Source organism: Magnolia sinica, chromosome 14 (assembly GCF_029962835.1).
Source record: "Magnolia sinica isolate HGM2019 chromosome 14, MsV1, whole genome shotgun sequence".
Classification (NCBI taxonomy): Eukaryota; Viridiplantae; Streptophyta; class Magnoliopsida; order Magnoliales; family Magnoliaceae; genus Magnolia; species Magnolia sinica.
In genome coordinates, this window is record NC_080586.1 from 24,697,867 (window position 1) to 24,842,045 (window position 144,179).

General features: G+C 39.2%; 1 protein-coding gene across 1 annotated transcript; it reads right to left on the bottom strand.

The window, feature by feature from the left end:
- Positions 1-26,907: 26,907 nt before the first annotated feature.
- On the bottom strand, positions 26,908-70,617 carry LOC131225526 (uncharacterized). The gene is made up of 20 exons (XM_058221065.1): positions 70,459-70,617; positions 70,059-70,122; positions 63,648-63,757; positions 63,343-63,501; positions 60,969-61,031; positions 60,801-60,890; positions 60,327-60,635; positions 59,925-60,022; positions 53,244-53,279; positions 46,861-46,981; positions 46,500-46,733; positions 41,711-41,806; positions 41,512-41,577; positions 41,321-41,359; positions 41,106-41,240; positions 31,991-32,352; positions 31,603-31,696; positions 30,252-30,443; positions 28,024-28,148; positions 26,908-27,491 (listed from the first exon to the last, which is right to left on the bottom strand). The coding sequence occupies exons 3-19, from the start codon at positions 63,744-63,746 to the stop codon at positions 28,050-28,052; spliced, it is 2,292 nt and encodes a 763-aa protein (XP_058077048.1). The 5' UTR covers positions 63,747-63,757; positions 70,059-70,122; positions 70,459-70,617; the 3' UTR covers positions 26,908-27,491; positions 28,024-28,049.
- Positions 70,618-144,179: the final 73,562 nt, after the last annotated feature.

The following is a 144,179-nucleotide window of genomic DNA, read 5'->3' on the forward strand; positions in this document are numbered from 1 at the left end:
AACTGTCTTCAATAGCATCGAACTAGCCTTCAATGGGATCGAATAGGTCCTTGATGGCATTGAGAATTGCACTCATATGTCCCACAACCAAACTTGATTTTTCTTATTTTTTTTTATGGGATCGAGCTTCCTTTGATGGCATCAAACACTTATTTCGATGGCATCGAAGATGTATTCGATGGTATCAAAGCTGTCAAGTTCAGCACTTCCAGATTTCTACACTTTGCAATCTTGAATTTCTTCTTTCTTCACTTAGTTTTCTTGGATCTTGAACTCTTGAATTCTTTTATCTTAACTTCCAAAGATCCATTCCTCACTTTAGTAAACTCTTGAGCATCAAATCCATGCTTTTAGCATCTTTTTCACCTTAAGCTCTCATAATCACCTATCAAGACAAAACATGTATAAATAGATCGATTAAGCATTATCATGTTCATGAAACCAAGGTATAACTAGGGGAAATATGCAATATTTCATACTCAGCAAATGATTGGCGCGAGAGGCTAGAAATTTTGTACTTGAAAACCAGAATCAAGGGTTACCCGGAGGATTTAATCCTCAGCAATTTCCCAGGAATCCTTTATTCCAGGAGCGATTGAACTGATTCAACCCTGACCCACCGCCAGTCTTTGAACCTCTGTGAGTGGATCGCGGCCAAATTATGCAAATTGTCCAGGAGGTTGCAGGTCAAGTACTTGGCCACAATATTATCCCTATGTAACACAAGCCATATCTCGAATGGATAGATCGACAACATCCATCGCTAAGAAACTATCAATTGGATTTTGCCTTATTTTCAGGTGATCTCAGTCAATCAACTGTCGAACATGTTGATCGTTTTACTATGCAATGCGAAGAGTTGGTGAATAACGACTATCATAAATTGCAACTGTTTGGTCATTCGCTAACGGCATTGGCTTTCACATGGTATTCGAACCTATTGCCAGATTCAGTGCATTCCTGGTAAGAGATGGAAGAGAAATTTCATGCTTAATTCTTCTTTAAGAATAGAGAAATAACTAGGGCCGATCTCGCTCACTTTCAGCAATTGCCAGGAGGGACTTGTGAGAGTTATATTACTCGATTCAAAATGGCGAAGAGTCATTGTAAGAACGTAATGACCAAAGCCAAATTTGTATAGCTAGCACAAGATGGGCTTAAATACAAACTTCATAAGAAGTTCATAGGCAGGGAGTTCATAGATTTGTACGACCTGACCAAGAAGGTCACTAGGTACGAGGAACTCCTGGAAGAAGGTACCAGGGAAAAGAACTTGTCATTGGGGATGTGTTATCACGATGCAAATTATAAAGTTGCAATCGCTAAAGTGATGATTAAGAAACCACTCGTATGTTTGACATTAGTCAAAGCAGAATCGACTGCATCGACAACACAAAAAGCTCAAAAGGTTTACACCTTTGACATCACAAGAGTTGATGAAATAATTGAAATTCTTTTGGCTGAAAAATTTATCAAGATTCCTATGAATCATAAGATACCATTGGCCGATGAATTGCAAAAGACCGAATAATGCAAGTGGCATGTAACTCGATCTCATTCAAATAATAAATGTGTTATATTTAGGAACATCGTCCAAGATAACATCGACCGCAGATTGCTAAAGTTTTCAGGAAAATGCGAGGAAGCTATGTTGATGGACACGGATCCATTGCTCAAAAGTTTTACACCTTTGACATCACAAGAGTTGATGAAATATTTGAAATTTTGTTGGCTGAAAATTTTATCAAGATTCCTATGAATCATAAGATACCATTGGCCGACGAATTGCAAAAGACCGAATATTGCAAGTGGCATGTATCTCGGTCTCATTCAAATAATAAATGTGTTGTATTTAGGAACGTCGTCCAAGATAACATCAACCGCAGCTTGCTGAAGTTTTCAGGAAAATACGAGGAAGCTATGTTGATCGACATGGATCCATTGCTCAAAAGGTTTACACCTTTGACATCACAAGAGCTAATGAAATATTTGAGATTTTGTTGGCCGAAAATCTTAGCAAGATTCCTATGAATCATAAGATATCATCGGCTGACGAATTGTAAAAGACCAAATATTACAAGTGGCATAGAACTCGATCTCATTCAACTAATAAATGTATTGTATTTAGGAACGTCATCCAAAATAACATCGACCATGAAGTGTTGAAGTTTTCAGAAAAAGGCAAGGAAGCTATGTTGATTGACACAGATCCATTCTCGCCTAACCCTGAGGTCAACATGGCTACGACGAATCTGAGAAACCGATCGCGGTCAAGGGTCGATCTTAGCCCGATCAACCAGGGTGGGATACCATGATGACCAGTACAAGGGTGACTATGGTCCTTTAATTCGGATGCTAGTCGGCCGAACACTGTTCAGCAAGATGGGCAAGGCTCGTAACTGTGTGATTGATGTGCTAGAAGAACCGTTCCTGGATCGAGAGATCCTCTTGAATCGAAGTGGCGACGTCGTTACATGACACCTAAAAAAATCAGAGGGAACAACCGGTATCGGCCACAACAAATAACCCCTACCTGCCACCACCGAGCTGAGGTACCTAGCTAAAGAATGGTTAAACCCCCAGTGACCCATGAAGGAGTATGGAAGCGAGTTACACATCCAAAATTTCTAGCAGCACCATAGGCATTGACCCAAACTCAAAAGTGTCGATGGCAAAGGCATCGAGCCGCAATGAGAAGAGAGTCAGAAGAAGTTGTAGACTTACCTCAGCTGGAGATAACTTAACCCAGACCCTTCTGGAGGATTCCTGTGTCCAAAGGTCCAATGGCTGAAAATACGATGGGGGTAGTATTGTCTCTTATGTTATAAAAGCAGGATTTCGATATGATTGGCAAACTTAATCACTCGGCAAGTCCTAAGGAGGAAGACACTTGCAGTAATTTGTCAAATTACCTCAGCGATGAGTGCTTCCCAGCAGATGAATGGATGACTAATGAATTGACATCAACTGCTGAAGCACTATAAATTGCCTCATCTGCAAACGCCTCGTTCAACCTTGAGACTAATGAAAGTGTTAGTGAGGTAGAAGACCTTGGTATGGAAGCAGACCCAGGGACACTAAGGGGCAATATCTAAATGAAGGAATTGTGTTTGGGACATTGCCACCAGTCATGTTCCATTGCAACATGATATTCAGGTTGTCTTCCTGTAAGACCCATATGCTACACCGTATTGTTCTATAGGCTTCTGCAGTCCTCCCGGCCAAATTTCGGGGACCCGCGATCTGTAACCGGCGTTTGCGCACGATCCTGAGTCATATTCTGCATTCTAGAGTCAGTCAGAGTCAGCTCCACCCAAGACTTGTACCCTAGCAACCGTGCTGTCATCGCGGTTTCAACGCTGCATATTATGTGCCAGGGCGATACCCAGGCCAGAAGATGTGGGCCCGCGTTCAGTTTGAGAAAAACACTGCGCATTTGCAAAACCCGAGAGAACATCGCATCAATCCCATTAATCCAATCAATCAAATACACATCACTAGTCAAGTACTTATCCCATCACTCCCTTACCAAAGCTACCACAAAGTCAAAGCAACCCATCCCTTACATGTCAAGTACATCCATCACCTTTCACCCATCCCTCACCCATCACACCCATCTCTTACAACCCTCTCTCTCTCTCTTTTTCTCCATCCATTCTCCCAAGCAACCATCCAAGCAAAAGAGATCCATGAGAGAGCTTCGTGTGGCCCATCTTCCTACCTCCCATCTCCACCATCCAACCGTCCAATGTCCATCATCCTTCATCAAAGTCGAAGCCAAGGAGCTAGGAATTTCATCGGACCAAGAAGAAACGACAATGGTGGGTGTTCACCATCTTGATCCTTGATTTAAGGGCCCACTTGTAGTGAGACCCAAGTGATATTTGTGTTGTATCAAGGAGGGGCCCATAGTGGCGAGGTCCCTCCACCATCCAACTCTCTCTCTCTCTCTCTCTCTCTCTCTCTCTCTCTCTCTCTCTCTTGATGTGTGGCCCACCCTATGATGTATGTTTTTTTATCCATGCCTTCCACCTTGTGGGATGCACCACGGTCCGCTAAGGGCCGACCTTGCTGCCCATTTTCGGGTGGGCTTGGACGGAAGGAAAAACACTAATATTGGCTTGATTTAGAGTGGGGCGGCCCACCCATCCGTGGGCCACACTGAGATGTATGTGTAGTATCCATGTCGTTCGTCCAGCGGCCTGGACTGACCGTCCAGTGATCTGGACGAAGGGGAAATATAAATATCAGCTTGATGCATACGTGTGACCCACTGGACGTGGGGCCACCATGATTTAAGTGTTTTATCCACCGTCCATCCCTGGACGGTGGGAACCCACCTCAATGTATGATCATCCACACCATTCGTCCATTGGTGGGACCCACCATGATAGATGTGTTTTATCTAAGGTCGTCCAGTCCTTGGACGTGGACATGGGGCCCACAACATGATTTATGTGTTTTATATCCACACCGTCCAATGATCTGGATGGTGGAAATCACCTAGATGTACGTGTTTTATCCACGTCATCCACTTGTAGGTGGTGGGCCCTACCCTTTCATGCATGTATTCTATCCAACCGTCCATCTCAGGGGCGCAGATTTAAATCTCAGGAGGAGCACGCCAACACCTGGACGTTTGAGCATATAATACTATTATATTAAATGATATCTTTATATATGAATATATATATATATATATATTAATATTATATTAGATATATATATATATATATATATATATATCTGGTGGGCCACTCGTGGGACCCACCAGACGCATGCCTCTTATCCACCGTCCATCTGGACGGGCAGTGTAAGGCACATTGAGATGTATGTGGTTTATATCCACGCCACCATCTGTTTTGAGGTGTAGGCCCACCCCAGACGTGTGACACGTGTGAGCAGGTGAGACCCACCTTGATTAATGTATTTTGTATCCACACTGTCCATCTGGACGGTGTGTTGAGTAAGGCGTGCATGATGTATGTGTTTCATTCCTGCCGTGTAGTGCACACTGTAATGTATGTGTTTCATGCAGGTCGTTCATCTGCAGGCTCACCAGCAGTGTGCAGGGTCCACCTTGATTTATTTATTCTATATCGACACCATCCAGATTGTGTTGGACGATGCTGGACAATGTTTGGGCGGTGTTGATCATCATTAAAGCGTCATGAGGCCCACTTATTGTGTATTTAAGGCCCATGTAAGTGGCTCATAGTGATGTGTGATTATGCCCATGTGATGCGACCCATAGTGATGTGTATTAGGCCCATGTGATGCGGCCCGATGTGTGGTATATGAGGCCCATATGATGAGGCCCGATGTGATGTATAAGGCCCACGTGAGGAGGCCCACTGTGATGTGTTAGTGACCTTTGGCGAGGCCTGACGTGATGTATATGAGAGGCCCATGTGATGTATTTGAGGCCCAAGTGTAGGGCCCACTTGTTATGTATTCAAGGCCCGATGTGATTTATGATTTTACCATAATGTATGTAATGATGTTTATATGGGCCACTCCTTAATAGCAATGTTGGTTAAATATCTACATTGATGGGCAATGATGGTTGAATTCCACATTGTGACCTTCCATTAGGCCTTGTTAGGACCATTCTCACCGATTCTGATTGTCGAGGCCAATTCTAATTGACGAGGCCAATTCTGATTGACGAGGCCGATTCTGATTAACGAGGCCGATTCTGATTGTCGAGGTCGATTGTCGAGGCCGATTCCAATTGTCGAGGCCAATTGTCGAGGATAATTTCGATTGTCGAGGCTGATTCTGATTATCGAGGCCAATTTCAATTGTCGAGGCCGATTGTCGAGGCCAATTGTCGAGGCCGATTGTATAGGAAAATTATCGAGGATGATTATCGATGTCAATTATCGGTACCAATTGTCGATACCGATTAAGCGTATGTGACAGCATAGCATCATGATACATGCCCATACGCATCATCTGCATGTTTGTTATGAGATGTGGTTGACCATTGCATATGTCATTGGGTAGGTTGTTATGAGACTCCCTGATAGGCGAAGATTATCTCACATGAGTGCACGGTATGCGCAGGATTGATGCATGACTAGATTGTATGATCATGTATCTTGCATTGTGTATTGTGATTACTATACGCCCTAGTAACATCAGGGTCGTAGCCTCCACATGTATATCGTGGATGGCCGGATGGGACACCAGAAATCTGTTCTATATGGGGTGTTATAGATATCCCTGGGTGAAATTTCTTAAACCCTCTTAGTTCCAGAGGTTGCTCCAATGTCTAAACCGAGTGGATACATGAGCGCACTAGGGCCGTATACCGTTAGGTCGCGTCTCTCACTATGTCGTGGTCAGTTAGAAGGGGGTGCGGCCTTATTAACCCTAGAGAAGGGGGCAAAGCTAGGCTGAGTTTGACCAGCTCGAGGAATGGGTCCGCTATCGATGAGTCGAGCCTGATATTAGCAGGCTGATAGTGAGGTCTCTTCCACTCACCATGTCTGCGCGATGGGGTAGCTATCTGATTTGGAGTGTAATAAACCCCGGTGATTTTTCAGAGAAGAATTGTACTGATATGTGGACTTATTGAGCAGGAGTTGCATACTCATTCATTCATTCATTCACTATCTACTTGGGTTGGTGGTGCGCAACTATTTATTACATGTACCTTTACAATGGCTAGGATTTTGGTTAGGGCGCGCGACTAACTTGAGATCAGGAGTCTAGTACATTGAGTCTGGCTATCCAAATTTAAGCATGGGACTGATTTGGATAAAAGTTCCTTGTGATGGACCCCATAACCTGTGATACTACGTACTATCATCCCGACTTCACTCCAGCTTAGTCATTTCATTCGCACCGCATATTACATTGCATCCACAGCACTTAGCATTTTGGGTTGTCATGTTTCTGCATTGATATGGCCATTAGCATTCATGCCTTGCATCGCATAGCCTTGGTACGGCTGATGGCACTCATGGACTTACCAGTATATTTTCGCTTACTCTGATATCATATGATTCATGATCTTACCAGTGTATTTCCGCTTACTCTGATATCGTATGACTCATAATCTTGTCGGCATTTCCACTTACTCTGATATCGTATGATTCATGATCTTGTCAGTATTTTCGCTTATTCCGATATTGTATGATTTATGGCATTATATTGCATACTTGGCACTTACCTTGTGCACACACTTTCACCACCCTCTAAGCTTTCTATAAGCTTATGCACGATAGATGCGTGTAGGTGGCATTAGGTCGCAGCAGCGTTGAGCTTGGAGTGTGCAGCAGTCTTCTGGAGTTTTGATTTTTGATATATGTATTTCCCTTTCTGCATTGTATTCAAATATTTATATTAGTGGATATGTGATGATGATGTTGCCTTTGTGATTTTGGTATACTTGTGGTTATGCTTCTTATGAGATAAATGTACACTGAAAAATTCTCCTTGTAAGATCCCAGGATTGGAATATGGCGTATAGGTGCTGGAAGCTAAGATGGAGTACTACGAAGGCTGTCGGCATCGGATTCAGCGATCGAAAATTTTGTGAGCCCAGTTTCTGAGTTTGGGGCATGATACTTCCAGTTTCTAGGCCAAACTAACTCATCTAAATAGAATGGCAGGTGATGTGGAAGAATATACCCCCTAGTGATAATGCAGCATGCTTCTTTTCCGTTTGAAGAATGTGTTAAAAATGAACCTAAGTCAGATGAAGCATCTCATGTTAACACCGTCACAGTAGAGTCGGGGGATACATCTGAAAGGGTGATCATAGAGAGACTTACTCACAGCATGATGCAACATCTCAAGCCATTGCACATATCTGTGCATCTTGAAAGATGCCCAGTCATCAGAATCTTAGTCGACAAAGGGTTGCCGTCAACCTTCTGCAATTGAGGATGATGTCAAAGTTGGGGAAGACAGTGGCCGATTTGATTCCATCAGAGGTGACTGTCAATAACTTTGTTGGTCATGTTACGAATCGCATGGCATCCTGCCGGTCGATCTGACTGTTGGGACCAAAATAATATTGGCACCATTTTTCATGGTCAATACTTCGTTAAGTTATAATGCTTTGTTGGGCAAAGACTGGATTTATTCGTTGCGTATATCCCATCCTCCCTACATCAATTCATGATCTTCTGGAATTGAGATAAGGTTGAACTAGTCTTGGCCGATAAAAAACCCTTCCTAGCCACTTCTAACGCCAATGAAGTTTATTATTACAGGGAAGAAATAGGACCAATTTAGTTCACCGAGAGGAACAAGTTTGGCCGACCAACTGGAATATTCGTAAAAAAGAATCCAGATAGTGTTGTGCAGGCTATTACAAAAGTAATCAGACCGAGTGATACCCTATCGAGGGACATCATTCCTTATCGGCCAGTCCCATGTTGTACCATCGAATAAATTCCATGATTGGTATGCCAAGAAATGAGCAATACCAAGCTGATCTCATGGCCAAAATAAGGAGGCTCGAAGAAAGCTTGAAAGAGTGCCTCGTGAACTTGGCCGATATGCATATTTCGGCCGAAGAAGGGAGCGTCGAGCTTGAAAAGGCGCCTGATAAGATGGAGGATTCTTAGCCCCAAGTTCAAGATCATTTGGCCAAAATCAACTTAGGGAACGATCAAGACTTAAAGCCCACATTCATTAGAGATCTATTGAAGCCACAAGAGAAGATGCAGTTGACGAACCTACTCAATGAGTTTGCTGATTGTTTCGCATGGGATTACCATGATATGTCAGTGCTTGATCGTAGTTTAGTCGAGCACATGTTGCATATAAAAGAAGGATATCGGTCACATAAGAAACCGCCCAGGCAAATGACAACAAAAGTAACCCACAAAATAAAGGAAGAAATCGAACGGCTTTTAAAGGCTGGTTTCATTAAACCTATCAAATACGTCGAGTGGATTTCAATTGTTATCCCAGTTATAGTAAGCTATGAGTTTGCATTGATTTCAGAAATTTGAATTTGGCAATGCCAAAAGATTAATACCCGATGCTAGTGGTCAATCAGCTAATGGATAGGGTTGCCGGGAATGGTATTGTGTCCTTAATGGATGGACATTTCGAGTATAACCAAATTTACTTTGCAATGGACGACGTGCAAAAGACAACATTTAGACGTCCAGGTCCATTAGGAACTGTAGTGATGCCATTTTTACTTTAAAATATAGGAGTTACATATTAGAGAGCAATGAACGTCATATTCCATGATATGATTGGTTGATCTATGGAAGTCTATATGGATGTAGTTGTCAAATCGGCCAACATGGAAAACCATGTTGTTCAATTGCGTAAATCATTCGAGCGAATGAGGCTCCATAAGCTGAGAATGAACCCATCAAAGTGTGCTTTCGGGGTCTCGACCGGAAATGTTTTGGGGTTTCTAGTGCATCAGTGAGAGATTGAAGTCGATCAAAATAAGGCTCATGCAATCATTAATGCTCACCCACCAAGGAATAAATCGAAGCTGCAACGTTCATGAGGCAAGTTAATTTCATGTAGAGGTTCATATCTAATTGTGTAGGAAATACCAACATCTTCTCACCATTGATAAAGTTAAAACATGGGTCTGAGTTTGTATGGGATGTGGAGCACCAGTTAGCCTTTGATAGAATTAAAGAATATCTAATGAAGCTGCCAGTCGAAGGTCGTCCGCTCAAGCTATATGTTGCAGTCTCTAAAGAATCGGTTGGAGCTCTCCTAGCCCAGGACGATGATATATGAAAAGAGCATGCGATTTATTATTAAAGTCGAACATTGATTGATACCGAAAGACGTTATTCCATTATACAAAAGTTATGCTTATCATTATATTTTATGGCCACTAAATTAAGACATTATTTGTTGGCTAAGAGGGTGAATGTAATAGCGGTGACCGATTTAGTGAAATATATGTTGAATCGATTGATTTTAAAGGGCCAAATTGGCAAATGGGTGCTAGCTTTGTCTGAATTTGATCTTTGTTATATTCCACAGAAAGTAGTGAAGGGTCGAGCTATAGCAAATTTTTTGGCTGACCATCCCTCTGATCTGGAAGAACAAATTTCTCTAGAGATTTTGGATCTATATTGTGTACAATTAATGCCATGGAAGTTGATCTTTGATAGGACAAGGACACATAAGATGTCGGGAGCTAGTATAATTTTAATCGCCTTAAATGAAAATAGACAGGAGTTCGCATTCCAATTAGAGTTCGACTGCACCAATAACCAGCCAAATATAAAGCCATGATAATCGACCTAGAATTATTGGTGGAATTGGGTGCAATGATTGTGATGGTGATAGGTGATTCACAGTTAGTGATCATTCAGATGGTAGGATTATCCAAGTGTACTAGTACAACCTTGTTGCCATCTTATGCCTTAGCAACCCAGATGTTAAACCGTTTTGAATAAGTGGAGCTGGTACATGTGGCTAAGGATCACAATATGGATGCTAATGAAATAACACAGCTAGCCACGGGGCTCAATGCTCTGAGAGGATCAGCCGAGCCAACAATTGTCATCCAGAGAAGATCCCTACCATCTGTGTTAGAAAGAGGAGATATTATGGAGATATGCCAAATAGAGTTAAAGGAAGAAGATTTGAGGGCTCCTCTTATGGGTTATCTATAAAGCCCACGTACTAAGGTCGACATGAATGTGAGGAGATTGACCACAAATTATGTCATGATCGATAGTGAACTCTACCGAAAAAGGGCTGACGTGGTCTTACTTTAGTACCTATCCAAAAAAGAAGCTTTGTTAGCAATGGGTGAAGTCCATGAAGGGATAAGTAGGGCTCAACAGGCAGGAGAAAGATGAGACTCACGCTCAGATGTTACGGGTATTTTTTGCCGATGATGATGGCCGATTGAATACAATATGCCAAGGGTTGTGAGGCTTGCCAAAAAAAAGGCCAATTCAACATGTGTCAGCCATGGAAATACATTCTATCATAAAACTTTGGCCTTTTCGAGGTTGGGTGATCGACTTGATAGGTCAAATTCACCTACCTTCATCGTGGATGGATTTGTTTATAATTGTTGCGACTGATTACTTTACTAAATGGGTATAAACAAAGCCTATGAAATGAGTCAATCACCGAGAAATCATAGAATTCATTGAAAATAATATTATCCATCGGTTTGGAATTCTAGAATCCATCACAATGGATCGAGGTGCATCATTTTCAGAAAAGGAAGTGTGGGCAATGGCCAACAAATATGAAATAAAAATCCTGCATTCAACACCGTATTATGCACAGGCCAATGGCCAGGATGAGGCTAGTAACAATATAATCAAAAATATTTTGAGGAAAATGATCAAGGAGAATTCTCGTGAATGGCATATGAAGCTATTAAAAGCACTTTGGGCCTACAGAAATCCATCCTGTACGAGTACTGGGGTGAGTCCATTCGCGCTGACGTATGGGCATGATGTAGTAGTGTCGTTAAAGGTCATTGTGCCATCCTTAAAGACCACTTATCAGGATAAATTGACCCCTCCTAAGTTTACAGAAGCTATGTTGGCCAATTTTGAAGGGCTAGATGAAGTTTGAATGAGAGCCCTTGATTCGATCATCACCAATAAAGTGGTCGTTGCTCGCACTTACAATACAAGGGTGAAAGGAAAATCTTTTGGAGAAGGGGATATGGTTTGGAAAGTTATGTTATCGATTAGTCAGACAAATCGTGCTCTCGATAAGAAGTGGTCTCCCACATGTGATGGACCATACATTGTCACCCAAGTCCTCAAAGGAGGAGCGTATGTCCCAAAAGATATGAATGGAAAAATTGCAAAGGCTCCGATCAATGGCTGATTCCTAAAGCCGCATTATACCTTGTTGTGGAAAGTTGTCCGGGAACAGACTGAGTAAAGTTGAAGGACGGGGAGTATAATATCATGTCATTAACAAAAGAATATATGCAAAAAATTGTTGCAATAAAGAGGCCTTGAAATTGGAGGCCATTCGATTACAAAAGAAAAAAACAAAAGGAAAACAATCCTCAGCCAATTGGCCAAATTACAGTTAGGTTGCCTTGAGTTCTTCAAATTTCTTGATGTCTGATTCCTTAGCCTGCATAGCCCGTGTGCGTCTACTTCTCCACAACAGTCGTTAGTCTATGGATTGGTGAAGGTCGATGACTACATCAAGGTGCCAGTCCACAATTAAGAACTCTTTCTCAGCTTCCAGCTTTTCAGACATGCTTAATCCTTCAGGAGTCCGAAAGAGCTCTATCTGTGACTCGATGAAGTTCCAGAGGTCCTGATTGTCCGGTCGATCACACTTCGGATAGAGTCGTTGGGCCTCAAAGAGGTCAGTGAAGAGGTTGCTAAGTAAAGCCTCTAAATACCACAACATCTCTTTGTCGAAGTGATGTTGACAAGTCCAATATAGTCGATTCTTCCAAGCTACATCATAACGAGCTGAAAGAGTTGCAGACTCAGCACAAAGGGCTGATAGTTTCATTGGAGGGGAGTGCATCGTTTAAGTTTGGAATCGGCCTTCGAGTATGTCTCTCCAAGCCATTGTAAATCTGAAATAACTCTGAGAACCTCTCGTAGAGGTTCATTAATCTTGACTGCTTCAGTAGTGTCCCTTATGAAGGAATAAGTATCATGGAGGAAGAAGGAACAGGAAGAGTCGATCCCTTCCTCAAAGTTTTCTTTCAAAACTCTTAAGGATTGTAAGAAGAAATGAGAGGAAATCATGATGGCAAGGCTTACTGTCGGGTTTTCGTTCGTGGTGTGCTGAAAATAGCACTAAGCAAGACCCGACTCGACTCGGCGGATCCGACTCAATCATATCTGAGTTGAATCAAACTAAATGCCAGAGTCGGGTTCGTATCGAGTAGACCCAGCCGGATCTGAATCCCTACCAAGTCGAGTTAGGGTTACATAGTTACCCAACCCAACTCGAACCGAAACTCGATCTGTTCGGACTCGATCCATTCGGACTCGATCCGTTCGGACTCGACCCAATCCAAAACTCGACTCGATCCAGAATCGAGTATTATAAAAGTAAATTTTTTTACTTTCACCTTTCACCCCTCTACCTTAACCCTACCCGCATTGCCCCGAACCTGATTGGAACATGAACCCAGGCCAGCCAGCAGCCCAACACCCAATCAGAACCCCTTCTCCTCCTCGTCCTCTCCTCTCCTCTCTATTCCACTTCCCTTCACCCGTCCAGCAGCAACAACCCATCTAGCAGCAGCAACCCACCAGTCCGACAGCATTCGGCAGCAATTGGGTGAATGTAATTTTTTATTTTAAAGTTTTTATTTTTTGTGGTGGTCCAGGCTCGCTATGGCCTGTGGTGGTCGTCCAGGGAGGCTCGGGTGCGGTGCAGTGGTGCAACTGAGCTCGCTGGTGGTCCACACTGGCTCAGGACCTCAAGTGCAGCGTCCCGCCAAGCTGGTGGTCCGGCTGAGCTCGCTAGTGGTGCACCCTAGCTCAGGACCTCGAGTGTCGCATCCCACCAGGTTAGTGGTCTGACCGAGCTTGCTGATGGTCCACCTAGGCTCAGGTGCAGTATCTCGCCAAGCTGGTGGTCCGGCCGAGCTCGCTGGTGGTCTGACCTAGGATTTTCATGGATTTTGAAGTCCACTACAGATGTGGGCTCAACATTGATGCATGTGTTTCTCCATGCCATCCATCCATACCGGCCGAGCTCACTGGTGGTCCGACCAGGGATTTCCATGGATTTTGAAGTCCACTACAGATGTGGGCTCAATATTCATGCATGTGTTTCTCCATGCCATCCATCCATACCCTAAACCCTAAACCTAACCATAACCCTAAACCCTAAACCCTAACCCTAATCCTAAGTTCATAACCCTAAACCCTAAACTCTTAACCCTTAACCCTAACCCTAAACCTAACCATAACCCTAAACCCTAACCCTAATCCTAACCCTAAACCCTAAACCTTAAACCATAACCCTAACCCTAAACCTAATCCCTAAACCCTAAATCCTAAATTGCAAAAGTGTTTTATTTATTTGAAATTTTGAATTAAACAATTAGTAGTTAATTTTTTGGATTTACCATTTACATTGCTTTTTTTTGTCAGCTTGTTAGTAGACCCCACTATCAGTTGACACTTCAGTGTTAGCCACCCCCACTAGGGATCGATACCAAGACCTCAGTGTTGAAACAAGGTATCTTTCACTCAGTCTACCACTTGAGCTATGGATCAGGGTGTTTGTATTACATTACTTTTTTGCTTATCTTATTTTTTTGTATTATATAGTTAGCTTAATATGTATTACATTGCTGTTTTGCTTATCTGGTAAAGTTCGAACTGATGGAACCCGATGCACTTCATTCTCATCATGCACCATCCTAATAGGTAGTGTGTGATGCACATGATCTTCATCAACATGATGTTCTTGAGCCATGCTCTCAGATGATATTTCAGAAATATTTGGGAGTTTTAACTTTTCAATGGATTTTTCAACCAAACCTCCTTCTCTCAAATGTCTCAGAGTATGGTTCCTTACCCACATGGGCATGAACCACACCAAATTTTAATTTTATTTCCTAATTCCTACAGCAAGTATGGAAAGCAAGTAGAGGGAAGAAGTTACTAAAAGAGAAGAACTAAAATTAAACATCCTACAAAGACAAAACAATCAAATTATGTTAGCAATGTTAGAAGAAGAAAGAAGAAAGAAAAAAAATTAAAGATGAATCCTAAAAACTATATCTGAAAACTGAAAAATCCTAAAAACCCTAGATTAGAAAATTTCAGAAAATAAGAAAAATCTAACCTAAAACAAAAATCAAACCTAGAAAAACCTAAACCTAATCGTGTTTAACGCCACTCCCTAGCAATGGCACCAAAAACTTGTTCACAACCCCAAGCGCAGGGTCCCGATGTAGTAATAACTCGATGAGACCGGAACACAGTCTAAAATTAATCTAAGTCTAACTTGGTTGGTTTGGGTTTTTAATCCAGTAATTTAGAAAAAGGTTTTAAAATAATAAAGACCAATGACTATGGATCTAGGAATCCACCTATAGCAATCTCAACATTAATCTACTTGATTCAATGATAACTCAATTGGAATCGAAGTCCTATTCTATCCAATCGGATGATGGAGTAGTTAAAACAGAATCTGAATTTTTCATTAATTTGGTTCCCAAATATCCATCTAATTACAATGATGGTAGGGGAATTCAATCATCCTACCATGCTCAGGAGACAATGGTAAACAATGAATTTTACACATCACACAATTCTAAAGTCAATAAGAGCATATCAAAAGCCTTCACAGCATATACTGCAATTTCAATCACAATAAATCATAAAAAACTGGAAGTTCAACATATACTTGAATCAAAGCAAACTAAACATCAAAATAAACTATAGGTTTCATCCCTTAACCTTAGCTAAGAGATTAGGCTGAGAAGACTAACATCCTAGAAGAAAAACAAAAGAAAAACTAGAAAGATCTACTAGAACCATGAAAAAATCGAAGCGGAAGAATGTTGTCGGCACTCCACCTAGGCCTTCTCTCCCTATTCAAGCCCTAGAAGATGCTTTAGAGCATCGTAGGAACTCCTATTTACAGTTGGGGAACTCTAACTTTCACACTGAGTTAGAAAAATTTGCAAACCGCCTCAAATTTATGCACTTCGCGTAAGCTCTACATAATGCTTCGATTCTATCGAACAGTCTTCAATTGAATCGAAACATCGATCCAGAACTGTCCAGCAAGTTTGGCTTGAAAAATCCTGAATTTTTTTATTATATCGAAGTGTCTTCAATTGCACCTTCGATATTATATAACAGTCTTTGATAGAATCGATGTCTATTCTGGCAGTTTTCCAGAACTATATTTTTCTGGCCCCGAAATTTTAGAATATCTTTTTTCAAGATGATTTTTAGGATTTATTTTCTTCACTTCAAATTATTGATTCTCTTCATTCCTCGCTTAGTTTCCTTGGATCTTTGGCATGTGAATTCTTCAATCTTGGTCTCCTAAGATCCATCCCTTTCCTTGGTGATTCTTGAGCATCAAATCCATGTTTTTAACATTCTTTTCAATCCAAGCTCTCAGATTCACCTCGTAATACAAATATGTATAAAATATACCCATTAAGCATTATCATGTTCATAAAACCAAGATATAAATAGGGAAAAATATGTAATATTTTTCACTCAACAAAGAGTGCCTCTGAGGTTGATAAGATTCGTGATGCAGTTGATGATTTGTATAATTTCTATGTACAAACTTTGGGCGCCACAAAAGACAACTCCTCAAGTGGGTTCTAATTCTGTTGTTGATGAACAACAAGAAATGATTGATGATTTCATGTCTTTCCTGGCACAGGTTGAGACTCAAACACAGACAACCCAATCAGAACTTGAAAACTATCTCAATGAGCCACTTGTAAACTATAAAGGCAAAGAATTTGATGTTTTGGACAGGTGAAAGATGAAATCCCGTGATTCACAATATCATGTGCTCTCATTAATGGCACGGGACATATTATTAATTTCAATTTCAACCATAGCGTCAGAATCTACTTTAGTACGGGGAGTAGGGTCGTGAACAAGTATCGAAGCTCACTTACACCAAAATTAGTTGAAGCACTCATTTTTACACAGAATTGGCTGCATCTGATCTGGGGGAAAGGGAACTCTGTTGATGAGGTGTTCGATGATGAGGAGAGTGACAAGTAAGATGAGACAGTACCTACAGCAACTGCATGAAAGAGCCTGCAAGATAAGACAATGCCTTCTATTTCTCTTACATTTGCTGACAAGTTACAACAGGATATTTGTAATTATTTTTTATGCTCTAAAATTATAATATTTGATGGGTGGATGGATATTTCTCTCTTTTCATTTGTACTTTTATATTAGTTAATGTTGCTTAAACCTCATATTATATGGTTGACTAATTTCATTCATTCATCACTATATCTTAATTATTTATGTTGCCATAACCTAACCAGATATTTTTCTTTTAAAATAAACACTTGTATTGTAGATATTTTATCAGAAGATGATACATCAGCAGATATTTGGGATTATGGAGTCCAAGTTTACTCCCAAGACAGAAAGATAAAATTATAATGCAAGTTGTGTGGAAAATAATTTGTAAATAAAATAAATCGATTGAAATTACATTTGGCTTGTCGGGGAGGAGACGCTGCACCATGTAGCAAAGTTCCTCAGGAAGTCCGGAATTTATTTCGTGCTATTCTCGACTCAAATACAAAGACTTTCTCCACCTCTCCCCCTACAGCTACAACCAATACAACTAGCCACAGAAGATATAAAACTACGCCTATTATAAATGAAGAATGGTTAAGCAGAGGAACTACCTCCAAGCCCTCCACAATTAGTAGAGAAGAACAAGAGAGAATTTTAAGGGAACAAGATTATAAAGAGGCCGTAAAAAAAAGCTTGAAAATGGCATCCAGGACCAAATAACAACATCCACCCCCTCTATGACAACATGATACCGAAGCAGACACGAGTAAATCATTAAAGTTTCTTAAAAGTCTCACAGCATTTTATAGGTAGTTGGGAATCCCTTACAAATCAGATCATAAAAATTGCCTGAAAAAACTTGTTGAATTTATGAATGAGGACGATTGAAAGGCATCTCCACCATCCGATTCAGTAGCGGTAAACGATTATCTTTTGAACACCTCTAGCTCGGAGTCATCCAAGAGTTCTCCAGCAGTTGAAGCCGTAAAAAGAGAACAAAATGATAATTTTGGCGACGAAGGCGAAGGTGGAGGAAGAGGTCACTATTATGGACAATGTTACTCTGGTTACACACCACAAAGGCATTCATCATACAGAGGTTATTAAATGAATAAAAGTTTTATTTGTCTATATGTGCATATTAGGTTTATTTACTTTTGATTTTTGATAGATTTTATTTACTTTGTTCATTTTATGGACGTAATTTATTTACCATGGAAGTTGGATATGTAATATTTTAACAGTTGAATGACCTAGCTAAATGGTCCAACGTATTGATATCATGCGTCTCACCATGGATGATGCTTCAAGAAATCTCCTAAATTGAAAGATCTTACCTTGGATCTGTGATATTTTAACAGTTGAACAAGGACTGCTGTCTAATTTCTTTATTGAATGGCTAGAATTTTCAAATACAGGATATACATCGTGTTTGGTCTAATCAACAGTGGACCCTTGGTCCCTGTGGCATAAAATGTTTCGATCTGTCGACATTAAATTGATAGTGAAAACAAAATGTTCAGGTCAACTCAATCGAACTCGGTATCTGTTTCAATCTATCAGCATTAAAATGACTCATTGACCCGATCTGAATCATAGCCAGCTCGATCTGACTCGGTATCTCTGACCAAGTCAGAGTCAATTCGAGTCAGCCCAACTAAGATCCAGTTTGGATCAAGTCACGCCTGCTAGACTCGATCCCGAGTCGGATCGAGTTTGGGTCAGGGATTTGGCAAAATCGGATCGAGTCGAGTTGGACCTAACTCGGTCTGACTCGACTCGATGCCCACATCTAGCTACATATATAGGTGGGAAGTGTTTTTTATAAGCATTGTGAGAAGTAATAGATGCATACATTGGATAAGGTTTGGGAATTCAAAATAGACGGTTAGGAATCCAAAGCAGATGGTTGGGTTGTCGTTTCACTTCCTAAGAAGTGGAAGTATGCAATGGAATAAATGAGGCTTCTCGAAAAATGTTGCGTATTTACTGCTGCCGAGTCAGCACACGAATGAAAAATAGCTAAGTGATGAGTGACCGATCTGTGACAGAGAGACTCGGTCAACTGATGGTGACCGTTGATGGTATACTGATCAAATCAATTATCTATTCTAAACATCGTAAACCATGGCTGATAGTAAAGGTAAGATTTCGTACCTGAGAAAAACATCTCATGCCTTACCATGAAATGTCATGGGAAATCGATCTTGATGCATCCGAGAAATTCATAAAAGAATGATTTATTTAAAAGACGTTGTTGGTCATCGACCGCATTACAGAAGCATAAAGGAAAGAAAAGAAACAAAGTGGCGGAATGACTCAGGTCATCTTGATCTTCCTTTCCTCGAATTCCTCAATGGGAGCTTGCATCTCGGCCTCATTTCACTCTTGTTCAGGTTCCCAATCAGCTCCCTTTTCGATGATGATCGGGAGAAGATGAAGAAGCTGGTCGACGCGAATGCTGTTAAAAGAAATCATGTTCTCAACTTCTCTTTTTTCGCCGAGACTTATCTTCGACCACATCTAGTAAATAACGATCTTTTCATCCAGGAAAGAAAGGTCATCAAATCCTTAGCAAAGAAGGAACACTCTCGTTCCTTAAGTTCCTCCATGAGTCCAATATGATACATTTGCAATGTACGAAGCATGGTTCGGTTGAATTGGTGTGTCTAGACCCAACACAATCGTTAGTTTCAGGCCAGCTCGTGAGCTTCACTCATACATGCATAATCTTCTTTGGTCAAAGCTTATTGGCAAAGATATACAGCGAGTTGCTCAAATTCAAAAGTCAATTCGAGATAACGACACCTGATAGAGTACAAGCACTTCAGCTTTTGAAGAAGTTCTTCCAACGCGGCCTTTGATTCGGCCGCTATCAAAGCCTCCTTGAAAAAATCATTTACATCGAAGAGTAATGAAGATTGACAGAAGTCTGCCAAAATAGTTGAAGATCTCCTTTAGGTAGCTCTCAACACCAGCAATGAAAGAGGAAGAGTTGGAAGCCATGGAAGCAAGGTAAGAGTTACAAAGACGAGGTCGGTATAAATCCAGGTGCGGTTCGGAGTGGTTTAAATAGGTGATTTGGGTACACACAATTAAGAGCAGTTATAGCAGGAAAGATGCTATGTGTTCCGAAGTATAAGGGATGTGCAGCTGTTAAGGCTTCTAATTCGGAATTAGCCCATGATGTCTCGAGTTTTGGGGGCCAAGTCAACGGTGAGTTACAAAAGAAAAAGGAAAAAGTAGAGGAATGAGAAAACAAAAGGAAGGCTCGATGGCTGGTTGTATTGATGAATGATTTCTAGTACAAGATTACAACTCAACAGAAGAAAAGTGTTGCATCAATGTAGTCATCGTCTCCAATCAGGCCTTCGTAGCACGTGAAGTAGCTTCTTATTTAACAATCGCTCGTCGAAGTCGACCAATGATAAGTGTCTGAGCTTTAATAGACATCGGCATATTCTCAACCACTTACTTCCGACGACCATGTTCAGCATGTTTCTCCGCATAGCTCTTCTTCAGAGTCATCAGTTTTACATCCAAAGCTGTGATTCTAACTTCCATCTCATTCGACTCGACCCCATATGTTTTCAATTAAGCAGTTCTAGTCGAAAAATGTTTGGCGATATCTATGGCAAAACCATTTGTGATTTTGTCGTTGAATGCTCGACCTCAATCCAGTCGACAATAGCTCATACCTGGTGTTGTTCTTTGGCAAATCTTAAGAATTCCTAGAGGATCAGTAACTTGCCCACAAGGCTAGGATCTAACCAAGAAAGAACATGATATGACTCAATCAATCATTCGAGCTTATCAATCATCTCAACCGTCAAGCTTTCAAATGATCCTATTTGTAAGAGGATCTGGAGTTCTTCCTTAAGGCTTTGCAGATTGCTCGAGAGAGAGGGAGACTCAGCCACAGCAATGTCTTCAGCAAGAGCCCGTTCGAAGGAAGAAAGGATGTTGTCGAATGGGAGCACACCTTCGACAGAAGTAGAGAGAGCGGGACCTTCGCCTATGGTTATTGGCACAGATACGGGTAGAGGGCATGAATTGGGCTCAAGAGCATCGGTTGTTGGAAACTCTTTTGTTATTGACTCGAGCTCGGTTGCCTCATGAGTTGAAGACTCTTCAACCATTGGAGGAAGCCATTCAGCCGATGGAGAGATGGGTTGAGGAGACAATCTTCTGCCAGGACTCCGAGGGGTAGTGTTCAGTGGTCGTTTTTCTTCTTCTTACTCTTGGTCAACTATTGAAGGTGGTATTTGGGGAAGATCAACCATATACTTTGACTTGGGGATAAGAGCTGCGGCTTCAAGAGAGGTACATGAAGGAAGAATTGCAGCATTGGTGGTGTCCTCAGAATCGATAGTTTGCACTACCGGAGCATCGGTCTCTGATGGACGTTGTCGTAGCGGCCATGCTACTGTAGACACCCCACCCAAGCTGATAAGCTACTTAAATTTGAAAGGATGGATGAACAACCGAACCCCAATCCTAGAAGCCTAAACCCTAAACTTAGCCCATTCAATGTAGTCAACCTAGTCAACTTGGTCAGCCTAACCTTAAACCCTATGAACCTAAAACCCTAGAGCCTTAAGTCAACTCGGCAAGTCAACTCACCTCATTAACCTACCCAACTTCATAACCCAGTTAACTCACCTACTTAAGCCCTAAATCAAGCCCGAACCAATGCCCAAAACTAAGCCCAATCGAAGAAATTGTTGAAACATCAAAGCAGCAACCCTTATAGCAACGCCTCCACACGCTTTTAGGATGCTACCTGTCAAAGCAGGGAGTTTGAGTGAGGACTGGTGGCAGCCAGGCTGCCACTGGCCACGTGGCACTCGCCTTCTCTAGGGCAACATCCCTTAAGCATGTGGAACTCTTCTTTTTCAAACCTTAAATCTGTGGTTGAGTTACGTTTACTCTGATGCCCATCTCCTTACCCAAAATTACCCATTTACCACCTCATCCAACTCATGAGATGATGCCATATAATAATCTCCAATCTCAGCCCTTCAACTACTTTTTGCCCCCACGATCACCAAGAATTATAAGAAAACCAGGGTTGGAGGCTATAAATAGCCCCCATCCATTCTCATAGTACCATTTCCATATATATATATATATATATATATATATATATATATATATATATATATATATATAGAGAGAGAGAGAGAGAGAGACATGCTTACCTGCGCACATTTGCACATGTGTCATGTGCGTCTAATCCGAACAGTCCATATGATGCGAAATCCCATAAAATCCAAAGGTACAAATTTTCACCTTGATATAAAACTCTGGTGGGCCATAGCAAAGAGAAACGCAAATCAAGGGAGGAAACTGTTTTCATTTTTCATGGCCTATCAAAGTTTTGGATCAAAGAAAAATTGGGCCCGGGAGCTTCATGAGGTGCTGCTTCACGTGGACCGTTCCGATTTTGGAGTTACATCACGTATGATGAATTCTCAAAAAAGTTCACACAAGTTCCGTGCGAACTGGTGTGCAGCTGAGCATTTGGCTATATATATATATATATATATATATATATATATATATATATATATATATATATATATATATATATATATATATATATAAGGAATGCTCACCTACGCACGAATTCTCTCGAGAACTCTTGAGAACTTTTTCAGAACTCATCTCCCATGATATGAGTGCATAATCTAAACCATCCATATTATCCAGCACCCTATGAAACCCCAAGGCCCAACTATTACCATTATCCAAAACTTTGGTAGGCCATGGCAAAATAGAGACAAAACAAGGGAGATGAGGGTGAAAGTTGGGCCTTGAGGGTTTCACAGGATGCTGCATCACGCGGACCGTTTAGATTTTGGACTTATACCACGAGAGATGAGTTTTGAAAAAATTCTCGCGAGACCCGGTGCACAGGTGAGCATTCCTTTTGTGTGTGTGTGTGTGTGTGTGTGTGTGTGTGTGGAGGGAGAAAAGCTCACCTGCGCAATTCTCACGACAACTAGTGAGAACTTTTTGAAAAATAATTTCCTGTGGTATGAGTGCAAGATATGAACCGTCTACATGATGCAGTACCCCATGAAACACCTAGGGCCTAACTTTTACCCTAATTTAAAACTTTGGTGGGCTATGGAAAAACAAATCAATTTCCTACCTTGATTTGCCTCTTTTGTCATGGCCAACCAAAGTTTTGAATCAGGGTAAAAGTTGGGCCTTGAGGGTTTCATGGGGTGCTGCATCACGTGGGCGGTTCAAATCTTGCACTCATATCATGGGAGATGAGTTCTCAAGAAGTTGTCAGGAGTTGCCATTGGAACTGGTGGGCAGGTGAGCATTTCTCTCTCTCTCTCTCTCTCTCTCTCTCTCTCTCTCTCTCTCTCTCTCTCTCTATATATATATATATATATATATATATATATATATAGGGAAAAGGTACTATACGCTCGACCATATTATACCTTCCATAAGGTCAAGTGTTGGCGGCACGTTATTGGTTCGGATAGTGAAATTTTTAAACAAATGAGGAGATTTTATAGGGAAATTGGAGAAACAAAACCGGTGAAATAGGTTATTAAAATATCCATCCACCTCTCTCACACGTATTTTTTGCGAAAGCCTTGCACCCGCCCTTGAAACCTTCCTAAGGCCCACTATGATGTTTACCTGAGATCCAACTTATTCATAAGTTAAGACATGCATGAAAGAATGGAAAACACAAATTTCAGCTTGATCGAAAACTTTTGTGCCCCTTAGAAAATTTTAATGGTGGGCATCACTTTATCCACTGTTTTCTGTGATGGGTACATTCCAACTTTGGATCTGACTCATTCTTTGTCTCATGCCTTAAATTGATATCTCCAAGTGAATGGACAGTATGGATATAACACATACATCATAGTGGGTCCGGTGATGTAACCTGTTGTAGCTAATTTGTGTCTAGCTAGTGTTGGAGTCCATTGCAAGTTTTAATCGGATGTTAATTGTGTCGTCCAAACGGGCAGGGCTCTGTGGGGCCCGCCGTGATATAAGTGTTTTATCCATGCCATTAAAAGATTTTCTCATATCGTTTTAAGTTATTATCGTAAAAATGAGGCTCGAGTGGACCATAATAAAGGAGGTTGTACTGATAATAATACTCACCGTTGAAACCTTTCTAAGTGCCAGCATTATGTTGTTTTACCATCCAACCTATTCATAAGGTCATGTAGACGTGGATGAATTGAAAACACAAATATCAACTTGATCCGAAACATCTCCAGCTCACAAGAAGTTTTTAATGGTGGACGTTCAATCCCCACCTTGTAGTCCACTTAAGCCTTGGACCTGCTTCATTTTTTGGTTCATATATTAAAATGATTTGAGAAAATCTTTGAACGGAGTAGATAAAACACTTACATCACGTTGGGCCCCATAGGTCCCTGCTCAGACGGAGTAGGACGTGTGTTCCTAGAGGAAGTGGATGGAGGCGGATTAGATATTGAGAGGTGGACGCGGATTGCGTCCTACCCCCACTCGTCTCTAGGCCCGAACAGGCAATTCTGTAGGCGGGCCCACCGTGATGTATCCGTTTATCCAAACGGTTCATCCCTTTTCTAAGATCATATTAATGCATTAATACAAAAATGAGGCAGATCCAACTCTCAAGTAGACCACACCAAATAATAAGCTTGGTTGCGTTAAATTCACAAAACATTAAAGGCTAGTTGCTTTAAATGCAAGAGTCTTACGTGGTGTGGTCCATTTGAACCTTGGAACTGCCTCATTTTTGTGTTAATGCGTTAGAATGATCTCAGAAAAGATTTGAACGGCTTGGATAAATGGATACATCACGGTGGGCCCGCCCATAGAACTGCCCGTTCGGGGCCAGAGACGGGCGGGGATAGGACGCAATCCGCGTCCCTGGCAGGTTGAGCAGCAAGTCAACTACTGAAGTTATGTCACCAAGTTCTGTGGGCCCCACTATGATGTATGTGTTGTATCCACACCGTCCATCCATTTTAAGATATAATTTTGGGGCATGAGACAAACAATGAGGAAGATAAAAAAAACCTATAGTGGACCCCACCACAGAAAATAGTGGGGAGAGTGATTCCCACCGTTGAAACTATCCAAAGGCCACCATAATGTTTATTTGAAATCCAACCTGTTCAAAAGTTAAAGAAGATATAAAATAAGAGAAAACACAAATATCAGCTTGATCTAAAACTTTCGTGGCCTTTAGAAGTTTTTAATGGTGGGTGTCGCTGTCCCCACTCTTTTCTGTGCTGGGGTCCACTGAAGCTTTGGATTTAATTCATTCTTTGGATATTGCCCTAAAATGATCTCTCCAAATGAATGGAAGGTGTGGATACAAAATATACACCATGGTGGGGCCTACAGCCAGTAATAGCTAATCCGCAGAAATCAGATTGCGTACAGAGTTACTCAGGTACGCTTTTATCGTACTGAGTAAACTCAGTTGGGCCCACTGTGAATGTATGTGGTTTATCCACACTCTCCATCCATTTTCCCTGTTAATTTTAGGGGTTGATCCCAAAATTACAGTAAATCCAAAGTTAAAGTGGACCATGCCACAGGAAACAGTGTGGAATAATGATTTCCACCGTTGAAACCTTCCTAGGGCCGACATTAATGTTTATTTTCCATCCAACCTGTTAATAATATCAAAAAGACATGGAAGAAGATAAAACACAAACATCAGCTTGATCCAAAACTTCTATGGTCTCCAAGAATTTTTCAATGGTAGAGGTTTAATCACACTATTTACTATGGTGTGGTCCACTTGAGCTTTGTATATGGTTTCTTTTTGTTCTCAAGACCTAAACTTATATGTTAACACAGATGAACAGAGTGGATAAACTAGATAAATAACAGTGGACCCACAGAGTTTATTCAGTACGCTAATGGCACTGAGTTATTCCGTACGCAATCGGCTTCGAATCACGATTGCAGCTGAAGCGGATAGAATCAGTGGGAATTGAACTTCTATCGTTGAGAAATTCTTGGTGTGTCAGGGTTGCATTGTTTTCCGTCACAAACAACCAGAGTACTCGTGAGAAATCTATCCCATCCATCAATTTTTGGAGATTATTTTAGGGCACGGGGACAAAAATGAGCCAGATCCAAGACTCAAGTGGGCCGCACTAAAGGAAAAGGCCGGTAGGGAAATTGTGTACCATTGAAATCTCCCTAGGTTGATGTTTCAATTGCATCCATACTGTTCATAACAATATTCCTATTGAGATGAAGTGAAAACAAAAATATTATCCTAATTAAAAACTTTTGTGGCCCCACGAATATTTCAATCGTGGACGTTCAATCCTCACGTTTTTGGCCCACTCGAGCCTTGGATCCGGCTCATTTTTGGCGTATTTTTGGCCTCTTGTCCTAAAATGATATGAGAAAATGGATGGACGGGGTGGATTTCTAAAAAATATAAATAAATAAATAAAAGCCACGGTATGCCCCATATAAGTTTCTAGTGCAAAGTTTTTGGCATAAAATAAGCATGAGAGAGATAGAGGTAGAGGGACACTTTAATAACCGGTTACACCGATTCTATTTATCCAATTTTCCTATAAAATTTCTCGATTTGTTTAAAATTTTTGTCATCCGACGAATAACGTGATGCCAGCACTCGACCTTATGGAAAGTATAATAAGGTCGAGCGTATAGAACCTTTTCCCCTATGTTCTCAAGAAGTTGTTAGGAGTTGCCGTTGGAACTGGTGGGCAGGTGAGCATCTCTCTCTCTCTCTCTCTCTCTCTCTCTCTATATATATATATATATATATATATATATATATATATATCAAAGGCAATGCACCCCCAACTAGAATTTCATTATGGAAAACCCCATTTCTTCCCCTAAATTGTTAAAACTTCCCCTATGTTTTAAAATTCATTTAAATAACAGCCATTACTTTTCCAAGCGACAACCAAATTTTCCAAAATCAGCAGCGTGCGTTTCTTTCTCTACAATGGTTATGTATGGAATCCGCTTTGGGTGTTTTTTTTTTTCTTCTAGACATCCATAGCTTTATATTCATGCATCATAACTCGGTCCTCCATATAAAACAAAATTGTTATTTCCCACCGAACCGGGCATTCTCCATTTTTTCCGTCTTCCCAATTGGCCCCAATACATTGTTGGATGTCCTGATACAGATAAAATAAACAGAACATGGATAATGCGTAGCGCCTCATAAAATCAAAACACATGAAATTATGTTACAATCAACCGACACTTTTGAGCAACCGCATGCCATTAGAAAAGTGTTATTTAACTATCTGAAAACAAACTCTTGGGAGAAACAAAACATAAATGAATAATACGGTTGCGGAAGTACTTATTTCAAGGTAATTTACCTCCTAAAGAGTTACTTTACTGATTCAAATCTACAATGGCTTTCGACATCATCAACATTCTCACACTCTGGGCTCTTGGAACTCTTTATCATTTTCAATTGAGGTCCTCCAATCATCAGATACACAGTCCATTTCTCATCCACCCCCAAGCCCTTCGCATAAAACAGTGTCCATCCAATAATCTCACCCACCACCCAAGCATCACACTTCAAGACCGGGCAATCTTGTGAGCAGACTTTGAAGAATAAATTTATATAGCTTCATCCATGGCTCCAACTCCCTGCTTGACAAGGAAGAAACAAGTAATCTTGACTACAACCAGCATCCTGAAGAAATAAATAGCATTTTTACATTCTAAAATTCCGTCCCCTGCCATTGATTCCAAGTTCCATAAATCAATCTGCAACAAAAGAGTAACGCTTTAGAATGTCAGAATGGAATCCACCGTGCAGAAAGCAGCACAAACAAAAGCCATGAGACGGTTAATAGGAGCCCCTAGCGTGAATTGCAAATCAAACTTGTCCAGAATGCATCATCCCATGGAACTCGCATGTAAGGTTGGACACTAGAGATTGCCCATCCACTTGGCACTGCCATTAATGGGGCAAGGTCCAGAAATCACACATGATCCTGACCTGATTCTAGTTGAATGTGGATACACTTTTTTTTGTGACTGTACAAATTCACCCCTAATCGATGGTAAGGATCACCTGTTTAGCTTACAAATTCAACCCTAATCGATGGGAACTTTTGGACTGAGACCCATGGTAGCCCCAGGTAGATGGACAGCTCCAACCATCCCACCATCTATTCATGTAGGCCCCGTGGGGTGGTGCATGAGTAAGGTTAGAGTACCATGTTTATATTGAAAAAAGTAGACAATAAAATAGTAAACAGAATAAAAACAGTGGGTAGGATAAAGATGCATGCACCTGTCACTGGTGGTCCCATGGACTAATCATCTTCCCTGCACCACCCTGTAATTAAGGATCAAATCATCTGGCTTCTTCCATATATATGCCCGCACAGTAGCTAAGCTCATTTCAGGGGATAAGACCTGCGAAAATGTAAAAGCATCCAACAACTGATACAAATTGAAAAGAAGAATGGGAAGTACAGAAAAATGAATGCGAAATGGAGAACACGTGAATTGGCAATCTTATGACTCTGTTTTACAGCGGCGCTAGAAAACTATGAGAGTTAAACACCTAGTCTGGATTATGTGTGAAAAACATGACCAATAGCCGAACTAGTGTACATGAGGACCCATGTCAGGCATTTGGGACTTCTTCCAGGAAATGCGTGGTCACAGTTCAAATAGATTTTGCCTTTATAAAGGATGTATGGTCAGGTTGAGAAAACCCAAGGAGACCCGATGATATTCAGCACCTAGCACAAAAGGCAAAATACCTCGTTTCTTTTATCAAGAACATATTGGCTACAAGGGGGGGGGGGGTTGTGATACATAGAAACTTCATACTATGTCCAACTTTTTCAACAGTTACTGTCAAACCAAGTTTTCTGTTACAGAAGATCGCACGAAGCGCAACTGTAGAGCATACTAATCATGGCGACTGTAGCTATCTACTAATAAAAGGAGAATAGGCTATGTCGACGCTGAATATCACAAGGCGAACCTGAAGGTAGTCCTCGCCATCACATACACCCCACTATTGGAGCTGAGAAAGTCATAGCTCTGAGACCACTGAAAGGAGAAGGATGCTTCTTTGCAAATTCTGAATAAGAGGCTGCACAACATTGGTCAACAAAGAGAGTTTTGATATTCGCAATTGGTTGTGCCAGATGGAGATTTGGAATGTGGGACCAAGGTAAAAAGGAAGACTTATATTCAAGACCATTTGGTAACCACTGAAGACCTTTGATTCGATGGAGTATATCGAAACCAAGAATGAGGTCTTTTCCAGACAAGGAGGAACCAAGGAAGGAGTGCGAGATGGTAAGGTCAGGGAAAATCTGAATAGAGATGGGATGAGTAATTTTATCCACATGGAAGACCTTGCCATTTGCAGCTCTGAAGAATTGGGAATGAGGGAGCCAGACACTGTCGGGGAGAATGGAGAACCAGCTCGTCCCTTTCCATGACCATGCTCCAGAATAGCTACCTAAGGATATCCAAGTCATAAAAGAAAGACAGATGTTTTAATCTGCTGGATTTGACACATCACATGAAAATCATTGCCTAGGTATCAGGTCCTAACAATCATTGCCTTGGTATCATAAAAATCCAAGTCATAAAGAGTTACAGAACAGGTCTGAGGCATATAACCTCATTCAATTTTCTGAAATGCAGATAAAGTGAAACATATCATAGAGGAGAGTACAGATTAGGCAAAAAAATCCAATTAGGTTACTTCTTAGCGAAACAAACGTCAATAACAAATCTAGCTAATAATGTACTGGAAACTGTACCAAATTTCAGATGAGAAAAGCCCTAGTGTCAAGAGAGCACAAAAGCCATGACACCAGGTGGAACATAAGCTCCAGTGGTGCTCTGTCATTGCCAAACATACGGCAGTTTCAACTGAAATACAGAGGTGTTCTCAACAGCATTTGGGAGTAAAATGGCTACCACCAAATTCCAGTTGACACTGATTTATTGAGCTAACACAAAATGCTTGGTGTTTGGCACCAGAATATGGATCCGCATAATTCGAGCTGCTTTTCCCATTTCGGCAGCTGCAAATCACAACTGAGATGGGAATGCAAAGTTCAATTTCGACCTTCTCTCTCTCTTGCTTATGATTCAACCTGGCATATACTGTCTGCCTCAGGAACAACCAAACACACCCTTTGGGCCTGTTTGGGTGCCATCGATTTTCCATTTTAAATTCAAAACTGATACCCTTCTGTGAGTTGTTGGGAAATGCAACTTTCCTCAGCTGCCATCTTGCATATGTATCAATCGTGACACATGGTACAGAATCTAAGCCATCCACCAAACGGGCCTTGCAGCAAAAGGTTCTCCCCAGAAATTTCAGGCCCAATGGATAAGCAGGTGCCCCAGTCATCAAGTCACTCCTATCCATAGGTACAAAACCCTACAGGCACTAACACTGCATGTCGCTGGTAGGAATAAGAAGCATTCTTCAGTGGCAGCAAAACACAACCTTACGTATTTATTTCAAATATATCAACTTGCCTGATTATTACATAAGATCTCTATAGATGGCTTTAGCTTTTGCCATGGCTTCAAGCCAGACCGGAATGAGCCATCTCCAATTATTGGAAGTTGTGATTGTCCTCCTGGCAGTGCTGATGTAAATGTCCCGTCTGAGTTCCCACCGTCCATCGGTTTGTCAAGAACCATTTTTTCTACGACATAGTTAATAACCTGCAGACCCAAATCAATTAAACCCCCAAGTTACTTGAGCAATAAAATGGCACATACCACATGCCATCAAACAAAGAGAAGCCTATTTGCAAGAATGTTATGTAGGAATCACAACACATAAGAGAAGCCTATTTGCAAGAATGTTATGTAGGAATCACAACACATAAGAGAAGCCTATTTGCAAGAATGTTATGTAGCAATCACACGAAACCAATATTCCGTAGTGTACAAAAAGTCATACTGAATCATAATCCCTTGATAAATGTTTGGAGATTGCAACATCATCTCATGCCAAAACCGGTGGTATACCAAGTGCCCATATGTGGACTTGGGGAAAAACGTCAGACACTCCATGGCATGTTGAATAAATTTGGTATTACTATAATCCTCTACACCATGCACACTATATCCTCTACACACTATATAATTGTATGCAATTCTATGTGACATCATGTGTGGTCTATACATTTCACACTATTCAAGCATGTACTTAATGTGATGTATTATATGTACTAATCTCTTTTTCCTTTTTTTTCTTTTCTTTTCCTTTTTTTACTTTTTTTTTTTAGCTTCTTCTTCTTCTTGTGTCTTTTTTTTTTATTTTTTTTTTTGAAGGGTGAATAATCATGCAGATACAATAAAGTATATAAAATGAAGATTATTAATACAATTAAAATTGCAAGCATTGTTTATGCCAGATACTGCAATATCTAACAATAAACAAAAAAGTGGTCATATTTACCACAGGTATGGTGTTCCCAAAACATTGCAATATTCACCACATGCTCAGTCACATTCTATGGTAAAATATATGTGATATTTCAAACAGCCTACGTAATTTTTTCCTTGCATTTTTAAATTCAATGTTTTAACTTGTTGAATGCTAATCATAGCATTGTTGCCCAGAATATTCTATTTAAATAAATAAAACTAAAAAGTAATCATCATCTGAGTTTTCTCCCAGCACTTTGGGGTTGACAAAAAAATGGAAAATAAAATAATAACAAAAAAATGTATGCATATCCGACTAGCATTGTTCATAGGCTCCTAATTTGGCTGAAACAAAATGCACAAAAAAAATTATGGAGAACAACCTTGACCCCAATAGACGGTGAATGTAGAGATTCAACTGCCAAGCAAAATCAGCATAAGTGCTTACTTTGTGTATCCTCAATATCCGCGGTGCACTCAACTTCCCTTGCGTGAGAACTTGGATGGTTGAACCTTCAGATGGCTGTAGATAAAAGCTGCATCTGCCACCAAAAATTCAATGTGGAAATTGATTCACTTTAGCAAAAGCAAAGTACAGAAGCTAAAATAGAACTGCCAACTTAGCTATAAAAAATTAATAACAAACTGCCAACAAGCATCATGCCAGGGCGAAGAGGAGGATATAAATCATATATTTCTCGCTATTGATATTAAGTGGAAAAAAAAAAAAAAGTAACTTGCTAGATTTATGCAGCCGATCTTTTTACAAATCAAGGATACAAACAACCTGATCACAGATTACGGACCAAAAAAATGCATGAAGGTCAAGGAATTACTTGGAATTTTCTCTGGGAGGTAATCGGCCAATCGATACACAATCTAAGCACCACAATGGAAAATCCTTTTCATCTTCGGTGCCATCTAAGTCTGTGATTTTCTTTCGCCAAGGACCTCCGTGAGAGCCCTCAGTAATGATGGAAGGAGGGTAGACAGTTGAAAACTCAAATGAAGGATGGGCTATGGTGCTGTGGTTTTCAGCTCCATCATGAACCTCGACTCTTGAATGGGAATGATTTCTAATGGGAATATCTTTACCCAATGATACATCACCATTAGCTGAAACGGGTGATGCCTTCTGCTTTCTCCTGGCCAACCAATGAGCCAATAGACCACGTAGAGTCTCATGAGCTAGATTGATCTGCAAAATTACATGTACATTAATTTAAGAATGGTTTCAATGTAAATAACCAGTGTAAAGGGAGATAATTCATAACTTCACTGCAGAAAGCAGTTTCAACGCTCTCATAGTTGAATACATTTAGCATTTTATTATGATGGTCGTGTGTGAAGCACAGAAATGCCGTTCTCTTTCAGAACAAAATACATTATCAAGAAGGATTAATGAGCATTCATATGATCCTCAACCAGAGGATATGCATAGCATCCTCACAGACATGTAGAAACTAGTCTTTTGGAACACAATCAGTTTGTAAGTGGGGCCTATGGTCCAGTGATCCAGACCACAATTACCTGATTCACAGTTCAAGTAGTCCAGGTTTCAGTTAAATCGCAATTCGGTAATTGAAAAGGAAAAAAAAAAAAATCCCAAGTTCGTTGTGTTAGGCTCATCTCACTTGTTAGGTTGCAGTCCATTCAAGTTAACCCAATTTGGCAAATCAGTTTGATTCTTTAATTCGATACACTCCAAGGGAATGAAATTTATAGACTACCTCTTGATTGGATCGCAGCATAAAAGCCGCATCACTTGGATTATGCGAACAATTAGATCAATCATCTACTTTTGGATACTCAAAGAGAATCTGCATGAAGTCCATCCATCAGAAAATTAAGGGTAACTAATTGGTGTGGAATTTGGGTGGTGTGCGCGTAGGACGATCTAGACAGCATGCACCATACATGTACCTCACAAACTATCCAAATTTTGTACAAACGCAGCAAATGGCTTCAAAGTAAATTTGTTTGGATAAAACTAACCCCTGATAATGGACATTTGTTTGTTGAATTATAACTCCAATGTGAGTTTTGACCTTTAATTGTCGATGCCAACTGCCAAGCCCAGATAAAGGAGGGTTGCATCAGGTTGGCAGCAGGTGTCAAACTTTGGCCACATCTTTCTCTCATACATCCTGACAATTTCACATTCCAAGTTTTGTTAAATTGTGTGCAATGACTAATTTTCATTTGAATCATGCATTGATGACCACCAAACCGATGGTCAAGATTTCTTTTTCAGTGTAATTTTTGGGTTGTGGCCCATTTGCAGTGGGACCCGTGATTTGAATGATTTGGATTATGCATGCTAGGTGCACATTGTCTATGTGCATGCGTGTGGCTGTTCAAAATCTGCGAGATTAGCAATGGTTTCCCTGTTAATAGCAAAGGAGGGGTAATTCCACAGGTTGATATGGTGGCAGTTCACCACCACATTCTAAGATGTGGTGTCTCATCTATACGTGGCAAACATGTCCAGAAATCGGGACGGGTCCAAAGCACCCTATGAGGATGGAGTGTATCCTAAGGTTTACACGAACGGGACAAGCTAATCCTTCGTATTTCTTTTTCTTTTTTTACCTTTTTTTCTTTTTTTTTTTTTTTTTTTTTGATAAGCGATGATTTTATTAGATATGAGGCCAAAGTCTAAAAAATACAATATACATCACAAAAAGATGAAAAGGAAAAGAGACTATCCTACAACTTTTTAAGGCATTTGCCCATGCCATTACATTCAATTTAGCCCTAGTGAATATGTCCACTACCCGACAGTTTCCAGAATCCTCTCCCCTCCTACCGAGTCCAGATTCCAGCCAACGATGATATTTTCCATGTTTTTGTTTAAACGGATGATATTTTCCATGTTGTCTTCCCTTCCCAATACCTCCCCCATGCCATGCTTGAAAGAAAAAAATCCAATGGTTCCTAACATGACCATATATATATATATATATATATATATATATATATATATATATATATATATATATATATCAGTGTTTTAAATAGCGGTAGCGTGATGCGTAGCGCTCAGCCCTCTATACGTAGCGTAAATACGTAGTGTGTAGCGTAAGCTACACAATACTTCTATTTTTTAATTTAAAAATAGGACAAATATAATAAATAGTGAAAAAAAAATGTAAAAATGCCTAAAAGATGATTCATTTTATAAATTATAAGCATGTTCAAAAAAGTTATTAGTTATCATTTATCAAAAGTCAATCCACATATATAAGCCAAATCAAATAATTATCACATCAACAATTTTCTAAGCTAACCACTTTAATTAATAATGTCTAATTGAAACCACAAGTCACAATTATGAAAAGAAATAAAAATCCCATAGGTTAAAAGTATCAAGTAGAATGCAAGTGTCACATTCCTCAACATTAGAAACAAAGAAAATGTGAAAATAATAATAATAATAAATAAATAAATAAAATAGTAAAAAAATATATCGTAGCTTATGCTATGGACGCTACGTGCTACATAGTTGTAGCGTATGGATTTACGCTATTTGGGACGCTACGTAGCGCTACGGCCATGCTACGCCACGTAGCGTATGTCGCCGCTACGCTACGGGACCATATATATATATATATATATATATATATATATGAAGAGTGAAAGAAATTATATTAAAGAAGCCACTAGCAATCATTGGGCAGGAAAGAAACAACATAGGCACCCACGAGCGGACAGAACACGAAAAACTCCAAAACTTCTTTCCAACTCAGTCCAATTGGACGACAAATGGGAAATCCCCACCACTACTGGTTGAAAACACTGAATGATTATGAAAACAGCAATGATTTCTCTCTCCCCATATAGGCAACCAAATTGCCAGCAACGTCAACTGCCATCTCGACCAAGATTGCTTTCCCCCCGCCACTTCCATGCCAAGCCCAAAGAAGATCCTAAGCTGACTTAGGCGTCACCCAATTGACTCCATACCCCACTAGAAAGTGACACCACACTTCCCTAACAAAGGGGCAAAAGATGAATAAATGATCCATATACTCAACAACTTGATTGCACATACAACCAATGTTGTCGAAATCATTATCGTATCGCAAATTGTAATAGGGGTTGAATTGTATCAAATCGCAGATGGTAAGATTTTTTTTTATGATGTTTTTAAAAATATGAAAAATATAAATAAATCAGGAAAAAAAAAAAAACTCTGCAATCATTCTTTTGTCATCAATAGTAATACCATGTCATTATAGTGTTAAAGGACTTGTATCTTTCCTCCTCTTTTTTTCTTTCTTTTTTTTCATCTTTCAAGAAAATTTCCTTAAAAACATACAAGGATCCATTAATAATTTACATTCTTGTTAACTTTCTTGAATGTAGAATTACGTTGGAAAAGCGGCATTTGATTCTATAGACTGATGTAAAAGATATTTTGATTTCTAGCTATCATTCCATAATACATATAAGTCAACATGATCGTAACCATCCATAAAAATATTCCAGATAAGTCATACATCAATTCAATGTTTCAACCAATTAAGAAGAAAACATTTTTTCTTTTTTAAAGCCCTGCGATTTAATGTTAAAGAATATATTTTATATATATATATATATAGAGAGAGAGAGAGAGAGAGAGAGAGAGAGAAGCATGCTCACCTACGCACCTACGCACCTTTGCACACACATGTCATGGGTGTCGAATCCGAACGGTCCATAAGATGCGGATCTTCTTCTTCTTCTCTCTCTCTCTCTCTCTCTCTCTCTCTCTCTCTCTCTCTCTCTCTCAGACTTAGATTCTTATTCTTAATATCTCACATTCTCACTCCTTCATTCTCTCATAATCTCATTCTTAGACTTAGATTCATCATTCATTCATTATATCTTTCAAGACTACATCCCGAGGATGACACGACCAAGGGGATAAAAGGAAAAGAACCCCCTCAAACAACACTTAAAAACCAATACAAATAAGGATAGGAACACCACAATTCAATACATCACTAAGTGGTCATACCAAGCCGGTGTTGTTTCAACACTGTTAAATTTAAAGCCTTAATGGTTATGGTGGAAGCAATAGGTCAATTTGGACCTGGGCTTAAACATAATTTGTATCACGAAATGAAGCAAAACCTACCTCAAAACTGAGGTTGATTTTACTAGAAGTTTCATTGCCAAATATAAAGAAGCATGGAAAACGAATGGTTGTACTATTAGGGCCAACGAATTAACCAATAAATCCGGTCAAACACTGATAAAACATTGAAGTCCGTTGATGCATCGGCCCATTCACACACAACCAACTATTTGTTCAAATTGTTAAATAGTGTAGTTGGAGGAAGTAGGAGAGAATATGTTGTCCAAGTTATCACGAACAACAAAGCCTCATATATAACCGTCAGTCTCCTTATGGAGAAAATGCATCATTTATTTTGGACCACATGTGCGGCACATTGTATAGATATAACATTAGAACACATAGGCAGGTTGTACATTAAAGTGATTACTAAGGCTAGAAGAATCACAGTCTTTATGTAGAAACATGCCTTCTTCTCCATCAAATGAGAAAACACATTGAGTGTAACTTGCTTCATCCAGTTGTCGCCTGGTTCACAACAGCTTTCCTAATACTACAATGGTTATATTCAAAGAAAGTTGAGCTTAAAGGCTTTGCAATGTCAACCAGTTGGAAAAATGGACCTTGGTCAAAGAAGACCGAAGGGGAGCTAGTCCAACAAACAATCTTCTCGCAATCTTTTTCGACACAAGTGTCAAAGGCACTACAATCATCGGAACCCTTAGTGGTTGTATTGCGACTCGAGGACGGGAATGAGAAACCACCAATGGATTACATCTATGATTTGATTAAGAGGGCTAGAAACAAAATCATGGATCACTTCAACTATAAAGATAATTATAAGCCCATCTTAGATATTATAGATAAGAGATGAGGGCAGTCAAATGTCATCTTCTTTGTATTCAACTCCCTACATCCTTAATCTGGTCATATTCTTCGTTCTACCGATCAGACAGGGGCAGAAGCAACGCATATGGTTGACTTTCTTATCGTCTTAGAGAGAATAGTTCCAAACAAAGACGAATAAGATAGGATTTCTGCTCTACTAGACTTCTACAGGAAGAGTGCCGGCATTTTCTCAAGAAAAATAATCATCAAGCATAGGACTAAAATTACCAAGTACGAACGTCTTAACGATTTGGTCTAAGTAACTTAGAAATCATTTCTTACAATATACTAAGTCTAACCTATTTAAATTATTTTTTGTAACTAACTAATGTGTTGTCTATGGAGTGGACCCGAACATGAAGGATCCAGTACTAAAGAAGCCACCCATGAAGATTCATGGACTTGGTGGTTGAGAGCACAACTGGAATACGTTTGAGTTGGTAAGTTTGGCAACTCACTCCTTAATGTTGATTTTAATCTTAAATCATAAAGAGTTAAAAATAACGACCATCATTAATATATTTTCTTAATGCAAATTCAAACAAAAAATAATCATCTTGAACAAAAGAAGCTCAATGAGTCTTTGTCCAATACAACCAAAAGCTGAAAGAACGGTTCCAAGATAGGCAAGAAAAGCTTGATTTCTATGATCCTATCTGCATAAATGATTTGGATGCAGATAGTGAGTGGCTTGTAGAGACAGAGGACCCAATCTTTGCAGTCGATAACCTAACATAAGCCCACATCGTAGATACTGCAATCAAATTGGCACCTGAAGAAAGTTTTTCTTCCACTCGAAGGTGGAGAAGAGGGGCAAGCAATAGCAATCAACTCCAAGTAGTGGACAAGATTGAGGAGATAAAATAATATAATACTCAAGATCAACCATTAGATGTGGATGAAGTACTAGTGCAAACCGATGATGAAAAAACAGAAAAAGATGAAGTAGACATCGAAGAACGAGACAACTTTGATGATAAAGATGATAATAATGATGGTGGTGATCAGATGCCACAATGGCAATTGGATCAATGTATATAGTAGCCTATGTTAGTATGCTTATTTTTTTATATTTTGTAAGTTGTGCTTATTTTTTTGTAAATTGTATTTGTAAATTAAGTTGCAACTTTTAACTTATAAGTTGTTCAAGTTATCAAGTTCTCATTTATCAATAAAAACTTTTGTGTTCAAAGTTTTTAATAACTAATTCTCTTAATGTAACTTTTTTATTGTTTTGTTAAATTTTATGTAAATATAATATAACTAATTAAATATATGACTTAATTTATAGATGGTCTAATAGTCTAAAACACTCAAACTACAATGAAATAGGTAAAAGAACCCAATCCAATCATTTGTACTAATTAGGCATAGTTTTCCCTCCTCCTTTTTTCAATTTTTTCGATTTTCTTACCTTTGTCATGAAAATCATTGGAATCAAGGCGATAAATGTAGCACCAAGCTCAACTGAAATTTTACCTTTGTCATGAAAATCATTTATAAAGGCAATCAAATTAACTTTAACCATTTCCCAAAATTTCTAAACGAAAAAGACAAACTATGGGAAAACCATCCCATCGAAGAGCCTTATCCTTCCCTAATTCATCAATTGTCTGAATTTCCTCTACTGAAAATGGCTTCTCTAAGCCATTTGCCTCCACGCTTGGAATTGCATCAAAGAACAGACTATATAGTTTTGGTCTAGACCAATCTTCACCCGAAAGGATATTCCTTTAAAATTCCACTCTAGCTACACATTCCTTCTGATTTTTTTTATTTTTTTATTTTTTTTGAGAGACATTCCTAGCTACACATTCCTTTTGATCTCTCTCATTAAATTTGGACAATTGGACATTTATTTTTTTTGAGAAGCGACAAGATAATTATATTAAGGAAAAAAGATTACAAAAGAGGGGACAATTGGACATTTATTTTCAATTGCCTATCAAATAGTAACCCAATTAAAGTGTTGGATCATTACATTAGTGTGATTTTTTTTAATATGTCCCACCCATAATAAATGTTGTGATTTGGCCTATCTAGATTGACGCATATACATGCCATTAGTAAAGTGGATGGGAGTGAGACACTGCAATTGAAAATAAAGTGAACTACTACCTTAACCTTCTCCTTAAAGTTAGAGTTATTTGATAATCGGGCATGCCATCAGGGTTCATACACATGCACTAAAAAACTATGCATGTGGCATATATGCAACTCAAATTGAACAGTCTAAATCAAGAAAACTCTGCACGTAGGTAATAACCATATTCAGAAAAATACCATATGGAAAAAAAGGGGGAAATGTTCGCATTTAGTTATGTTTCAATTATTAAAAAGATGGCCAAATTTTCAGTCAAGGAAACATAACACTAAAAGCTCGGACAATGAAAACTTCAGGTTTAATATGATTTAGACTAAAAATGAAGAGTAAAAAACAAATAAATGTGTATAAGATTAAAATACAAAACTTCAATTAAAATGGACCTATATGCATGAGTAACAATGTCCATTGGTAATCAAAGGGTGGTAAATATAATTCTTAACCTGTCTAAAAAATCCTTCATTTAGAAGTAATCCTCATATATACTAATTGTCTTTCAAATCATGCTCAAAAGTATTTTCTAGATAAAAGGCTTTTTATGAAGAAAGAAAAATGTGTTTTAATTCGGTTTGCTAAAAAAGGAATTTTTTGCCTATGTTCTGAAGATTCATAGTTCTAAACGTTCATACAAGCTTTTTCGAAAGTACCGAGTTTTGCTAACTGTAGCAATAATAATAACACCAAAACTATGGATGGTCCTAATCCTTGACGGATGGACATGTTTTCCGTGAATGACCATTAACTATATTTCACTTTAACTGTTTATTACATGCCTACCAATCTGCAAGCTCGAACATCATCTAGGTGTAATATTTTTGGTTTGTCTAAATAGGTTGCATATCATTTACACAGTTTTGAGTTACATACTTACATTATAAACATGCAATGTGTACAATTTGAAGGTACTTTGTCTATGAACCATTTTACTACTTGAGTATAAAGTTTTTCCTTGATACCAATTATTTAGGGCTTTTATATCTCTTCTTCTTTCTACAGCTCCACAACAGAGGTTGTGGCAGACTTGCAGTGCAATTTAGTTGTGTAAACATCTGGGGGGAAAAAAAAAACACTCCAATAGCAACTCCTCCCTATCAACATGATTATCCATTTTCCCTGAGCCCTCTCTCAAGTTTGATCAAACTAGTTCAATCCAAACCCTGGAATTAGGGTGAACAAAACTGCAAGTTTGATAGAACTAATTCACAATTCTAGAAGAATTTAAATGAATTAGGTAACAATGACCCAGACTGTTCATTCAATTGTCCGCATCATTTTTATTTTTTTATTTTTTTTATTTTTTTTGAGAGGGGGGGGGAGGGGGGGGATTAACAAATCATGGATGGTCGATGCCACAAATATCTTCCAGATTAGGAGATCCAACCAACTAATTTTGGTGTTTTTAAAGTTCAATGTTGAGGATTACTGTAATTATTTTTCTTAACATTCTATTTCCAGGCCACCAATAGAATGGCTGAGGTTGTCCAGTCAAGGAGTTTCTCTGGACATGATACATCCACTGCAGGAGCCATCCGACCCCACTGGTATAAAGGAGCCGATGATACTATTCATGACCTGAATTCCAGGATGATACAAGTCTTGCTTTCACAGCAATAAAACAAAACTCTAGAGCAATTACAAGACAGACAGCAACAAAAGAATTTAATCAAGACCCAAAAACAGAAAAGAGATGTAAGATCCTTATGGACTTCCCTGTTTCCCAAATTATAGAAACTGGAAAGACTGATCCTTCCAAAGACATGCTTATGGTTAATGTACTGGGTTAACATCTTACAAATTTCATAAGTGCCAGACTTTACTCATGCTGTTTTGATTTTGAGCTTCAGGAACCAGACAAAAATAAGTTAAAAAACAAAAACCACGGAGGAAGTAGATTTACCTTTAGATCTTCAGATGCCCCTGAAATGTTCAGATCAACTGCATACATCTCTGCTGAAAAGCATTGTGGGGTGTCCAAATGGACAGACAAGCTCCCAAGCCGAGTATCCATGGTGAACCATGCAGGAATGCTTACCTAAAGAAAAAAAAAAAAGGGTGAGTGTCATTGGCAAAAGTAATCTTATAGGAATTCAATTTAAAACATTATATCACTACCATTTCAAACAGCTCTTCTTTCTTTTCTTCGAAGGAAACCTGCAAGACAGCCATTGTAGACACATAATTATAACATGAGCTTTTGAGGACAAGATTTCAATGTCATCGTTTCACTATTACTATATAAGCTGCTAAGAATAGCAGTCTGATTAGCTAATGATGTATCATGGAGAAGCATTTATGCACGAGACCTTGCCATAGTCCTCAACCACAATGCCCCTCGTGATCTCCCACAACTTTACAGAGCCGGCAGCATCCTAACAACAAGAAATAAAATATTAGGATGCAAAATTGCATTCGCCATGACAAGTGCTCAAGAGAGCAGAACTGTCAAGTGGTGTTGAGAAAAATAATTTGCCAAGGATATGAAAGTGAAACCACAGTACTCACCTTAGTCAAGACCTGCCTTCTGTTGTTCAAAATCTCATGCTGCACAATGCCCGGTGTTCCAGGAATTGTGAATGATGGCTCTTTGTAAACAGGCACCTGGGAGAAAAAGGAAAGAAAAAATCAAGCAGTCAGCTCTTCACTTCACTTAAAGGGTTAACTTCAACAGGAAAATAGACAAAAATAAGGTCCTATGAAGTACCGCTAAGTTAAGAAATCAAACAAGGTCATATAAGTATCAATCTCTAATTGGCAGAAAAGTATTGGAGCTTTAATGGCATGATAAAATAAAAAAATAAAAAAAACAACAGCAAGGTTTATCTCATTCCCCAGATTTCCAGCAGCCTGTAAAAGCATGGCATATCCGAGTCCAAAATGGGAAAAGACCTTCATAAGCTTTCCTCGGTCACTGCTCATTTACGGCTCCCCAAAAGACCATTCGATGTTCCCTACTATTAGACCCCACTGGAAACACCAATTTGTTTTACCATTCAAGTATCAATTGGGAACTGGAATATTATTTACTCTCCACATACCACCCCTTCAGCACACAGGCATAGATCAACCAAAAATTTTAAGAAATCCTTTGAATTAAAGAGCAAAGTAAAGCAACTAACCCTCTACAGTTCAGATATACACTTAATAAGAGACCTGACAGTAGTGGTGCAAATGGGCTAGGCTAGCCCAGGCCTGGCCCACACGCATGGAGAATACACTCTTTCCACAGAGGACTAGAGGAAAACAACTGCTTGGTAGTGTGCCATTTCTGGAGCAGGGTACCATATACCACAGGTTCCCAAACATGGTCCATGAAACACGACACAGGCCCCCATAATTGGGGTTTAACGCTATTTGGCCATGACTTCCATGTCAGGATCCAGGACGTTCCCTATCTAACAGGGATCTTAGAGGTCCCAGGTATATAACTGCAGGTGAGTTTATTCAAGCTTTCTTTAACTTCACATGCAACATCTGTGCTCCTGTGGCATTTTTGCCAGCGCTCCTGTTCCTATATGCTTCAGCAGAGAATGGAAGTACCGTCATAACATGGTGACCACTTACATACTTCTTTCAGCTATTCGAGCTTCCTGTGACTTTTTGGGCTGAGGCTGTTTTTACAGCTGTCTATCTTATTACATTAATTAACTGGATGCCATCAGCTATTTCATTTCACTGCTGAAATCTCTCCTGTTGAGCGTCTCACTGGTCAGCGCCCATTACTTACCGTAATGTTTCAAGCCTTTTATCACATGGTTCTTACTCAGTTTGGAAAATCTATGAGAATTCTCCTCTCAAAGAATGGAGGAGAGTTCATCTCTAATGTTTTGTGGAATGAGATTTCGTCAATCAGTTGTGTACATTCTGCATTCAGAAGCCATTGTTAATCCATCCTCATAAGGGCTCAGTCAAGCCTCGACAGCCTGCTTTGGGATGGATCCAGGCCCGAGCCATGATAATAATATTTATATAGGTCATATATATGAAATGCATCATCGTTCAATATATACATATACATATATATTTTATAGAATAATACCAAACACACAGGTAGAAAATTCTTGATAAGCCAGGCTCAGGCTTGACAAACCTTTAATCATGCAGACTCAGGCATAAAAGCATGGCCCATTTCTGGCTCAGACCGACCTTGACTGGGTCCAGGTACAGCCATCGACATCCCCAACAGTTATTGGCCAATTCAATAAAGTCGCATGTCAAGTTTCTCCAAACAAGGCATGAGAGGTTCTTTTGTAACCAAAATGACATATCCTTCAACATAGGCATCAAAAGCTACAATACAAAATATATGGATCACACACAAATGCATACATGCATATGCATACAGATAAGTTGGTTAATTAAGGGTAGGTGTGACTTACAGGACTAGATCCTTCTAAAGCCCTTGCCCGCGTAAATGACAAATTGCCAGCCAAGAATGAACCACCTTTTTGAAAAACCTTCTGTGGGTTACGTCCCTCAGCTGGCCACCTATGCAAAGAGGAATCTGTTGTTGCAACCCATATACTATCATCTTGCAAGGCCAACTGTAAGATGGGGTGTTCCTTTGTGCAAAACAAAATGCTCTCCCTTGTTGACAAGTCCGTCAGGTACAACTGAGACAGGATCCAGATTCATGCAGAGAAAAGACAAGTGTGACAGCATGTTAAACAAGAAAAGATTGCCAGAATCAGAAAACATTGAGAAAACTATTGGTAAAATTTGTCATAGTATGTTACTTACAGAGAGGTCCCTCCCACCACTATAAACATGGCTGAACGTTGGGGTGCTCGCAAGTGCCCAAACAGAATCTGTATGGACAGCATAGGAATGAACGCATCGCTGTTGACCGAGATCCCAGAGTCTACAAAAGAAAACAACATGCAAATGCTTCTCATAACACTGTAAATGGGTAATGTCTACCTAGACAAAAATTAAAATAAAATAAAATAAAAAATACACAAAGCACCAGCAAAGCTTTGATATTACATTGTATGCATTCTTGTTTCCAAGAGCAATTATCTGATCCTAAACCCAAGAATATGTATAACATTCACAGGTCTTCACTCTGTACAGCCTGTCGGATCACCAAGCCAGTGACTTCAATTTGTACAGACCAAGGATCTGATGATACCATAGTTGCGCCATTACAGTTTTAGATGCCTAATAGTTAAACCACCATATCAGTTTTCCCATTCTTGTTCCCATCAGGTTACTAAAAATCACTTACATCTCACAAACCAAAAGACTTGATGTCCATGTTCCCACAACTGTGACATCAGAGGAATGCTAAGCACAGCCATGTGCACTTTGGGAAAATCAACCCAAGCAGTAATCAACTCAAGTAAGGCAAATCCTGTATTGATCAAAATACCCTCAGCAGCCTTTGCTTACAGATTCTTTTGCTAAAGAAGACCAGTCAGCATGAGCTCAGGTTGCTTGTCCCAAGCAGGCAACTAGGTTTAACGGTCCAGCCATAAATCTGAAAATAAGCATAAATAATGAAGCACTAACTTTGATAACAGGATTATTAAAACAGCAAAAGAATCATTTAAAAATGGTTTTTCGAATTTTCAAAAAAGGGCCAAAATAAATGCGTAAATAGAAAAAAATATTAAAAAAATATAAAATAGCACCCCAAATCTGTAAAATGCACATTAATATGTTCTACTATGATTAATACATCAAATGGCATGATTAAAACAGCAAAACAACCATTAAAAACTGATTTTTCGAATTTTAAAAAAAGGGGCCAAAATTCATGCGTAAATAGAAAAAATATTAAAAATTATTAAATGGCACCCCAAATCTGTAAAATGCACATTAACAAGTTCTACTATGATTAACACATCATATGACATCATTAAAACAGCAAAATATATTAAAAAAGTATAAATACCTATTTTTGACGAATTTTTGAAAAATGGCCCACCGAGCTTTGATTCAAAAAAATCTATAATATAATGTGTTTTTCTATTAAATACCTAGCTAAGGTTGGTCGAAATTAGTAGTAGAAGGAGTTAGAAACAGTTTGGAAGCAAGAGGTTTCAAAAAAACAGCAAAACAGGTCCCGTATCGGCCGATACGGGTACAAAAAATCGTATCGGCCGTTTCGGCCCCGAAACGGGTAACGGTTCGCACTGTTACCGTTACGTATCGGCCGATCTGCTTGGTAGTGTGCCATTTCTGGAGCAGGGTACCATATACCACAGGTTCCCAAACATGGTCCATGAAACACGACACAGGCCCCCATAATTGGGGTTTAACGCTATTTGGCCATGACTTCCATGTCAGGATCCAGGACGTTCCCTATCTAACAGGGATCTTAGAGGTCCCAGGTATATAACTGCAGGTGAGTTTATTCAAACTTTCTTTAACTTCGCATGCAACATCTGTGCTCCTGTGGCATTTTTGCCAGCGCTCCTGTTCCTATATGCTTCAGCAGAGAATGGAAGTACCGTCATAACATGGTGACCACTCACATACTTCTTTCAGCTATTCGTGCTTCCTGTGACTTTTTGGGCTGAGGCTGTTTTTACAGCTGTCTATCTTATTACATTAATTAACTGGATGCCATCAGCTATTTCATTTCACTGCTGAAATCTCTCCTGTTGAGCGTCTCACTGGTCAGCGCCCATTACTTACTGTAATGTTTCAAGCCTTTTATCACATGGTTCTTACTCAGTTTGGGAAATCTATGAGAATTCTCCTCTCAAAGAATGGAGGAGAGTTCATCTCTAATGTTTTGTGGAATGAGATTTCGTCAATCAGTTGTGTACATTCTGCATTCAGAAGCCATTGTTAATCCATCCTCATAAGGGCGCAGTCAAGCCTCGACAGCCTGCTTTGGGATGGATCCAGGCCCGAGCCATGATAATAATATTTATATAGGTCATATATATGAAATGCATCATCGTTCAATATATACATATACATATATATTTTATAGAATAATACCAAACACACAGGTAGAAAATTCTTGATAAGCCAGGCTCAGGCTTGACAAACCTTTAATCATGCAGACTCAGGCATAAAAGCATGGCCCATTTCTGGCTCAGACCGACCTTGACTGGGTCCAGGTACAGCCATCGACATCCCCAACAGTTATTGGCCAATTCAATAAAGTCGCATGTCAAGTTTCTCCAAACAAGGCATGAGAGGTTCTTTTGTAACCAAAATGACATATCCTTCAACATAGGCATCAAAAGCTACAATACAAAATATATGGATCACACACAAATGCATACATGCATATGCATACAGATAAGTTGGTTAATTAAGGGTAGGTGTGACTTACAGGACTAGATCCTTCTAAAGCCCTTGCCCGCGTAAATGACAAATTGCCAGCCAAGAATGAACCACCTTTTTGAAAAACCTTCTGTGGGTTACGTCCCTCAGCTGGCCACCTATGCAAAGAGGAATCTGTTGTTGCAACCCATATACTATCATCTTGCAAGGCCAACTGTAAGATGGGGTGTTCCTTTGTGCAAAGCAAAATGCTCTCCCTTGTTGACAAGTCCGTCAGGTACAACTGAGACAGGATCCAGATTCATGCAGAGAAAAGACAAGTGTGACAGCATGTTAAACAAGAAAAGATCGCCAGAATCAGAAAACATTGAGAAAACTATCGGTAAAATTTGTCATAGTATGTTACTTACAGAGAGGTCCCTCCCACCACTATAAACATGGCTGAACGTTGGGGTGCTCGCAAGTGCCCAAACAGAATCTGTATGGACAGCATAGGAATGAACGCATCGCTGCTGACCGAGATCCCAGAGTCTACAAAAGAAAACAACATGCAAATGCTTCTCATAACACTGTAAATGGGTAATGTCTACCTAGACAAAAATTAAAATAAAATAAAATAAAAAATACACAAAGCACCAGCAAAGCTTTGATATTACATTGTATGCATTCTTGTTTCCAAGAGCAATTATCTGATCCTAAACCCAAGAATATGTATAACATTCACAGGTCTTCACTCTGTACAGCCTGTCGGATCACCAAGCCAGTGACTTCAATTTGTACAGGCCAAGGATCTGATGATACCATAGTTGCGCCATTACAGTTTTAGATGCCTAATAGTTAAACCACCATATCAGTTTTCCCATTCTTGTTCCCATCAGGTTACTAAAAATCACTTACATCTCACAAACCAAAAGACTTGATGTCCATGTTCCCACAACTGTGACATCAGAGGAATGCTAAGCACAGCCATGTGCACTTTGGGAAAATCAACCCAAGCAGTAATCAACTCAAGTAAGGCAAATCCTGTATTGATCAAAATACCCTCAGCAGCCTTAGCTTACAGATTCTTTTGCTAAAGAAGACCAGTCAGCATGAGCTCAGGTTGCTTGTCCCAAGCAGGCAACTAGGTTTAACAGTCCAGCCATAAATCTGAAAATAAGCATAAATAATGAAGCACTGACTTTGATAACAGGATTTTTTTTATTTTTTTATTTTTTGGTTGGAGGTATCGAAGATTTAATGAAAAGAGCAAATCCTGTATTGATCAAATTACCCTCAGCATCCTTGCTTACAGATTCATTTGCTAAAGAAGACCAGACCGCATAAGCTCGGGTTGCTGGTCCCAAGCAGGCAACTACGTTTAATAGTCCAGCCATAAATCTGAAAATAAGCATAAATGATGAAGCACCGACCAGTGAATATCGGTATCACGTTACGTATCACACCCTTGGGATACGGATATGAATCGGTTATTGCATGGGATATATCAGTTGTATCGCATAATATATTGCTACTGTTGGAAACATGGGGAAACATTGGGAAATTGGTCGAATTTTTCAATGAAACTTAACTGATTGTTAAAAAAGACATCAATACACATTTATAAATCAAAACATTACAAAAAAACAAGTGCACATAATAGATTTTCTTTGTATGAGGTCCTAATCTATGCGTTCTCTAACTGAATTGATGCAAGCATATTCAAGGTCTATTCATATAATTTATAAATGTAAGAAGACGTGTGTAAACACAAGCAATACATTCAAAAGCAAAAGAAGAATCACTGGATCAGGTTGCATACATGTTTGATTTTAAATTTGGACACAAAGATTGCAACCGATTTAACATGATTTACAGAAGAAGGAAACAAAAAAAAAAAGGATTGAAAATAAAAAATGCTCGCCAAATCGAACATGTGGGATATATCCCATTACTTGTGTGTTTCATACTGCACGGGTGGGATACAAGATATATTGTGAGATATGTCGGCCGATATAGTCAACACTTAAAACACTGGCACCAACTTTGATAATAGGATTTTTTTTTTTTTTCTTTTTATTTGGAGGTAACAACAATTTAATTAAAAAGAGCACAAAAGGCTCAATGCAACCACAACCTAGAAAAGAAAGGCATGGCACTTTCGTTGCACTCTTTAATACAAACCCACCCCCCCACGGGAAGAGGCCCACAATGACCGTGGCATTTCCCAAGACATTCCAAAGATTGCTGTGGCACCCTCGATTTAGAAGGCAATAGTTGGCTCTTGAACTCTCTTTCGAGAAGGCGCTACCTTTAGCTGAGTTGATGGTACTAGAATCAGATTATGGCAGGAATGTTGGAGTCTAACACTCCTCTTACCCTCTGTCTTCCCCAATTTGGCTAAGGTGTCTTCTGATCTATGTATTTCTGTTGCTAATTACTTCTCCGATGTTGGTACAGGGCTCTGATGTCTGCCTTGTAAGAAGGCTCTTTCAGAGATTGAAGTCATCCTTTTTTGGACCTTCTGAAGGTTTTGCAGGGCATTCAGCCCTCCCTAGAGATAGAGGACTCCTTGCTCTGGTTGCTCTCTCCCTCTAGCACCTTCACTTCTAAATCTTTCGAGCAGCTCACCAGGAACCCCAAATCTCCTTTTGATTATACCTTCCCCTCTTTCTTTTGGTTGTACGGAGCCCCTCCCAAGGTGTCAGCCTTTGTTTGGCTCCGAACTAGAGGAAGAACCCTCACATTGGACAATCTTCGAAAGTGCAGAATGATGCTCCCGAGTGTTTGTCTTCTCTGCAAGGGTGACACAGAATCCATCTCATGTCTCTTCTTTGCAAAAGTTTGGTCTCACATCCTTGCCAAGTTGAACCTTCCCTGGGTAATGCCCCAATCCATCACAGGTCTACTGTTCGTCTGGCACAAAGGTCGTATAGGTTCTTACTACAAAGCATTGTGGCATTTATTTCTACTAGCCACTCTATGGGCTATCTGGATTAAAAGGAACAAGCATTGTTTTCAAAATCTCTCTTCTTCTTTGTCGCGGGTTTTTGCACAGATTCTAAGGAACGTCAAGGATTGGTCTGCAAAGTTCTCTCTCATCAACAGATTTTCCATCTCTCCTCTTTTGGATTGACTGTTGTTCGGCTGCCGGCTCTCAGCAGCCCTTTCCTTGCCCTCCGCTCCCTTTTTGAGCTTTTCTTTTCTCTGTCTTTCTGTCTCAAGGCTCTCTCCCAGATTGTATAGTCTTTGTTTAGGTTTCTTTTCCTTTTCCTTCTTTGTATAGCTTCTAATTAGGTTTCTTCTCTCTCCTCTTCCATTCTTCTTTTTGTATAGCCATTTGCTAGGGTTTTTTCCTTCTCTTTTGCCTTCAAGTTTGTTTTGCTTGTTTTTGGGGATTACTTCGGCTCCCTTCTAACATAGATTTTCAATCTTCAAAAAAAAAAAAAGGAATACCAGGGACTTCTACCACACCATCCAGACGAATGGGCATGGATGAACCAGTGATTCACCAATTGCGCCCCCCTTAGGCATAGTCCACAACAATTGGGGGTCAATCCGGCTCGTTAGATGAGCTAGTAGAGACAGCATATTGTCTGTGAATGATCAAGGTTCAATTCCTAGCAGTGTTACCTTTCAAAAAAAAAAAAGCAACAATTGGGGATCACAAGAGATCTTCTCTAAAGGTCATTGATCATGATGATTCTACTCCGCCATCAACCAAGCAAACACCACTATTTTGGGAGGGGCACGGCAAGACCAAACAAAGGACGACTGATCTTTACTCTCTTTCCGAGAGAACGATGCAACAAATTTTAGAAAGATCGGACCGAGAACTGCCCCGAATTCTCCAGAGAACATTAACTCCTCCAAAATGATCTTTTCATCAACATCATCTAAAACTATTTAGGGCTGGCTATAGAATCCTATTCCACCATTCCACACCATCAAGGGCCAGACCTTCCTTCAATCAGACCATAGGTCATCAAGTTTCAAAATGATATTTTTGTATACCCTAAAGTTTGGGCATCAATAACCAATATTTTCTGTTGAATATTTAGTACAGTATACCAGTGTATTTTGACATATGATTGATATATAAACTGAGGTGAGCCAGAGAGTGTGCATTTATCTGTAGGTTGCTGATCGAGGTTTATGCTTAAATCAGTTTGATATCAGCTACTTGCGAGGAATTGGCAACTCAAGCTCCATCCAGCTTCTCTCCATCCATTCCTTGGATGCATGCATGCTGCTGTCCTCCACCCACTCTTTGATTACACACAATTGGGCCACTGCTGTTGCCCAATCTCTCACCAGCATAGTGGCGATGCATTCAGGATGCTCTAGTTGCACTTGACATGTCTATTGATCATATCTAATATTGCCTTCTGGTGGATGCAGCAGACATCAACCAATCATAGGGCCCCAATGATTTCCACACTCTAAAAGTGGCAAGTAATCCAACTTGTTCACAATATCAGGTCCATAAGAGATGGATTTCACAGTAATATGGACCAGCACAAGTTTCTAGTTTGATAGTTTCACATAGTGCAGTACATAATCCGGAATTGTTTATTTTGCAAGTTTCTTTCTTTTTTCTCTCTGTTTCTCTTTCCATATGCTTTCATAGCAAAAATAGTCCATGTGAAAGTGTTTTAAAAATCTGAACCAATGACTGGAGCAGTTTGGACTGTAACAGTTCTTATAAACATGTCAGTAACCAGAAACCCATTTTTGGAAGGAAAATGTTCAAACCATCAAGCCATCTGCTTTAGGCATTTTGTCCAGTCCAACCAGAAGGTTCAACTTTTATCAGTAAGATGAAAAAGCAGTTGGATAGAATCGTACACATGACCACTTGCTTGGAAACAGAGTCTCTATTCACTCTGCTATGTTCGTTCCATTGTATAATAAATTTCATTTTATCGGTTTACACTTCATACAGATGTCACTGGTCAGACTAGTTAGCCCGGTGATTGGATCTGGACCATACTGCAGAAAGAAACCAGTCACACCCAGTATTTGTTTAAAGACGTTCATCATCCTCATCATTCATCATCATCACTATCTCAACATATCATTACCATCTTTTTTTTAAATGCATCACCATCCTGGTCACCATCATCAAAGCCTTGTCCCAATCAAGGCAAAACAAAGACAAAATCAAAGAGGAGAGATTACCAACCATTACAAGGAACAATCCTCCCCTCAATACCCATCAAATTGCTAAAGATTTCAACCCGCAAAGGCTTTAATACCTGCCATCAAACTAACAATGCTACCCCTCTTTGAAACGTCACTTCCTAAGATTATCCTTGGTTGGAAAATGCCATGTTGTTGAGCTCCTTCGGGATGACCATAGACCCTCCAACATGTAAAGGCGCAATTAGACTCTTCTCAAACAACAGCAGCACACCCATGCCAAAGCATTTACGAAGGCCCCAAATGTCCAACGCATAACCCAAATCAAACCAAAGGAATTCAAAAAACCTTTGCCAAATTTCACTCTGAAAGCTGCAATGCATGAACAAGTGTTCCACCAATTCCCCATTCTAGAGACACAGAATACAAACATTCCTTATTACCCGTTCAGTTTCCTCTATGAGTTTTTAGTGGGCCCTTCAAAAGCTAAGTTCAAGGGGGTGGCATCTTTATATAGGGACTAGGGACTAATTACTTCCAAAAAATACAGGTTAGAGGGTGGCCTTCGGTTGTCACTTAGAGGGCGGGGCCTCATGATCATGGGGTCTGCCGGGCCTCCTGTCAAAACTTGCACTCTGCTCATATTACTTGATGATGGTGGGGTCTACGCCCTCATGGCAAAACTCGCCCTCAGTACAGCAGGTCAAATGGCTGTCTTATAAAATGTTTCCTTGAGTTTCACAGGCATGTAGTAATCACATGACAATCCAAAGGCACATCTCAACTTCATCCACCCAGCTCTGATCTTTTGGAAACATCCTCATCAATCTTCTTATCCTTTTGAAACAAAGCCAAGGTAAAGGTTTTCAGACACTGTCTGCCACAGTTATAATACATTTTATCATTAAGAAGATTCCTTCTAACGACATGATTCAACAGCATAGTACTCTATCCAGATCAAATCTCTTTTTGTAGAAAATTTTAAATATTTGATCATCTTTCTGATCACCAGACTACCTTTCGACTTTCATTCTTTGTTTCTCCTTTTTTCTTGCCTGTGGGTGGGTGATGGTGGTGCACACACATGTGGGTGTGTGATGGTGGATATCATTTGGGAAATATAATTATCTGAGCTTTGCTAAGCCCACACGTGTTCAATAAAGCCGGTGGACATGCCACACATGTGCCAACATGGCATGACAGTTCCAAGATCCAATCCATCCATCAGAATGCACCACAATATTGATGCATGCGCCCAAAAAACTAGGTTGATCCACTGGTCAGGCAGGCCACAGTTTACAAAAGAAATGTGCAGCCCTGAAAAACTCGGCTGAAATCTTGTAATCCATCCACATGTTTCAAATATTGAGGCCCAAATATTCATTGGACCCAATTTTATTTTTTGGGAAAGCGTGTACAAGGTCAGACCAACCTGATGGATGGATTAGACTCACACATGTGCCAAGTTGGCAACACATGTGGCACATAAAAGAGCTTTATTGCACACATGTGTGCTTAGCAAATCTCCAATTCTTTAGTTTATCAAGTTAGTAGAAAGATAATTTTCCATTAATTATGATCAAGGCCAGACAAATTCAACAATTGTTTTCGATATGTTGGAAGAAAGAGAAACTAGACTGTTTACATCAAAAAACAAGATAGTCAATATTACCGGATCATAGAATCTGAAGAGCCTGATAAGCAATACCTGCAATACAGGAATATGGAACAGTGTTCTAGTTAGAAAAAAAAATTGACAACAATAAAAAAACACATTGAACGATAGCATTGCAGACACAGTTTAGAAGCAGCATTGCACACCCTGATCCATATCTCAAGTGGTAGACTGAGAGAAGATACCTCGTTTCAACACCTGAGGTCATGGTATCGATTCCCTAGTGGGGGTGGCTAACAGTGGAGTGTTTACTGACAGAGTTGTGTGTACTATCAAGCTACCCCAAAAAAAAAAAAAAGCAGCAGCATTGCAAGAGAGGGAGAGAGAGGGTCTCTGAGTTAGACTCGCTATGATCTTGTTGAACCTGAGAAGACTCGGGTCTGCCTCTAGTTTACTAAGGCTGCTTAAATTTGAGGATTATGATTCTTCTTTTATTAATGTGTAAATGCACTATGATACAAACACAAGCTACAATTAATTATGCTACCAAATATGATCCATATTTAACATTGGTGTGTGCAAGCTCATGCCTTATAACCCAGATTGTCATATGGATCAATCCTTGTTTCTTACCGGCATGGATATACTCTACAAAAGAAAAAGAAACCATATGACAATACCAAAAGCACTTGAAAAAAAAAACTGCTTGTTGGGTTAAATAGTCTAATGGTGTAGATTTTCTTTACAGACTCTTGTTATCGATTCGGCTTTGGCTAGGCGAGCATCATATAGTACTAGTAGTAATTCTGGAAAGTAGACCATCCTCATGGGCATGGTGGAGTGCCCCTTTTCAATGATTCAATCATTCAACTAGTGTGTATGGTAACATCAAATTTTTACTTGAGGCAAAGGCATGTTTGTCACAAAGGCAGGATATTACTAAGTCATGAGCAGAACACTCATAAAACCAATTTTAAATTACCCAAACAACAGCAGAAGACCAATGATCCTCCAGCATGCACAAGAAGAATATGTAGAAGAATCCTCGAAAATAGACAAATCTTTGTATTAAGTAACGCATGTTGCCATTTTCTTATGTTGAAAAAAAAAAAGCGAAAACAGTAGTATTTGTCTAATTTTGGAAGAAGATATTAATAGCAAATGACGTGACAAGAGTAAGGCAACAAAGCTAAACATCATGTACACATGATGATTGGTTAACTATGAGGTTGTGAGCAGCCAGCACCGTGGGTTTGCTCCCTACAGGCGTGGGTTCAACTCCCCTCCCCGGCATTACCCAATGCATGTGGTTGCCGGTGATTGCGTGCATCCGCAGGGAATAGTCTCGCCTCAAAATTGGGCGGCAACACTCTGTGTGGTCAATATATATATATATATATATATATATATATATATATATATATATATAGATTATGAGGTTGTGAGACTGCTCAACCATAAAAGTTTACAGTTCCACTCAGCACTCAGATTCTTATAATCAGTATATTTTTGAAATTCTGAGACAGCTTGCAAGACAAGGTTCAGAAACCAGATACTGAAATGGAAGAGCAATGATCACCTACAAATACGTAGAGTAGCGCAGGTTTTGTATCCACTAATTGGCATTAGTATGCATCTGAAAGAAGAAATACAGCGAGAACCTTTCTTCTTGTAGTCTCTAAGTTAAAAGCAATAATTACATTAAGCTAGTGTGCAAGATGAAAAATGCATGTCAAAAGAAGGGGCCCCAAGTAAAGAGTAGACAAAGTAGCCCAATTCGGAAGTCATTGGGAAGTTGCTCTTGCTGCCCAGCATCATTCTCAGAGGTAATAAACATAAAGAAATCATTTAAGGTTGTCAATGGCCAGGCCAGGCTTGGGTTGCTCAAAAGGCCCAGCCTGAGGATTAGGTCGTGCCCATGCTGCATTTCAAAGCCCATAAGCCTAGCCCGAGTCTGCCGAGGCACAAAGTTAACTGCAAAAATATATAAAATATTCATGCGAGTATGCAGCATTAATAACAAGGCCATTTCATAATTTAACTTGAATATATCCATCCCTCTTTTAGTATGTTGATGTCAATGCCATGGTATGCCGTAAAGGCCGTTACGTAAAGGTAATGGTGGCAACCGTTACACATTACAGGGTAGTAAAGGCCGTAACAGCCATTATGGATAAAATGACCCATAAAGACCATAACGGCCCCATAACAGTCCGTTATGGGGCTGATACAGGTTTTTCAGGTTTTTTTTCAATAAAAATAAAAGCGACCTTAATGGCCATTGCAAGGGCTGTAATGGTTGTTACAGCCCATATCGTAAAGGTAATAGTGGTGGCCGTTACGGCCACCGTTACTGTTATGGAATACCTCGCAAAGGTCCCTTCCTCCCTCAACTGAGCATGCTGCCATCAAAAGCTCATGCCAAGGGGACCCATCATAGATAGGGATGCCCCCTAGTTCTTGCAGATATGATGATCCTAACCCTATAATCATTGAAGCATTTTCTATTAAATATCTTTCCTTTTTAAAAGATATTTTTATTGAATATCTATTGTTTCTATGTTCTCCTTATTATCTAATCTATGTGAAGGCCATCGATCTAAGGGCTTCATTCTTCAAATATAGGATATTCTTGAAACAAGCCCATAGAGTGGCCAACGAGATCGACAGTTTGAAGAATCAATTCATAGGACACCAATTGTTGGAACAGTCAGTTTCACCTCCATTTCTGATATCAGAATCAGCAGAACAGACCCTTGTATCAGCCCATACAATATGTATATATGGAACCATGCGTGAGATCCAAAGAAGGTTGCAACCGCCTTAGAAGGTGGCAAAACAAGGGGTCGGTGTGGCAATGGATCGGGTCAACCAGCAATCAATTTGCCCAACCCACTTCTATGGCTAGAAACAACAAGTTAAACGGGTAGTGGGTCAGGCTTGGCCTAGAAAATGTGGCTTTAAGTAAATGGATCAAGGTCAGGCTAGAGCACGTGGGCAATTCAAGTAAATCGGTTGGAGTCGAGTTCAAGTCCAACCCTACCGAACCAACCTTATCATTGCGTTAGGCCAAATAACCCATCCTGAAACCAAAGACAAAATAGTAGAAGACAAGAATGTATATATATGTACGCATGCTATGATGTATTTCTATATGTATCCACTAATTAAGCCAAGTTGAGCACACCTTTAGTACCCATTCCATTATTAAATTAAACTGGGTCGTGTCATGTTAGGTCAAATCAGTCGAGCCCGGCCCCATTACAATAAAATGGGCAGCCCCAATCAGGATTGAGCTTGATTAATTCTAAGTGGCTGAGGTCAGGCCATAGGGTAATTGGTTATGTTCAGGTTCAAGCCAAAAATCTAGGCCTATTTAGTTAAACCGGTCAGGCTCCAGCTGACCACTACCTGACCCATTCCCACCCCTCCCAAGGATTGGCTGCAACGCAAATGAGATACACCACCAAACAAGCTCATGCATTTTGTACTCACCAAGGTATGCCCATAATGGAAACAATGGGCTAAATGGTGTAACGGTCCCCACCATTTCCATTATGCAAAGAGGTGTAACGGTCTCCACCGTTTCCGTAACAGTTATAACAACCATTACCATTATAGGGGAACGGTTCGATTTTTTTCGCCAAAAAAATATTAGGAAAATTCCAAATATTTAGAGGATTCCAAATATATATTCTTCTTTTTAAAACCATGTTTATAATGGTGTAACGGTCCACTCTATGGTGAGAATGTTGTCTCGGCCTTGCAAACTAGCCCGAAATTTATGCAAAATATAGCGCTTATCGCAAAAATACACATCCCTAAGCATTTGATAAACTTCCCCATGTAATTTTAAGGGGGAAAAAAAAATTGAACTAAATTCAGGTGAATAGTGTCGCCGAATTAGGGTTTGGCCCGTAATTTATGTATCTAAAACACTCAACCCACCAATACATATAACTATAAGAAAAAATTGAAATTAAATATAGATGAATAGTATTGCCAATTTAAGGGACCACTTGAATGCCCTAAAATTGGCACCAAATTCATGCAATCTATGGTACTAACCCCACTAATACATATCCCTAACCAATTGAGACAATTCCCCCCAAGAAATTTTAAGAAAATCAAAATTAAATGTGGATGAATAATGAGGCCAATTTGAGGGTCACACGAATGGCCCCAAATCAGCCTGGAATTCATGCAATTTATGACACTCATTCCGCTAATGCAATCGCCTCAAATTATGCTTATTTCATCATCCGACTATCAGATTAGTGGACATCTATTGGATGGTGAAGAATTGAAAATACCTGGATGTCCTATTTCAACAAACTAGTGTCCGAAAATCAATTGTTAGGATCACTCAAACAAATCTGATTTTGGGATTGTAACTTAACAAGAGTGAGTCCGATATTGTAGTTAGCTTAGTTTAGTTTAATAGAAGCCATGTGTACACTATCTATACATGCAAGTGTCATCTGACAATATGACACCAGAGTATAATACAAGGAAAAGGAGAATGTTTCAAGTCACAAGCAGCTAGACCATGAGGTACTGTCCACCCGACATAGAACCTCCAACTGGTTAAGTACATGTGAAATCCAACCTTTTCAATAGATTGGCCCCAAAAGGAAAGTCAACTCGTGCAAAAATCATCCATGGCTACTCATCAAGTAGGCCACTCCATAGAGAATATATTTTAGCCATTGATAAATAGCAAAATACAAGTGTGGTCCACTCAATGAGTGGATATACCTGAGTTTTGCAAAAGGTGATCCTCGTGATGGGGCAAGCCTACTGAATCGAATACTCCAACACACATAAAGGTTGGAAATTATCCATTGATGGACTGTAACTTATAATCCAGCGGGTTGAAAGAACCTTCTTTTTTAAAAACACGGATATCAAGAAGCCACATATGCCCATTGTTTTTCAAAAGACAGACAAACAGAGAGAGAGAGAGAGGGGTGGGGGACATGTAGAGGAGAAGAAGAAAGAAGAAGTATAGGGAAGAGAGAAGAGAGAAGGAAAAGAGTTTTTTTTTTTTCCTTCTAATCTCTAAAAATGGACTTATTTTTGAGGTGTTTAGGGATTTTTGGGAAATGAGTTTTGTGCGATGCCATTACGCCGTTACGATGGACCGTAACAGTCCACTATGGTGCGTTTTTTCAGGGTGGCCCATTACACCCCAATATCACGTAATGGGCCACGCCATTACCGTTACTGATTTGGCATGCTTTGGTACACACTACGATCAAATGCCAATGAATCAATACAAACCATGACAAAAAAACAGAAGTAACTTCCAATGCCCATCTTCTTGCAAGTTGCAACTAACAAACATTAAATGCCTTTAGAATGCCTCATGAGACAGGTGGAGTAATTTATTAATTGTAAAATAATTATAACCAAATGCAAAAGAGAAAAGCCCATAAATATTCAAATCAATAGATACCATCCAATCACTAAAGAGGTGGAGTTAGGTGACTGGCAATTCTTATTTATTAACCTCAGAATATATAGACTCCACTTGGAATGCAAGGGCATTTTCACACCGGACTCGAGTGGGGTGGCCTGTGGGATGCAGAGTCACACTCAAGGTAGGCGGCCCATGTGAGGCAGGTGGCTCATGTGAGGCAGGCCCCACCCGTGTGAGGCAGGTGGCTCATGTGAAGCGGAACCCATGTGAAGAGGGGCCCACGAGGGAGGTTCGACCAAGGTCCTAACCCATGGGATGTTGGGCTTGGGCTATGAGATAAAAGGGATTGATTCTCCGTGCTCTATCAATTCGAGCTTTTACAACGAGTGGTTAATTGTCTTGCATCAACTTGGCAATGTGGCATCAACCAGGCCAAAGTCTGCACGAGGGTTGATGTCGGGTGGGAAGCCGACCATGAAACTTTTGCAGGTAATCATGATAATTCTTGTTGGACTTGGATTTAGGTGGTGAGAGGGACATGAAGGTTTGTTCACTTGCCTAGTATAAGGCTGGATAGAAATGATTGTAGAAACAGGATTCGTAAAGCCAAGCCCAAATAGCTCGAAAAAAAATGAGGGGCAATGATGAAAAGATTTGCCCGAATTGAACTCCTTAGCTATAACAGCTGCCAGCTTGCTTCATCTCTTGTATACATGTGTAACTAGACAAGCCTCACAACATGGTGCTTCAAAGGAATGATTTCCACAAAGACAAACAGACTCAAATTTCTAGAAAATGCTACATGATAATGAACCACTGGATTTGCGTAAATTGATGCTCTTAGCTTTTATAGCCGCCACTTTGCATGGTTCATATACATGAGTAACTAGACTAGCTTCACAGCATTTTTGGAATCGATATGATCATAGAAAGATAATGGATAAGGTACTATTGGCATGTTATCACAAAAAAGAAAAAGAAAAGAAAAAAAGTATCATGAGCATGTCAAATTCTTCATACCAAAGGAAAAGAGAGAAAATGAGCCAAAGAAAGGTACATCCCACAAATCCAACAAACTAAATGCAATATTAGAATGGATAAGAAGGTGAGTGAGTTCCGTTGCAGAAGAGGACAGAAAGGTGCTGGTCAATCATAAAGAACAATGAAGCGGAAGGATATACATGTTGGTCAACCATAATGTTGAATGAAACCGAAAAGGTTAATTAGACATGGAATCATAATAAGACCACCTTCTCTTTTCTTTTTCTTTTTTTCTTTTTTTTCTTCTTGATGAATAGTATTCCCATCTTACCAACCTGCCAGTTGAATCCAGAAGCAATGCCCTAATGTTGTCAGTATGCCCCCTTAGCTTCATGTTCTTTGAACCAGTTCTAGGATCCCAAACACGCACCACCTGTAGAGGAATATACATGAATGATGAAACACCTGAAGGGTTGAATATTACATGAATGATGAAAGACACGAAGGGCAGACCCAACCCATTGACACCCTCACCCAAATCACAGATGAGAAAACAATGGGATTCTTATCTCACTTGTGATTTGGACATAGCACATCACGGCATCCTGTCCACATTGGTAAGCAGAAACATGCAAATGCACCCTTAGATACAAACATTGTTATGGTTCTACAGAACAACAATATACAAAATTAACAAATCAGAAAGTAAAATACCAGATGTAAACCTCATGACGCACCTTCTCAGTCCCACCAGAAACGAGTAGGGTTCCACTATCATTCATTGCTAATGCATATACTGACTCTTTATGACCTTTGGCAGCAATTGGACTGTATCCATGCGGCTGAGTTGGATGCAGAGAGATGTTGCTGCTTGAACTAATAGTGCGGAGACTGGTAATGGACAGCCCAGAATTTCCAGGACCAATTATTCCATTTGAACTCTCTTCCTCCATTGCATCAACAGACTTTGAAACAGGAACGAGCGCTGCTTCAAGATCCCATATATAAACCTCCCCACCAAGGCCACCAGAGGCAACAATATTGCTCTAAAATACACGACACTATAAAAGGATCAGAGATTCATGGAGACCAAGTGCAAAAAGAGGCTAACATATGTATAAATTGAAGAGACATGTCTTCCGTATGCTAGCAAATGAAACTAACATGAAGGATAAATGACACTTGCTAAAAGATTTTGGGAAAGAAATTACATTTTCTTCTGCTGCAGCAAGACAGGTTACATAGTCAGAGTGCTGGCGGAGTGTTTTGGTGCATGTCCCATCAGACAAACAATTCCACATCTGGTATTTCTTAAAGCCATCAATGCATTTTCCAATAAGACGGATAGTACTAGCAAACAATAATTTAAGCTAAAGAACCTTGAGTGTGGTGTCCGAAGAACAGGATATGAGGGTGTTGCCTGCAAGGACGGCATCATTAACCTGCAGAGCCAATTCATTGTGATATAAACATTTTATGCAAAAGTAGCATGCAATGCCTCCAAAATGGAGCCCTATAAATTAAACATGGAAATTTCCAACAGCCGCAAAGATGAGCAAACTTCTAATGTAAGGGAACGCTCACACACGGCAATGTAGAATGTGTGACAATGAAAATAATGCAGGGGCATTTTCACACCGGGCTCGAGTGGGATCACCTGTGGGATGCAGGGGCACACTCGGGGTGGGCGGCGCCCACGGGGGAGGTCTCGTGTTCGAGACTCCTCACCAGGGGTGATTAATAGGCATTTCACACCGGGCTCGAGTGGGGTAGCCTATGGGATGCAGGGACACACTCGGGGTAAGCAGCCCGTGTGAGGCGGCACTCATGTAATTTGGAGCCCACGAGGGGAATTCGGCCAAGGTCCTAACCCATGAGATGTGGGGCCTGGGCTATGAGATAGAGGGATTAATTCGTCAAGCTCTAACAGTTTGAGCTTTTAGAGCAAGTGGTTAATTGTCCTGCATCAAATTGGTATCAGAGCGGGAGGTCTCGTGTTCGAGACTCCTCACCGGGGGTGATTAATGCAGGGGCATTTTCACATCGAGCTCGAGTAGAGTCGCCTGTGGGATGCAAGGGCACACTCAGGGTGGGTGGGGCCCACGGGTGAAGTCTCGTGTTCGAGACTCCTCACCGGGGGTGATTAATGCACATTTCACACCAGGCTTGAGTGGGGTAGCCTATGGGATGCGGGGACACTCGGGATGGGCGGCCCGTGTGAGACGATACCCATGTGATTTGGGGCCCACGAGGGGGGTTCGGCCGAGGTCCTAACCCGTGAGATGTAGGGCCTGGGCTATGAGATAAATGGATTAATTCGCCATGCTCTAACAGTTCGAGCTTTTAGAGCAAGTGGTTAATTGTCCTGCATCAGAAAACCATAGAGATATGACATTGAATCCTTACACAAACAAGTGGAAACACAATAGCGTCCAGAAAACACAGTTGGATGTGTTCAGAATACATACCACGTGTTATTATAACTAGCTCCTATGATATCAAAACGTTATGATAAATGAATATAGTCCATAAATTCCAACACTAGGCACAGACCAAGCTTTCAAGGAAAATATGACAAGGGCCCCCATCCAGTAGTTTGGTAAATATGCAGTGGCATGGTCCACTCTTAGGAGTCGGGATTGAACAAGAGACAGATGCATAAGAGGCCTAAAGGGTATCTTTGGGGCTTCTCCAAGATGCCTGAAGTCTTTAACTGCAGAGAGACAAAGTCCCAGCTTGATGATTTTTCATTGCCTTCCTTTCAGAACTGGCCCGCTGCCACAAGGTCAAGTAGGCCATATATAGGAAATGAAAACTCGGGCATACCAACCATATGGCAGATGGAACATATTTTGCATGGACAGTTTTCTTGAGCTGGAACAGCATATAGGTTACTCCCATGTTCCAATCACCTCCATTCAAAACATAATGGTCTTGAATCCAAGGATTGATTAGGCTTTTAAAGATACCTTCTCTGTGTTGGTTAAGAAGATTGTAGTAAGGTGACGCATACCGCAAGTCCCTCCAGTGTGTAGAATGTGGTACAAGAAGGAAATGGCACACAACCTTCTTTGTGTTCGTTAGGAAGATTGTAGTAAGGTGACACATACCGCAAGTCCCTCCAGCATGGAGTATGTGGTACGGGAAGTAAATGGTACACTGGGGGGAGGACCATTCAGGTCACAAACTACTAATTACATGCAATATAACTATTATGCAAATTGTTGTGGCATGTCGTATATGAAATTGAACACTTGGTCTAAATATTGCTAGTATTATATGATATAATATCACAGTATTGTATAAAATGCTCAGCAATGCGTTAATTAAAAAAATGTTATATTATATGCATACTGTTTGCATTCAAAATCTAAACTACAGCTTGGTTAACAGTATAAGACCACAAGTCCATCTTGCTAAAAGCATCAAGCTGAGAAAAAATAACCAAAAATTTTGGATCTTGCAATCCAGATCAAAAAAAGAAGGTTGGTTGGCAATTCAGAGATCTACAGAGTATTCATGATTTGATTTTAACCTTGAAAAAGGTAAAATGACACTGGCAAGAGAATAGCATGAGAAATTACGATACATTGAGCATGATGACAATAATAACACTGGTGATCCAGCTTAGCTGTTTTCTTCTTTTCTTTTTTTTAATTAGAAAGATGTGATACATGTTGCCTGTTTACCAGGAACTTCAAAAGGAATAGACAAATGTTGCAGGGGAATTAACAAAGGAAGCAAGGAGAATACCCAGTCGACATGCGACTCAAATGTTGCAGAACAGGTGGCTGCATCTTCAGCCAATGCCCACCTCTTCAGTGTCCCATCTCGGCTTCCCGTAAATAGATAATCACAACCATCAGGTTGTGATGAGTTCAATACGGCTAAGCAATTTATGCCTGCACAGTGCTGTAACCAGGGCAACATTCTGAAGCAGCATAGTATATATAAAGGGAAAATAATCTGCTGGTATAAAACTGTGATTATCATTGCATTTAAAAATAATAATAATAAAGAAGTTAAAATCAGAATGCAGGCAACATACACAACCTTACCTTTGTGTCGTCTGCATCATTTAGCACATACGTTAACCGCTTCTCCTTCCGAGGACGGGATGAGTTGGATGTGTTGCCTGCACTGCCCACACGGTGCATTGCAGAAATGCCTGACACAACCACCAATAAACCCATCATAAGCACTCTAGAACTACAATCCATAGTGTTTTTTTCTTTTTTTTTCTTTTTTGAAAGCTGACAATTATATTATTAAGACAAAAGCTGGGAAAATAAAGGGGGTAAGCCACAAAAAAAAAAAAAAAGTAACCTTCTCAGCACTCAACAAGCTTGAAATTTTTGAAAGAAAGCTTAGCTTGGTTATTAGCTAAGATACAGGGATACTTGGGTGGCAAGGACTTGTCAGAGCCTTGAAAGCTTTCCCCTTAATTTTGATGAGATCCATGCCATCACCTCCAGGCTAGACATTTCATTTACCCACGCGAAAAGAGGCAAACAACTTGCATAAATCATTGGCTGAAAGCCTTCACTCTTTTAATTATATTAGGAATTCTTCCGCAATGTCTTGACGTATCTTTTGTTTTTCAATATAATTGCCATTATTTCTCTAATAAAAGAAATATCTTGTACATGCTCAACATATCATCAGACACAATACAATGCCAACACTGCTAACTGACGCTGATCAAATAGTTTCCTATCGGTAGAGCTGGGCACGAACCGACTCGACTCGTCCGACTCGTTCGGACCCGACTCGACCCGAACCGAATGGGTGAGTCGGTCTGAACCGAGTAGGCTTCGCCCAATCCGAACTCAAACCGAGTCGATTTGAGTTACCCAATAACTCGACCCGACTTGACCCGAAACTCGAACCGGTATTCCAGTTAGACTCAACTCGATTCGAAACCGACTCGACTCGGATTCAGGTATCTCTAACCCTATATGCCGCACCCAACCCAATCCTAAACTCTCTCTTCCTCCCTCATCTCATCTTCCAAGACCGGCAACCACCCACCACTATCACCACCCTCCTCTCTCTCTCTCTCTCTCTCTCTCTCTCTCTCTCTTCCAAGCCCGGCAGCCGCCCGACACCCACCCACCACCATTACCAGATTCACCACCGTCTTCCTCTCTCTCTCCTCTCCACTCCTTCCCTCCCTCATCTCTCAATCCGAATCGGTGCCAACTCGAACCGACTCGGTACTTTTTACCGGGTCGGACTCGATCCGAATTAGTCCAAGCCAGACCCAGATTCAGTTCAGTTCAGGCATGTTGGACTCGGTACCGAGTCGAGTCGAGTTCGGGTCAGGCCTATTTCAAAACCGGATCGAGTCAAGTCAGCCCTAACTAGGTTCGACTCGACTTGATGCCCACCTCTACCTATCAGTAATACTCATAGGATGCTACTAGATATTTTTCAACCAAATCTTGTAGTTTTAGTCTTCTAGATTTGTGATGCATCCAGGCCACACATCAAGCATGTGTAGACAAGGTTCAAGGGAACCCCACATGCTGGCTGAATGTTGATTAATCTTTCCGACCGTATATGGCATCCAATTGGACTGGGGGGCCTACAAAGCAAATCAGATGGCTGTAAAAGTTATCAAGTTGATTTGTAGGGCCCACAAGCCCAATCAATGGCATTTCTAGGGTTCATATACAAGCCATAAGTAAAAATGGGTCTTTGTACAAACCATATAGCCTTATAGGCATATCTACGTATAGCTACTTCAGAAGGATTTAAACTTTTCTTTGTTTAATTCTTTGGTTCCCTTCTTTAGTTCCCTTTTCTTTGTTTCATTCTTTAACAAGGCAAAGTTTGAATTAAATTAGGGAGAATATGGAAAGCAACAGGAACCTATCCTTGAGTTGCACTGAGGCTAGACCCCACAAGGGACACATGGAATCCTCTACCATGGAACATTGAAATGAAATTTTTGAGGTATTTTCAGTGAGATGAGATGAGAGTTCCGTCAATGGAAATTCTAGGTGCTAGAACTAGAACGATGCAAGGTTCTTCCATAGTCCATTATTTCGGCATAGCTATCATATTTCAAAGAATTAAGGAGGAAGTGATCTTCTCTAAGAGTCTAAATGATGCATATACTCATTTTTTGAAAGTTGACGGAAACTTTATTAAGAGGGGCCAAAATACAAAAGCAAAAGCCAAAATACAGCCCCCAAAAACAAAAACTCACAGCTATGGCAGCCCCATTGGAGCAAAAAGCCAAAAACTACCCACATATACAAAGGTTCCCAAAAAAAAAAAAAAAACCAGCCCCATTACCAAGCAAAAGCCCAAGCCCACCAACAACTCAATCGACACTATGGCTAATATTACAGAAGCACCTTCCGTTCCTTTCTTCCCAAATCGCCCAAAGGCTAGCCAAAAAACATAGCCACCACAGATCATTCTTGTCCTTCACAACTCCAGCACCATGCCAGGCCATAAATAGCTCGCCTATAGAACTCGTCATCACTCGATAAAGAAGTGGTTGACCGATTCCAAATCTACCCCGCACAACAAACAAACATTGGGTAAAACTATCCCTCTTTTCTGAAGATTATTTATTGTTAAAACCCTTCCATGCCATAGAAGCCAACAAAAAGCTACAACTTTCAGCAAGGCTACATAAGACCAAACATATTTGGTATTTTTGACTTCTCCATTAACTTCATACTTGGACAACATGGCATATAAAGATCTAACTGAAAAACATCCAGATGGCTCCTTTCTCCATATCATACAGTACTCCCCAATGGTCAAGTGATAATGCTGAGTGAGAGTGAGTGAGACCACTCGCCTTGTTGTCTGAAAGAATTAGGCGAGGAGTCCACAGTGTTGAAATACCGCTAATCAAAGCACATTGTGCTACTAGGATATTGTGGGACAATGAAAGATGAGCAATATTAGAATATAAGACATTCAGTGGAGTGTCTGTCACCCACCCACACATCTTCCCAAAATCAGATCCTCCCCATCCCCAAGACTAAAGCCCACCCGTCTCGAAGCTTGGCTTCGTAGAAAGGACTGCTCTCCAAATCGCCAAAGCCCTATACAAGGAAGACTTCTTAGTACTCCACCCACCAACCTTATACCCATATTTGGAAGCAATCGAGGCCTTCCATAAGGCATTTTCTTCCACCCCAAACCTCCAAAACCATTTACCCAATAAAGCTTCATTCATCACCTCTAAGACTTTGATGCCGACCCCACCCCAACTTCTTCCCATCTTAAAAGATGGAACTTGTGAGCTCCTATTGCACTTTGCCAAAGAAAGTTCCTCCTAAAACTACTAAGTTTAGATAACACCGACTTTGGGCACCTAAAAAGGGACATAAAATAAATTGGTAAGTTAGAAAGAGATGCTTTTATCAAAGTCATATGACCCTAAGGGACAGATATCAATACTTCCATCTTGCTAGCTTCCTTTCGAATCTTTCAATAACCACATCCTACGGACGCTTTGTCGGTTTGCCGATGCACAACGTTAAACCAAGATAGGAAGATAAGAAAGAGGCAGCCTCACACCCGAACACCCTCACTAGTCTCAAAAGATTTTCCCTCGGCAATTGAATCCCCAACATGATACTTTTCCCGATATTAACTTTCAACCCCTCGACCCCAAGATGACTTCAAACCAACGGATGATCATTCCTAGGTTTTTAACCTTCTCTTCTTCGGCCTCACAAAAGAGAAGCGTGTAATCCGCAAACTGAAGATGAGATATCGAAGTACGCTCCCTATTCAAGCAAAAACTCCAAAAGAGATCAACTCGTTGCTCCCATTCCAACATCCTTTCAAGCGCTTCAGCTACCACCACAAAAAGGAGAGGAGAAAGAGGGTGACCCACTCAAACCCCTTGATCTCTGAACGAAAAAAGGAAAAAGAAAATAAATAAATAAATAAATAATCTTTTGGCAAACAATTAATTAAAACAAAAAAAAAAACATAGACAAGGATACACACTCCTTAACCCAACTTCGCCATTTCAAGCCGCGACCGATTATGCTCAATATATAGTCCAAGAAACCCCAATCAACGTGATCATAAGATTCCTCTATATCTAGCCTACAAATCATGCCGCTCAATCTTTCCTAATGCCTAGAATCAATACATTCATGGGCTAGGGGAGCACCATCCCAAAATTTCCTAACCCTCCGCAAAGGCCCCTTTGGCGTTGGAAATAATACCTGCTAGCTTACTTTTGAACCTAGTTGCTAGAACTTCTACAAGGATTTTATAGATGCTACCGGTGAGGTTAAAAGATTTATAATCTTCTAAATGATCCGCCCCCGACACCTCAGAGATCAGTGCAATGAATGAAGCCCCCAAGTCTTTCGAAAGTTTCCCCTACAATGAAATTCTCTCACAAGGCTCATCACATCCCCTTTGACATTTTCCCAAAAGATCTTCTTTTTTTTTTTTGCTGGGGGGGTGAGGGGGCAACGAGAATCCATCCGGACCCGACGCCCCGGCACTTATCCCTCCCCTAAAGAGTCCATAGCTCTCTCAACTTCCTCTTCCAAGAGCTCCGCCTCAAGTGCGCCTACATCCACACTTATCATACTATCAAAATGCAAGCCATCCAAAACTGGCCTATCCCAAGGCTCCGCCAATAAGAGGTCCTTGTAAAATCAGACAACCCTTTTGCAAATCATATATTTATCGTCCACTCTATCAATGCCCACAACAATGCCATTAATCGTATTATATTTAGCCCAAGTGCTCGCTATGTTATGGAAGAAACAAGTGTTCTTGTCCCCATCCTTAAGCCAATTGGCCTGCGATCACTGCTTCCACTTAATATCTTCCTCTTTAAGGTGCTTTGCATAATCCTACCCCAGGTCCATGTGGAGGGAAATTTCCTCCTCCAACAAGACCTCCCACTCAACTTTGATGTCGAGAGAATGGATTTTGCTTAAAATCTCCTCCGCCTCCCTCTCCATGAGGCGAAATACATCTCCTTTTCAACGACTTCAATTTGTGACCTAAATTGAAGCCCACAAACCCATCTAGCTCCAAGAGGCCACCGATCACTAACCGGGTCCGGAAAACCCTCCACCTCTAGCCATTGCAGCACGAACCTAAAGGGTTTCAGCCCCCAATTCTCCTCCTCAATCACCAACATAATCAGGCTATGATCCAAGACAAGTCTTGGCAACCCGATCTGAGGAAACAACAAAAAATTGTCCACCCAACTGGGCAAAACAAGAAACCTATCAATCCTAGTCATAACTAGATGGTCTTTAGACCAGGTGAATTTCCCTCCACCAGTGAGAAGATCGATCAACACCTCTCAAACCAACTAGAAAAAATCCGATATAATTTTTGTAATTTCCCCCTTGAAGACATTTCAAAATAAAATATACGCCATGGAACGTTGTTCCTGTGTCTCACCTCATCAAGCTCATCCCAGAAGGCTACTCTATCAATTGTGACATTCGAACCATATATGGCAGTGAACATCCACTGCAACCACCCAACCACACCTGCCAACAAACTAGAATCCCAGGCCACAACAATACTCCCCAAAACCCCCACAGAATCGATGAGGTCATCTCTCGCTGACAAATAATGAGATTTCTCTGCATAACCCAACACAACCCAGCTACTTTAGCCACCTGACCCAACTACGCCGGGTTGCCCACGCCCAATTTGCGGGATTCCGTCAGATCGACAGTCAAAATCCCTATTTAGTTTCGTTTTTACTATTTTTAGTAAGTTTTAGTTTGATTGTAACTCTTTGTACATTGGGCTTTGGGAGTTGTGTCCAACACGAAAAGTGCTTAGAAAAATTAGGAGAACATCATGGTTTGGCCAAATACGACACTTACTATTTTTTGCCAAAAACCATGCACACTAGTAGAAATCACGACTGTCTATAAATAGTAAGTTTGCTATTTATAGTAAGTCACGATTTCTAAGAGTTTTAGTTACAGTATGATTTCGAAACTTCTTCCTAGGGTTTATGTTATTATTTAAGAGGTTATAAGCTCGTTTTTCATCATCAATCAAATTATTACGCATTTTATTAGAATTATTTTCTATTTTCTCTACTCGTGGATTCGAGGCCTCTCTGTGAGGAGTTCAGAGAAGTTCCGTGGATTCAGAACAGTTATCCTCCCCTGAGGAAGACGGTGCTCGACCTCTACACGTCCTTCCCTGCGTCAGAGAGGAACGCAACTTGATCTGCAATTCAGTGTCCACTTCAAATCAACTACCATGAATGTCTTTTTCCGGAAATTTTCCACCACCGATCAATGAAAATTGGCCGTTTCTTACCCATTTCTAATGAACAAGCAAAACAGAAATTCGGTCACAGCTACTTGAATACTTGTTATTTATGGTTTTTGTACCAGTGAATACAGCTCTATTTCATGCGTTGCAAGACGCAGATGAACAGAAAGTCCAAAAATGACAATGTTTTCCAAAATAAGAAGATAGAATACCTGAAAAAGGAACTGATATAGATCGCTTGCCCTATCCGCAGCAATAGACAGAGACACGAAAAATCTGCAACACATCAATGGATTACTACATAAAAGAAGTTGATGGCTATCAGAAAATGGAAATATAAGTCCGTACGGAAAATCGGGTTTGAGGGGAGCGAAAGGGAGCGAAAGCTTAAGTCAAATCACTGAAAGAACAGTGAAAGGACGTATTCTCCGATGCTGAAATATTTCAATCCTCGATGATCATCGACGGGAGCAAAAAAATCCAATTAATCGATTGCGGAAGATGAAAGAATGATCAGATGAATGAAATAATATCTGATTTTTTCTTTCATGGGAAAGCAGAAAATAGGATTAGGGTTTTGGAGAGACAGGGAGAAAGAGAGAGAAATCCTACCTTGAAAAGGAAGAGAATTGGTGGAAATCGCCTCTTACAGTGAGTGTTTATTGTGGTAGCGATGGGAGTTGTGAAATGCCGGAGAAGCACCGAAGCGGAGAGGAGATGACATCTTACAGTTTGTAGCTTTGCGAGGAAGGAGAGGATGTGATTTTTATTTTTGAGAACACTGCTGGTTAATGCGACTCGCAGGCACACGTGTGCAATGTGCATGTGAGATGTCAGGCCGGGCCCACGTTGTATGCCGGTAGCAGAGGTCGAGTGGGCCAAACGTGGTCGGAGGATTGGACAGTTGGAAAGCTCTTCATTTGTCTTGTCAATATTGAACTCTCAAGCCTATCCTGGCGCGGTTGATGATGGACCGGTAGATGGACGACATAGGAAGCCCAGGTAACCAAAATTCCGTGGGCCCACCCAATGCCTGCGTGTCATCTATGTCTTCCATCAGTTAGAAAGAATCATGCTGGGACATCAATTTTACAAATATGCGCATCCAAAACTCAAGTGGGCCACACCACAGGATCTAGCGAGATTTGAACAGCTCACAGTGAATATGATTCATATTCATTGTAGGGGTGCACAGGGCTGGTTCGGTCCAGTTCCAGGGTGAAACCGAACCGAACTATTTCTAACTGTCTCAGAAAATTTGGAATTGGAATTGGACCGTTTGCACCTTAAAACTGAATCGGATGCAGATGATAAAAACCGGTTAAGATCCGATCCGATTTTACAATTATAGACTTCTTATAATCCAGTCCGATTGTTTTTTTTTTTTTTTTTTTTAATCTAGCATATGTTCATTTGTATTATGATCCATTTGATGAATGGTATATGTGCTATTTAAAATGTGCAAAATGATATTTACAGGAACAATCAAACAATGGATTGTAAATCATATATCGAAAGTCAGATAGACAACTCATAAAATAACTTAAAGCAAGTCTAATTAAGAATGAAAATCACGGTGCAATTGCAAGTTCGGTTCCAAGTTACTTTGGTTCTAAGTTCTATGTAACCCTAAATCGAAAACTAAACTAAACTAATCAATTCTTTGATTTTCAAAATCAAAACTGAGACGGGTGCACCTTAGAACGGGACCGCACGTTCAATGCGCACCCCTAAATATGATGGCATATAAACATCGTGGCTAAGCATCCCACGGTGTGACCCGCATCAGTTTTGAATCCTCTGGATGCAGCTTCGGAGTATTCTTAACCACTGTCACATCTAAGCCGGTCCATCCATTTTGCCCAACTACTTTATTGTATGAACCCAAAATTGCAGTAGATCCAAATCTAAAGTGGACCACATCATAGGAAATAACGGCACTTGATCATTAAAACTTATAGAGGACTACAAAAGTTTTAGATCAAGCTAATGTTTTTGTGATCTTTTTATTTGGGACTTTGTGACCTTACTACAAGGTTGGATGGCATATAAACATGCCAGTGGCCGCAAAAAATAATAATTTATAGTGGACATTTAATCACAACTGTTTTCTACCTTGTGGTCCACTTGAGATTTGTATCCACTGCATTTTTGAGCTCCTATCCTAAAACGATATGACGGTGTGGATGAATGGCATTGATATAAGAGACATACATAACAGTGAGCCCCGGGATACATAAACCCTGCATCTTATACCTGTTTTTCGGCTCACATCTTAATGAGCTGTTGCAACGGATGAACGGACGAGAACGGTGCAACTGAACGTTTGAAATTGATGGATGAATGGAGTAGATGTGATGAAGACAGCTGTGTGCCCCACAGAGCTTTAGTTTGCACGGGCTCCATGCAGGTAGTGCCGTAGTCCGACCGGCCCTGTTATTTATTGGTGGGCCTCCTCGTGAATGGCGTGAACCTTGTGAACGTGGTGGATGCTGGCACGTGTGCCACTGGTCAGGATTTTAATCCTAGTGGCGTGAGTATACTTCTCTTTTGTCTCTGTATTTTAATTAAGAGAAGCGATGAGGGAGGAGATTCGCAACAGGAGAGATTGAAAATATAGTTAATGACTAAGGTGCAGCAGAATGCCTGATTGTAAGATCCGAGCCATTGATCAGGTGGGGCTCAGTATGAAAATGCCTTGTACAAAAATCAGGTTTGATAGGTAAACTACTCTTTTAACAATAACTACAGACCATCCCTTTTCGTTAAACTGTCCATTTTCTCACCGTACATCTGACGGAGATGAGAAGTAGACCAGCCTGATTTTTTTGGTCAGGAGGGCTTGATCATAGCTGGTGATAACAGATGAATGGCCCTGATCTTGCATTCGTTTTTCACGTGACCACGTGTAGCTCAGAATCAACTACTCAAATCTCTCCTCACACGGTCACCATTTCTCCTGTTTAAGAGCGCTTATTGATATGACGTGTTTTTTTTTTTTGTCACACGCACACATACTCCCACACACTCACGCTTAAGTGGAATTTCACCACCAATGAATACTCGAACCCTTAACCGGTTGTTGAAACTCCTGATAGTATACCACCGGAGCAAGAATTAAGGATCCATGTGACATTGTTGGAATACATCTCATGTGTTAAAATAATACACGAGACTTTAGGGCCTGTTTGGTTTTCCAATTACCACAGTAGTTACGTGTAAAGATAGCATGATTATGTCTTTACATGTATTAGCAATGATTGTTTGAATACATGTATGTTGTTTTTCATGCTTGTTTTTTGGTATATTATGGGTTTAATAGACGAAAATTCAATAGGAACATGTTTGGATAAACAATGTAGTAATCACATCATTGCTTTTTTACTCTTATGGTGTCCACCATCTCAGCTATTCAACAACTGTAATGAGTTGTTTGATTTTTACAGCAGTACTGAATATACGTGATTCCCCTTTCAACAATTTGGGCAACGTCCGGATGACTGGTCGTGGGACCCAATCTTCACATATGGTAAAATTTGATATCCAACACCATCTGGTGGACCACATGATGATCTTTGTGATAGATTGTGTGGTCCACAAAATATATCGAAATGCACTAAAACATATATCAGCACTTTTAGGTGGACTACATGATGAACTTTGTGATAGATTGTGTGGTCTACAACATATATCGAAATGCACCAAAACGTATATCAGCACTATGTGGTGGACCACATGATGATCTTTGTGACATATTGTGTGGTCCACAACATATATCGAAATGCACCAAAACGTATATCAGCACTATTTGGTTCACCTGTTTCAAACGGACATGTCTCGAGGTTGACATTGCAACAACTAAATCTACTAGGCAAGCATACTGGCACAATAAATGCGGGTACATGGATCCCTTCAAATTCGGATTTGAACAATAATGGATGAAAAAGATACACTACAATCGAAGTCTAAAAATCTAAAAATTCATTATCAAGCAAGAAAATCAAAATAGTAACTACTATCCATCAAGAAAAATAAACACGAAGTTGTCCAAAGCAACCACAAATAAAGTCCATACAAACACAACCTGTGCACACTACTTTAGCTTTGATATAAGCTGAATGAGAAGAACCAATATCAAGATTCCAAAGATAAATCTGACCAATGCCCCACTGTCTCCCTCGTCTGCGACACCTCCCTGTCTCTTTATGCCCAAGTCTTATGGGGCTGAAGAGGTTGTTACCGAGGTCCGTCCAATAGGATGACTCATGCAGATGGCATTGTAGCGTTCTCTATGCTGCGACCTAACACTCTCCTGGTCATCTACCATCTCGTCCTGTGGGATAGCTGGAAGACCCATTTTCTCGGACCATTTAAGATATGCTTTGACTGCCGACTTGTATCCACAGAAACGTGCCCATGAAAATCTCTTCACTTGCACCCGACACTTCTCCCAGTCATAATATAATCCAGGGCGGCGACCGTTGAACACAACATATGCCTTTTTCACCATCTACACATTATCAAATAAAGTAAAAATATCTGAGTGGAATATACCAAAAATGAGATGATCAAATTCAAATATCACCTGAGTGGAATATATTACAAGGTATTGAAGTACTTATTCTCAAACACCTGAACCGGCCTTACGAACACCTACAAAATCTGACGGATGGGTTTACACAAAAAACTTACAATTATTATAAAGATCATTAATCGAGTAAACAAAAAACAAAAGCAGGTTATGCATTGTAACAGACAGTTACGTATCAACAAACCATAGCCACCAAGTCTAAAAAAAATGCAAACAGTCGTCAAAATATCAACAGGATGACAGTTTGTCCAACACTGCCATCCTAGTAAGAAGGTCCTTCCAAAGCTCGTTCTATATAAGCACATCCATGACTTGTTCTATACAGGCACATCCATCCACATAATGTTACCTACAGTTATCCAAAACAACCAAAAGTAATTGTCTAAAAAGAAGATGTCCAAAAAAACATCCAAAGAAACAAACAAAGTCCATGTACGTCCAACTGTGCTCAGTCGGAGGAGTGGTCCGGTGCAAGCAGCATCAACACGAAATCCAACCTCATGTGTTTGGGGAGTGAAAGGAAGGAGGCATACTGCTGCTCATCTTTTGATAGAATCTTTGTAGCGTGAAAGATCTCACGTCCTAACAGTCCTTTAATCTGTTCCAAGGCGAAAGCAATCTGTGACATTCGGACCATGTCCTTTCCTTGGTGAATTGTTATCTCTAGTGACTTCACTGCATCGACAACCTCGCTCATTCCTTGCCCAATTACGTCACAGGGGTGACTCATCCGTGCTCTCTTCCTTGACCTGGAAGTGCTGCCTGTGTTGACAGAATTGTTTCCATTTCTATTTGAACTTCGGTGGGCCCTGTGGGTACCGTCACGACTATGGTATGACCATTGTATCCCTTCCCCACTGTCTCCTATGTCATCGCCCAATAACACGAGCGTATCATCGTTCTGATTAGTAGACGTTCTCGGTGAAATATCTATATCCCTAGACCGTCTAGAAGCTATAGAATATGGAATGTTGTCTGTACTTGAACGACATCCACTAGCACGGTCATTACCGAACATGAAGGTCAAGTCATCATGCCTCTGCACCACTTTGTCTCGTATATGTTGGGCGTAAGGATGTGACTATTGACAAGAAAAATTAATGTATCAATACAAGGTTACTTTTGCGTATATCAAATTTACTAATTATAAAGAAAATAAACAACTTTAATGAATGTACTAAAAACTTAGATCAATCTCGTTCTCACCCGTATGTAATCTTTCCATACGTCATCTGGAGCAGTGACTACCTTCTTGTCGTCATCCCATCCAAAACTAGAAGCACTCAAAGTCTCACGCACTTCAAAATACATCCTCCTGTAGCACTATCCATATGATACCTTTCACAGTATCGACAAACGTCTTATATATCTTCTTCTTAAATCCGTTGGCACTTTTATGGCCATTTGCGACAACTTCCATAAGAGTGTCAATAAGATAGTCATCCATCTCATCGGTCCATCACATTACACCACCAGATGACCCATCTTCATAAGTCGATTTCTGTTTAATTTTCCTCGGGGTCCTCCGTGGTGTAACACTTAGCGATGGACGAGATGCTTTCGCAGGCGTCGATTGAGTATTACTCTTGTTCGGTGACATATCTCCGTCGGAATCTTCAGATATCTACATAGATTCAAATGAACAGTTTAAAATAATCAGTAAAATCTCATGTTGTCAACTTAGAATGCTTGATATTTTGCAACATACATACCCACACATTTATAGATGCTAAATATTAGTTGACATGGAGTACAAAAAAATATAAGTGTTTAACCAGCAGGGAGATGTCTATTATAGACAAGTGAGAGATGGAAAACAAGTAAAAATATTCATTTCTCCCTCGTACAAACAAACAAACAAATCAAGACATTTTCATAAATTACGATGCATAGGATGGTAATCATTCTACATCCTAGTAGTAATATTGTCTCGAAACTTGTTCCATTCATCTCTCTCACGTTGTGTGGCATTCGTAACCATCGGTCCATCTTCTTAAGAACTTAACTCAGCTGGAGATGGATCTATACCATCCGCTATATCCATTAATAGGTTCTCATTTGCAACAATACCATCTCCCCCAAATCCTCAAATAAAGTTGTGTAAGACACAACATGCGATAACTATCTTGAGTTGTGTTAAAAGTGAATATGGTGGAGCTGATTTAAGGATTAGAAATTAACCTTTCAATGCTCCAAAAATCTGCTCTACAACATTTCGTAGTTGAGCATGTCTGTAGTTGAATAATTCTCTCTTGTTGCAAGGCTTGCGACCCGTGCGGTATTCATTAAGATGGTACCATACGCCTCGGTATGGAGCTATGAATCCTGGCGAATGCGCATAACCAGCATCAACTACGTAGCACTTACCTACAATTAGTTACAAGTAATGATCAATATACAGTTTAACATTATTTAATTTAACAAATAACTTTTATTACATAGGTGAACATTATAATACCCTCTGGGATTGTAAAAATATCGTGCAAATGTGTCAACGCACTCTGTAAGACACGTGCGTCAGAGTCCGAACCTGCCCATCCGGCCAGCACGTATACGAATTTTATATCAAACATACAAGCGGTCATTATGTTTTGAGATAGAACCTCTTTTCAGTTATGATAGGTAACATTATCCATCGTAAGAACATAAGCGAGTATATAGGTTTCATCAATCGCACCAATACAATCTTAATTTGAAAGCAATTTATCGCGAAAAAAATGGAAAGAGACAATCTTATAACAATGATGTTCATGGATAATAGTAATAACAATGATGTTCATGGATAATAGTGATTAGCATGATTCATACCTAAAAATACGTGCTCCAATTGGGACCGGATAAAATCTCTGTAGCTATTTCTGTACCGGGGAGTTTTACAAACTCAGGATATAGTCTCACAATTGCGTCCAATGCTTTATAAAAATATCTACTTACAGTTTCTCCTGACCGTATAAAGCGATGTCCAATGACACGATTTCGCACATTATGCCTTACTGTATGAAGGAACATGACAAGTTGTTCCTCCATACTTACATGTTTTCCATTAGGTAGCAGATATCCTTGAGAAACGAGCATAAGCGAAAGAAAATATTCTTATTCATTCGAAGTTGTGTCAGACACTCATTATCTCCGGCTCTAATTATCCCATTAATTATCTTACTTCTTTCATAGTCGCCAACTCTCCAGGGTGTCCTAAGAAAGAAACTATTGTAAAATTCTCCAATCGCAATGACTATAGTTGCTGCTGCAACTGAAGCTGTAAAGGCAGCCATCTCCTCTTCCATCCATCCATGTCCTTTCATGTTATGATATGAACTTGTACAACAAACGTATGAAATAAAGTCATCATCCACTAGTCCAAAAGCAAGAACCAGTTCCATTTGTAACTCTGTTTGTTCATATGTATATAATGAATTGATATTCAAAAAACAATTCACTGTTAGCCACCCCCATTAGGGCTCATTACAAGTGCATATAGCTTCAGTTGTCTGTTTACAAGGTCACATGGATTCAACTTTGTTTGAGTTTTGTTATTTTTTTTTTACAACCATCAAACCAGTATGTGAATTGTCTTGACCCGTAAAGCTAAGCTCGGTTTAAAGGGTTTTACAAACTTGTGAATTCCTTTTTTTTTTATAACTGAACAAGTTACATGGCTGATTACAGTCCAATGCAATCGAACTTCATGCCCTATCCTTGATAGAAACATATAATACTCTATATGGGTCCAAATTTACATATTTTATAAACTTTCAGTCTACTGCATAATTGGGATACACAAACCAGAAATTGATATTTACCAACAAGCATTACACATAATGTAAGGCCCGTATCCTAGTCCGTACCGTTCCGTAGGCTTCCGCGGTCCTTCCGGTCGAATTCCGGTAACTCTCAACTCGTATCCGACGTTTGCGCGCGATCCTAAGTCGGGTCCCACATACCGAAGTCGGCTCGAACTAAAACTTGTATCTTAGCGACCACGCCGTCGCCGTGACTCTAACGTTGTGACTCGCGCACTGAACCGATACCCAGGCCAGGAGATGTGGGCCCGCGTTTATTTCAAAGAAACGCCACGCGTTACGAATTTCGAGGGAATCTCTATAACATGTTCCATCAATCAATCAATCACTTCTATAAAGTATAAGTCAAGTACAAGCCATACCCCAAGTACATCACCCATCCCTCCCTTTTCACAAGTCAACTTTCTCTCTCTTCCACCCATCCCTCTTTTATAAGATTTCAACCCAACCCATACCTCTCCTTACAAACACCACTTCATCCATCCCTTTAATCCATCATTTCTCCTTTTCTCTCATTTCTCACAACTCAATCCCAAGCAAACAAAATTTCATATGTCCAAGCTCTTTCTCAAAGCCAAGTGTGGCCCACTTTTCCTACCCTCTCATCTCTCATCCCCACCATCAAAAGTCCATCAACCACCACTAAAAGTGAAGGCAAGGAGCATAGGAGTCCAAGGGAGCAAGAAGGAGGCCAATAGGTGGGTGATCCACCGTTGATTTCAATTTTAGGGCCACTTGTTGTGGGACCCACAATGATGTATGCAATGTAGCGAGGGGCCCATAGTGGCGGGGTCCCTCTATCTCACGATCCTTTCTCTCTCCTTCTCTCTCTTTCTTTTACTTTTATTATTATTTATGATGAGGTGTGGCCCACCTTAATAGAAGATCCACGTTGTCCAGTGGGACCACATGCCGTCCATATAGTGGGACCCATAGTGATGGATCCATTTCTTTTACTAACACTGTCCAAGGCACCTTGCTGCCATGAGGACAATCTAGATGATGGAAAAACACACATATCAGGTTGATCCATCGAGTGGGCCACGTTCGTGTGGGACCCACCTTGACAAATGCATTCACCCAACCATCTAGCGTCCCTGGACACTGGACGTGGTCCAAGTGGAGTGTGAACTGACAATGGGAGGTATTACCAGCCTCTGGACATATATATATATATATATATATATATATATATATATATATATATATATATATATATATATATATCAACTTGGTTCAAAGGACTTGGGTGGACCGCTCATGTAGGCCCCACCTTGATGTACAAATGAAATTCACGCCGTCCATTCCATTCCCCAGATCATTTGAGCTGTTGAGCCAAAATATGAGCCCAATCCGATTTCCTAGCGGGCCATAGCATTGAAAATATTAATTTTTACCGTTAAAAATTGACTAGGACCCACCTTGAGCCAAAACATACTCAATATTGGTCTTGTTCGGTCGGTCTTGAGCCATGAAATGAAAATGGCCGAAGTGAATTTACCTAATGCGGGCCCCACCTAGGGAAAACCTCAGAAAAACATAATTTAAAAAAAAAATAAATTTACAAAACATGCAGCTGCTGCTGCTGAGGACGTTAGCAGCAGCGACCGGCTGCGCTGTGGAAGGCCTGGGACCGTGGGTCCCAGCCATGATGCATGTGTTTTATTTATGCCATCCATTCATCTGACTTGGGCCCACATTGATGGATTTCATCCATCTAAACCGTCCATCTTCGTGGGGACCACACGCGCTGTATGGGTCTTATCTACACCGTCCGAAGGGCTGGGACGGTGGGTTCCACCCCCTGATGCATGTGTTGCATCCAACTGTCTATCCGTTTGGCGAGCTTGTCTCCGAGCTTGAGACTAAAAATAAGACAGATCCGGTTATCAGGTGGACCACACTATAGAAACAATGGAGTCGATCGCCTACCATTAAAAACCTTTTTGGGTCACGGAAGTTTTAAACCAATATGATATTTGTTTTTCTCTATATCCAGATCTTTGTGACATTATGCACGGACTGGATGGAAAATAAATTCCATGGTGGGCTCATTGGAATTTAATCGTGGAAGATCATTCTCACCACTCTTGTTTATGGTTTGGTCCAGATGATTTTATGATCTGGTTTGTTGTTTGGATAATGCTCTAAAATGATCTCTATAGATGGATGGATGGTGCGGCCCCAAGTAGTGTGACCCACTTGTTGAGAAGCCCAGTATGGTGTATTTGGGGCCCATTTGACTCAGCCCATTCAACACGGCCATTTGACTCGGCATAGTTGATTCGACCCACTCAACTCGGCCCATTCGACTCGGCCCATTCGACTTGGCCCCAGTTGATTCGGCCCATTGTTTCGGCCCATTTAATTAGGCTCGATGTGATATATGAGACCCGATGTTGAGGCCCATGTGATTAGACCCATTTCAATGTATTTGTGGCCCATTGTTGAGGCCCGCCTTGACATATATAAGCCCATTTGAGGAGGCCCATCTTGATGTAGTCATGGCCCATTCATTGAGGCCCATTTTGATATATACGAGGCCTATGAGATACGGCCATTAGGTGTATTTGTTGCCATGGGTTGAGGCCCAATGGAATATAGATGAGGTCCATCGCAATGTGTGATTCTACGATGGTATATGCAATAATGTTTATGGCGAGCTACGCCTTGGGAGCAATGATGGTTTGATGTCCACATTGTATGGATAATGTTGGTTAAATGTATGCGTTATCACTCTCCCTAGGGCCCATTGATAAACCCATACTTATAATGTGTAGGTCGTCTAGGTCCATCTTCGTTATGAACAGAGCCCAACACCACATAACTTATTTAGTATAGATCCATGATTCATGCTCACATGTATCATATGTATGCTTGATATGAGGAGCGACTGGTCATAGTATAAGCCTTCGGGCAGATTGTTTATGGGCTCCCTGATAGGCGGAGTTTCCCTTCATGAGCACGCGATACGCACAGGACTGTTGCATGACTAGTAGTGTGATTCATGCACTTCACATTTGTATAACATGATTACTATATGCCCTAGCGATATCAGGGTTATGACCTCCACAGACACATCATGGATGGCAGGATCGGATATCAGAAATATTATTACTAAGCATTGGGGCACCATAGATGTCCCTGGGTGAAAATTCATAAACCCGATGGTACCAGATGATGACTCCAACATCGAGATCGAGTGGATAAATGAGCACACGAGGGCCGAATACCAGGAGGCCACGTCTCCCACTGTGTCATGATTGGTTGGGAGGGGGTGTAGCCTTACCCGCCCGAGAGCAGGGGGCATTGCTAGGCTGAGTTTTACCAGCTCGTGAATAGGTCCACTATCGATGTGCTGGATAGGTATTGGTAGACTATTGGCTAGGCGGATAGTGAGGTTTCTTACGCTCACTTGGACTGTGCGGCTAGGAGAGCGGCAGTGCCATATGGAGTGTACTAAACCCCGGTGATTATCCAGAATGAGAACTGTACTGATATATGATGAGGATTGACATGCTTGAGTTGCATCTCACAACGCATGGTCTTATTATGGCCAATTGCATTCATATCTTGCATCGCATAGCCTTGATACGGCTGATTACATTCATGTACTCATCAGCATGATTCCGCATTACTCTGTCCTTGCATTCTGAGCACGCTCGTATTGCGCACACACTTACACCGCCCTCTAAGCTTTCTATAAGCTTATGCATGATTGATGTGTGCAGGTGACGCCAGGACGCAGCCATAGCCTCGCCGCAGTTGGAGTGTGCAGCCGAGCTTCTGGAGTTCTTATTACTTTCATTATATTGTATTTCTCTTTCATACGCATTGTACTTAAAGTTTTTGATCATAGTGGATTTTGTGATGGTATTCTTGTGGTTATTATTCGTGGGTTGTACTTGTAGTTATGCTCATTACGAATCAGATTGATGTTAAAAATCCTCCTTGTAGGATTCTAGGATCGGAACCTGGCGTATGGGTACTAGGAGCCGAGAATGGGGTACTGCGGAGGTTGTCGGCGCCAGATTCGGCAATTGAAAATTTTGTGAGCCCGGTTTTCGAGTTTAGGGCGTGACACATGACCTTTGTAATCATGTATACTGTTCATCTTGGCATGCAGTTTCTGCATCTGGATCACTCGTCCAACGAGACTGACCATTGGTGGGCCACGAGTTCAATACAAAATTTCCATAATGAAAGTTTAATCCAGACAGGATGACAGTTGAGGCATGACAATGATGGACTGTATTGTAGAACTAATTAATACAGTGAACTATCTTAATCAGCCAAAGTTTAATCCAACCCTTTATACACAGTAAACAATCATATCGATAATGGAGCCCTAGAATGGGTGCAATATTCAAATCTCAAAACTAATCATACAATTAGAATAGTTAAACAATAAGAAATCAAATTCGAAAAAAAATATATTATTTGATTTCACTGCTAGAGTACACATATATTGAGTAAGTAGTATCAACATGAACTAACAGTTGGATATATATATATATATATATATATATATATATAATATGTATGTATATATATCTAACTTTTAATTTATAAAGCTGTAAGAGTGTAAAAGTCATAATTGTCCATTACAGGCCGATTATTGTTATCTGGTAAAACCAAACAGGCCCTTATTAAGGTCTTTCCAAATACCTAATTAATTTCGAAACTGACCACAACTACATATTCAACCCAATTCTGATTTAGGGCACTTACAGACAGCCTTTCAACCAAATGTTGATATGAGATTCACTAGGGCACTTGGACTGTCAATAGAGTACTGTAGGCCAGATAGGCCAATTATTGTTAGGGTCTGTTTGGATTTCCCAGATAGCAACTTTTAATTTATAAAATTGTAAAAGTGGTAAAACATTGGGCTATTCTCCAAAACACTTTATTAGAGGCAATCAACACCAACATTTACAAGACCTACTGCATGTATATAATAAATCAATTATAAAAACATCTCAGCCCTTGTGATGATCACATTTTTCATTTCCACTGATTGGAAGCAAATATGAACAATAATATAAAGTCGAGAGGGAGAGAGAGAAAATGTAAATAGTTAGTAGTAAACAATCACACTTACCTCAATCACGGACGAGTTTGCCAATTTTATATGGAAGAGAGTGTCTACCTATATACAATGACCAAAGAAATATTACATGAAAGCTGGAAACAGGACAATCTCTATAATAGATCACGCTACAATCTGATAGCACCACGAAGATTTTATATATTACAAAAGATAACGAAGATAGAAAACTATATCCAAGCTCCAAATGGCCAAAGCCTCATTATATGTTTCTCACAAATAGCAATGAAAGACAAACCAATCAGATAGACAACCCACATCAAAGATCGGTCCTAATGATGAGTGTCCCACATCCAAGGTGAGTCCCACTTGATGTATGGCCTATATTTTTTGGTGGGGCTTACACGATAGTCAATCACATTGAGCCAAATACCACCTAAATAGGTCACCACACTTGAGCAGGATCAAACAGAAAGAGCTGATCATTGAAAAAATGAAGGGAGGTGGACATAAATCATATAGAAAATAGCCCAGGGTCCAATGTTAGTTTGCACCATTGCTTAAAATTTGGATGACTCATCCTACTTACATCTTCAAGTAATGTATTTTTTAAACCATCCAAATTGCGAGCCTCATTGTCGATGAGACATATCTCTAACTCACAAAGATCAAGCAATATTCCTAACAAACAAGTTCATTTATGGCTACAATTTCAAGTTAAAAATTTAAGAAAGCAATTGGGTTAAATGCAAATGAAAAAAATCCGATGATTCATATTATTTTCCAGTTGCTCTAAAATCAAATTTTTTAAAGTGAACATAAAACATCTAAATAGACCATATATGAAAACACAAACATCAACACATAATGGAGGGATCCTGGCAAACATGGCCCTTTCCTATATGGACTATCCAACTGAAGATTCAACTAGCTACTCCTCATGAATTAATAGTGCCGAACCACACAAGTGTGGTTTCATCTACACAAATTCTCTGTTATAACATAACAGTTTGTTACATAGTCACACAGAGGAAAGCCAAGTTGGAGTACACAAAACAAACACTGTGAATCTGTCTTTTTTTTTTTTTTTTCTTTCTCTTCAGATTTTTTTTTTTTGGTTTTCTTCTCTTCTTATCGACAACATGTTTTTAGTCATTCTATTTATTTTTTCTTCTTCTAAACAAATCCATGGTATTTGTGTTCTTTAAAAAAATTTGGCAAGATGTGGACGGAGGAATTAGCTGATCTGTCAAGAATATAATGGCAGCAGTCGGTTTGAAGAGCTAACTTCGGCTGGCATCCTCTGCATGTTACGCATGATGTGTGGGATGATTAAAGCTAGCCAAGGACTAAACGTCCGTAATGTCATTACAATCCACAACTGATAACGAATAAAGAGAGGACCAACCCATTTTGGCAAAATACGCCATTTGCGGTATATCCAAAGGTCCATAGAAGACAATATTATAAGAAGCTACTTCTTTCTATGCACCCATCAAAAGCGTCTCCGTCACAGAAGCTTACTGAAAGTTCAACGCGGTTGGACCTTTGCTTCTTCCTCAACATATCAACGAAAAATCAATTCACGGTACAAACCCACATGACAGATTCAGAGAGTTCATCCCAATAAACATAATCACAAGACCCACTAAAGGCAGGAAAATAACTATAATCGGAAACCGTAGAGTAATCAGAACTCATACCTTTGAGGGACTATCCTATTTCCGACAGAACACGTAGCCGCGAAGATGGTATTTGGCAGTCTATAAGTAAGATCTAACCTTGACAGTTTGTTAAACAGAGAGACAAGCATGGTTAGTGTGTAGATTGAAAGGGAAGAAGATCACCATGCATGGAGGGGAAGCAGCAATGTAACAACCGGAAAGGATTTCTACAAACGGGGAGGTGGACATGACGATCATATCTGAGTGGTGAAAGAATTCGTCTCGTCTCACTAGGAAGACGATTTGTAGAATGAAGACGAAAATAGAAGCCTTTCAGACTTAAATCCGAGCGTCAGTATCTACCTATTTGGGGTGTCCCGTGGACCACCATATCCATTTCAGTCTTAAATCCGAGCGTCAGACGAAATCCTCGAGTACTTGCATTTCTGATGGATTTGGCGACTGCAATACCACCGAATCCTTCCATCTGCTGCCGCCTTTTAATTGCAGCCGAAAACATTAAAAAAACAAACGCTTGTGAAATGTCATAATTGCCCACTGCAGCCCATATACTGTTATTTGGGAAAACCAAACACGTCCTTAACCATCTGGATTTATGCCTTTTTGGGTAAAACAAACCACTATATTTTAACATGGCTAGGGGTGCCAATAGATCGGGTTAAGACTAAGTCAACATTTCTCTGAATCTTGTTCAGATTGTTCAATAAGCTTGAGCTCAACTCAAGCCATGACGGGCCAAGATAGTCCAATTCAAGCCTCATCTGAAATATTTATACTGGGTTCAAGCTTATTTCTTACACGAATCAGATGCCACAAAACAAATACTAGTGCGCAAGAGAGTAAATAAAGATTTTCACGTGCTATATGGTGATGCAACTTAGAATGTAAGATCTAATTTATAGGGATCTTCATTGAGAATTACGCTCAGGATAACGCCTCATATCTTGAAAATGATTCCTCACATAATACATGAATGTATGGTAGATTCATTGCCATATAGACGTAACTAGCATCAAATGACTATAAATAGTAACCTTACCCATGGTGGAAGCCAAGGTTCCCATTATCATTTGTTTTTGTAGGTACACAATGGTCTAACAGAAACTATAAGATCTCAGCATCAACACTATGTATTTAAAAATTTGCCTTTGCACACCCTATTGAGCTGAGGTGGGCAAACAGAATGTTTGACACTGTCCAGATCCGACCTGAGAATTTAAGTTTGCATACAATCTTAGGGTTAAGACTCTAGCCTAAGCCCAGCCCAAAAAGCTGAAATGGTGCGTCCAGCCCATTAACAATCCTAAATATTGCTCACCTTTAACAAAATGCCCAAAAACACTTTCAAATTAGATATTTCATTATGCTGATCATACTAAATTTTGCAGGGATCATACGTTTAAAGAAAAAGAGAAAAAATTATCATAAAGTCTAAATATTTCAACTGACAGGTTATATTATTATTTTTTCACCCTAGAAAGTGAGACTTGCAATATTAGCAATTTGAATCGTTGGATGCTAACCAAAATTTAAAGGCTATAGTCTTGATGTATTGTATTATTATTTGACCAAGTGTAACGGAAAAAATCTATATCGAGAGGGGCGTACGCCCAGATGTATAGGAGCAAACCTTTATTGTGTACACGAATTTCTAATTCGGCAATTTTATCCCATATTCTAGTGATCCAAACCAATGATCTGTTGTCTCTCCCTTTGTATTGATCACGCCTTAGAATTCTACTTGAGTGAGCAGTTGTAACAATTTAACTTGGGGATATAATCTAGATGGTTGATATAAAAGATACAACAATAATCCAAATTCAACTGAAATTTGTCTAGGCTGGGCTTGTTTGGTTACTTGGATTTGGAATGCATTTAAATCTCAAATATACTGGCATTTGGAATGCTCAATTTTGTTTGGTATCTTGTAATTGGAATGCACTAGAATATAAAGTTGTGTTTAGCAGCCTGCGTTTTAAATGCATTGGATCATGTATTGTATTTGCAAAAGTCTAAATTTGATTAACTAAATCATTTACAATATCACAAAATAGTGTACATGTATAACTTTTAAATAGTACAATATAATAAGCCTATCAAAACAAACACTTTGGTTAAACTTGAGATAATTCCAAGCCTTAAGTGAGCTCACAAGTGCCTACTGTTGCCTCACAAATGTGCAAACATCTACTGTACAATAGGTTCAATGAGTTCTAGGTCAAAAACAATCCAAGGGTCACAATTATTTATATGTGAAAGCCACTCAAACCATTAAATGGGACATAAAAGATTACACCTAAGGCAAAAAAAAATTAGGTTAACATGTAATTCGGGTGGGCCTTACCACAAGAAATAGCTGAGATTCAACGCCCGCCATTAAAAACTTCCTAAAGCCCACTGTAATGTTCATTTCATCCAACCTGTTGATAAGGTCACACAGACATCGATAAAGGAAAACATATATATCAGCTTGATTCAAAACTTTTGTGGCTTACAAGACATTTTTAAAAATGGGGATTCAATCCCTATCATGTGGTCCACTTAGATTTGGATATGCTTCATTTTTTTGGATCATACCTAAAATGAGCTAGAAAAATTAATGGACTCCGTGGATACACACACACACACACACACACACACACACAACATATACATCAAGGCAGACCCACAGTCAAGGAAACAGACACTAATGTGTTACCTTAATAACACCCTATCGCAAAAAGACTTTTATATAATGTGTCATGCAATACTGGTAGTATAAGAATGAAATGAACAAAAAAATCTAAAAAATATGATCCCATCATTAAAATTGGCCATAGTGATGTATACTTGAAATCCACTTGCACCATTAGCTGGGTCATCTAATATTACAACTAGGACTAAAAATTCAAATTAACCTATGACTCAAGAGGGTCACACAAAAGGTAATAATTAAGAGAGAGACATTCACTTTTGATTTTCATAAGGCTCACTATGATGATTGTATGAAATCCACTCCAACCAGCTCATCTGTGATTAAGGTGGGCTGCACCAGAGGAAATGGTTAGAGAGAAACGTCCATCGACCTTGATTTTTACAAGGCCCATCATGATGATTATATGAAACCTACTCCAAAGCCACACAAAAATTTAGACATGAGTCAGAAAAATCAAGCTCATCCATGATTAAGGTGAACCACACCAAGGAAAGCAATTTGGAGGGTCCGACTTGCCCTATACACTGTTTTCAATTGTGTGGTCCACCTAAATCACAAATGGGATTGATTTTTGGGCTCCTAGCTTAACATGGGGTGAAGCACCTAGTGGTCAGAGTGAGTTTCACATAAACATTATGGTGGGCCCCACCTATGTTGCTAACCCATGTCAACCAAACATTGGCACCTCTTAAGTGTGATTCTCCTCATAAGTTTTAAAGGTCTCCAATACACTATTGGAGACGATGAGTTCGAATCACAATATTTTGCTATGATTTCAAGGATTTGAAATGCATTGGAATCCAAAAGCTCTGCTACCATTATTTTTCTACCAAATGTAAAAAAGGTGAGCTTTGGATTTGAAATCAACTTAAATCTAGGCTGCTGAACAACTTGTTAATATTTATCTCCCTAATCTTTTAGGGCAGGAGCGTGAATTATCCACTGTGGGACCCAATAGACCAATAGTTCGAATTATGCGGACCACATATTTTATAATTAGTGCATGGTCTTCCTTGGGAGTTATCCAATATCTTGCTCAGAGTGGGATGGTTGACATGCATATACATAAAAAGAAAAATCATCCAAACGGTGGGTCCCATATTAGATGTCGCATAGGAGAAAACTGTAATGATTGGAAGATCCTGACCATTGATCTTAGCAGCGACTTTGAGACATGTATATGCACATTCAAAACTTGTGTCCATCTCAATCGAATGTATGGAGCATCCAGGAGCATCAAAAGTTTTCTTTTATTTTAAAATTTTTTACAGAAAACTGTCTACTTAATAAAAAAATTCACATTCTAATACATTTTTCTAAAAATAAAAAATAAAAAAAATCAATAAGCTACCCCATTAATTTAAGTAAAGAATTTTACAAGTAACTACCTAATTAATATGAAATTTATATTCCATTACCTTTTTCAAAAAGTTAATTATCATCCTACTACCTTCCATTACATTTCTTTAACATACTCATTAATTTAAGTAGAGAATCTTACAAATAACTACTTAATTAATATAGAATTTATATTCCAATACTTTTTTAAAAACGGTATACCATTAGTCAATGTAATTATCATTTCACTGCCTTCATTACATTCTTTAAGCAGTTGGGTAGGTGTGCAAGCAAATGGGTCAGCTACTTGGGTAGGCCCGACCGTAATGTCCATGCAAAATCCATGCAGACCACTAGGTGAGTCACCTCATGTTAGTCTAAGGGCCTAAAAAATCACCCTCATTTGTGATTAGGTAGACCACATGATTGGAAGCGGTGTAAAAGGCAAAGGTCGCCCTTCAAATTGTTTACTTTGGTATTGCCCAACTATAACACAAAAGGGCTTGATTTTTAGTTCCTAAGCCTACATTTTTATATGACATTTAACGTTTGGAGTGGATTACATATAATTATCACAATAGGTGCTGTAAAAATCAAGTGTTCATGTCTCTCTCCCATCTATTTTTCATTGGTGTGCCCCACCAGAATCACAAGTCAACCCAATTTTTGCCTTGAGCCTAAATTAGCATTATGCATCTACTGGTCAGAGTGGATTTCACATATACAAAATGGTGGGCCGCACCTACAATAAAGTCCTCACGTTCCTCTCCAACTATACAAAGAGATACTTCGAAAGAAAGGAATTGCATGGGGATGCTCATGATTTTGATGGGGTCCACCATGATGTTTATGTAAGTACCACGCTAACCATTGGATATTTAGTCCTATATTAAACCCAAAGATTAAAAAATTAGGCTGGCCAATGATTCTAGTGATTCAAACTAAAGGAAGTAGTTGGGATAGAGACACCCACTCTTGTTTTTTTTACAAGATTCACCATGATAATTATATGAAATCCACCCCAACAATTAGATTCCACCAAATAAAAAAAGAAAAAGGCGCATGGCCCAAAAATCATACCCATCCATAAATCACATAGGTGACACTAATAAAAATAATATGGAGGCGAGCGTTACCCTATTCATTGTTTCTAATCTTGTATTTCATTTGAATCACAATTGTAGTTGATTTTTGGGCCCTTGGCCTAATAGGGCATGATGCACCTAGTGGCAGGGGTGGATTATACATAAAATCATGGTGGGGCCCACTTGAGTCATGGACCCATTTGTTTGCACAGCCATATGGCGAAGGGTAGTGCAATGATAACATTATTGATTAATGAGGTATATTTTTGTAAAACTTTTTAAAGAATTCACCAAAATGTAATTTTCATATTGTGTTACATGTTGGGTTTTGTGCTGCGAAATTACACAGAGATGGATCTAGGATAGCAATCCAAGAGCACCAAGCAAACACGAGAATACAAAGATTTAACGTGGAAACCCCTTTTGGGAAAAAACCACAGCATAAAACGAGAGAAATCCAATATGAAAATATAAATTACAAAGAGAAAAGACTTACCCGATTCGAACAACCTCGAATCTCACCTTTTCTACACACTTTGAAACCCCAATACCCGTTCTAGAAACCCTCTGGAATACTTTAGAAAGCCTTAACATTATTTTAGAAAGGCCCTATAAACTCTTATTTATAGTTTAGGAAACCCTTCTTTTGCACCGACTTGGAATAGTTCGGAAACCGTCTCAAATTTACTGTCATGCCCCGACATTCGGGTATCCGAATCCCAAGTTCGTGAGTTTTAATATATCGATATTTATTACGATCCACATGATTCAATCAAATTTAATAGATATTCAAAGTCATCTAAAAAAAAAACGCTGATGAAATATTTATTAAATTCAACTCTCTTGATAGTTTTCTTTTTCTGCATCAAAATTTAGAATTTAAATTAAACCTGAATAATAAAAACTGAATTGAAATTTAAACTAAATTTAATTTTCTAGAAAAATAAAAACTAATAGTACAGGCCTGCCTACTCGTAATATTCCAGCTCTGCAACTATGCATTTTTATAATAGGGTGAGCATAATAGCCCAATAAAGTCATTTCTTACTCAAAATTTAAAATGTTCAGATTATATTAAAATTTTATAAACAAGAGAGAAAAATAGAATATGGATAATAAGAGAACATGAATTTAAGCAATATAATTGTAAAAATGTTATGCATATGATACTTTCCATGAATTCCTATAAATAATATTATCATCTCTTACAACACCGTACCCAAGTGGATGGCCACATTGCATTAACACCCATGCATTAGTACCTCGTGGTGAGGGAATCATTTATACATTAGCTGGTCAGACTACTACTTTAGTTGTACCTCTGACCTATGTCCACGCATACAATTGTACTCATACACCGTACACAAAGGAGACTTCAAATGATCCAATGGGTTCAAGGGCTTTCACCCAAGGGACATAATCGCCCCACTTGCTGGCTTTAGGGTCTTCCACCCAAGGGACACGATCGCCTTACTTGCTTACATTATATACAATATATTAACATCGATGCTCAATGAATGTTAAGCTTGCATGTAAGATGAATCATTATTTTACAATCGCAGATATCAACGTAAAGCTATCATAGATTCATTCACATGCTTTTATTACTTAAAAAATTATTAAAGAATTAATAATTATTGAATTATCAAAATATCAACAATATAAATTTTTATTTTTAATTAATAATTTTAAATATAATTTTGTTGAAACTTTAATAATTAAAATACTTAAATAAAATATTTTTTTACCATTATTAAATTTAGGAATTTCTGAGACATGATAATATATATACGAAATTTTATTTTAAATTCTAACTTTAATTAAATTATTTTAAAATTTTTTATATTAAATATAATAAATCATATTAGCATAAAATAAATTATTATTATATTTTTATTCACTAAATTCTAAATTTTAAAATTTATTTTAATTACAACATAAACTTTGCAAATAAAATTTCTTGATTATTCTAATATTAAATTAAGTATTTTTACACACAAAAAATATATTTATATTTAAATTTAACTTTTAATGAAATTGATTTAAATCAATCAAATTATATGATAATTTATTACATAAATTCCAAAGCTGATGAATTTGATTATTTTAATAACAAAATTTATTGAAATTATTAATTTCTAAAAGTTAGATTTTATTTATTTATTTATTTATTATTATTTTTGTAAAATTAAATTACAATTTCAATAATTTATTAATTAATCTAAGCTAATTAAGATTCATTTTTTGAATATTAAATTAAAATTTAATTTAACTATGAATCAAACCGATTTAATTCAACAATTGTTTCAGGGTACATTTCAAAATTTCAACAATTAAGCTAAATAATTAAATAAATTTTAAATAAAAAAATCAATCACATAGATAATTAATTTAATAATATTATTAAAATTTGAAATAAGATGACATAGTAATAGTCTGAAAATTTTAAACTTCAAGTTAAGATCACATACCCGATTGAAGTGGTGGACCAAACCTTATGCAGTACACCTGACGTCTACACTGGATGTGTACAATGTCTAAGATCGAGTCTTGACTGACTCACACATATGCATCATGCACACACTGACTATTTTTTTATGATTTTAAGGGTGGGCCCACACTCAAACTTTACTGGACCCACACTCTCACTTCATGCCGTAAGCTAATGACTAGGCCTTTATTTATAGGGCTTATGCCATAAATGTTTTTGCATGCACGTGCTTTATATGTGAAGCAAATGCGTTTTGTTTATTTATTTATTATTATTATTTTTTAAATTAATATGGTGTTTCATGCATGAAGAGAAAAATTAAAATAAATTTAAGAACTCCTAACTTAATTACTAATTTCAATTCTACATTTAATGCTAAAACTAAAAATTTTCAACTTACGTAAACACCTCTCATGCTAATACAGTTATATCTATCTAAAATAATGTGCACATAAGCAAGATTTGAAGTTAGAATACTGGTCATTAGATGTATGCTTAGATGGTTCAGATAATGAATGATTTAGATTTCTAGATGGGCACTGCACATGGTAGATTCCAATTCAACAGTCCAGACAATACGATTCGTCACTGAATGACTTTGATTGGTTAGACCATCTATTGAAAAGTAGGTCAGGGGTTGAACTCTTTGAATGGTTTAGATTAATGTGAGGACACATTGGCTAATTGAAAAAGGTGAGTATAGTGAGATGTGGATGGTCCAGATGGGTGAGTGTGTGGAATTCAAACGTTATTTACATTTTTCTAAAATAAAAATTAATTAAATTCATTTATTTCTTCTCTTTTTCACATGAGGGTCACATGTGTGTGACATGTGAAGGATGTATGGTATGTATGGTTTGATTTGGTACGTGCATGCATGTATGGATTGGTTACATTTTATCTAGGTCATTACATTTACACAGTCTGCGTGCAGTCTGTGTAACCTTCGACTAGTCAAAGATCTCAAAAATTCCAAAATACATTGTTGCTGGATTTTGAGCCAAAATTTCTCCGGGCTAGTCGAACTTTTCAGATTTAAGACATCTGTTAATCAACATTACATGCATGGGCGTGCACACATTGGAAGGTCGTGTGGCGTATGGGTTGACTGGATGCGTTTGTAAGACTTAGAGTCACAACTAGCTACTTTAGTCCTATAATTTATAATCAACTAGACCTATGGAATCACCTTGAGTGAGAAAATTAGATACTTTCCCAACTAAGATGACTCCTGGATCTGGCCTAAATCCAGGGATTCTAAGTAAGAGACTCACTGATGGAGAAGGAATGGATTAGGCATCCTTTGCCTGTACTTACATGTGATCTTTACTTTACGAGTTTTTATGACTTTTGGGGATTCTCGAGATTCCAGATGGTCTTATACTAATTGACCGGCTGATTGTTGATAACGTCAAAATTTGATTAGTAATTTATTACTCAACTCGAACTAACATCAAGGGGATCAAATGTCTCACCTAAGTTAGATTAAGGATATAGTAGTTGTTAAAGGACAAAATGACAAATATAACGTGATAGTAAGTAAACAATAAAATAAGAATGTTCAAGCAACATTTGACTTTCCTTACATTAGGATTCAAAGGTTTAACAAGATGTAGATCATATAATCAAGAATTACTTAAATCATAAGCAGGGGTGTGTGAGAAGAAGGATGTGCAAGTGCAAAGGTATAAATAAAATGATGGTCAGATGGTTGCCCATATACATAGAGATATAAGAAATAGAAACGAGGGCTAGACACTCTTATTAAGAGAAGATGATCATAGATCTCAAATCTTATCCCAACTTTAATAGATCAACAAACTCCGTACCTATGAACTTTTTATAGAGCTTATATTCTAGTCTATCTTATGCAAGTTGCACAAATTCGGCCTTGGTAATGAATACTTTACAACGGCTTTTCGCCCGCTAGAATTGCATAATATAACTCTCACATGATTCCCCAGGCAATTGTTAGAATCATGCGAAATCAACCATGTTTATTTCCTTATTTCTAGAAAAGAATTGAGCATGGAATCTCTTCCAACATTTGCCAATTGTGTATTGAGTCTGGTAGTAGATTCGAGTAACAAATGAAGGCCGTAGTGGTCAACAAGTGATTAAATAATTGTAACTCATGATAATCATTGTTTGTGAGTTCACCACACTGCATCATGAATCGGCCGACATGCTCAATAGTCGACTGACCAGGCTCGCCCAAGAATAAAGCAAAATCCAATTGATAAATTCTTAGTAATGAATGTTGCTGATCTACCCACTTAGGGTTTGGTTTGTGATACATGGGGACGATGTTGCGGCTGAGCACTTGGCCAACAACTTCTTGAACAAATTTTACTATCTGATCGCGGTTACCAGTTAAGGCTCTAAGATTGGTGGGTGATATGGACCAAATCGATTTAAGATTATTAGGAAATATAAGGCCCTGTTGCGAATTGAATCCAGCTGGTGGTTCATGATTCTTGTTTTTAGGTATAAATTTCCTAATCTCCCATTCAAGTCGCTTGACTTCCATAAGAGGTGACACATTCCTGACCTCCAGAGGAGGAATCAAGGGTGGGTTACATTGTAAAGGCGGCATAGGTGGCAACAGAGCTGCATTGTCGACCGAGCTTCCATTAATATTATGTTGTGGTGCCAACGGTATTCATCCCGTTATTATAGCCAACAATCGTTTTATGGCTTCAGTCTGACTAGAAATGTAGCGATTGATGCTCTCGGTTTGGATACGAAATTGCTCGGCTTAGGTTCTTCCATATTCTTGCACCATCTGGATGCTCATCTGAATATCCCAAAGCACAACGGATACCTTGACCGAGAGTACGACTTAAGACGTAGACGACCCAGCCTGATCTACAATCGGGTTAGTATTCAGATTTGACGCCTCAATAGGCGCATGAACCGACACTTTCTCATCTGGAGGTGGTGCGGTCGGTGTCGAGGGTTTGACCTCGGTAATACAAACACTTTTCCTCTGTATTTTTGACAAAAATCAGACCAATAGTGATAGACAAGGTCCTACCGAGCGTGCGAAAAAATTGTTCGACGTTGTTTTTCTCACACTGAGTATGCGGGCATACTAGAATTAGATTTGCAGTTCCAATTCGAACCGAACAACAATGACCCCCAGCGCCAAGGTAGGCAGACACGTAGTGTATGACCGAGATCTGAAGAGATCGGTCGCCTATTCAGCCACTTGCCACTCGCTCGATGTATAAATTGTATCAAGAGATTTTCAGAGGGTGGGGTTCGTCCTCTGATGATGGCTTACTCATTTGTCTTTCGTACAAAATGACTTTTTAATATAGATAAAATTAAATGAGAAATGAATCCTTACAAACTTACAATTGGTCGCGAAGAGCAGCTGAAGAACACCTTTTTCGATGGATGAACTGAATCTAATTCATGAGCGTGAACTCAAATTACAGTTAAAAGCTACCAGCTACTTGATTACCGCTATGAATTACACTACATAATGTAAATAACAGGCTGAAAAGTAAATGATTACACTAAGAAATGTAATTTACTTGACAGGAACGATAAAAGATAACATTATGGAGTTTAACATGAATGATAATTTGAAAGGTGGTTGAACGACAGATTTATGTTGTTTAGGTTGGTATGAGACGAATTTTCCTACTATAATCGTCTTCTATTTATAGTTTTGATTCAGCTGTTCTGGATCCTTCTCACGTTCCGATGGTCATGGTAACCGCTCTCCACTACTTAGCTTGTAGATACTTCCCACGTTCTGTTTCTTTCACTTCTCCTTGCGCCATCTATCACGTGACTGCTTGAGCTCAACTGCTCTACTTTGGACTGTTCTGGTGATACACGACATCGATTGATACGTCGTGGCTCCACTTAACGAGGCATCTTCTTATATATCTGCAGGAAAATCTCTGAGCGCATCATGCACGTCTGTACATATCACATACGCAACCCGCTCTGATTGGTCGTGGTAGGATACGACCGTCGTGGGTCAAACAAGGGGCATAATATAATTCCTCCTAGATTTAGAAAAAAAATTGATGCTTGTCTCTAAGGTGCAAAATTTTTGCCACTACCTTTTAGCCTCGAGATCATAATGATATCGAGAGTTGACCTGATTAAGTTCTTAATGTCACAAACATACTCTTTGGCTGCCTCTCCAAATGGTCTCTGCTTCTTTATACGTTTAAAATCACATATATGCCTTAGAGACCAATGAAAGGGCAAGCTTTAGTTAAGTTCTTAGTAGTTCACCCAGTCTTAATGCAGAGGTCCTCCCAGATGATGTCCTAGATGAACAGAGGATGAACATGTGCCACATGTGCCGCATGCTGAAATGCTCATCCCATTGCAGATGTATTTCAATGGAGCAGCTTATGTAACTGATGCCGATGCCACCATCATCTTTGTTAGTCCTCAAGGGAATCTTTTACCATGCTAATTCACCTTGGGCATAGCCTACTAAAACAACAAGGTGGAGTATCATGTGCTTATCATTGGCCTTGAGATACCTCTAGAGATTATAATGCGCACCATAAGAATCTTCAGAGATTCTAACCTGATCATCAATAAGCTCTACGGATTATGAGGTCTGTAAATCGAAATTGTACCCAACTACAAATGAGCGAAATAGCTTATTGAGTCTTTTTTAGATGTCCGTGTGTAGCACATATCCCGGCATGATAAATTTAACGTAAATGCATTGACAAAACTAGCTACAACGCTAGTACAATCTACAAGCACTTCTCTTTTAGTTAAGATTGAGTGATGATTCTTACTGCCACTCTGATTGACTAATGATTCTTTGTTGGGTCTAAAACCCAGCTTCCTACTGACGTGTGGCTGCAGCCACCATGAAACAAAAACTAAAACTTTGAAAAAGAGGAAGAGAGAACTGCTGCTATATTGGAATGAATCAAAACGTATGACATTGCTGCTTTTTATAGGCTTTCTCCTTACGTGAAATGACCAAAAATGCCCCTATTTAGATGATTCCTAGGGGCAGTTAAAAACAGAAAAAATCTTAATGAAATCTTAACATAGCTATTAGATTTAACACAACTATTATAATATAAACTTAGAAAAAATCTACCAGCACAGCTAGCTCACACGGATCTTGCACGTTACTCACAGCTAGCATAGTTTTGGATTTGCATAAATCCATCACCGTGTCTAATACTCCCCTTTGAACCAAAACTGGCTTCATTCCGAGCATCGTTCTTAGTCGTTTGAATGCATCCGTCGGCAATGCCTTTGTGAAAATATCCGCCATCTGTTCCGTAGTATGACAATACTCTACTTTTATCGTTTTCTGCTTCACATGATCTCTCAGAAAATGGTATCGGGTATCAATGTGCTTTCTTGTTCCACGCTGCACCAGATTTTTAGCTATCTCGATTGCTGACTTGTTATCCACATATATGACTATGGATTCTTCCTGCGGATGCTTTAGCTCCTTTAGCACCAAATTTCCTCACAGACGGTGGACGATGTTGCCATGTACTCTGCTTCACATGTGGACAGGGGGACCACACTTTGCTTCTTCGAATTCCATGTGAAAGTAATCGTTTCGAGATAGAATACATAGCTAGTGGTGCTCTTTCTCTCATCTTGGTCACCTCCCCAATCACTGTCTGAGTATCCATACAGCATTACTACATCATCGTATGGATAAAAGAGACTGAATTTAATAGTCCCTTTGATATACCTCAGTATTCGTTTTGCAGCTAGCCAGTGTGACTCTTTTGGGGCTTCCATATAACAACTTAGAAGCCCAACATTGTAGACTATATCTGGCCTAGTGATTGTGAGGTACCTTAAGCTTTCGATTAGGCTCTTGAATAGGGTTGAGTTGACGTTTCTTCCTTCTCCATCTTTTGTGAGCTTCAGGCCTGTTGTAACAGGTGTATTTACAGCTTTACAGTCGACCATCTGAAACTTCTCAAGAAGTTCCTTTGTGTACTTTTTCTTGGATATGTAAATGCCGCCGACTTGTTGCTTCACTTCAATGCCTAAAAAGAAGGACATCAATCCACCATCAGTCATCTCGAATTCTTTGAACATAGCTTGCTTGAATTCTTCAAACATCGCCTGGCTGTTCCTAGTGAATAACAGATCATCAACATATAAACAGGCGATAAGCATATCACCACGGGCATTCTTCTTTGTATAGACGACATGCTCATATGGACATTTGATGAAACCATTCTTTTGAAGATAACCGTCAATCCGTGCATTCCAAGCACGAAGAGATTGCTTTAACCCATACAGGGCTTTCTTCAGCCAATACACCTTGTGTTCCTCCCCTTGTATGATAAAACCTTCAGGCTGGTCAACATATACTTATTCTTCGAGTACCCCATTTAGGAATCAGATTTCACATCCAGTTGGTAAATCATCCAACTATGATGAGCTGCAAGGGAGATAATCATTCTTACAGTGTCAAGGCGAGCAACTGCCACTCTGATTGACTAATGAGACCCTCTTGACAAGACCAGTTTCTTTACCTGAAGATATAAATCAATGATTGGCGGTAACCTTTCATCGACAACATCAATCACGAGAGGCTCCTTGATGTCATGGTTTCGAGTGCCCATGTGGGGTGTGTGTGTGTGTGTGTGCACACGTGTGTAAAAACAAAGAAGACATCAATAAGTGAAGTCTTTCTGCTGACTTCAACTAGAAAGAGGAGATTGGACAACGAGCTGACCGCTTCACTCTGCATAAGGGCGTTCTCTATTCTCGCTCCTATGTTGTTTGGACAAACATAAGGTTGAACACGTTCTACAAGAAGCACATTTGAGAGATTGGTGGCCACCAAGCTAGCTCCAATTTGTCTCACCATTTTAGATGCATGGGGTACTATTGGGCGACAATGATTGCCGACACCATGCACTTCGCAAAGCATTATCAACTACATTTCTTTGGAGGATCTACATTGGATTGTTGCGTCCTAGTCATTTGCTACTCAGGGCCTAGACATCACTAGTCTCATCAACCTAACATCATCTCATGGTCATTAGCACATACTAATTGTCACAAAATACTACTTCAAGTGGGTCGAAGCCATGCCTCTAGAGCATGAACTACTACTTCAAGTGGGTTGAAGCCGTGCCTCTAGCTAGAGCGTGTAACACATAGAGACGTCACTAATTTGACCTATCGTAAGATCATCTACCACCATGGCATTTCTCAAAAGATCATCATCGATGATTGCATGCTATTCAAGAACTTGGTCATGTGAAAGCTTGGTGAGAAGTTCAAGGTCATGCATCACTTCTTCACTGTCTACTATCAGGCTGCCAATGGACTAGCTGAAGCATTTAATACAAGAATTATTACGCTGCTAAGAAAATATTCTTCAAGAATAAGTGAGACCGGAATGAGTGCCTTTAGGAGGCTCACTAGGCTTATTAAACCATGCACCTAACACCCATAAAGGCCACGCCGTACCTTTTAATTTATGGGATTAAAGCATACTTTCCCTGGAAGTATAGGTACTCCCTCAACAATGATCAAAATGCTAGCATTCATCTTATTGAGCATGATATCCTTGATGAAAAAGATTATAGGCGTACACCTTGACCTATACTAGGCTTGTGTACGTACATCTTTCAACAAGAAGGTGTAATATTGCTTCTTCAAGTATGGCAACCTAGTACTTGCACTCAAGCTTCCCCATCTATAGAGGATTCCTTAAAAAATATTGTCCGTGAGCAACATATCCTCCATCAACTTACAAGCCTAAACCATATGGGATGGAATTCGATTGACTAAATTAGGGTTTTAAGCATTATAGCATTCCCCTAGTGCACTGCGCGATGAGCGCGCATCACGAAGTGGGGCCTTTGTTTACTCAATCATTCACCCAACTGAATGACAATCTAGACCGTTGATCAGTAAGGCCCACTAAACAGAGTTCTTACATTCTCTCACTTGGGCCTCATCGAGCAATGTCAATGACAGTCATATAGAATAATTTTGAAAGCAAGTTTTGATCCTTTAAGAAAATATCTAAATGGTTAACCAATGAAACAGTTAGACAGTATGAGTAATGCTATTCAATCTGGCCATTAAGACAATCAGTATCGAAACGCGGTAGTCATCACAACATTTAATTTAGGCGAAGTGAGTCTAAGTGCGATCACAAATACTTTCAATCTTAACGACATAGATCACGAACTAGGAAATGTGGTATAAGGATTACACACTTTAGTGTGATAATATGTGCCTATCCTTAAGAGGTCCTGAAGCTTTTTCATGTCTCCAACAAGACACAACTGTAATTCTACTTACTTAAAATTTGCGCATATATATAAATAAGCAGAAATAAATCTTTATATCAAAATCATCCAAACAAATTGAATAAAATGAGATCTCTAAGTGTCTGTGAAAATTAAAGTACGCTCAACTCCCACTAACTGAAAACATTTGTGGGATTAATGACTCCCATGGATGTTACATGCTCCTGAAATGGCGTGAGAGGGAGCCTTTTAGTAAGCGGATCTGCAATCATCTGCTTAGTGCTGATGAATTCCACTGACACTTGACGATTCTGAACCATTTCCTTTACAACAAGGTATTTGATGTCGATGTGCCTCGACCTTGATGAGTATTTGTTATTACTAGAGAAGGAAATCACAACTGAATTATCGCAAAATATTTTCAATAGTTTCGGGATATGCTCCAATACCCGCAAACTAGAGAAACTATTTAACTATAGTGCCCGATTAGATGCCTCATGGCAGCAATAAATTCAGCTTCCATAGTGGATGAGGGTGGTAGATTGTTTCACGCTTTTCCATGACACGCTCCTCCCACCATCATGAAGATGCATCCTAAAGTAGACTTCTTAGTGTCAACGCAGCCTGCGAAGTCTGTCTCTGAATATCCGATCAACTCCAATTGATTAGATCTTCTCGTATGTGAGTCCGAAGTCTTTCATTCTCTCAAGATACCGTAATATTTTCTTTGCGGCTATCCAATGTTGCATTCTGGGTTAGATAGATATCTTCCTAACATTCCAGTGACAAAGGCAATGTTCGGTCACAGTAGACTTGAGCATACATGATGCTCCCTACTACGATGCGTACGGAAATTCTTTCATTCGATTCTTTTCTAAATCATTCTTTGGACACTGAAATAAACCAAATTTGTCGCCCTTCACAATGGGCGACTTTCCTGAAGCACAATTTTGCATGCCATACCTTTTGAGTACCCTAGCAATATAGGCCCTCTGTGACAAGCTAAGCAGTCCAAGTTTTCTGTCACGGCGAATCCCAATGCTGATGACGTAAGAAGCTTCACCAAGGTCTTTCATTTCAAACTTTTGAGATAAAAATTTCTTGGTGTCGCTCAACATCCTGGTATCACTGCTAGCTAACAGAATGTCATCAACATACAAAATCATCATAACGAACTTACTCCCACTGGTTTTATGTAGATACATCCGTCTCCAGTGTTTTCTACAAAGCCATATGAAAAAATTACTTCATGAAACTTAAGATACCACTGCCGCGATGCCTATTTCAACCCATAGATGGACTTCTTAAGTTTGCAAACCAAATGTTCTGCGCCAGTAGCTACAAAACCTTATGGTTGCAACATGTACACATTCTCATTTAGATCCCCATTGAGAAATGCAGTCTTTACATCCATCTGATGTAACTCTAAATCCATATGAGCTACAAGAGCCATTATGAACCTGAATGAGTCTTTCTTGGATACTGGTGAGAAAGTCTCCTTAAAGTCAATGCCCTCACGTTGGTTAAAACCCTTGGCAACAAGTCTAGCTTTATAGTGTTCGACATTACCTTTGGAGTCCCGTTTGGTTTTAAATATCCATTTACAACCAATCAGCCTTATTCCAGTAGGTAACTCTACAAGATCTCATACTTTATTATCCTACATGGATTTCAACTCATCTTTCATGGCATTAAACTAATGAGAAGGATCAGCACTTTATTTGACTTGTGTAAAGGATTCAGGATCCTTTTCCACCCCTATGTCAAAGTCATATTCCTATAAGTATACGATGTAATCGTCTCGATTTCTGAGCCTTCTCTCTCTTTCGAGATCTTCTTAATGGTTCACTTGTTGGGTCGATCTTGATTTTCCTCATCGGTGGTTTGTATATGAGGTTCTACGTGGTGCTCTGCGGTGACTGCAAATCGACCGCATCATTAATGTCCACGTGATCTGGATTGACTATACAGGAGTCACAATCCTTTGTTCCTCAAATATAAAATTTTTAATGTTCGTGTTCCCACTGTTTTCAGTATCCTCAATGAATTTGGCATTCTCAGTCTCAACAATCCTGACAGAGTGGGAAGGACAGTAGAATCGATAGCCTTTTAATCTTTCTGGATATTCAATGAAGAAACAACTTATAGTTATAGGATCAAGCTTCTTTTCATGCGGGTTATAAATTTTGGCCTCAGTAGGACAACCCCAAACATGTAGATATCGGAGACTTGGTTTTTTCCCATTCCACAACTCAAAAGGAGTTTTGCTTACTGCTTTGATGTGAACCCTGTTTAGTTTATGAACTGCGGTTTTGATCGCATCACCTCACAGAGATTGTGGCAACGTTGAATTGCTGACCATGCTTCGCACCATATCCATAAGGATGCGATTGCATCTCTCAACCACTCCATTCTGCTCTGGAGTACCAGGCATAGTGTATTGATTAATAATGCCACAATCCTGCAGGTATTTAGCGAATGGCCCTGGATTGCTTCCTGATTTGTCATATCTGCCATAGTATTCACCACCACAGTCAGATCTAACAACTTTAATTTTCTTATCGAGTTGATTTTCAATCTCGTACTTGTAGATTTTAAAAGTATCCAGGGCATCTGATTTCTCATTGATAAGGTATAGGTACCTGAAGCGAGAGCAGTCATCTATAAAGGTAATAAAATATTTGTGGCCACTCCATGAGGCTGTAGGGAATGGTCCACAGATATCTGTATGTATAACCTCTAATAGATCTACACTCCTGGTTGCACATTTCTTTCTCGTTCTAGTCTGTTTTCCTTTTATGCAATCAATGCATACTTTATAGTCAGAGAAGTCTAGAGAATGTAAAATTCCTTCTCGCACAAGCCTGTCTAATCTCTCACGAGATATATGGCATAGCCGCCTGTGCCACAACATGGAGGAATTCTCATAGTCTAGTCTTCGCTTGGATCCCACTACATTTCCATGCAAGGTATTAATATTATAGACGTGAGAGGCAATCAAGTCTAACTGGTATAAGTTATTTACTAAAGAGCCGGTTCCAACTTTAATCGAATTAAAGTAAATACTAAAACTTTTATTTTCAAAGTGGAACGAATATCCCAACTTATCCAAACAGGAAATTGAAACTAAATTGCGCCTTATAGACGGCACACAGAATGTATTTACTAAATTCAAAAAATGACCAGTCTTCAACTTAAGCCTATAGACTCCTATTGCCTCCACGTCAACTTTAACACCATTGCCTACGTATACTGAGCGCTCCGCATCAGTTGGTGGCCTGGCCTGTAGTAATTCCTGCATAGAAGTGCATATGTGAATAGTAGTTCCTGAATCTATCCACCAGGAATCCACTGACACATCGGTCAGATTAGATTCAAAACAGACAAGAACAGAATGATTACCTTTCTTTATGAGCCAATCCTTAAAACCTTCGCAGTCTTTCTTTAGATGACCCGTCTTTTTACAAAAGAAGCACGGTTTGCCTTTAACCCGTTTGCGTTTAGATCCATTTTCAGATTGATTCTCATAGTTTCCAGATAGAGGACCAGAGAATCCATTATTAGAACCTTGTTTCCTCTTCCTTCTACCTTTATTCCCTTGCCCATGCCCTTGTCTGAAGTCACCATGTTAACATTTTGAACCTTTATCATCTCCGATCCTGTCTTCTTCTTGGACGCCGAGTGATGAGTTCATCCAATGTCCACATGTCCTTGAGTGTTATAGTTTACCAGAAACGTGCCGAATTGGGGAGGTAAGTTGTTCATGATCAAATGAATCAGAGTTGATCATCAGTGAGTACAAGCCCTAGAGCACGGATCTTAGAAACAACTTCGATCTGCTCTACAATGTATTCACGGATGTTGCCTTTTCCATCGTAGGACGAGCGAGTCAATTTATTCAAAAGAATGCCCACTTCAGATTTATCAGATTTCTTGAATCGTTTTCCCATTTCAGTCAGGAAAACTTTAGCCTTATCTGTTTCAGGCATGACACCCTTCATCGATTCAGAAATTGAATACTTAATGACTTTCAGGCATGTATCATTTGATCTAAACCATGCAACCCATCTATTATATTCAGCTTCAGTGGCATTATCAGATGGCTTTGGCGGTTCTGGTGTTATCAGGGCAAGATCTAATTGAAGATAGCCCAGTACAACTTCAATGGCGTTCTTCCATTGAGCGTAATTAGATCCATTAAGGGCAGGGACTTGATTCTGGTTAGTTGGAATTGAGACTGAAATAAAAGAGATGCATTTATACTCACATTAGTTCATAATTTCACAAAGCAATTTAGTGAATGTAAACAAATATCAGGCAAAGTTAATCAATTCAGTTGCTAAGGGAGGCATCAACTGAATCATCCAGGATGACGATGGGCCCAACCATCTCATCCTGGTGAGAATCTGTTACATCATCATCATTCCTCTTGTGGGTGGTAATAATAATATGCTAGTGATTCTCCTGAACATGAAGCTAAGTGATGTCAGTCATGTAAATCTGAGACACTCAACACCTGTGAGTGAGATGAATCTTTCAGCTTTACATCACCAGCACCATTTACTTCACCCGTTCACGTGTCTGCAAACGATAATCGTCTACGTTTTCGTTACCATAAGCATGAAAATGTGAATGCAACTGTATATTATTCTCCTTATCCCAATGTTACAAGTCTGTACTTGTAGAATTTTCATTGATTGAGGTCACTATGGTGGCTAACACAACCGAATCCAATATTACTAATACAGACTTAGGATAACAATTATAATCCTGCCTTTCAATGGATTATATCTTAATCAATCTGATACGGCCCACAAGATGGTTGGTATTGATCATTGGAAAAATAGTAACCTTAATGTGAAACAAACTGAAAGGTTTCACACCATATATTCCAATGGTCCATATCAACTCCTAAGGATGGGTGATGGGCCAACGATAGGGCCGAATCTGAATTCTGTATGATCAGAACGTGTCTAATGAGCATGACTGAATCAGTCCCTGAATAGCATGGAGTTATAAGTAATTAGATGGGTAGGTTCTTGCACAAGGGTTCATAATACGAACAGATTAGTCTTAATGCTTAATACTTAGCATATAAGGTTTTCACAAATGGCCAGTGCATGAGTTAGTTAATATGCTCAAGAGACAGTTCAGATCTAATAAACATTGAACGTTATTTGAATGGTCCAAAACTTGGCATTAAATGTACTAGATGGAAATCATGGCCCACCATCAAAACAGCATACCGGGCCCACTACCAGCGACAGGCCCAGAAGAGAGTAGGAATACGTCCCGTTCGTGGTTACTGTGGTCGGACCCGAGTACATGTAGTCGGGTCCAAAGACCCAAAACCTATTAAGGTCGATTTTGACCTAATAGTTGCTGTATACGACCGAGCAGCAGCCGTCTTCGACCGACTGAGGGCAGCAGCGAAGGAGAGTGCGAGTGAAAAATCTCCCCTTCCTGAGATGAATCTCCAGCCAGACGAAAATCTCTGCGCCTCCATCATCCCCGACGCCGACGACCATGAAATCTTCCTCGAATCCGTATGAGGAGTTCGTCAACATGATGATGATGGTCGCTAGCAGACGGTGTGGCAATCATCAGGATTCATTGGCCATGAATGGAGGTGGTGGGTTTGGATCCAGTTGAATCGAGGGTTATAGACGACATCTGTGAGATAATCCAAGTATCCATGGCTATCTTCCACAAACCGCTGGTAAGGGTATCGAAAAACCTCAACTCAGGGATTTCAGAATTCCTAATTGCTGGTTCTGGATGCTAAATCCGTAATCAGATTACTTGATTCAGGGATTTCAAAATCCCTAATCACCACTTGGATTTGGGGATTAGAATCTGAAATCCCTAATCGAGTGGATTTATGGATCTGGGTTCAGAAAATCCCTAATTAGAATCTGGAATATGGGTTGGGGATCTGAAATTCCCCGTAGCTGTTTTGGGAATTGAAATCCCTAATTTAGATTTGAGATTCGAATCTGAAATTCATAATATGGATGGCTGGATTTGGGGTTTAGGACTAAAATCCCCAAATTAACTAGATTTGGGTTTCGAATAATCCCTAATTAATGTCTAGATTTGGGATTTGAATTCGAAGCCCCTAATTATGGTATTGAGGATGAAAATCCCTAATCGGATTCGAAAATCCAAATCCCAATTTAGCTTATTTGGGAATTCGAAATCTGATCTGGAATTAGAAACCCTAGAGGATGAATCTGATTGTGAAATAGATAATCTGATCATCCATGCCTTTGCATAGTAGCTTTGATACCAACTGTGGGACTTAATCTATATGCGGAATGGCCCACGGATCTGTCTGTGCAAAGGACATGGCGATTAGGGGTTCAGATGACTTACCTAGATGGGACGCCGCCATAGAAGCCGGATAAGAATACCAGAATACCAGAATTCCTGTAGAGCTTAGGATCTTCCTCTCCTTCACACCCTTTCTGCAATTCACAAGATGGGACTCGAATTTCTGCCGTAGTGTAGGATTGAGGACCCAGCTCTCTTTTATAGAATCTGCGGAGAGAGAGTTTGAAACCCATCACAACTCTCTCTCTCATGCTCCACATTGTAGCATCCTAATACAACTCAAACTACTGTCTGCGTAAGACAGTTATAGCATTCCGGCCCTAGTACGCAAAGCTGCATAGATAGACTGCGCAACGCATCACCTGAAGTGGGGCCCACCATGCACCTAACACCCATAAAGGCCACGCCGTACCTTTTAATTTATGGGATTAAAGCATACTTTCCCTGGAAGTATAGGTACTCCCTCAACAATGATCAAAATGCTAGCATTCATCTTATTGAGCATGATATCCTTGATGAAAAAGATTATAGGCGTACACCTTGACCTATACTAGGCTTGTGTACGTACATCTTTCAACAAGAAGGTGTAATATTGCTTCTTCAAGTATGGCAACCTAGTACTTGCACTCAAGCTTCCCCATCTATAGAGGATTCCTTAAAAAATATTGTCCGTGAGCAACATATCCTCCATCAACTTACAAGCCTAAACCATATGGGATGGAATTCGATTGACTAAATTAGGGTTTTAAGCATTCTTAGGATTAATCAAGCGTTCAATTTTGAATGCCAGGATTATAAGGAGTAGTATTCTTATCCTGGGTAAAGTGTTTACCGTGAATTTTTGTCTCCTTCAATTAATTCAAAAATTCAATAATTTTTTATACTTAAAAAGAATTTTATTAGAATAGATAAAATTATCTCTTTAAAATGTAAAAAGGCATTCTCAAAATATGAAAAGACATAAGGACGAGTCTTTCCAAGGTGAAAAACACTCGTGAAAGATGAAAAGAGTGTTCATGTGGGCCAAACTTATTTTATAACAAGGTTTCAATGCCACTGCTTCTTAGAGTCGTGTGGCCGACTTGAGTTTTGGATTTGCCTCATTATTTTAAAATAACCTGGAAAAATAGATGAGCAGCGTGGATAAATACATCATAGTGGCCCCACTGCCCCTGCTTGCCCGGGGCAGGACGCAATCGAATTTGGAGCTTTAACGGCTTTCTTCACCCGTCCATTTATTACCCACCAGTTGGACTGTTAACATCAGCCTATCAAAGCATTTATATCCACAATCTAGGATGGGCCACTTGATCTTGGCAATCCAACTATCATGGAAGCATGCAATACGTGCGGTGCATGAATCAGAACCGCAAAAAAAAAAAAAAAAAAAAAAATAGTGGTGAACTATCACGATGATCTTTACCCTTCTTTGAAAGTCATTTTCAACGGATTTGGATGACCGGCGCATGCTAGTTAGAAGAGACAAAAGAAATTTGACTTTGTGGAGTGCGCACCATCAATGTCCAAAGCTAAAACCACAGCTTCTGGAAATAGAAGAGCGGGTATTTCTCTTTACTGGGCTACTTATATTGTGGCCCACATGCTAAGTGCAAGGCCACAAGTGTCAGAATTTAAGAATATGTGTGAGATCCAATCCATCCATCAGAAAGGCACCACTATGTTGATGACCTAGCCTAAGAATCAGATTGATCCAGCTGTCGAGTTGGCCACCGTTTTCAAAACAAATGTACAGCTATGAAAACTTGGTTGAAATTTTCTAACCCATCCATCTTTTTCCAATAGTAAGGCCCGCATGCTGAGTGGTCATTTTTTTTTTTGGAATACATGTAGAAGGTTGAACCAATCTGATGGATGTATTAGATCTCTCACCTATGTGTCATGTTGGCACGTGTAATGTATATGTTGACTTTTCATTGCACACGTGTATGACTTTGCAAGGCTCTTGTGGGCCATAGATATATAGATATGGCAAATGGTGAATGATTTCGAATAATAGATAAGCATCTTCCGTTGTTTGTGTTGTTCTGGAAGTCTTGATAGAGAAAAAGGCTGACCTTTTGCCTCTCATGCGTCAGAGTTTTAGTCCCATATGGAAGGGCGGGGATTGGGTGCTGTTCCATCAGTACCTAGGTAGAGACCAACAGTTCTGGCAGGGGCTCTGTGGGGGCCTAAATATATGGGTTTTATCTAAGCTGTCCATTCATTTTGAAAGATTATTTTAAGACACGGGTCAAAAAAAAAAAAGGTGGACCACACCACAGAAAATAATAGGGATTGATTGCCTACCGATGAGTTGATAATTGACTATAATATTGTGATGATAACTTTTCTTGGTAAACAAAACAAAATAGTGATTCCATTGGAAATCGAATCCAGGATTGGAATATTAAGGCCTGTTTGGCCAGACCGATCCCATGGTATTAGGTGGGATGGGATAGGCGATATCCCGGGATATGCATGACGAGCCAAAGAGACCCGGTGAACTTGTCCCGGTATATAAGCAATCCCATGGATCTCAAAACAATCCACTGACATCACCATCATTACCTTAAGGGCGTGTTTGGGCAGTGGGATTAGAATGGATCAGGTGGGATGGGATTCATCTGGTCCTGTGCCAATTCCACTCGACGTTTGGGAAGAATGGAAAAGCTTGGAATTAGATTAGATGGAATTGCATTGGGTCTCGTGCTAATTTTATTCAATCTTAGCAAGTTGTGTAGGTCCCACCATGATGTGTGGGCTATATCCACACTGTCCACCCATTTTTTGAGAATATTTTAGAGCATGGGCCAAAAAATCAGGTAAATCTAAAGCTCAAGTGGACCCCACCATAGAAAGCAACGGGGATTGAATACTTACCGTTGAAAACTTCTTTGGGGCCACATAAGTTTTGGATCTACCTCAATTTTAGGCCTATGCCATAAAATGAGGCTACAAAACAAATGAACGGCTTAGATATAACACATGTGTTATTCTCAGTAATTTCAAATGATGGTGGATATATCCATTCAATATACCACCGTATTATCAACAAAGCATGACATTAATCTTATCCCATGGCAACAGCAGACGATCCTGCGATGGGTAATAATTATGTTTTTTGAATCCCATCCCATCCTAATCCCTTCTAATCCCACCGCCCAAACACGCCCTAAATTTGATCCCATCCCTTGGTTGGATGGATTGGAAGGTAAAATCCAGGGATATGCCGTGCGTGCCAAACAGACCCAGTGAACTTGTCTCGGGATATAGCAATCCCATGGATCTTAAACCAATCCACTAACACCACCACCATCACCTTAAAATCCATCCCATCCCTCCTAATCCCATGGGATTCACCTGGCCAAATAGGCCCTTAATTATGTTTAATATTAATTAGGAAATAATTAGAATCTCTAGCTGGAATTAGGGGTGTACATCGAGTCGAACCGAGTCGAGCTAGCCTCAGCTTGACTTGGCTCGAACACTGGCTAACCTCAACTCGAACTTGGCTCGGCTCAGTCTTTGAGCCTGATTGGCCAGCTCGGCTCGATTCGGTCAGCAGCTCGAGCCAGCTTGGGCCGAATTCGAGCCAAGATCGAGCCGAGTTCATCATTGAGGCATTTCCGCAAACACCTGAACTGCAACTTTAAAAACCGACTGTTTTACAAACAAAGGCAATGGTTTTACAGGTGTTTTATCAAACATCTTCTAAGTAACATAAAAACTGAAAAAAAAGAGAAGAGAAAAAAAGTATTTGTTTAATGTACATCCCTTGCTTGCCACCGGCCAAACCTTCCTTGCCATCAACCAAACCTTCCTTGCCACCAGCCACATTTTGTTGAGTCATTTTATCAAACAATTGGTGAGCAACATCAATGGCAAAGTAACCGAGTCACCAAACTGGTTCGATCCGAGTTCAATTCGAGCTGGATTTGATCCGAATCGTGTCGAGTTGGGGCTTGCTCAAACTCATTTTCGAGCTCCAAAAATTAGACTCGGCTCGAACTCAGCTTCGAATCAAGTCGAATCGAACTTTTTCAAGTCGAGTCGAGCGAGTTAACCAAGCTAGCTCGGTTTGTGTACACCCCTAATTGAAATATTTATGTTTAATATTAACTTGGGAATAATCAGAATAACGTTTATCATCAATTGGCATGGTATGGATAAATGGCTTGAACGCGGATTGCGTCCTACCCCCTCCCAGACGGTAATCCATCTGAGCAGGGCTCTGTGGGGCCCACTATGATGTAAATGTTTTATCCATACTGTTCATCATTTTTCTCATATTATTTTAAGTTATGAGCCTAGAACGGAAGCGGGTCCACAGATCTAGTGGACCACACCAAAGGAAACTGCAGTGATAATGACACTCACCGTTGAAACCTTTCTAAGGGCCACTGTGATGTTTTTTTACCACCTAACCTATTCATAAGGTCTTGTAGATGTGGATGAAGTGAAAAAAACAAATATCATCTTGATCCCAAACTTCTCCAACTCTCAAGAAGTTTTTAATGGTGAAAGTTCAATCCCCACTTTATGGTCCACTTAAGCCTGGTACCTGCCTCATTATTTGACTCATACATTAAAATGATATGAGAAAAATGATAAACAGTATAGATAAAACACTTACATCATGGTGGGCCCCACATAGCCCTGCCCGGACGGTAGGACGCAATCCACGTCCTAGTACCCAATCCCCGCCCCCACATGGAACACCCACATGGTCCATCAGGACACGTTCAAATTAACATGTAGGACTTGGAATTGTTCACTGCTCATTAAGCCCAATTATGTATATTTTTTTTATCTAAGACAATCCATACCACACTTAACCTTATGCATGGGACTGGGATTTGCCACTGCTCTGTGAACCCCACCATGATGTGTGAACCCCACCATGATGTATGTGTTTTATCCACGTACTCCACCCATTTTGCCAGCACAGTTAAGGGTATGAGCGCAAAAATAAGGAAGATTCAAATCTTAAGTAAATTACACCGCGTCAACAGTGGTGCTTGAACATTATAGTGGCCCAAGGATGCTTTTAATAGTAGGTGTTCAATCACCGCTGTTTCTTGTGGTGTGGTCGACTTGAAATTTTAATCTGCTTCATTTTTTAGCTCATGCCGATAAATGAGCTCACAAAATGAAGGGACAGGATGGATAAAACACATATATCATGTCGGAGCCTATAAAACTCGGTGCTTGTGGGGTACCACTGAATCTGAGTCCCTAAGCATGGGATGGTTGTATGGGAATTTATACCGATTGAATCATTGATCCAGCTGTGGATGGCAGGCCATTTAGTTTCAGTATTACACATGGCTTAGATACATGCTGGATCATACACATGATATAGTTGCATCAGATCTAAACTGTCCAAATTACTGACTAAACCATGGATGTAGCCTATTTGGATCCTTACTCTTGCTTGGGTGGTAGACTTTCAAGAGTTTCAACACCCGGTCAAGGGCTCGAGTATCCATAGGTGGTGAAATTCCACCAGCATGAGTATGTGGGGTGTGTGCGTGTGAAAAAAAAAAAAAAGCTAAAAAAAACAAAGCCTATCTGGCATGTAAACTGTAGAGATATACTCACATAGGTTAACTGGCCAAGACTCTTCAACCGAGTTAAGAATACCAACGCATGAGGACTCTTCCATAGTAATCTCCAAATACAAGAGTTCTTCATTTAAAGAGTCTTCAACATATAAGGACTATTCACATAATCTAGCATAAAAACTCTCTCACAAAAAGAGAGTTACGAAAGTAGTTTAGTTGGATCCTATTATCTCTTCGTAAACCAGAGCTCAAGTGTATATCTTAAAATATTTATATTCAATGACAGCTATCTTTGTTGTGTGATGATATGGCCTTAGCCATTTAAAACTGCGTCTGGATCTTATGCTTGCCATAAATAAAAAGTTTTTATTTATTGCAATATGATTGGGCCACATCATCGCACACATTATTTAATGCAGCAATGCAAGCTAGGTCAGTGATAATGCGGACTAATCACAATACAAGAAATTAAAAAATTTCTATTTATAATAAGCAGAGGATCTAAATTCTTTAAGTTTTCATCCACCAAGTTACACATTTTTTTTCGTAATTTAATTTTATAAACTGGAAGAGTTCTACATGGCTTATCTGCTGGACCCTAATATAGATGGCTTAAAGAATCACATTGATGAGATGATCACAACCTTTAACTTTTGGAGCTTGGAATTTCCAATTTTGTTGATATTTTTTTTTTTGAAATGCCACTTGCGGTCATCATATCTGTGCTGTTGTAGGCCGTCATCATGCATCATCATACGGTTAGAATTGTTTGACCGAATGGATCTTTGGGTCATGGTTTTAGGGTTGGCAGTGGGCTGGCTCCGAGCTGTCGTAGGGGCAGCTGGGTCCCACCTGTTTATTTCCTCAGTCCCGAACTTGGGCCTCAGCTCTGCTAGTGGGCCCGGCCCACATGCTCGTTTATGAGGCCATCTGGCTAGGCTTGGAACCATGGCCGTTGATAACCCTTTACCCATCTCCATGCCACATGATATCAATGGGTTGGGATCTTATCACATTTTAAGTTGATCCTGTTCGCCGTTCTTGTACAGAAGGCAAGGTCATGTGAGATCCAGGCCGTCAATTGGGGCCTACCATGGATAAGCACTGGCCCAAAAAAATCAGGTATTGCCTACGAACATAAACAATTTAATTTGAACCTTGAATGTGGACCGTTTGTCAATCTTTTCAACACCCACATTTTTATCAAATCCAATATTTTTTTATTATTAAAGAGGCTCCACTCCTGGGCTAACGATTCAGCCATGGTGGGGTTCTCATGATGAGCAGTTCGGATCTTGCACGACTGCCCCGCATTTAGAAGGCGTTCCATCAAATTACCATTCCCCACAAAATTCAGGGCATGGTAAACGTCTGGAGCTACGCTCCCCTACTTTAAATTGTGTACTCCCACCCAATTTGATCACATTTGCAAGTTGCTATACAGTGATCAGAACCGTACATCCAGTGGACCCTAACATAGATGACCCAAGTGCAAAAATTCGTGCATTCAATTTGGGCCAAAGGTTCCTGATACCGTCCATGTTTGGGAGGATGATAATTTAGTCACGTAACACCTACCATGGTCGAACAGCCCCCTGCTGGCTAAATCAGGATCGTCCATTAGTTGGGTGGGCCACACATGCACAACGAATTAAATCTTAAGGCCTCAAATATTGGCTTCACTTCAGCCCTGATCTGAAAGTTTGGCCCAAGCTTGGGCCATTAGATCCATCACTGGGTTGATGGGGTTAGGGTCTCGCCTGGGTCCTTTGAGGCCTATGGTCCAATTTCATACTGTGGAACTTACCCTGGCCATGATAGCCCATCCTGCGAATATTTTTGAAATCGGAGAATACCATAGCTATAGAATACTTGGTGGTGAAATTCCTATGAGGGGTGTAAACAACCGGGCAACTAACACATTGAATGGTTGGAATGGATTACAAATACACATCATGGTGGGACTCCTAAAAAATCAAGGGTGGGTGCCTGCATGGGAACTGGTTCCACTGACATTTTAATACGTAGAAAAATTACTTAATGTCAACCCTTTATTTTTTACGAGCCACTGTAATGTGAAGTGAGGTAAATTTGGACCATTAGATGTGTAATCTGACATTAAGCCTGGGGATAAAAGATGAGACTGAATTGTGATGGAGAGATAGATGTCCAACTTTGATTTTTGTTAGGGCCTACTGTGATGTTTATATGAAATCCACTTAAACTATTAGATTAGATGCTACACTAAAATTTAGGCCTTAGATCCAAAACTCAAGCTAATGTATGATTCAGGGGCACGCATTATTGATGGAAACAATTTACAGGGTGAATGTTGACCTATATATAGTTTCTAATTGTGTGGTACACTAAAAGAACAGATGGGGCTGAATTTTTGCACACTAGGTGTAAAATGGGATAACACACTTAGTGGTCAGGGTGGATTTCATGTGAAGCCCACTCAATCCCGTAACCTTTTCCTTCTCTCCTCCCTCTCTTTTATTTATTAACATCAACTAACCATTAATTAATTGCCAATTTCTAGGACGAGGGTTTCTCTTTGCTATTACAAAATTGCCCTTACAAATCCTACTAGGTCAGGTCAGGTTGACCGGATGTTGTACCCCGTCCAAGTCCTGCCCGATTGGCAAAAAGGGACTTGAATTTTAAGCTTGAGCCCGGCCCTTGTGCTCTATATCCAGACCAAGTTTGGCCAGAGGCAGGCCACATCCGAAAGCCCGACGCACCAGCCTAGCTCATTGATAACCCTACGACCCTATTAGCAGAGCGCGCTTAACCAAATGCTCTGTGGGGCCTAACGTGATGTCGTATGACAACCATTATATAATAAGTTTCATCTACTCAAGTTAGATCATGACCCCAATGGGCATCACAACATAAAAAATCGAGATGAAAACACCCACTATTGAAATCTTCTTCGGGCCGCTACGATATTTATAAGCCATCCAACATGTTCATTAGGCAATTTCGCCGGGACAAAAGGAGAAAACACATATCAGCTTGATCCAAATTTCGATGGGCCCAAAAAAGGTTTCAATGGTGTTCCTACAACCCTACTTTTTCTTGGACAGGTACTATTCGGACATTTTGGCCCTCACAATTAATTTTGAGTGACAACTACTGTTGAAAATTGAAAGGACATGAAAGACCTTTTAACTGAATGTAAAGGCATTTTAGGAAAATAAAATTGTTAACTGATGTTCCTTAAACGGCTCACATTTATCCACTAAAAAAACAGCCCAAGGAACACTTTTTCTATCAAGAAATACTCCCGCACTTGAGCAGCGTGTGATGGATGATGCACAGATAATTAAAAATTATTAATAAATTGCATACTTGGCTACAAGTAAGTCAAAATAAACCATCCAAGGCTATGCATCATGTAAATAAACTACTTTATTTGGTTATTAATTATTAGATTGCAGGACATTTATTGCACCTCTAAAAATGACAAATATCTAATGATACTACTTAAAAAATGTGTCCACGAATAAAAGGTTAGGAAGGTCCCAGTGATATGATTTCAGACTCTTATCAACGGCGGCCTCCATAGTTTAGTCATTTAATCTGGAATTATATCGCTCATATGTACCATTTCAAGTGCATGTGTATCAAGTGTCATTCGCTGAGAGAGTACCATATAACTTCTCCTCTAGCAAATTTTGGGCCCTTCTCCCATCTCCCCTACCCCTATCACTCTCCTCCATCCTCTCTGGACAGGCATTGTAGCATTGCACTTGCCACACTACCTCATATATGTGATGTAGAACGGATCACGGATTCATTCATAGCTAATATGGACTGAATAAAAGAAGCTAGGAAAGATTGAACACACTTATCATAGTTCAAACATCGATAAATTTGATTGATAGGTTGGAATTCCATGAGAAATTTCAGATTGCTTGCTGTCTGATTTCTGCCAATTTAGACAGGTCAACAGAACTTGTCGAAATGTCCAAATCCATTTTGGTAGGTTAGACAGATTAAGTCGATAGGTCGAAAATCGCAGAATTTATGGTCTAAATATCTGGACACTTTTTGGCTGTTTCGACTTGTCGACTCGACCTTTATACAACAGGTCAACGGGCATAGGAAATTTGCACGATTTTCTGAATTTGTTTCCTAGTTTAATTAGAACTCTTTGATTATGTTTTTAGAATTTGTTTAGGGTTATTTAAAGGGTGTTAAATTCACTTTTAGTATTCATTCATTCAATAAATCAATTCCTTGGAAGTTTGCTTCTTTCTCCTCGTAAATTCAAGAATTTCTCTTGTAGATTCATTATCAATTGAGGAAGATGGTGATTAACTTCATCACGTCCTCCCCTGCATCAGTCGTATCAAAGCGATGACACCCCTTGGGCTGATGACAGCTAACGATGGAATGAACAGTGATACAGAGATTCATTATCAATTGGGAAGAATGGAAGCTATCTACCAAGAGAGTTAATTGACCATGCAAGGGCTGCAGGTAACCCTTAGTTGTATTGCAGATGCGCTAATTCCGCCTCGAGCCTAATGTGATGCTCAGCCACCCGTGATCGCTGTATAGTACAATGCCAATCTTCATAGAGCATTTCTGAAGGTGAGATGTAGGGCTACCTTAGATGAGTCGGGTTCTAGTGACGAGGATGTCGGTGGCATTGTTGTACAATGACCGGTCCATGAAGACGATCGACTAGATCATGCTAAAATAGACTATCGAGGTAAGGTCAAATTTTTCTGTTTTAATAGCTTATTGCGTGTAGAAGACTTCCTCGATTGGTTAGCGGAAATAGAACAATATTTTGATTACATAAACGTCCCGGAACATAAGAAAGTAAAGTTGGTTATATTCAAATTGAAATCCGGTTCTTCTTCATGGTGGGAGCAATTACAATTCTCATGTGCCCGACAGAATAAGGCACTCATCCAATCATGACCGTGGATGAGGCACCTTCTTTTATTAGAATTCCTCCCCAGTGATTACAAACTTGTGTTATTCCAACAATACCAAAATTTCTAACAGAGGAATTGGATCATCACAGATTACATTGAAGAATTCCTACGGTTGACAACGTAGAATGATTTGTCGAAGATTGAATCATAGAAGGTAACATGGTTCATAGACGATTTACGACCGACAATTCGGGACCGAGTTTAGATGTACCCATCGTAACCATGGATGAAGTGGTTCGGTTGGCACGTAGGGCAGAAATGTAGCTTGCAAGGGTCCCTACTTGACCTTATCCTTATATTCGACCCCCCTATTATGGGTCCCACGCAAGATTCAATGCTAGCCAAAGGAAAGGAACTAGTAGGAGGGCGTCCTCAACCTCCTACAACCACGAGCCGTGACACGGGGAGCGGTCCATCTAGACCCCAAAGAACAATAACCACAACTGCTGACCCGAGCAGGATCTTGAACCACTATGGTCGGCCACGGCCTGACCACTGCTATCGATGTAGCTAACTGGGAGACATATCAAACACTTACCCTCAGCAAAAGCAGAAAATTTCACCATTAATGGTGGTGGCGTTGAGAACACATAAGAAGGCACTGAAGATGATGAATTAGGGCATGCTGCGGATGATGAAGCTGATGAAGCCATTTGTGTTCCATAGGATCATGGTGAGTCGCTAGTCATGAAGCGGCTATTGTATGCACCCATGAATAAGGAAGTACATCTACAATGACACAACATCCTTTTAACAAGATGTACAATGAATCAAAAAGTCTGTGATGTGATCATTAACAATAGGAGTAATAAGAATATCGTCTCCAAGGTCATGGTGGAGAAGTTACAATTAAAAACAGAGCATCATCCTTCCCCGTATATGACCAACTAGACCAAGAAAGTCCGCGAGACAAAGATAACTAAATAATGCACTATATCTTTTTCAATTGACAAGCATTATAAAGACCAATTAGTATGTGATGTTGTTGACATGGTGGCCTGTCGCATTCTACTCAGTCGACTATGGCAAGCCGATTGTGATGCCACTCATAGAGGATGAGATAATGTGTACATTTTCATCAAGGATGACTAGAAAACCATACTAGCCACTATGGATTTAGAGGATCTACAAAAAAGCTTTTAAAGTGGAGGGGCGTTTGCTCTTAACCATATGAGACTTTGTGGAGGAATCCAAAGAGACGAGATAAGCCTATGCATTGATTATAAAGGGGAAAGAACTCGAGCCTATTCTCATTCCTAAGAAACTAAAACCTTTGCTATATGAATTCAAAGAAATTTGGCCCGACAACCTTCCTGATGGATTGCCTCCCATGCAAGATATTAAGCACCAAATCAACCTTGTCACGTGGTCCAACTTACCCAATCGTCCTCACTATATGATGAATTTGAATGAGTGCGATATTTTGCAAGGATAAGTAAATGAATTGATCAGTAAGGGTCTAATTCGAGAAAGCATGAGCCTATGTGTTGTATCGACCCTATTATCTCCCAAGAAAGATGGGAGTTAGTGCATGTGGGTCGACAGCCGAACGATCAATAAGATTAAAATAAAATATAAGTTTTCTATACTATAGTTAAATGATATGTTGAACATGCTTAAGGGAGCAAAATTATTTTCTAAATTGTATTTAAGGAGCGGCTACCATTAGGAATACGGTTGAGTGATGAGTGAAAGACAACTTTTAAGACTAAGGAAGGGTTGTATGAATCGTTGGTCATGCCCTTTGGTCTTTCAAATGCATCTAGTACATTTATGAGGTTGATGAATCGAGTTCTGAAGCCATTCATTGGGTGGTTCATAGTGTTCTATTTGATGACATTTTGATATACAGTCAGGACGAATCAAGCCATATGGGACACCTTAAATAGGCCCTTTAAGTGCTGACTGAAAATAAGTTGCATCTCAATATGAAAAAAATACAACTTTTGATTGATAACCTGTTATTTTTGGGCTTTCTCGTGATGTTCACGGGCATCCAAGTAGACAACGAAAAGGTGAGAGCCATTAGGGAATGGCCAGTTCCAACATACATCTAACAAAGTTTTCACGGGTTGGCAAAATTTTATGGTTATTTCATGAGGAACTTCAACACTATTGTGTCACCAATTATAGATTATATGAAGAATGGACCATTTTAGTGGACTAACAAAGCTGACAAGAGATTTGCTGAGATCAAGCACAGATTGTCCACAAGCACAATTCTCGTAATTCCTGGCTTCGACAAATTGTTTGAGGTTGAATGCGATGCTTCATATGTCGGAATTGGGGGAGTTTTGTCACAAGAAGGCAAGCCAATAGCCTTCTACAGTGAAAAGTTTAGTGATGCACATAAAAAGTGGTTGACGTATGAGTTCGAATTGTATGCAGTGGTTTAGGCACTGCGACAATGACGGCATTACTTAATTTAAAGGGAATTTATTATTTACACAGACCACCAAGCTCTCAAATTCTTTAATAGCCAAAATAACATGAATCGTGTGCATGCTAGGTGGAGTTCATTCTTATAGGAATTCACAATTGTGGTAAAGTATAAGTCTGGGCAACAGAACAAGTGGCTGATGCACTTAGCCTGCATGCAACTTTGTTAGTCATTATGTGCAATGAGGTTATCGGATTCGAATGCCTCAAAGATCTATATGCCGATGACGATGACTTCAAGGATGCGTAGATTAGATGCCATGAAGGTTAGCCCAACGACCTCCACATTTAGGATGGATTCCTTTTCAAAGGAAATCAGTTGTGCATTCCCCATAATTCATTGCGAGAACGTATCATCCAAGAGCTACATGGAAGTGGCCTCAATGGTCATTTAGGGGAGGACAAGACAATAGCTCTCTTGAAAGAACATTATTATTGGCCACAACTAAAATGGGATGTGGGAAGAGCAGTGCGGCGGTGTCACATGTGTTAGACATCTAAGGGGAAATCACAAAACATGAGACTATACACTCCATTGACTGTCTCCAACAACTCTTGGGTGCTTATGGACTTTGTGCTAGATCTCACACGGACCTAACATGGTGTGGATTTTGTCTTCGTCGTTGTAGACAAATTTTCCAAGATGACCCATTTCATACCGTGCAAGAAAAATCTAGACGCTTCGCATGTTGTAAATATGTTTTTCCTACATGGGGTCCCAAAATCCATCACCTCAAATCATGACACTAAGTTCCTCAATTATTTTTGGAGGACTTTGTGGTGATGATTTGACACACAGTCACAGTTTAGCAGTGCGTATCATCCACAGATTGATGGATAGATCGAGATAGTAAATTATATACTTGGAAACTTTATACAATGCATTTTGGGTGATAAACCCAAACAATGAGATTTGTCCTTGGCTCAGGCAGAATTCACGTTCAATAATATACTAAACCATTCCATCGGCAAGTCCCCATTTGAAATTGTGTATGGATGAGTACCTCGACACACCCTTCATTTGGTTCCATTGCCTAAACTCCCGAGCATAAGTGTTACCGCAAAACATATGATGGATAGAATCATAAGAGTACACTCTGATGTTCAGGCACAGTTAAAAGCATCCAACGATAAGTACAAAGAGAAGGTTGACACGCATCGGCATTTAAAAGGATTCAATGTGGGTGACAACATGATGGTTTATCTGTGTAAAGAGATATTTCCGACCGGGACGTACAATAAGCCAAAGAACAAGAAGATTGGACTGATACCCATCCTCCATAAGATCAATGACAAGGTATATGTTTTTTATCTTCTCGAAGATATGGAGATCTCACGCACATTCAACATAGCTGACTTGTACAAGTATTATGAAGTGAATCTGATGAATAACTTGAGGACGAGTTCTTTTAAAGTGTAGGGGACTAATGTAGAATGTGTTGCCGACTCATTCATGACTAAGATGGACTAAAGAAAAGAAGCCAAGAAGGATCGAACACACTCAACATAGTTTGACCAATTGACAAATCTAGTTGACAGGTTTCGCCATAAATTCCAGATTGCTTGATGTATGATTTCTGCCAATTTAGACAAGTCGACAGGTCAAAAATCGTAGAATTTCTGGTTTAAATCTCTAAACACTTTTTGGTTGTTTCAACCTATCGACTTGACCTGTTCACGACAGGTTGATGGGCGTAAGAAATTTATGATTTTCTAAATTTGTTTCCTAGTTTGATTAGAACTCTCTGATTACAATTTTTAGGGTTTATTTAAGGTTATTTAAATGGTGTTAAACTCATTTTTATTATTCATTCATTCAATAAATTAATTCCTTAGAAATTTTCTTCTTTCTCCTCGTGCATTCGAGATTTTCTCTTGTGGATTCAAGGTGGTTATCGATAGAGGAAGACGATGATCAATCCATCACATACTTCCTTACGTCAATATGTAATGTGTGAAATCATATGCCTGTGAGAAGATGCAAGGATGAAGAAGAAGAAACTAAAGGCAATGTGAGAGAGAGAGAGAGAGAGAGGAAAACGCGGGAGAGAGAACTTAGGGTTTGTAACTTACAAAACCCTAAGTCTCACATCTCTCTTTCTAGTATCATGAAGCCTTGTAAAATGCATGTGGGGATCCAATACTCCAATTATTCAACTGATTGTTACATTCTATTCTATTCTATTACATACAAAGTTTATTCAACTAGTTACTTTCAACACTCCCTCTTACACTGAAGCATATATAGTGAACATGCTCAGCTTGTCATTAATGAATAACTCTTGTGATCATGGCAATGACTTGGTGAACTTAACAACTACTTGAGCCTTAGATGACATGTATTGGGTGAGATTTTCTTTGGTCAGTATCTTGTCTTTAATGAAGTGGTGGTCCATTTCTCTGTGCTTTGTTCATTCGTGAAAGATTGAATTATTGGCTATGTTGTAACATCCCAGATTTCACTATTTTAAATTTCTATTTTTTTTAAAATTTTCATTATAATTAACTTATGTTATAACTTATTGACCATTAATACTCGATGCTAGCCTTTATGCGAGTAGTATCAGTAAAGAATCGCACAAATTTAATTAATTAACCGTAGGAAGCCAACGAATCCACCCGATCACTTAAACGTCGAGTTTAGCCACGTGATTTGTTCACATAGCCCAAATCTAACTGATCTATTTCTGACTAATTAAGACAACCATAACTAAATAAAGATGTATCTAAAGTCGAGACAACTAGGGGTCAGATCTTAATTAACAAACCAAATCAATACAGTTACTCCTTTAGCCTAAGAACCAACGGTTTAGAGTGATTAAGACCGAATCACTTTTTTTGTTGATTGTGAATAGGTCACACTATAAACTTAGCTAATCCACATTCTAATTATCGCTTGCAAGAAATCTCACTATCTAATTCATTCCATAAATGGCTTGATTATCTAAATGAGCTCTATATTGCTCGTTAGTGGGCCACTAAACCCAAGGCTATAGAAATATGTTCATCTTAGTGGGCTTGACATTTGTCGTAGGACATCAAGCTAAGATCACATCTTGAATCATTCAACTTAGACTCGAAAGGCGAGTTCTTAGGTTATGCGAATATCTTATATAAAAATCTGAAACTTAAAGTGAAACTATCCCTTTTACTCTTTCGCGAAGTTGTAACTTTCGGACTGTCGATTCATGGCCAAAGTTGGGGTACCGGCTAAAGATATTTCTCCGCACATATTTGTATAATTATATATCCGATTGATGTTCGGTGACCATCGATCTGGGTTAGGGCCTTTTTGGTTGATTGCCACGTCCGATCATCAGATGGTTGTGTCCAAACATAGATTGCCTTGTGGACACCTATCACATGGCTTAGATTGACCCATATGCCTTCCTTTGGGTCCTATTAATGAAAAACATCACCCTCAAGGGTTAATATAATGAATAAATGGCCATTTGCATAACTTCTAGTGTTATAAATACCCATTTATTTCATACCCCCTCTCCCCATACGAATTTTGAGCCTAGCTTTAAAGAGAGAAGAGAAAGATGAGAGAGAGAGAGAGAGAGAGAGAGAGAGAGAGAGAGAGAGAGAGAGATTGGAAGTGTGATGATTTGTACATCTTCACCCTCATCTCTTTTATAACAATGATGCCCGTCATTTGTGTCAATCCGACGATGATTGATGGTAAGTATTGAGTTATGTTTGTACGTGTAGGTCTTGAATCTAATTTATTTCAATTCTTACAAGCTTGCATGCTTAGGTTCTTGACGATATTTCCTTAACACCCTAACTATAAGAGCACCGTGAGTCGGGCGAATCGTCACAAGGTGCGGACCATTATCTTTAAGTTATCTTTCATCGACCTTGATGGTGTCAATTAATGATTAGATGCTTGTAGATGAATTTGTCCATAATAATATGTTAAGATTTTGATTTTGCTATAATATATGCTATTGGTTGGATATAGATGCTCACATGCTTGATTTAACGCTTAAGTGGTTGTATTACTTTATGCATACTCATATGTTTGATTTAATACTTTAGTGAGTGTAGTATCCTATGGATGCTCACATGTTTGATGAAATGCCCAGGTGATTGTGTAGTAGAATATATGATATAATTTCGTGATGTAGTATTTATTTCATGACAATACTTAGGATTGCTACGATGTTAGGTTAGTTGGCTAACCGCTTGAACAAAATAGGTGGCCTGAGTTAAGGCGGCCACCTTAAACTTGTTCGATCGACTCGGGTTGAACACGGATGACCAATAGTAGCGGGGCTTCATGGGATGCTTGCACCCAATGTGAGTTGCGTTGGGGTTCTCACAGGGCATTCAAATTAGTCCACTAGCCGACTGATCAGATATGTTCAAAATATATGACACGACCAAATAGAATCTAAGATACTCAATGGATGAGTCCATTCATAACCGTTAGTGTAATACGATCCCACTAAGACTCATAAACCGGGCATGGTGATATGGGACACCGTGTCCAAGCTATCGGCCTATGCTGGGGTAACAAGCCTCCCCATAGTGACCAATGAGCACTAATGGAGGTGATAGATCATTATTCGAATAACCCCCGTCAAATTACCCGGCTGATGGTTCCATGCCAGAGTACCGTTCAAACGACCCGGGCGTAAATGAAATTGGGTGATGAGCCTTTTTCCTTTGATGTGATTTAGGTTTATATGAGAAGACTGCACCTCAGAATTGAGTGATCATGCTTAGTGTTCGTGTGACGACTCGCATCGAGTTGATCCTCATACATTTGGGTATCATGCCATACCTTTGGAATCGTTAGTTTGTGAGATAGACGGATGATACCTAAATTTGAATCAAGGGACACTGGTGAGGAGCCGTTATTGCTGCAACAAGCCATGTGATCCGGATAAGAATTCGTGATATAACGTTGGTATCCTAACTTCACCAATCGGTTGTATGAATTGGAATTAATAATCACTCGGTTAATCATGCATACCTTAGGATATGTTGTGATTTGGTGTTGGAGTTGCTTGTGAGGGAGTGCTAGATTGTAAGGTGCATGCATCATTTCATAATATCAATTATGCATTTAACAAGAGTATTTAAGAAATTCTTGATTAGTTTTTTATCATTAATTACGTTGATTGTATTAATAACATATGTAACTTAGAATTAATGGAACTACTGAGTTAGCTACTCACTCTCACCTGAAACGGTGTGCTAAAACACTAATTAGGCATTGTTGTTGATGTAGGTTCTATCGAGGTCTCCGACGGATAGTATTGTATCGGCTTGCACTTTTACTGTGATGCCTTGGGGGCGTTGGGCGAAACTGAAAGATTTTGCTTCTATTTTAGTTTTGTGCATGTATATGTTAAAGTCTCCGATCGGGTATGCTTTATGTGTAAACTTTATTGTATATTCATTGTGCCTAGTATAATCCTTATTTTGGGCAATCACCACTAATGAAATTATATTTTTTTACTGTTAGCTCTATATGTCAGATTTTTGTTAACTTTACCTCGCTTTGGATCCACTAAATTGAATTACGCTACTCTGATTGCTCATATGTGAAATAAATGTGAATCTAAATGACGTCACACATGCATTTTCATTTGGTTAACACTTAAGAACTTGGGATCGAAGTCTATGTACTCGAGTGCTGATTTTCTTGGCATTACATATGTATAAGGCAATTTTATTATACAATATAAAATCATTGAATCTCCACTGACGAGTGAAAATTCCTTTAGAAGTAATCATATCCACAGTAGTTCATACTACATGGCCTAGAGATTCGTATTCTACTTCGGCACAATCTACAGACGACTATTTGTTTCTTGACATTTGTAAAAGTCAACTTTTACGAAAATTTGGTTAAATTTGTCTAACCATGCTCGTGGAGATTGTTTCAGCCTATAAATAATCTTCTTGAGTTCACAAACTTTTTTGCCCTCCAAGTAACAAAATCAAAGAGTTGCCCCATTTATACTTCCTCAATGAGGTCCTCATGTAGAGAGGTATTCTTGACATCGAGTTAATAAAAGATCCATGACCTATTTGCCCAAATAAAATGTAAGCCTCGTACAAACTTGAATTTAACAATAGGAGAGAAGTCATCCTCATAATCTAGGTATCATGGATGACTCATAATAAATGGCTAGGGTTGACAAGTGGGATTCAAGGGATCCGTATGTACATAAATGCCAATTAATTTTTAAGAACACAACCCACTTTATGCTAGGAAAATAATATTTAAGTAATTTGATACTTGAGTTCGATGATCGACTCCCACTGCTCTCACTTCTTAAAAGCAGCCAATAAATATAAGCACACACCAACTTTCATGTCCGTGCACACTTAAGGTTTTAGGGTCTTAGAAATGCATACTAGGTGTCATCCATGATACCTAGATTATGATAAAACATGTTGGGGTCAAAGGTAACCCAGCATACATAGTCGCATGCACAATAACGGGTTGACCCATCAAAACCACCAAATTGAGTATCCCGCTGTATGATTTGAATTATTAGATGTAAATATCACATCACCATTGGGCTACACGATAAGTTTCAACCTAATCTAATCTCAAACAAATAAGATCCGTCCAAAACAAGATCAACAATCCAGATTTAATCTAAAACAGATTTAGACCACCAAGTTTAGATCCACTCCATCCATTTTCTTCGTCACATTGAGTTACACTTCTATGTGAAATTTGAGGTCAAACAGACCTATAACAAGCAAGATATGACCCGATCAAGTTTAGACACATCAGAATCCACACATCGTCATGTCCAGTGATGAATGACCAATCCATCAACCATGTAGCTTTGCCCAAGCCTGTAACCACTCGATCAATGGAAATTCAACGGTTGAGAGATCACATGATATTGAGGGCACCTCCCTAAAGTGAGGACCACACACTGCCACGAGGGTACATCCAATCGAACCCCACAACAAAGCGGGCCATTAACACATATCTCATGATTAAAGGGGAACATATAGGGATTTAATTGGGAATTTCAGAATTAAAATTTGTTTAGAACTCAAAAATCCACATTTGTAATAATTTATATCTATGGAATTTTGAAAATTTTCAAAATTGGAATTTCATTGCAATTAAAATGAAATGAGAGAAAAGGAACGAAGGAAGAGAAGGGAAAAGATGAGAAAGAAAAGCGACGCCGATTAGCTACTGACAGGTTGAGTAGGCTCGCTACTGAAGTGACGTCATCAAGTTCTATGGTCCCACCATATATCATATATATGATGTATATGTTGTATCCACACCGTCCATCCATTTTTAGAAATTATTTTAGGCCATGATACAAAGAATGAGACAGATCCAAAGAGAGACAGACGTCCACAGTTAAAACCTTCCTAGGGTCCACTGTAATGTTTATTTGAGATCCAACCTGTTCATAAGCTAACACAGATTAAAGAAGGGAAAAAACAAAAATCAGCTTGGTCGATAACTTTTGTGGCCCTGAGAAGTTTTTAACTGTGGGACTGACATCATCATGACGTCAACAATCTCCATGCCACGGCCATACTCACCATGTGCCATGTGCCTCTTCCCTTGGGCACCTTTTTAAATGTGCCTCATCACACTGATGTGAGCGTGGGCCCCATCATCATCTCTCCAATCCGAGACCATCAGTGTGAATGGTTTTTATTCTTCTTCCCATAAACCGCATGTAAGCATACTTTCGTCCATCAGTGTCCACAATCCATATTCGCTTGCTTGAGATTCAAAGGTGTAGATCTACGTCATTATATCATGATCACGATTAATCTGGGCTATCTACAACACTCGATAAGATGAGATCTAACAACAATAATAAAATCAAAACTTACAACTTGATAACAGTTTTAAAATGACCACCTCTTATAAACCAACTGCCTCTTAAAAAGTTTAAGCGTCAAACAAATCATATCCAACCACGAATCATTGTCCACAAACTAATATAAAGAAATATGCCAAACACATTCATATATATAAGATTTACGGATTAAATAAGTCCTCATATGTCCAAGTGATTATACTTTTAATTTTCATTGTTAGTGACACTGAAACTTAAACTGAAAGATCTCCCAATGTGTACGCTCGATCACATGGAAATTATAAACCATATTTCAGCACCATGGGTAGAACAATTTGCACGGTTAGAGTGTCAGACAGGTGCACTCATGGAGGATATAAAAATAAAAATACGTTAAGTTAGAGTTTTTTCCCACTGTATCCTTACTTTTTAGCCACTCACCTTATTATGCCCGTCCAAACTTACCTTCCAGATTACTCCCCTGCTGTACGGACGAACACTCACAAGACCAAAATACCCTTGCTTCTTCAAAGACGCAGCTTCGAAAGCCACAGTTCCCTCGAAAACTCCATTTTTTTATTCTTCTTTCCTCTTTCTGATCTTTCACCTTAATAGAAAAACCCTCATTTTCTAATTCTTCTTTTCTCTTCCTGATCTTCCACCCAAGCAGAAAAACTCCCATTTTCTGATTACTTCTCTCCCCCTTGTGACCGTCCTCCCTAGCAGTAAAACTCCCATTTTTCTGCTTTTTTCTCTCCCCTCTGTGATTGTCCACCCTACCAGTAAAACTTTCATTTTTGGAATACTTTTCTTTGGTCGAGAATACACTCGTCACACATGTCATTTTCGACTTATCAACTCAAGATAGGACGAAAATGGTCCCCCCATCAAAGAAGCTTTGAATGGTAGGTATATTTCAAATCCTTGACTTTATTATGTGGACTCCACTGTATTTTATATGATATATCCGCACCGTCCACAATCTAGTTATTTTTTAAAAACATTTTATGGTATGTAATTTCTTAATAAATGAGGCAAATATAATGCTCAAATGGCCCACATTGAAGTTTTTTTAAAAAATAAAGAACGAAGACCGATGTGAAACTGAACGAAGACCGAAGACCCACGAGTTGACCACGAACTAAGTTTTAATGACTACGAACTGAGTTAAATCTACTGATTGCTTACCTCCAAGTGCAGAGGTTCGTTAGTAGTATCCCGTGAATATAGTGTCGATCCTACAGGGAGATGAATTGTGAGAAGAAAAAAATCAAATGCAAAACAAACTAAGTATAAAAACTAAACTGATGATTTAATTTTGGGATTTTTGAATGGATGTAATTCAACTGAATAAAATAACACCCAAGCTTCAAAGTTCCACACATAGGTTAATGTTCCAAAATCATGATGACTTCGATAACATAACTCGGATCTGAGCACTATGTTCAGCCTAATCAGAAAATAAAACAGTTTAAATATTTTAATAAGTGATATAAAATATTAGAAAATCATGGATTTGCACCATTGATATATATTCTCAAGCATCAGTGATTTTAAGAATTCAATATCAATGAGATAATGAAAATCAAAGAAATATAACAGGTTGAGAACCTCTCCTATCTAGGAAATCTGATTGATCTAGGGTAAGCCTATCCATCAATGTGGATCTCATATGATGGAAACATATGAATCTCATAAGAGGATAAAAAATAAAACATAAATAATAGATAACATGCATACACCATTCTTCTCATCATTAAAATAATCAATCATCATAATCTTAAAGAATTATTAAACTTATATGCTTTCTTTTTAGCTTGGACTAGAAGGAACTTAGAAAAACATAATTAAATTGCAGAAATAAAAAGCAACAAGAAAGAAAAAATGCAAATAGAAAAGATCTAAAATAAAAAAACAACTTATAAAGCTTTAATAAAACTAAAAACTCTTTAAAAACCCTAAATTTTGCTTTGGGATGCCTTGAATGATGCTTAGGAATGCCCTAAGAAGCCCTATTTATAAGTGGGGAACTCCAATTTTTGTACAAAGTTGAAAAACTTTAGAAATCGCCTCAAATATACACAGTTTTCCAAAATAGACTTCTCGCTGCACAGTTTGTTTAAAATAGATTTCCTGTTGTGCAGTTTTTCAAAATACACTTTTTCAGGACGATTTCAGGATTCTTCACTTCAAATTTTTGATTTTCTTCATTCTTCACTTGGTTTTCTTGGATCTTTGGCATGTGAATTCTTCAATCTTGGTCTCCTAAGATCCATCCATTGCCTCGATGATTTTTGAGCATCAAATCCATGTTTTTTAGCACCCTTTTTCAATCCAAGCTCTTAAATTCACCTTGCAACATATACATGAGTAAAATAGAATATTAAGCAGATTCATATTCATAAAACCAAGATGTAAATGGAAAAAATTATGCAATATTTGAGTCTCAACACACCCCCCAACCAGCATTTTGTTAGTCCCGAGCAAAATAAGCGAAGAAAAATAAAAATAAGAATAAAAATTAATTCTAGAAACAAAATTAAAATGAAAATAAAATTCTAACTACACTACTTTCACAGGTAATCGCGATTGCATTTAGCATATGTAACAAGCCTTTAAACTCTTAGGTTTCCCCTAGTGGACGAGTTATAGTCTCGTGAGGGTTTCCAGAAATGTTACCCACAAACATTGAAAACATGAAAAATAGTTCAACACTTAGAAATTTATACAATTATACTTCCATTCATCATATGAATTCCAAAACAAAACAATACTTATCCTAAGTCTGAAGTTATTTAGAATCTCAATTTCTTAATCCATTATATCCTTGAGTTCAGAGACCTAATCAAAATTTAAAATAGTTATGATCAATATACTTAGGTGCTCCGTGACACTAATCTAACTTTGAGAAATATACATGTTCTCTATCCGAACTCCTTTCAATCATTTCAAGAATATGAAATCTCTAGTTATCTCATTTTCTTCATGATATTTCTTCTTTTATCATTATATCCTCATTATTATAGACCACCCTTAGATGAAGATTCCCAGCAGGTTTGCTTCATAACATAAGATATCATACTTGTAATGGTAACAGTACTGGATGCTTAGGTATCCTTACTCTGGATTACTGACACGATTGTTATGATCATTACATTCACGCTCTATAATAAAATTTTATTTTTTCATCACTCTTTTTTTTTCCCCTTTAATATTCTTTCTTTTAAGCATATATCAATGGTACTAGTTCATTCAACCTTGTTTGAATCAAAAATTGTTATTCTAGTCCACATATCATATTCTTCACTTAATTAGCTAGGGTGTATTGTGAATTCAGTATATTAAATTACAACTCACTTTAAACTAGTGATTAGATAATTGAATTCAAGTCTATAATTTTTAGTTATCAAATTTCTGACTACTATCAACCTAGAATAAGTATTAACTTTGCCTTTAGATTTCGCAGAATATTATGTTCACATAAAAATATTATTTTGAAAATGTTGAAAAAATTTCCCATAAACTTAAACCTAAAAAATAAATAAAAATAAAATAAAATAAAATAAACTCACAAACCTGAACCTAAAAAAATAATAATAAAATAAAATAAAATAAAATAAACTCACAAACCTAAACCTAAAATAATAATAATAATAAAATAAAATAAAATAAACTCACATGGATGACTATCCACACCCCTCAACCTAAAATCTACATTGTCCATAATATAATGAAAATGTAATGCAGAGAATAATAAAAATAAAAGAAAGGGTGGATAGTACCTACCATGAAGAACTCACCTGCTAGATGATACTAAAAAAATTTGAATATGATACAAATCCTAGACTAATGCTCCGTCAGACAAGGAGCATCAATCTGAATATTCTGGCTCATGAAGAGGGACGAACTCCTCTCCCAAATGAAAGTTTTTCGCATAAAGCTTCAGTATCTGACCATTAACCTTGTATACATTTCCATTACGTGAATTCTCAATTTCAACAGCCTCATGAGTATAAACATTCTTCATAATGAAGGGGCCTGTCAATCTTGATCTTAACTTTTCCGAAAAGAACTGGAGACAGGAATTGTACAATAGGACCTTTTGCTAAGATTCAAAATTCTTCCTCAAGATATTTTTGTCATGAAAAGCTTTAGTCCTCTCTTTGTAGATTTTAAAATTTTCATAAGAGTCTCTCCTTAGCTCCTCTAATTCATGCAACTCTAATTTCCTTTGTCCACTTGCTTGGTCCATATCAAAGTTTAATTTCTTTTTACCCAGTAGGCTCTATGTTTCAATTCCACAGGCAAGTGGCAAGCCTTCCCATACACCAATCTGTATGAAGACATTCCAATTGGGGTCTTATAAGCAATCCTATAAGTCCATAAAACGTCGGATAGTCTAAGGGACCAATCTTTCCTATCTAGCCTTATAGTTTTCTCTAAAATGTGTTTAATTTGCTGATTAGAAATCTCAGCTTGCCCACTCGCTTGTGGGTGTTATGGGGTGCTCACTTTATGCTTGATGCTATATTTCTTTATCAAAGCCTCAAATGTCTTATTGCAAAAGAGAGACCCGCCATCACTAATGATGGCCTTTAGAGTTCCAAATCTAGAAAAAATATTTTCCTTGAGGAATCGTATGACAACTTTGTTATCATTGGTCCTACTTGGAACTACCTCAATCCACTTTGAAACATAATCCACACCAACCAATATATAAAGAAATTTAAAAGAAGATGGAAATGGGCCTATAAAATCAATACCCCAACAATAAAAAATCTCTAATGGTAAAATTGAGGATAAAGGCATCATGTTACGCTGGGACACTCTTCCCAACCTTTGACATCTATCACAAGCAACAAAGAAAGCATGGGTATCTTTAAACATGGTGGGCTAGTAAAAACCACACTGTAAGATTTTTGCAGTGATTTTTTTAATAGAAAAATGACCACTATATGCTTTCATGTGACAAAAGGAAATAACACTCTGAATAATCTGATCAGTCCCATATTTATATAAATACGGGTCATCTCAGAAGTTCCCAACCTCGGTTTCAAAACGCTTCTTATCTTGTGATTTCCAATGATATGACATTTTTTCCATTACAAGATAGATCACTATATCTGCATACCAAGGCAATTTGGAGATCGCAAATAATTGTTCATCAGGGAAAGTGTCCTAGATATGCATCTCCTCAATGGAATCATCTAACACCAATCTAGAAAGGTGATCGGCCACTACATTTTCTACTCGTTTCTTATCTTTTATCTCTAAGTCAAATTCTTAGAGTAGGAGAATCCATCTCAAAAGTCTTGGCTTTGTATCCTTCTTAAATAGCAAATATTTCAAAGCTGAGTAGTCCGTGAAAATGACCACTTTAGATCCTAGCAAGTATGACCTAAATTTATTCAAAGCAAAAACTACTGCAAGTGACTATTTTTCAGTTATTAAGTAGTTCACTTGGGCCGAGTTTAGAGTTTTACTCGCATAGTGAATAATGTAGGGCCGTTTATCTTTCCTTTGGCCCAAAGTAACCCCTATGACATAATCACTTGCATCGCACATTAGTTCAAAAGGAAGTGTCCAATCTTGTGGACGCATGATAGGTGCAGTGGTAAGGGATGATTAAATTTTGTTAAAGACACTTGCACACTCATTTGTCCAGTTAAATGGAACATCCTTTTGAAAAAGATTAGTCAAGGGTCTAGTAATGACACTAAAGTCCTTGATGAATCTTTTATAAAAACCAGCATGCCCTATAAGTGATCTAATATCTCTAATAGTTTGGGGGATAGGTATATTAACTATAATGTCGAGTTTTGAGCGATCTACCTTGATCCCATTTTTGGAGATAACATGGCCCAAAACAATTCCCTTTTGAACCATGAAATGACATTTCTCCCAATTTAAGACAAGGTATTTCTCTTCACACCTAGACAAGATAAGAGATAAATTGTCGAAGCATTCCTCAAAACTACTCCCAAATACAGAGAAGTCGTCCATGAAAACCTCAAGAAACTTCCCAACCATATTTGAAAAAATACATAACATACACTGTTGGAAAGTTATTGGGGCGTTACACAATCCAAATGGCATCCTTTTGAAAGCAAACGTACCAAATAGACAAGTGAACGTGGTTTTCTCTTGGTCTTCCAGGGCTATCTCTATTTGGTTATATCCAGAATATCCATCAAGAAAACTATAGGAGTGACCTGCTACCCTCTCTAAAACTTGATCAATGCATGGTAGAGGGAAATGGTCATTCTTTGTGACCTAGTTCAATTTTCTATAGTCAATGCAAATACGCGAACCAGTGGTGACATGTGTTGGTATGAGTTCATTATTAGAATTCTTGTAACGTCTCGAAAAAATTCGTACAAAGACCCGAGTACCACCTCAGGCAGAAATCACTAAGGACCAAATCCTTTAGAAATTAGATGTGGATTAATTAGGTGCTAAATTAGATTATCTGTGAAATTAGTACTAATCACTTTAAATACGATCTGTATGACTTAAAATCTGCAGGATCGCTAACGTTACATTGCCTAAAAACTTAGGATCCATCTCAAAACCTAGTTGCTCTTGGGAGCGCATCGAAACTCCGTATTGGACCTGGATCGCGCATCGAAAGTCTGATTTTTCCAAATCTATACGGTTATGATCGCCTTGCCAGACTTGACAACCATCTCAGAAATCAAGTCCTAAAGGTATCTAGAAACACATAACATAAGCCTGGAGCGAAGTGTGTGAGAAATGTGAATATCTTTAGGAAATGAACTGAAACTTAAGTGAATTGAGTCGTTCGCTTGCAGGCCGAATCTAAGGATTCAGACCATCAGATTTTGACCCAATTACACCCTCAGATCAGGAAAAATTTTCAACACATATCAATGCACTTGTGACCCTGATCGAGTACCGGTGACTGTTGAACTAAAACTGGTCCCCCACGGCCGATCCACTGATCCGATCTGACCAAGATCTTAATCTGACCTAGATCTAATGTCAGGGAGCTTAAGTCTGACCGTATATAGAAAAGAGGCTTCCAGAATAGCTCCGTTAGACCAAAGCGGCCAGTCTTTGACTATAACCTAAGTATACCATGGCCATGAGGCCATTCCCATCAGTTCTGGGCCTATATAAGGGCCTTAAACCCTCTCTCTCCCTTGCCATACGAATTTTATAAACCCTAGGAGAGAGAAGAGAGAAAAGAAAGGGAGAAAGTGAGGAGAAGAGAGAGAGTGAGAGTTAGTTCCTGGGACTCGATCCCATCGCTCCACGTGCCGAATCAGGCTGTCTGTATCGCTATCTCGGAGATTCCGACTCTGTTCTTGGGTAAGAAATCCTAATCTTAAATCTATTTTACAGATTTAAATAAAGTAAATAGTAAAATAGCTAACCTATTTCATACTATAGGTTGCCATTGTGCCGTAGACGAAGAGTTAGTGTTCGAACTGAGTTCGTTACGAGTCACCGGCGAAAGGTGCAGATTATAAATATTTAGGTTATGGTTTTCAAGGCTTTTAATGTCAGTAATAATTTATGACTGGCTTGATTGCTATCACATGGGCTTAGATACGAGGTTTTCCGTACATATGCTTATATATAGACTATGTTGATTTATAACGTATTCCATGTGTTTGTTGAAATGTTTGAATGAACATGGAATTTGGATTTGTACTCACCATGATTATTGATTGTAAATACATGATTGTTGAGATATGGCAACTCCTATGTAGAAGGATTTTCTATAATATGCATTTTAAACTAATTAAGTACATGTGTGTAATATGTGTAGTCTAAGTGTTTGATAAAATGGCTGAACAAGAAAATGCTTATTTAAATGTATGTAATGAGGGTATTGAGATAGAATTCTCAAATCCCTTATCTATGGTTACAGTTTCCTCTATGTAACCTATCTTACTACTATGTGGTTTATGGATGAAATGCCTAAGTGCGGTAATAGGTGTAGTGTGTGTTTTGTTGAAATGCTTAAATAAGATGTATATTTAGATTTAGTTGTCACATGCTGTCTTTGGCTATTACATGCGAATGCTATTGTTTGGAGTGTGGTTGGGGCTACAATGTAGTCCAGGCAATCGGTAATGGTTTACGATCGGTGACCAAACTGTTTAGCCATGACGGATACACCCGGTGCATTCGAGTCGTACGCTGGTAGTCGGTAGTGGTTAGGCCACGCGGAGTGCTTATGTGCTCCATGTCGATCAGCTCGACGTACACTTGTACCAGTCAAGCTTGTCAAGCAACCCGATTGGCCTAATGTATGTTCACGATGTATGGACACTACTGCTTGAATACCAACTTACCAGTGAAAATCCCGTTTAACCTTGGTATCTCGATCTGCTAAGACTCATGAGCCGGACATGGTGGTGTATGAGACATCATGGTTGAGCTGTCGGCCTACGTTGGGGCGATGAGCCTCCCCGTAGTGACCAGTGAGTAATCCAAACTCATGAGCCGAATATGGTAGTGTATGAGACACTGTATTCGAGCTGTCGGCTTACGATCAAGTGACGAGCTCATAGTGACCACAAGTATACACTAGGCCTACGTTAAGGTGACGAGTCTTTCTGTAGTGACCTCGAGTATAACTAGGCCTACGTTGACGGTGATGAGCCTCTCCGTAGCGACCTAGAACTTGCCTATCGTATGTGATTAACTAGGATTGACGACCCTAGATGGATCATTGTTTGGGTAAATGATAAAAAGGGAGGTACCTTAGCTTCCCAATCCTACTTTATGAATATGCCTAATTAAGAATTTGGCTAATCACGTACATGCACCATATTGCATGTGCCTTTGGCGTTGGAGTTGAGCACAGCGGGAGTGTTGCATGCCGCGATCGTGAGATGATGTCGCAGAGGGAGTGCAGGTGAGGGCATACATCATTATCGCATTTCATCCTTGCATTAACAAGAGTATTTAAGACATGAGTGTTGTACTTCTTTATCATTACTGCTTGACTGAATTGATAACATGTTAACCTTTGCTTTGTAGCTCCACTGAGTTGATCACTCACTCCCACGTTCTGGGACGGTGTTTTAAACACCAACTAGATCCTGTTGTCATTACAGATGATGACGATGCTTACGTAGCGGAGCCTAATTTTTTATGATGACGAGGAGGAGTTCTCCTACATGCAGTTATCAGGCGGGTCTATGTAGACCATGTTCTGATCAACGGGGATTACTGAGATGCTGATTAGATGCCATTACACTTGTTATTTTGTATTTTGGAACTCACATGTATATTCATTTTGTCCATTTTGAAATTATACATGTAACTACTTAACCTGGTATCATGTTCATACTCTGTGGACTTACAACCACTTATATGTTTTATATACTTATCACGGTCTTTCGCTTGCATAATTTAACTGTCTCTTGAGTATGATATATAGTTTTGGTATAATCCCACTCATGTTTAATGTACTAATATGGATAACATTTAATCATCATTATCTATGTTGCATAAGTAATGCGTTGGAACTCGGGTGTTGAGCTCGTGCTCGACCCCCGATTTTCAGGACGTTACAATTCTACATAATAGTTATTCTAGATTTCTTTAGGACTACTTGAGTTGGACTTACCCAAACACTATCGGATATTGGGTAAATGATTCCCACATTCAATAATTTGATCACCTCATTTTTTATAACTTCCATCATGTTTGGATTGAGATGCCTTTGAGGTTGTCTAATTAGTTTTGCATCCTCATCGAGGTGGATCCGATGGGTGCATATGGAAGGGCTTATACCCTTAATGTTAGAAATGGTCTAGCCCAAGGCGCCTTTATGGTCCCTCAGAACTTTCAACAATTTAACTCTTGATTCCTCTCTAAAAATGAAGAGATCATCACAGGATAAATTTTTTTCACCTAAGTATACATACTTAAGCTCATTTAGTAGTGGTTTTAAATCAAACTTTGGAACATTGGTTGGTGATGCCAGAGGTCGCGAGTCCTCGATAGATAGGATTTAAGTGCGCGGTCTCTATTAGTACATACCAATGTCCTGGGTGGTAGTGCTCTCATTATCATAACAAATTTCAGTAAACACTTTTTCTAAATCAGAATTTTTCAAGTCCCTAATAACTTGAATCAATTCCTCGGTCAAACTAGGTTCTAATTCCTCTTCTTCTATCAAGCAGTCTATGAAATTCAGCTCATGGATCTTATTATTATCAATGGGCTGCTTATATAAATTGAAAGCTCTAGAGTCATGTTACCAAAAGACAAGTTCATCATTTCATTCCTGCAATTTATGATTGCATTTAAAGTTGCTAGGAATGGGCAGCTTAAAATGATGGGAACTTGAAAGCTAACATTTACACATGGTTCAGTGTCTAGTATAATAAAATCCACACGGAAGTAAAATTTTTTCACATGGACTAGCACGTCTTTTAAAATTTTCCTTAGTACCTTAATAGAGTGGTCAGCGAGTTGGAGTGTAATTGTGGTTGGTTTAAGCTCGCATAACTCCATTTGTTTGTAAACTGAATAAGGTACTAAGTTGACACTTGCACCCAAATCTAGCAAAGCATGCTCAATTTAAAAATTCCCAATAATATAAGGAATAGTGAGACTTCTCGGGTCTTTGTATTTAGGTATAGCCCTTTGTTAAATGATAGCGCTCACTTTCTCAGTAAGGAAGGCCTTTTTGTGCACATTAATTTTCTCTTCACAATGTATAAGTCCTTCGGATATTTAGCATATGATGGAATTTGTCTAATGACATCAAGCAGAGGAATATTGATAGTAACCTTTTGGAGCACATACAACACCTCTTGATATTTCATGGGGACAGTTGGATTTCGAAGTCTAGATGGGAACGGAACTGGAGGCTCATATAACTTAGTCTCTTTATCTTTTTGCTGTTGCGACTCTTGAACTATAGTCGGTTCATTATTTTCTTGAGATAGTGGCTCATCCTCTGGTATTTCTACCGGTTGCATTGTCTTTTTATCGACCTCTTTTTCACTTCTCAAGGTAATGATGGCCTTAGCTTGTTCATGATGTAGCTTACTTGGATTTGAGTCCAATAAAATGTGTGTTTCTAGGGTTTAAGACAGGTTGAGAAGGAAGGGTGCCTTTTTTCCTAGCATTTAGTTGACTCTCAATCCTAGCTATAGCTGTCTTTAATTCCTGATTTGATTGGATTAAATATTGATTCATTTGAGCTTGAGAGTTCGTGAATGCGGTCAATGCATCCTCCACAGATGATCGCTTTGGTGGGGGCATAGATGGTGCATTGTTAGGTGCCCCAAAGAAGTTATTTTATGGAGGCATTTGAGGTGCATTGGGCGCATTAATTCATGATCTATTTCTCCAACTAAGATTAGGATGGTTATGCCAATTTGGATTATATGTGTTTCCTATTGGTTGCATAACTGACCTTTGGTAGTTATTTATACCATTTGCTTAATCATGCTCATGTGTGATATTTTGTACAACTGAGATTACTGGACAATCCTTTGTGTCATAGTCTGTACCACCACAAATGCTACAAAAATGACCTAAGGAAGTGTTTGCTTTAACCATATCAACCTTCCTAATTTCTATGGCTTCGACCTTTCTAGCCAATGCAACTAATTTTGCATTAAGGTCGTCTTCCTCTCTTAGGACATACATCCCCACTTTCTCTCTAGGAATGAGTCTAGTTTGGTCTCATTTAGCAGAGACATCTTATGTCTGCATATTCTTTACTAACATATCTAGAAAATCCCAAGCCTCATTATGATCTTTGTCAAGAAAGGTTCCACCACACGTCATCTCTATGAATTGACGGGTATCCATGGTGAGCCCCTTTCGGAAAGCATTAATCATGCGCCATGGTTCATAACCATGATGTGGACAAGTAATTAGAATGTCTTTGAAGTGCTCCTAAGCTTGAAAAAATAGTTCATTCTCCTTTTGAGAGAATGACATGAGTTTTAGTGCATTTGTTTTGTGCTCGAAAAAGAGCTTTTTCAAAAACTCTCTACTTAAGGGTTGCCATGAAGTGATGGTATTAGGTCTTAGAGAGTTGAGCCATGCTTTGGCTCGATCCTTTAGAGAAAATGAGAATAACTTAAGCTTAAGTACATTTCTGTTGCCATTATTTACTTATAACATTGCAATTACTTCCTCAAAGTTCTTGAGGTGCAAGTAGGGGCTTTTAGAATCCAAGCCATGAAATTTAGGAATTAATTGAATCACCCATGGTTTAAAATCATTGTTCCCTGTGTGAGCAGGGAACACTATGTAAGATGGTAAAGTTGATCTCTCAGGGTGTAAATGTTTACGTAAAGTCCGTGGTTGGTTTAACACATTCCTATGAACATCATTTTCATCCTCAAGAGGAGGATTAGGTTGATTTTCTCTGTTTTGATTTATAGTTGGATCTAGTAGATTTGGATTTGGATTATCAACTGGGTCTGCCATGGAATCCAAGTGATATTGAGTGCCTCTTCTAAGTGAATGATCAAGGCCTAGAACTAGTCCGCCTTTGGAGGAGAGTCGATTGTTTTGATCCCTACTCCAACAAGACATAAACCATCCATACCATACAACAAATACCACTAATTTAAATAGCAAGTATGATACTTAAAATAAAAATAAAAACTTAACCAACAACCCAGGTGACAGAGTCAACCATGAGGGTTCAATTCATAAAGCAAAAATAAATCAACAACCCAGGCGGCAGAGACAACCATGAGGGTTCAGTCCACCAAGCAAAAATAAATCAACAACTCAGGCAGCAGGGCCGACCATGAGGGTTCAGTCCACAAAGCAAAAATAAATCAACAACCTAGATGGTAGGGCCGACCATGAGGGTTCAATTCACGAAATAAAAAAAATAAATCAACAAAAGTAAAACTAATACAGAAATTAAATTATGCTAATTTGGAAAATAGATTCAGCGGATGATCTTTGTGATCAAACAGCAACTGTAGGACAACCATAGCACTTGGGTGATAAAATCCCAAGCACGGCAACCTTATGTCATAGTTAGTGCTTGAAAGATCCAATTGAATTTACTTTCAAAGAAAAAAAAATTTACAGAAAATTTGGAGGGTTTAGAAGAGAACTTACCTTAGAAGAAAACTTACCTTAGCTATCTTGCAAGATCTGATTTATCTCAGTCTCTCCCTGGCAACGACGCCAAAAACTTGATTGCTTGCCTCCAAGTGCAGAGGTTCGTAAGTAGTATCCCGTGAATACAGGGTCGATCCCACATGGAGATGAATTGTGAGAAGCAAAAAAATCAAATACAAAACAAACTAAGTATTAAAACTAAACTGATCATTTGATTTTGGGATTTTTGAATGGATGTAATTCAACTGAATAAAATAACACCCAGGCTTCAAAGTTCCACACATAGGTTAATGTTCCAAAATCATGATGACTTGGATAACACAACTAGGATCTGAGCACTATGGTCAGCCTAATCGAAAATAAAACAGTTTAAATATTTTAATAAGTGATATAAAATATTAGAAAATCATGGATTTGCACCATTGATATATATTCTCAAGCATCAGTGATTTTAAGAATTCAATATCAATGAGATAATGAAAATCAAAGAAATATAACAGGTTGAGAACCTCTCCTATCTAGGAAATCTGATTGATCTAGGGTAAGCCTATCCATCAATGTGGATCTCATATGATGGAAACATATGGATCTCACAAGAGGATAAAAAATAAAACCTAAATAATAGATAACATGCATACACCATTCTTCTCATCATTAAAACAATCAATCATCATAATCTTAAAGAATTATTAAACCTATGTGCTTCCCTTCTAGCTTGGGCTAGAAGGAACTTAGAAAAACATAATTAAATTGCAGAAATAAAAAGCAACAAGAAAGAAAAAATGCAAATAGAAAAGATCTAAAATAAAAAAACAACTTATAAATCTTTAATAAAACTAAAAACTCTTTAAAAACCCTAAATTTTGCTTTGGGATGCCTTGAATGATGCTTAGGAATGCCCTAGGAAGCCCTATTTATAAGTAGGGAACTCCAATTTTCGTACAAAGTTGAAAAACCCTAGAAACTGCCTCAAATATGTGCAGTTTTTCAAAATAGACTTCTCGCTACACAGTTTGTTTAAAATCGATTTCCTGCCATGCAGTTTTCCAAGATAGACCTCAGAGCTTCAGAATACACTTTTTTAGGATGATTTCAAGATTCTTTACTTCAAATCTTTGATTTTCTTCATTCTTCACTTGGTTTTCTTGGATATTTGGCATGTGAATTCTTCAATCTTGATCTCCTAAGATCCATCCCTTGCCTTGGTGATTTTTGAGCATCAAATCCATGTTTTTAGCACCATTTTTCAATCCAAGCTCTTAAATTCACCTTGCAACACATACATGAGTAAAATAGAACATTAAGCGGATTCATGTTCATAAAACCAAGATGTAAATTATGTAATATTTAAGTCTCAACATCTACCATGAACTAAGTTAAATTGACCATGAAATGAATGCAATTGACCGCTAACTGAGTTAAAATGATCAAGGACTAAGTGAAATTGACCGATGATTGCTTGAAACTGACATCTTGACAGAGAATTGTGTGAAATTGACCGATAACCGCTTGAAATTGACCGATAACGGTGTGAAATTGACCGATAATTGCTCAATCGAGTTCTCGGTCAATGTCACTCACTTATCGGTCAATTTCACTTAGTTCGTAGTTAATTTAACTTAGTTCATGATCAATTTAACTCAGTTCACGGTCAATTTCTCTAACTTAAGCTAGTTCACGGTCAATTTCACGATGTTCGCGGTTAATTTAACTCAGTTCTCAATCAATTCCACAATGTTTGCAGTCAATTTAACTCAGTTCAAAATGTTAATTTGAAGTAGTTATCGATCAATTTGATATAGTCTCCGATCAATTTCACTTAGTCCGCGGTTAAACATAATCAATTCGTGGTCAATTTAACTCAGTGTGCGGTGAATTTCAGTCAGTTCGTGGTCAATTTCAATCAGTTTGCAGTCAATTTAACTTAGTTTGTGATCAATTTCAATTAGTTTGCGGTCAATTGAAGTGATTTCGCGGTCAATTTCAGTCAGTTCATGGTCAACTTCACTTACTTCACGGTCAATTTCATGAAGTTCTCAGGCCAAAATGCAACATATAACTTGGAAAATTGACCGATGACTGAGTGAAATTGGCCGCAAACTTGTTGAATTTAACCTATAAGTCGGCCACTTTGACTTGGAATTCGTCAAAATGACCAATAACTACTTGAAAGAACTTGCTGAAATTGACTGATAAATGAGTGAAACAGGCTACAAACTTGTTAAAATTCACTTATAAGTCGGGCACTTTGACTTGGAATTCACTAAAAATGACCACCGAGTCGGGCAACTGACATTATACTTTATGATTTTTCACCACAACAAGTCAACTTTCACAGGGGTTTCCTATAATATTCCATGCCAGATGAGAAGGCTTTGACCATCAGAGAAGATACTTCTATACCAAAGTAGTCAAATGGATATAATTGCGGCATATTTGTAATGAAATATATTCACATTTTGTGCAGTGATTGAATTTTGTCAGGAATAAACTTGCAAAAATTCCCTCCTATCTTTAGGAATTCAATAGCTTATGATTGTTTGAGTGTACATAGAAGATGATATATTTGTCTTTGGCATGAGAGGAATGAGGAAATTTTGTGAAATGTTTTAATTTGTTGTAATGATGTTTTGTAAAACATTCAGGGTGCAATGATGTAATTTGTTGTAAATGATGTCTTGTATATTTTGTTGTAAATTTGTAGTAGATGATGTCTTGTTAATAGTGATTTCATTATGAATGGTGATTTGTTTGTGTATTTGTTAATTTCATGTACTTCGCGGTCAATTGAAATGATTTTGCAGTGATTTTCATTCACTTCGCAATGATTCTCTTTCACTTCGCGGTGATTCTTATTCACTTCGTGGTGAATTTCAATCAATTTGCGATGAATTTCCTTCAATTCGATGCCAATTTCATTCACTTCTTTCACTTCACAGTGAATTTCCTTCACTTCGCGGTCAATTTCCTCACTCTGCGGTGAATTTGCTTCACTTCGCGGTCAATTTCTTTCACTTCGTGATGAATTCCATTCAATTCATCTACTTCATGGTGAATTCCATTCACTTCTGTTGAGGGTCAAATATTGCATATTAAACCCCAGTTATTGCTTGGATTTACAAGCATGATACCGTTTAATGGCCCGATTTAAT

Bases quoted from the DNA above. Each gene is read 5' to 3' on its own strand.
- LOC131225526 (XM_058221065.1), bottom strand. From the start codon at position 63,746: ATGCACCGTGTGGGCAGTGCAGGCAACACATCCAACTCATCCCGTCCT. The intron at 61,032-63,342 runs GTATTCTCCTTG...TTGGCTCTGCAG, and splicing joins TTGAGTCGCATGTCGACTGG to GTTAATGATGCCGTCCTTGC. The intron at 41,360-41,511 runs GTCTCGTGCATA...GCTGTCTTGCAG, and splicing joins TGGTTGAGGACTATGGCAAG to GTTTCCTTCGAAGAAAAGAA.